The 143292-nt window shown below is 31.3% G+C and overlaps 14 protein-coding genes and 2 long non-coding RNA genes across 31 annotated transcripts; 8 read left to right on the top strand and 8 right to left on the bottom strand.

Moving 5' to 3' along the window:
• Nucleotides 1-6177: 6177 nt before the first annotated feature.
• LOC107963775 (tubulin beta-7 chain) lies at nt 6178-9207 on the top strand. The gene is made up of 3 exons (XM_016900243.2): nt 6178-7114; nt 7197-7466; nt 8287-9207. Exons 1-3 carry the CDS (start codon nt 6568-6570, stop codon nt 8955-8957), a joined length of 1488 nt encoding a protein of 495 aa, XP_016755732.2. The 5' UTR covers nt 6178-6567; the 3' UTR covers nt 8958-9207.
• A 4233-nt stretch (nt 9208-13440) lies between these two features.
• LOC107963774 (protein trichome birefringence-like 19) lies at nt 13441-15846 on the bottom strand. The gene is made up of 2 exons (XM_016900242.2): nt 15349-15846; nt 13441-14343 (listed from the first exon to the last, which is right to left on the bottom strand). The coding sequence occupies exons 1-2, from the start codon at nt 15781-15783 to the stop codon at nt 13543-13545; spliced, it is 1236 nt and encodes a 411-aa protein (XP_016755731.2). The 5' UTR covers nt 15784-15846; the 3' UTR covers nt 13441-13542.
• A 5213-nt stretch (nt 15847-21059) lies between these two features.
• Nucleotides 21060-22883, bottom strand: LOC107963773 (tubulin beta-9 chain-like). Its single transcript, NM_001327737.1, has 3 exons — nt 22435-22883; nt 22085-22354; nt 21060-21808 (listed from the first exon to the last, which is right to left on the bottom strand). Exons 1-3 carry the CDS (start codon nt 22826-22828, stop codon nt 21135-21137), a joined length of 1338 nt encoding a protein of 445 aa, NP_001314666.1. The 5' UTR covers nt 22829-22883; the 3' UTR covers nt 21060-21134.
• Nucleotides 22884-27032: 4149 nt separating this feature from the next.
• LOC121223710 (uncharacterized) lies at nt 27033-28366 on the top strand. The gene is made up of 2 exons (XR_005921044.1): nt 27033-27123; nt 27278-28366. It is a non-coding gene; the product is annotated as an uncharacterized lncRNA (long non-coding RNA).
• On the bottom strand, nt 28188-31159 carry LOC107963772 (tubulin beta-9 chain-like). The gene is made up of 3 exons (XM_016900239.2): nt 30439-31159; nt 30058-30327; nt 28188-29067 (listed from the first exon to the last, which is right to left on the bottom strand). Exons 1-3 carry the CDS (start codon nt 30830-30832, stop codon nt 28394-28396), a joined length of 1338 nt encoding a protein of 445 aa, XP_016755728.1. The 5' UTR covers nt 30833-31159; the 3' UTR covers nt 28188-28393.
• A 4340-nt stretch (nt 31160-35499) lies between these two features.
• On the top strand, nt 35500-36531 carry LOC107887971 (actin-depolymerizing factor). Of its 2 annotated transcripts, XM_016812179.2 has the most exons (3): nt 35500-35657; nt 35744-36009; nt 36106-36531. In XM_016812179.2, exons 1-3 carry the CDS (start codon nt 35655-35657, stop codon nt 36254-36256), a joined length of 420 nt encoding a protein of 139 aa, XP_016667668.1. In that variant the 5' UTR covers nt 35500-35654; the 3' UTR covers nt 36257-36531. The 2 variants fall into 2 exon arrangements, with proteins under 2 accessions (XP_016667668.1, XP_040961851.1); XM_041105917.1 differs by lacking the exon at nt 35500-35657 and having other exon boundaries at nt 35738-36009.
• A 1124-nt stretch (nt 36532-37655) lies between these two features.
• Nucleotides 37656-41368, bottom strand: LOC107963771 (probable LRR receptor-like serine/threonine-protein kinase At1g63430). The gene is made up of 13 exons (XM_041105913.1): nt 40898-41368; nt 40587-40725; nt 40429-40500; nt 40181-40324; nt 39947-40096; nt 39716-39832; nt 39566-39630; nt 39201-39449; nt 38888-39093; nt 38680-38812; nt 38444-38601; nt 38155-38370; nt 37656-38082 (listed from the first exon to the last, which is right to left on the bottom strand). The coding sequence occupies exons 1-13, from the start codon at nt 40980-40982 to the stop codon at nt 37837-37839; spliced, it is 1980 nt and encodes a 659-aa protein (XP_040961847.1). The 5' UTR covers nt 40983-41368; the 3' UTR covers nt 37656-37836.
• Nucleotides 41369-61290: 19922 nt separating this feature from the next.
• On the bottom strand, nt 61291-66282 carry LOC107963770 (putative leucine-rich repeat-containing protein DDB_G0290503). The gene is made up of 9 exons (XM_016900237.2): nt 65818-66282; nt 65341-65541; nt 65108-65233; nt 64924-64961; nt 64729-64816; nt 62420-64615; nt 62129-62284; nt 61926-61984; nt 61291-61751 (listed from the first exon to the last, which is right to left on the bottom strand). The coding sequence occupies exons 1-9, from the start codon at nt 65893-65895 to the stop codon at nt 61517-61519; spliced, it is 3177 nt and encodes a 1058-aa protein (XP_016755726.1). The 5' UTR covers nt 65896-66282; the 3' UTR covers nt 61291-61516.
• Nucleotides 66283-95413: 29131 nt separating this feature from the next.
• On the top strand, nt 95414-96123 carry LOC107929246 (LIM domain-containing protein PLIM2c). Its single transcript, XM_016860617.2, has 2 exons — nt 95414-95647; nt 95739-96123. The coding sequence occupies exons 1-2, from the start codon at nt 95537-95539 to the stop codon at nt 95982-95984; spliced, it is 357 nt and encodes a 118-aa protein (XP_016716106.2). The 5' UTR covers nt 95414-95536; the 3' UTR covers nt 95985-96123.
• Nucleotides 96124-103120: 6997 nt separating this feature from the next.
• On the top strand, nt 103121-104101 carry LOC107933071 (uncharacterized). Its single transcript, XR_001693547.2, has 2 exons — nt 103121-103880; nt 103994-104101. It is a non-coding gene; the product is annotated as an uncharacterized lncRNA (long non-coding RNA).
• Nucleotides 104102-105680: 1579 nt separating this feature from the next.
• Nucleotides 105681-106571, bottom strand: LOC121223703 (probable protein arginine N-methyltransferase 1). Its single transcript, XM_041105898.1, has 2 exons — nt 106393-106571; nt 105681-106275 (listed from the first exon to the last, which is right to left on the bottom strand). Exons 1-2 carry the CDS (start codon nt 106538-106540, stop codon nt 106070-106072), a joined length of 354 nt encoding a protein of 117 aa, XP_040961832.1. The 5' UTR covers nt 106541-106571; the 3' UTR covers nt 105681-106069.
• An 869-nt stretch (nt 106572-107440) lies between these two features.
• Nucleotides 107441-112257, bottom strand: LOC107933027 (beta-amylase 2, chloroplastic). 11 transcript variants are annotated; one of them, XM_041105864.1, is made up of 9 exons: nt 112129-112228; nt 111368-111505; nt 111091-111178; nt 110529-110723; nt 110087-110251; nt 109215-109475; nt 108323-108541; nt 107970-108189; nt 107441-107822 (listed from the first exon to the last, which is right to left on the bottom strand). In XM_041105864.1, the coding sequence occupies exons 2-9, from the start codon at nt 111442-111444 to the stop codon at nt 107794-107796; spliced, it is 1254 nt and encodes a 417-aa protein (XP_040961798.1). In that variant the 5' UTR covers nt 111445-111505; nt 112129-112228; the 3' UTR covers nt 107441-107793. The 11 variants fall into 11 exon arrangements, with proteins under 11 accessions (XP_040961798.1, XP_016720656.1, XP_016720658.1 ...); XM_016865167.2 differs by lacking the exon at nt 111091-111178 and having other exon boundaries at nt 112129-112257; XM_016865169.2 differs by lacking the exon at nt 111091-111178 and having other exon boundaries at nt 111368-111510.
• Nucleotides 112258-118520: 6263 nt separating this feature from the next.
• Nucleotides 118521-122060, top strand: LOC121223698 (probable ribonuclease P/MRP protein subunit POP5). 5 transcript variants are annotated; one of them, XM_041105857.1, is made up of 4 exons: nt 118761-119164; nt 120590-120747; nt 120850-120987; nt 121874-122060. In XM_041105857.1, the coding sequence occupies exons 2-4, from the start codon at nt 120594-120596 to the stop codon at nt 122020-122022; spliced, it is 441 nt and encodes a 146-aa protein (XP_040961791.1). In that variant the 5' UTR covers nt 118761-119164; nt 120590-120593; the 3' UTR covers nt 122023-122060. The 5 variants fall into 5 exon arrangements, with proteins under 5 accessions (XP_040961779.1, XP_040961791.1, XP_040961780.1 ...); XM_041105846.1 differs by having other exon boundaries at nt 120558-120747; XM_041105848.1 differs by having other exon boundaries at nt 118799-119164; nt 120553-120747.
• Nucleotides 122061-126843: 4783 nt separating this feature from the next.
• Nucleotides 126844-127925, bottom strand: LOC121223697 (thaumatin-like protein). Its single transcript, XM_041105838.1, has one exon. The coding sequence runs from the start codon at nt 127816-127818 to the stop codon at nt 127033-127035; it is 786 nt and encodes a 261-aa protein (XP_040961772.1). The 5' UTR covers nt 127819-127925; the 3' UTR covers nt 126844-127032.
• Nucleotides 127926-132722: 4797 nt separating this feature from the next.
• LOC107887970 (myb-related protein B) lies at nt 132723-135418 on the top strand. The gene is made up of 8 exons (XM_016812178.2): nt 132723-132807; nt 133027-133181; nt 133276-133330; nt 133397-133454; nt 133644-133738; nt 133831-133934; nt 134050-134178; nt 134363-135418. The coding sequence occupies exons 2-8, from the start codon at nt 133048-133050 to the stop codon at nt 135231-135233; spliced, it is 1446 nt and encodes a 481-aa protein (XP_016667667.1). The 5' UTR covers nt 132723-132807; nt 133027-133047; the 3' UTR covers nt 135234-135418.
• Nucleotides 135419-137323: 1905 nt separating this feature from the next.
• On the top strand, nt 137324-139478 carry LOC107963768 (heat stress transcription factor B-2b). Its single transcript, XM_016900236.2, has 3 exons — nt 137324-137646; nt 137924-138296; nt 138371-139478. Exons 2-3 carry the CDS (start codon nt 138036-138038, stop codon nt 139049-139051), a joined length of 942 nt encoding a protein of 313 aa, XP_016755725.1. The 5' UTR covers nt 137324-137646; nt 137924-138035; the 3' UTR covers nt 139052-139478.
• Nucleotides 139479-143292: the final 3814 nt, after the last annotated feature.

Raw genomic sequence — 143292 nt, 5'->3', positions numbered from 1 at the left:
TCGCCCCAAAATTTTGTTTTATGTTCGATTTAGTCCTTTTTGTGTTAGTTTACTGTTTTATTTTCAAATTACTTGTTATTATTTTCTGTTATTTATTATTATTAATTATAATCTCTGTATACTTATTATATTTATTTATTACATGTAGTAGTGTACATTTATTATGTACGTATATGTATATGTATATTTATTGATGGTGTTACTTTATTACTTTATTTTAATATCTTTATTCTATTTGCTTTTTTTTTATATTTCAATATTATTATTACTATTATTATTATGTATTAGTGTATGATCTTTTATATATATGTATATGTATTTAATACTTATGTATTATATTATATATATATTTTTTATATATGTTATATATGCTTTTAACATTATATTTTATATATTATTATGTATATATATATATTTTTTCAATATTATATTATTTAGATTATTTATGTACTATCTTATGTATATATTTTTGATATTATCTCATACATATATTTTTAATAACTATTATATACGTTTTTAATACTGTATATATTATGTGTATTTTCAATAACTATATTATATGCATATACTATATAAGTATCTTAATATTATGTACATGCTACTATTATATATCTATTTATGTAGCATTGTTAATGGTTGTTTTTCACTATTATTATTATCCCTAGTATATATACTATGTATACATTTTCTAATACTTTATCACATATATGTATATATATTTTTATTGTATTATGTACGTGTTATTATTATATCTATTTTACCCTATTATATTTATTATTAATATTGGTATATTTTATTATACGGGTATATATATACTTTTTATATATAGTATTATTTTATTATTTTCATATATCCTTATATTTATTATTATACTTATTATTTTATTCTAATATTATTATGTATTTAGTTTAAAATATATGTATACATTTATGTAGTATTATTGATGTATATAATTTTTATGTTATTAGTATTTATAATGTATCTTGTATATGTTTATTTTATACATTATGTAGGTATACATTACGTATATATTTTAGTATTACTATGCGTAAGCTTTTCACTCTTATCATTACATATACTTTAATATATATATATATATCTGGCACTATTAGTATTTTAATATTGAGTTTATATCACTCTACTTCCTATATGTTTATATATATATGTTCGTTCTTATTTTGCGTTTAATAATATTGTCATCATGTTTAATATCGCATACGTTGTTGTCGTTTTAATATTATTATCATAGTTATTATTTGTTTTGACGTACTTCTAACTCTTATTTTTCGTTTCCAGCCCATTTTATATCATCTCGCTGTTCACCGTTCTAAAAATGTTTATTCATGTTTTTATTTATTTCAATAATCAAGGCAACATACCGATTTAACATTAAGTCATCGATTTCATCGCTATGTTGGGTGAACATCAATTGACTCGTGTTAAAACGGTATGTCCTTCTCAAAAATAAAAATTATTAAAAGTTCTCGTGTTGCAACCAGATCACGACTAAATATTACATTGAACTCGTATTTTTTAAAACCAAGACAACATATGTTTTACAAGATACCATTTTGGGTGTTGCGAGGGTGCTAATATCTTCCTCGTGCGTAACCGACTCCCGAACCCTACTTTACTCTGATTTTCACGTAGACCCAAATTTGGCCTTCATTTTTGTTCGAGAATAAATTTTCTTTTCAAAAAAGATGATTTATTAGGTGTCCGATCACACCTAAAAAAAGGATCGGTGGCGACTCCCTTTTTAAGATCAAACCTCGGTCTTTAAACTTTCAACCAAACACCCCAATTAGCGACCAAGCAAAAATTTTTTACGTCGCTACACATACCTTAGATCCACGTCAATTGAAGGTTGGTGTCGGAGATAAGAAAAACAAGTTGTTTGACTTTTGGTTTGTAGATTCGTAACATATAAAGCTGTTTCATGAAGAAAAAGCTACACTGTAAAAGAGAAAAGGAAAAAGAGTTTTCGATTGGTGTAGGCAGTGTGAACAAAGGAAGCTATATAGCATCGATTTTAACAGTCATAGTTTAGTGATTAATGATGTAGTTTAGAGAAGGGGAAAACTTTTGAATAATTCAATGATCAAATTATAACTTTTTTAATTAAGTGACCAAAACAAAAATTTACCCATAGTTTAGTGATTAAAGATTGAATTTACCCTTTTGTTTATGAGTATTTTGCTTCGGTTGTTATAGGCATGTATTTGTTTTTAACGATATGCAAGCAATGAAAATCTTGGTAAAATTATTATTTTGGTCCCTAGCTTTGCCCAGCTTGTATTTGTTTAACTCATGGATTTTCTTAAAAACACTATGTTGTGACAATTAGGGGGTGTTTTGTTGGACAGATGAGAGAGTTTTCAATCAATGTTGTTTGAAACAAATCGGTCGTCGAATTGGGAATTAGTTGGGGTATCGATCCACAGAAAAGCTTTAGATCAGTTGAGTTGAGAATTGGTACGAATGATTCAACAAGCTAAAAAATTGGTTGAGTAAAGAACTTATACAAACCAGTTCAATTAGATTAAAAAACTGGTTGAATTGATCTTTAAAATCAGGTTTTACTATTTTTTTATTTTTTATTAATTTTTTAATAATTTATTCAATTGAATCTTCAAACTGATTGAATCGACAAATCAATAGCATGACTGATTTAACCACTAATTCGATTCTAAAAACCTTCTTTGAACAATGGTGTGATGAGAGCCATGAGAAGTGAGATAATGTGAGATGAGCACCAAGAGATGAGATGTCTAATGGTTCTTGTCATGATACAGATAAGACGATGTCGTTTCAAATGGTAACTTGTTATATCCATTTATGATGAACAACGACTACTAGTTATGGGTTCTTAATTAACGACGACATCTTTTCTGTATTTAGAAAACAACGTCTCACCTTACACTAATATTTCCCTATGAAAAAAATATAGGGTAAAATTACTGTACAGATCCCTGATGTAACTTATTTAAAGATTTATCTACTATAGTGGGGAACGCATTTTGATTCATCTACTTTTAAAATGAGCACAAATATTTTTTAAGTTAGAAAATTGATTAAAATAATAAAATTTTAAAAAGTTAAAAAGAAAAAATTGTTAATTAATTTCTTGAGGTGGAGTTAGTTAAATAATATAGCATTTACCGGTGGATAATGTATGGAATTGGGTAAAATTATCATTATATTTTAAAAAATATGAGTAGAAGTGATCATGGGTCAGACTGGACCTCAATAGAATTTTAAGTTTGTTTTTTAGGCTTGGGTTCGACTCAAAAAATGGGCCTAAAATTTTACCTAAACTGGCTAAGATAAAAATGTTAAAACCCGAGCTCTGCTCAACTCGCCTATATTAATTCTTGTTATAATATTATTTTATATAAAAATAAATTTAAAAAATATAATACATTAAATACACTAAAAATATTAAAGTCAATGTTTCTCAACAAATTGAAAATAAAAAAATTATACTTAAATAACACTAAAATAGATATAACTTAACAAGCAAATGACTCTAAAATAATAATAAAATTAACAATAAAACAATAATTATACAATATCCAAATAAAAATAATAAAATAGTAATAATATAATAGCAAAATGATAGCAAAATAATAACAAAACACAACAGTAAAAATAACAACAAAACAGTGGAAACGATAGCAAAATATAGCAGCAATTTACCACAAGCCTTATGACATTGAAATTTACCACAAACCTTTGAATTTTATTAAATTTTGCTACCAAATTTGATATTCTAATTGAAATTTATCGTTCAATATTAATTTGATGATTTGAAAATATAATTTAATAAAAAATTCAAATATTTTATTTTAACAGTTAACAATAATTTAATTTATAAATATTAAAACTTAATAAAATTTGAAATAAAAACATGAAAAATAAAAATACATATATCATAAAAGAAAAAAAATAAGTTTATTTATTTTTATAAAACAACCGGTTTTACTTAATTTAAATATTATATTATATTAATTTATTATTGTTAAATATTTTAGTAAAATATAAAAATTATTATTAAAATTTGTCTTCAAATTATTTTAAATTAAAATTCAACAAAATAAAAGTTGAATATAGAATGAAAAAATAGTGGTAAATTTATTTTTTATTTATAAAAACAATAGAAAATTCTGATCAAAATAAAGTTTAGTGGTAAATTTGCATATTAACCCTATTTTAAATTAATACCACATCATTTAATTAGCTCTGAATTATAAAATTAACAATTTTTTTTTCAATTATTACAAAAATACAACTATTTACAATGACGAAATCATATTATAAATAGAGCAGAGCGAAAGGACTAGCAAGGCACTGACCTCCTTAAAATAGAAAATTTCACCTTTAGTCTTTTTATAGTTCTAAAAAGTTTACATTAATATATAGTAAAATTACACTTTGACCCCCCAAGAATAAGAGAAAATTGATTTTTTTATTCAAAAAATATACAATTTTATTTTAACCCTCTTTAAAAAAGTTTTAGCTCCGCCCATTCACGAATTTATATCGAGGACTTATGCTTCAAATATACTCAAACATGAGAAATAAACTACATTAAATATATCCATATCTAACACATATTTATATTATCACTCTCAAATATCAAACATATACCACTAATTGAAATGAAATTAAAGCATTGGATTCCAACAAGTAACCATTGTTTGCTTGTGATGTGAAAAAAGGGATGGAAAGAGGGTCCAGATAGATTAGTTTTATTTTGAGAAGAGACAGATTAAATCTCTCATCCCTCCAATAATGGAAACCTTTAATTGCCACCTTCCTATCACCTTTAATTTTTGCTCAAATTCTATTATTAGATCCTTTACTTTGCTTAATTTATGGATTTAGTGTATATATACTTTAATTTGATCAATTTTAGTCTTTGTACTTTTCAAAATTTGAAAATTGAAACTTAATCAAATGGTAGCAATTAAATTTGATTGGTTAAATTCTGTTATTAGTCCTGTATTATGCATAAAGTTATATATTTAGTCTATGTTAGTTTTTTTTATTAATATGTGGAAATAACAAAATGACATGGCATTATACATGTGATAATATATTTGACGCATCGGATTTTGAAAATAACAAAATTTAACTTAATGAATTTAATAGTTACCATTTGGTCAAGACTAAACTTTTAAAATTCTAAAAGTACATGGATTGAAAATAACTAAATTAAAGTATAGGTACTGAATCCACAATTTACGTAAAATACAAGGTCTAATAAAAGAATATGACCTTAGTTTTTCATTTAATAAAGGAATAATTATTCTTAACACACACCTAATTCCATCCTAAAATCTCACATCCAATCTTTTAATGATTTTTAGGGTAAAGCCTCCTTATCAACTTGCCCATGCTTTTCCCCTCAAAATTGTTTTACAAGTTTCTCTATTTTTAATCATAGTGATAAGAGTTTGTGTATGCATAATTACTACTAAATCATTAAGTACAACTTTTGTTTAAAATGTTTGAATGGTTAAATTCATGAGAGTGTAGTAATTATTGGGTCAGTCATATAATAATGATAGCACCTTTTTGAAATTAAGGTAAAGTCAAATAGAGAATATCTAAATATATCCTTTTAATTAAAATCCTCTTAATTATTTAACAAATTTTGTGGTCTTGTAAGGTATCCAATCACCTATCAGATCGGTGGTCGAATTAGTTAAGTTATCAGTTTATCGGTTTGACCGTCAATTCAATTGATTTTAGCTGGTTCAACACTTTGTATCAATTTCTAGTCTAATTTAATACTTGATTGACTTTGGGTTTGATTGACTGATTCGATCTAGTACAAATAACATTGAAGTTGAGTGCAGTTATTTTTCTTTAGAATTGGACGAGTCGAATTGGTTTTGAGATGGATCAATCTAGATCATATTGATTCATGATTTAAAGTTGCTATCTCATTTTGATAAGAGTGGCTTAGAATCATTTTGAATTTCAGTCATTTTAGGTTTAAACAATTTTTTTGAACTAGATTAGTGATTAAATCAGACAAACATTTGATTCTCAATTTGACCGATTCATCTTATTTAAATTAAATAAATTATTAAAATTCATAAAAAATTTAAAAAACCCGATTCAACCTTACTTTTTTTTATAAGTTGGTTCAACTAGTTCGCATTATTTGGGTTCAAGTTCCATATCTAATTGTTCTAGTCAATTTCAACAACTTTAGGTTCAGGTTATTTCTTGTTTGAATGATTTTAATATTTATGTTGTTTTGGGTTCGACCCATAATTTCTTGTTCTGATGACTTTATGTTTTGGATTACTTGTTCAAATCGATTAAAGTTTTGAGATTAATCTTTATTTCAGAAATAGTAATGGCAGATGGAGAATCACATTAGAGTTTAGAGGATGAGAAGAATCAATCAAGTTGTCACCTTCAAGATCCGGCTCTTAAACACTCCATTGGAATTTGACAAGCCCTCTTCCAAACAAATACACATGAAACTATTTTTTCTTTATTTGTCAAAAATTACTATTTTTTACTATTCAACAAAGAAAGAAAATATCAATGTCACAATCTTCAATTATCTTCCGTATATCATCACTTCTTTGCCTACATAAAAACCCCACATACCCATCAAGTTCTTTGTTCATTGCTCCCTCTTTTCTTTGTTTTCAGTTCTTAATACTTTATTTGATTTCATCAAAAAAAAATCCCATCATGAGAGAAATCCTCCACGTTCAAGCCGGTCAGTGTGGAAACCAAATCGGAGGCAAATTCTGGGAAGTTGTTAGCGACGAACATGGCATTGATCCCAAAGGGAACTACGTCGGTACTTCTCGTGTTCAGCTTGAGAGGGTTAATGTTTACTACAACGAAGCTAGTGGTGGTCGTTACGTACCCAGAGCTGTTTTAATGGACCTTGAACCAGGAACCATGGATAGCTTGCGTACTGGTCCGCACGGACAACTTTTTAGACCTGATAACTTCATTTTTGGCCAAAATGGAGCTGGGAATAACTGGGCTAAGGGTCATTACACTGAAGGAGCTGAATTGATTGATTCGGTTCTTGATGTTGTTCGAAAAGAAGCTGAGAATTGTGCTTGCTTACAAGGTATTTGATAAAATTGCTAAGTGACTCAGTTAGACACAATTTATTTATTTATTTATTTTTGTGATGGAATGTTTGCAATTAGGCTTCCAGATTTGTCATTCTTTGGGAGGTGGAACTGGTTCAGGGATGGGGACACTGTTGATATCAAAGATCAAGGAAGAATACCCTGATCGGATGATGCTGACTTTCTCGGTTTTTCCGTCGCCTAAAGTGTCTGATACGGTGGTTGAGCCCTATAATGCGACTCTATCAGTGCACCAGCTTGTGGAAAATGGTGATGAATGCATGGTGCTTGATAATGAAGCTCTCTATGATATCTGTTTTAGAACTCTCAAGCTCACTAATCCCAGCTGTAAGTTGATATTTAAATTCTATTTTCATGTATACTAATTTGGTTTGGGTTTATTCTCAAACATGAAAATTCCATCCAACCAAGTCGAATTGGATCAAAATTAATACCAATAATAAAAAAGTTAACAATCTAGACCTATTCAACTTAAACTTGAAATGATTTGAACCCAAAAATAGATGAGAACTTGAAAAAATTTGAACAAGTAACCAAATCTTGAAATGATACAAATCCATATAATTTGACTTGAAAAACCCAATTCTCAAATCCAAAACTCTAAATAACTTGAAAACCCCAAACACAAAATTACATGAGAAAACTGAGCCTCAAACCCATACTTGAAACAACTTGGCTCAAAGTGATTAGGGCGTAGTCAGAAGATTATTTTAAGATTATTTTAAAGGAGTTAAAAGTGTAATTTTATCATTATACTAATTTGTGATTTCTTAAAAATTAAAGGGATGACATAGATAATTTTACATTTTAAGGGAACAAAGATCACTGTCTGCCCTTCTTCCCACGTTTAGAGGTGATCAAAATTTGAAATGATTTGAACTCAAGATAATCTAAACATAAAGTGACCTAAACTCAACTAATTCAAACTGAAATGACCCAAAATTTAAAAATTAAAACTGATCCAATCTAAATTGACTTGATCCAGAACCAACTTAACTTAGTGTAATTCAGAGATCTAATTAGGCATATACTTCAAAATAAAAGAAATAAAACCTTTCTTCCTGGCCAAGGTAGGTTTGAGGATTCAATGACTTTTTACATATGATGTTTTTCAAGTAACCTCTTTTTTGTGCATTTATATGAACAGTTGGTGATTTGAATCGTTTGATTTCAACAACTATGAGTGGAGCTACATGCTGCCTTCGTTTCCCAGGCCAACTCAACTCCGATCTCCGAAAACTAGCCGTAAACTTGATCCCATTCCCACGCCTGCATTTTTTCATGGTTGGTTTTGCACCCTTGACATCCAGTAGCTCGCAACAGTACCGAGCCTTAACGATCCCCGAGCTAACTCAACAAATGTGGGATGCTAGAAACATGATGTGCGCTGCTGATCCCCGCCACGGAAGGTACTTGACGGCGTCAGCTATGTTCAGAGGCAAGATGAGCACTAAAGAAGTTGATGAACAAATGATAAATGTGCAGAACAAGAACTCATCGTATTTCGTAGAGTGGATTCCCAACAATGTTAAATCAAGTGTTTGTGACATCCCACCCACCGGGTTAACAATGTCATCAACATTCATGGGGAATTCGACGTCGATTCAAGAGATGTTCCGGCGTGTTTCTGAACAATTCACCGTTATGTTCCGTAGGAAGGCATTTTTGCACTGGTATACAGGGGAAGGAATGGATGAAATGGAGTTTACGGAAGCGGAAAGTAACATGAATGATCTGGTTTCGGAGTATCAGCAATATCAAGATGCTGTTGCAGATGACAATGATGAAGATTATGAAGATGAGGCAATGGAAAATTAAGGTGATTATTATTTTTTTTAAAATTCAACTTAAAAGAAAAAAGAAAAAAAAAGCCAATGGTGTTTTTGGGGACTACTTGGTGATTTGTCATTTGATGCTTAACGAGCCATGTGTGATTTGTGTTGTGAATTTGATGCATTTTGTGAAGAATTTTGATTGAAAATATGTGATTGATTGTATGTAAATTTGGATTGTAAATTTTTCTTATTTGTGTGTTTATTTATATAACAAGTTCACTTTGGCTTGTTTATTTGACTATAATTATCTATGCATTTGTAATAATTTGTTGATTGAATCATAGTTTGGTCGGTATGGACATTGTCCTCAATACAAGAGGACATAAGTTTGAGTGTGTTGAAACGTATTGTGTTCCTATTTATGGGTTCTAGGCATTATGCTTCAATTTTTTTTTTTCAGTTTGGTACCTCCTCTGTTTTGTCATCTTCAATGGTTGGGTTACCTATTCAAAATTTGAGAGGATTTGAGCAAAAAAATGAGCTTAAGCAAAAAAAAAGTAGGCTTGTTTAAAGTATGAATCGATTTCGAGCTTGAATATACAAGGCAGGAGCTCGGTCTGGTTGGTTTTTTAGTTTTGTAATATATTATAAGCTTAATATAACTTTCGGTAACTAAACTTGACACTTTTTCCTAATTTGATTACTAAACTTTTTTTGAGCCCAATTTGGTACTTGAACTTGGCATTTTTTTCTATTTTAGAAACTAAGCTTTTTTTTAAGTTCAATTTGGTACCTAAATTTATTAAATATTATACAAATTACGCAAAACACTAATGGTGTTAACTTTTTTTTGTTATGCTACAAAAATATTGTCCGTATTTGTAACATCTTGATTTTGAGCTTAGTCGGAACAGTGGTTTCGGGACCACAAATTTGACGAGAAAATTTTTTTTATGGTCTACAATTTCACGGAATGATTTTGTGAAAATTTCGTTCAAAAATTTCGACGTTTGGGCACTCAATTTCGTCAAAAGAACTAAATTGTAAAAAGTGCAAAAGTTGAGTTTTACATGTTAGAAGTGTTTAATTGTTATGAGTTTTTAAATCAAAGGTCTTTAAATGGTAATTAGACCATTTTGGAAGTTTGTGGACAAAAAATGGACATGGATGGAATTTTTTTGAAAGTTTAGTAGTAAGGGCAATTTTGGTCATTTGTATATTAAATGAAATAAAATGGGAAAAATAACACAAAATGGTCATCTTCTCCATATGGAGGCCGAAATTAGCATGGGGGAAGATATGTCTAGGGTTTTCGAGCTTTCCAAGCTCAATAGTAATCCATTCTAGCCCCCTTTTTCAAGTTCTTTACGTTTTTGGAATCCTGGTAACTTGATTAAGCTTATGCTAGCAATAATTCAACCTAGGGTTCGTATTTAGAAAAATACCCATAGGTGAAATTTGTGTATTTTGGTGTTTTATGATAGAATATGAGGTTTTAAATTATGTTAGACAACTTGTGCTACTCGGTTTTAAGTGAAAACGAGTAAAAGGGCTTAATCGGTAAAAATACCTAATAGTCATAAATGCATGTTAGAGTGAGATTTTGATGTTGTCATAGAAGGGAAAAATGACCAGCATGTCATAAAACATAATAATAAGGGATGAAGTTTAATTTCCGAGCCTAGGGGCAAAAGTGTAATATGTAAAAGTTTAGGGGCAAAATGGTAATTTTGCCAAAGTTCGTATTAAAGGCTGTTTTGATGAATGTATGTATTAAATAAATTAATTTGATATTATAGATCAAGAGAAACGAGATTTAAGCCGTGATCAAGGGAAAAACAAAGTTTACAAGGAATAGGCTCGATTGCTAATATTTTGTATCGAGGTAAGTTCGTATGACAATAATAATGCAATGGTATGTTTGAATTATATTTCTTACTATTATTGCATATATAGTATGATTTAATATATTGGAAAAGTTGATGGAATGGTGTTTATGATGTGGAAATATGACATGAAAGAATGTTACATTGAAAGCAAGAAAATGATGATATATGACAAGTGATATATGGAATATGTGATTTATGTTATGTAAATTCTTAAAAGCTGATTTGCTATTTGAGTTGTGTCTTATTATACTATGAATGGACAATTGGTACTATTGATAGTGAGATCGACACTTCGAGTAAGTTCGTATATAAATAATCTATCGATTCTTTTTATGTTAATATATTTTGATATCATATGAAATGTGGCTGCCTATCAAATGGTTATTTGATGTAAATTATGAATTTAAATTGATTACGGACAATTTAATAAAATGTTGAAAAGTGAGGAATTTCCCGATTGAACCTTCGGAATAGAAACGATACAAATGAGCTATTGTGAGGTCACGTGTGTAGTACTAAGTGCAGGCTACTATGCGTACCTCATAACTTCGAGCACGTGTGTAGTACTAAGTGCAGGCTACTACGTGTATCAGATGGTTAGGTCACGTGTGTAGTACTAAGTGCAGGCTACTATGTGTACCGGATAATTGGTCGCATGTGTAGTACTAAGTGCAGGCTACTATGCGTACCAGATAGCTTCGGCTACAAGTGTGGAAATGAGAAAATGTGCGGCAATTGTATCTGTTATTATTCCGATGAGTTCAACGGGAAATAGATTAAGTGAAAATAAATGTGAAAATGATTATGTGATGAACAAGTGCAAGTATATGTTTATTTAAATTTATGAGCAATATGCTCGATATTTGAGTGAACCTCGGTAAAATGGAATGGATTAAGTGAAATTGTGCAAAAGTGAACTTTAGTAGTAAAACAGTGTTGGACAACAGCAGTGCATGAATTTGAAAATTTACCAAAAATTGTGGAAGTTGAATTAAATTTCAAATAAAATATGTAATTAAAGTTTATTGAGTCTATTTTCACATAAAAGAAACAGGGGAAGCAAAAGAATTCCATATTATGTGATATTTGAATTCTTGTGAGACAGTGTCTGAATGAATTTGAGATCCCCTGTTCTGATTTGGAAAAATTGTTAAAAATTATATAAAAATAATTTTGGGGTATGATTTATATTCCTATAATCTTGGATGAGTCTAATTTTAATAAAAACAAACGAGAACATCATCCGAGTTTTGTACTATGAGATAAATAAATTTTAGTGAAGAAAGGTCGAAACTATTAAACAGCAAAAAAGGGGAGACTTTGAATAATAAACTGTACTTATTGGCTGGACAAAAAATTCTGAAAATTTTATGGTGGAAATATATATGAGTCTAGTTTTTGGGAAAATTTACGGATCTTAATTTGGAGTTCCGTAGCTCTAAATATAAATGATTTAGTGACTGTTACTCAAGAAAACAGCTTAACCAGAACATGTGTAAATGTACAAATGGGTTAGTTTTATTGTGGGAACCATGTTAGTAAATTGCTTATTATTATTTCATGTGAGCTTACTAAGCATAAAGCTTACCCCCTCCTTTCCATTTCTTTTAGTGTTTTTAGGTTAGCTCAGGGTTGGAGACCGTCGGAGGCAGCATCACACTATCAAGCCAACACCTTGATAGTATAAACACATATGCTAGAATTATCAAGTGAGTGGCATGTATAGGGACCTAATTTTATAACATGTGTTATTATAATTTGGCCAAATATATTGGTCTTTAGTGAGCTAATGATTCTGACTTATAAATCTAGTTATTTATGTTATGTTTGATATTGGTGGTGTGCATATACTTGGTTGTCATGCATGGTTGGTAATAAGTTGTTTAAGTTGTTTAATTGATGAATTAAGTTTAGTAACACTTCGTGCTCGACTCCGGCGATGGTCTCGGGTACGGGGGCATTACAGTATTAGAGGAAATTCATGTTAAAATATGCTAAACAAATTAATATTAAATAAGAAAAAAATTAAAACCCCTAATTAAAAGAAATTGATTATTTTCAATTAATAAAACAAATAATTAAATAAATAAAACTAAAAGTAATTGAACATATAAAAAAATCATATAATTTGTCTCATGTCGGTCATACATTGATTTTTTTTTTTACTTCATAAAAAAATAACATTGTTAGTATATTGGAGTAATTTGTAAAACGTTTGACAAGTACCAAACCGAACAAAAAAAAAGATTAGGTATCAAATTAAGAAAAAGAGTCAAGTTCATGTACCAAATTTGACACCCAAAAAGTTTAAGTACCAACTTAACAAAAAGTATCAAGGTTAGGTACCAAATTAAGAAAAAGTGTCAAGTTCAAGTACCAAATATTATATTAAGCCTATATTATATTTTGTTATTTTTATATATTATATAATTTATAACAAAAAAAATGTTAGGTTACTTATATAAAAATATATATAATTATTAAATTACAAATAAAAAATATAAGAACAAAATTTTAAGTTTTTATTATGGACTAATTTGTAAACACCTCTAATTTAATGATTAAATTTTTTATAATATAAATTATTACAAAGAAATAAATTTATATAATTAAATTATAATTATATTATGCCAAAAAAATTGAACACATATTGCATCTACACAAAAGCCCCAACCAAAACCACATCGAAAATGGTAATTTAATCCCTCCAAATGTTGAATTCTCACAATCTAATCCTTTTCAAGCATTTTTCTTCAATTTTCCTCTTAACAACAATTCCCTCTTCATCAAATATACCAAAAACTCATTCCAAGTATCAATAGGTCCTGGCAAACACCAATGAACACAATCATTTACTGATACATTCCTGTTCATTGAATGTCCATACCTATTTGGATGCCCATCTGGTCTCAACCACATGATTTCAGTGATATTTATAAGTACAAATCTCAACCCATTTTGTATCCCTTCTACCTTAGCTTTCCTAAATTCCTCAACTTGAGTCAAATAAAACTCTTTATTGTACTCTTCTATTTTCATCTCTTTTGTAAAGGGTCTTGTTCTATCACAACTCCCACCATTTTTCCAATCCCCATTTTCAAAATGGGCTGCTGAAAATGTCCTTAAAAATGTAACCCCTTTATAGTTTTTAAGGCTAAGAAGGGTTTTAAAAGTTGTTTGAAATGCCATTTTGTACCCATAATACCTTGTGAGGCTAGTGATGTTGTTGTGATTGCATTTGTGGCAACCTATGAGTTGACCATCTTGGTAGTACAATAATGGGCGAAAGAACCATTGGCCTACTGATATGATTACATAATCAAAATTCTTAATCTCATTTGCCCATTCTTCATCAGCTTCATCTAAGTATAGGCTCATTAAGCTGTTGAATGAATGGCCTTCTGGGTCTGAATCTTTGTATTTAACTAAGAATGGTGACCAAAATGCTGATAATGTGAAATTGTATTCACTATAGAACAAATGTATTGAATAGATTGAGGCTGATGGAGATTTGTTTGATATGTCCTTTGCATATGTTACCTGAAAGGATAAAATGTAAATTCAGGGCATTAAAGTAATAGAAGTCAGATTATATTTTGTCTCCTTTATTCAAAAAATGAGTAAATTAGTCATTGTACGTTAAACCAAAGAGTAAACTGGTTCTTTTGTTAAATTCCATCATTTTTTAGTGTTAAAAACTAGTCTCTATACGCCGACATAAGGTGCTGTGTCACACCAAAGTGTAACTGTCTAGTTATTTCATTAACCACGTCAATATTTTAACAATAGAATTGAATGGAATTTTTAACAGAAACAATGGAAAAAGTATCATAGAGGCCCCTATATTAAGAGTCAGATTACATTTTATCTCTACTAAAAAAATGGACAAATTAGCCTGAGTATAATAGATCAAACAACAAACTAGCCATTTTTATTAAGAACTCCATCGATTTTTAGTGTTAAAACTTGTCTCTGTAAGTCGACATAAGGTACACATGATATGTCATATGTAACTGCCTGATTATTAAGCTAATTTTTTTTATAGTACAAATATAGGAAAATTTTAAGGTAAACTATTGCAGAGGCCATCCAACTATGATATTTTTTTTTGTCACCCAGTTATGAAAATTTACAAAATAGTCACTCAACTATTAGTAAATTTCTTTTTGGTCACCTAACTATACAATTTTGTCTTTTTTTGTCACCAGCCGACTAATGTAAAAATGCAAATACCAAAAAATCCAAGATAGTTGGATGCCCCCAAAAAATCATAGTTGAGTGAGTATACTAATATAGTTTATCCAATTTTTTAACAAAAAAGGATCACTCTTTGAACTAATGTATAAAGACTAATTTATCCATTTTTTGAAGTAGAGGGGACAAAATGGAATCCGACCCAACATCTCCATAGTACTTTTACCTAAAAACAACCTACTTATCCTTTGATCTAACATATGTAAAACAAAATCTAACCCAAATAGAAAAACCTTCATCGTATTTTATCTGTTTTGAAAGGATGATTGAAAAGATGCAACTTTCACTTACATGAGCCAACAAGCACAGCAATGATTGCATTTGGTTCCTTCCTACAGAATCACCAACAAACGCCATTGATTTCCCTCGAACAATCTCTAAAAACTGAGTTGCATCAAAGAGAGGTAACTCACAACCAAATGGCTTCCATCTCCATTTCATGAACTGTAAATCAGGTCTCCCAAACTTCATACAATTATGCTGATCAATAATGAGGGGACATGTTTCATTGGTGTAATACGGACCTTGAGGGTTAATCACCCATTTTCCACTAAACACATCACATTTATCATTATCATTATCATCACCCAACTCAGTGCTTCTTCTCAAGCTGCTTGACAATGGAGGATGGGAATTTTTCAAAAGAATTAAAGGGATTGAAGTGATAAAAATCAAAGAAAGGGTTGAAACAAGAAATTTATGGCAATTGGTTTGATGAAATTTCATGGTTGGGAAGAAAGGGTTGAAAGATAGAAAAAAAGGAAGTGAAATTGTTGAAGTTATATATGAATTTTTACAATGGCTGAGTGGCACCAACTGATTCATCATTATCATAATGAATGAATCCCCAATGTTTTTTGGGTGTTTCAAAAGAATACTTATTATATTTGTACATCTTTATAGTAAGAAAACATGGGAGTTCTCTTATGGTATATAGCAAAACTAAGTCCCTTTTATCTGTTCTTTTTGGTCCATTGTTTTTGAAGGAATAATATTATAGTATACTATTGGAAATTTAAATGGTATAATATCAAATTTAGTCTTTAATATTTTCTTCTTTTTTTTTTGGTTAATTTGGGTATTATTCTTTTTTTATTCAGTTAAATTTGGTTATTAATCAATCTTTCAAAAAAAAGTCGAATTTGTCTTTTTAATGGAAATGTTGACTCAAGCATTAACATAGCAAAATTTAAAATTTATAAAAATATTTAAAAAAATTCATAAAAATTAGCATAAAATGCACGTGGATTGTCATATTGTCTGTCGTATTTGAAAATTTAATGTTTTGATTAGTATTTCCATTAAAAATAGCAATTTGACTCTTTTGAAAAGTTGATAGTTAAATTCGACTCTTTTTAAAAGAGGAAGGACTAAATATAGAATAAAAAAGATAATGACTAAATTAATAAAATATATAAATGTTAAGGGTTAAATTTATAAATATGCTAATTTAAATAGAATGATTAGAGTTAAGAATTGAATAAAACAGAAGCAAAACCACAATTTTACCGTCTAAACCAATCAACTTCAGTCTCGTCTTTTTATTTTTCATTTTTAATTTTTTTGGGCGATTATAAAAGTCGGCTTAAATGACAAATCGATATGGGATAAGAAAAGGTTAAATTCTCTTATTAGTTCTTGTACTTTGTAAAAATTATGGATTTAATCCCTATAGTTTTTAAATTTTAAAATTCTAATAACCACTAAATGATAACATTTAAATTCAGTTATTTCCGATATCTAATGCGCTAAATATTTTATAACGATTATTACTTGTGTTCAGGGGCAAAATTAGAAATATTGATAAGGGGTCGAGATATTTATAAAAAGGGTAAACTACATCCAATGTTATTAAACTATTAGTAAGTTCATATTTTGATCACTCCACTACAAAAAGTTACAAAATAGTCACTAAATTATTTAAAAGTTTTCATTTAAGTCACTAAACTATTTGAAATTTTTTATTCAAGTCACTAGGCTGTTAAGTGTTTTTTTTTTAAGTTCGTCTAGCAAGCTTTAATCGACTATTCAATAACCGGTATGGTGGGTCAATACCCATCGGTGAGTAGAATAATATACCTTAGATCCAAGTTGATCAGACGGTTAGTGTTAGAAACCGGAAAAGAAAGTTATTCAAATTTTAGTTTGCTGATTCGTGACGTTTAAAGTTGTTTCTTGAAAAAAAAAACTAAACTGTAGAAGAGAAAGGAAAGGAGAGCTTTTGATTGGTGCAGACAGTGCAAACAGAGAAAGCCATACAATAGAGATTTTAACAACTCAATGACTTAAATGAAATCTTTCGAATCGTTTAATAACTATTTTTGTAACTTTTTAAAGTTGAGTGACCTAAACACAGGGGCGAAGCTAGGGGGCTGACATGGGCCCCAACCCCCCTTAAAATTACACATGACATTTTAGGCCCTTGAAATTTTTTAAAAATTTTAAATTAGTAAAGATAAAATTACACTTTGGCCCCCTTAAAATTATAAAAAATTGATTTAATCCTTTACAAATTATAAAAAAATAAACTATAAAAAATTAAAATTTCATCCAGCCCCCCTAAAAAAATTTTCTGGCTTCACCCCTGCCTAAACATAAACTTACTAAAGTTTAATAACACTGGGTGTAGTTTACCCTTATATAAAATAATATAGACAAGCATAAAACGTGTTTGGGTTAGACATTTACAAATATGGATGAGTTTGGATAAGATTTTAGGCTCATATTTCAAACGAAGTCGAGCTTGACTTGAACGAGCATAAAATGTACCAAATTTCAAAAGTACATGGACTAAAATTGAGCAATTTGAAAAAAATACAAAGACTAAATCTATAACTTTCATAAAATATAGGGACTAATAGCAAAATTTAACCTAAAAAACACTTTTTGTCATCTTTCATCCATTGGAAGCATTATATGAGACATGTTCATTTGGATCTGAATTATATGCATGAATCTTTGGTTTTTGAAGGGGGACCTCCTAAGAGTTTTTAACTTCAATCATCAGTCAATATCATTTCATTCTAAAACTAAATATTTGCAGCAATGATGAGTCTCACACCCCCTCCCCCCCCCCCCCCCAAAAAAAAAAAAAAAGAAACCCATGATCCCACACCATGTTAGCCCCTCACTTTAGAACTTGTCGTGACCCCAAAGTGAAAATTAGTCTTTGTTTATAATTAGTATTAGTACTATGTTATTAGACAGACTTGGCTTAGAAGCAAAGCAATTATTATTGCAAAATTTTACTGCTCCTAACTTCAATTATATAACGTTATATGTATATATAATGGAGTTGTAATTCCACTATTATCTTATTAATCGTCAATGGAGTAAATAAGCTTTACAAATGAGTAATTATTTGATACATTATTTGTGGAATGTTTTAGATTCCAAAAATAGATTAAGAGTGTAACAAATATCATATTTATTTGTGTTGAGTGTTTATTTTTCTATCCCTTTTCTTAGGGAGGCTCATCTTCATATATATATATATAAGGCACAGTCTATTGACGTGACATGTTAAAAGTAATTAGGTATCATGTGTGACTACACGTTACCTTCTAGGAGTTACACGTGTTCTTAAATATTTCTCAAGAAATATGGGTGAACTGGGGGCAAACAAGACTATAACTAGTTGGACTATACCTTGCGGATTGGGATGAGTGACAAGCACACGTGTCCTCGATAAGAAAGTTAGAGAACAGACGAGGGATCAGATATCGGGTCAAATATATATGACGTGCTCTCGAGTTAGACATATGACACGCTCTACCTTTTTTATATTAAAATTTTTATATTTTTATTACATGATACACTTGTCGCATTTTCATGATATTAATCTTACTCGTAAATTGTTTTTTACTCTATTAAGAGTTAACTCAGTTATTACAGTTTTAATGATTGATAATTAGGGCCTAAGAAAGTACATAGCTGACACCAGCTAACCTTTTCTTATATGCATATTGTGATCCGTTGTGTCAAAAGGAAAATGACAAATGATGGTAAATTTTGATATTAGTCCTTGTACTTTTATATTCTCTTTTAAAAAAATTATATATGTTTATTTCTAATTATTATATTCGTTAACTTTACTCTTACTATTCAATTTAATATCATATATAAAATAAAAATATTTTTAAAATTTTGTGCCAAATAATTATAACCATTTGCCGGTCTAGATATCAAATAAATTATATCATTTTCCCTAAATCAATCCATTACTTTATCCAATTAACTTACAAATTTGACGATATATATGTTCATGGGTCAGGTTGAGTCTTGATAAAAGTTTAGGCCCATTTGATAGGTTCGGATTTGGTTTGATAAAAAATCTATTTTAACTATTTTTTAAGGTTGTTTTGAAATAAGGTAAACTATATTTAAGGTTACTAAATTATTAATAAATTTATGTTTTGGTCTTTCAACTTTAAAAATAGGAACAAAGCCAAAAGTTTATCTTTTGAGGAGCAAAATTAAATTATAAAATTAATGAGGTCAAAGTATAATGTTGTCTTTATATACGTTGTTGCTTACTATTTTAAAATTTTAAAGGGATTAAACTGGAAACTTTTCATCTTTAGGGGTCAAAGTGTATTTTTAAAAAATTTTAAGGGACTAAAATAATAATTTGCCATTTGGTGGGGGAATGCCCCTGGTTACCCATCGGCATCATCTCAATTCAAAAAGATATAAGTAACCATCAGCTTCATCTCAATTCAAAAAGATATAAAATGATCAATGAACTGTTTATAAATTTATATTTTGATCGCTTCATAAAAAAAATACAAAACGATCACTAAATTATTTAAAAATTTTCATCTAAATCACTAGGCTATTAAATCTTTACAGACAGCTAATGTGACTATTAAACAAATGTTTATCAATATAATAACATATATTAACTACATAATTTCCATGTGGCATTAAAAATAACATTTTGAGTCAGCTTTTTTTATCCTTTAATGAATTAACCTAACCTAAATTACTATATTTTAGGTTTTTCTAGGAATGTCCTTAAATTTGGTTTACTATTCTCAAACAAAATAGACTATGTTTAATTCATTAAAGGATAGAAAAGCATTGAAAACGTCTTTTTAAGTCATGTGAAAATTACATGGTTAATATATATGATAAAAAATGATTTAACGATTACATCAATAGTTTGTTAAAGATTTAACAATTCAATAGCTTAATTAAAAACATTCGAGTAGTTCTGTGATTATTTTGTAAATTTTGAAGTTGAGTGAATAAAATGTAAACTTAATAATAATTAAGTAACCTTGAGTTTACCACTCGTCGGATTATTACCTGCATGCTGAAGATGGTGGATCTCATAGTTGAACAGGTGGCAAAAGTGTCTCTTTCTACTCTTGACGGCCATGCCATAGGTGGCGGGATTGCAACATTTATAGCATCCAACCTGATTCAGTAACCTTGAGTGTAGTTTATCCTTCTAAATACCATGCTTGTCGGGTTCTTGCCTGCATGCTAAGGATGGTGGATCTCATAGTCGAACAGAAGGCGTAAGTGTTTCTCTTTCTACTCTTGACGGTCATGTCATAGGTGGCGGGATCACAACATTGATAGCATCCAACCAAATTCAGTAACCTGTAGTTTATCCTTTGAAATACTATTCTTGTCGGGTTTTTACCTGCATGCCAAGGATGGTGGATCTCATGGTCGAACAGGAGGCATAAGTGTTTCTCTTTCTACCAATTCGCCTAATAGTGTTTTTGCTAACAGTAACAATAAAGTGATACAAACACAACAGGCAATACTAAGATTGCATCAACAGAGTTCACATACACACAACCAAATATCCCACATGATAAAAAGAACAAGAGGCATACTTTAATAAATGGATTCGCAGCCTAACATTTGCTCTCACAATTGTAAGCTACATTTGTGAGAGAAACGAATCTGACTGCTGAAAATTATTGATAAAAAACAAAGCAGCAATACTAGTCTGTAAATCACAAAGACAGCAGCAATAAGCGATCCAAATGCTGAAAACCAGCAAAGCCGAGATTGCACAACCGAATGTCCTACATGATAAAAAGAACAAGGAGCATCCTTTAAGCCTCTTCCTCGTATTCCTCATATTCCTCGTACTCCTCGTCTTCTGCAGTGGCATCCTGGTATTGTTGGTACTCCGAAACCAAATCATTCATGTTGCTCTCAGCTTCTGTGAACTCCATTTCATCCATCCCTTCTCCAGTGTACCAATGCAAGAAAGCTTTTCTTCGGAACATGGCAGTGAATTGCTCGCTCACCCTCCGGAACATCTCCTGGATTGAAGTAGAGTTCCCTATAAACGTGGATGCCATTTTCAATCCACTCGGAGGAATGTCACAAACTGTGGATTTCACATTGTTCGGAATCCATTCGACAAAGTATGATGAGTTCTTGTTTTGCACATTGATCATCTGTTCATCAACTTCTTTTGTACTCATCTTGCCACGAAACACAGCTGATGCTGTGAGGTATCGACCATGTCGAGGATCAGCAGCGCACATCATGTTCTTGGCATCCCACATTTGCTGTGTTAGTTCCGGGACAGTTAAGGCTTTGTACTGCTGGGAACCACGAGATGTGAGAGGTGCAAATCCGACCATGAAGAAATGCAGCCGGGGAAACGGAACGAGGTTTACAGCAAGCTTGCGGAGGTCCGAGTTCAGCTGACCAGGGAAGCGAAGGCAGCACGTAACCCCACTCATGGTGGCAGAAATCAAATGGTTGAGGTCTCCAACTGAACACCAAATATCGCAGAGGCAGTCAAAAGAATCTAAACTCATGTGGCTCATTCTACTTCATCACTAATACACAGAAAAACGGCCCCATGTCTGTAAAGTTGTTAGTTCCTAGTTTTAACATAAAAAAAACTATTGTAGATATGACAGAATCATAGATAGACGACGTTGGATTTATCAAAACAACACATAATTATCAGCCAAAACAAAATTTTCAGAAGCAAACATCCAGATATACTAAACAAACAGTGATAAACAAGAAAGAAAGTACTTACAACTGGGTGTAGTGAGCTTGAGGGTACGGAAACATATATCATAGAGAGCTTCATTATCAAGAACCATACATTCATCCGCATTTTCCACCAGCTGATGAACCGAGAGTGTTGCATTGTACGGCTCAACCACAGTATCAGAAACCTTAGGAGATGGGAATACCGAAAACGTAAGCATCGTTCGATCCGGGTACTCTTCCCTGATCTTGGATATCAGCAATGTTCCCATTCCAGATCCAGTTCCTCCTCCCAAAGAATGGCATACCTGAAACCCTGTAACCAAACAGAGGCTCAATTCAAAGATAAACCGGACTTAACTCTTCAAATGGAACCTTTAAATTAACCAAAATTACCTTGTAAGCAATCACAATTCTCAGCTTCTTTTCTGACTACGTCTAGAACGGAATCAATAAGCTCGGCTCCTTCGGTGTAATGACCCTTAGCCCAATTATTTCCAGCTCCGGATTGCCCGAAAACGAAGTTATCGGGTCGGAAAATTTGTCCAAACGGACCGGATCTTACGCCGTCCATAGTACCGGGTTCCAGATCCATTAAGATGGCGCGTGGAACAAAGCGGCCGGAACTTGTTTCGTTATAGTAAACGTTGATACGCTCCAGCTGAAGCTCCGAGTCGCCGTTGTATCGACCCGTTGAGTCGATTCCATGTTCGGTGCAGATAACTTCCCAAAACTTGGCTCCAATTTGGTTGCCGCATTGACCACCTTGAACGTGAACGATTTCTCTCATTTTCTCGGGAAAGTGACGGAAAGTAGATGGAAAAATGCACCTTAGAATACTGGACTCAAGAGTGAAGAGACAGATATTTTCTATGACCCAAAAAAATGGATTTTCATTTTTATAGAGGAGTAACGGTTTCCGTTCGGTCAGTAACGGACGTTACGTTTTAGTGGGAAATTTATTTCTTTGAAATCGGGAGTGTTTCAGTGCTTATGCGTAAAATATCGCAACTACTGAGTTTATTACGTGGCTTCTTTTCAATGGAGGAGCAGAGAAATTAGTGTGGGACTGACATATCGGATCCTACGGTATTAATTTATTAAAATCATCCCCATGTGATTGATCACTGAATGACCGACATAGAACTATTTTTGAAAGATTAAATAAGTTATTCATAAATTGGGTAAACTGAAAATAAAGTACCTAAACTATTAGTATGTTTACATTTTCATCACTCAACTTTAAAAAGTTACAAAATAATCACTAAACTATTTGAAAGTTTTTATTTAAGTCACTGAGCTAGTTAAATTTCTTTTTAAAGTAGCAACGATTCAATGACTAGTACAGTGAACCCATTGATGAATAGAAGAACGTACTTTAGATTCAAGTCAATCTGAAGGTCAGTGCGAAGATCGGAGAAGAAAGTTATTTGGATTTTAGTTCAAAGTTGTTTCATAAAAAAACTTAATTGTAGAAGAGAAGTGAAGAGAGAGTTTTCGATTGGTGTAGATGGTGCGGATATAGAAGGCCATACAACAACGATTTTAACAACCTAGTGACTTAAATGAAAACTTTTGAATAGTTTAATGACCATGTTGTAATTTTTAAAGTTAAGTAGCCAAAATGTCAATTTACTACTAGTTTAGTGACTCTTGGTGAAATTTACCCTTTATAATTAGCCTTTTAAAATGAAGTTGATGATGATTGGTCGAAGTAAAATAACTTTATTTATTTAAAAGAAATATATTCTCCAAAAAAGTTAAAAATATATAAATATTTATTATATGATTTATTATAATTTATTTTATGTTGAGCTGTTCCTTTTATCTGTAACATCGTACCATACTTTGAAAATAATGTGTCGTAATTGACACCTGTACTCCGCTTTTCTTTTGTTGTTTTCATAGCAGAGGACATTCAGACAAAATACAGACACGTGGATTGTTTTTTTTTAATTTTTAATATATGATAATTTCTTTTATATATTTAGACATTTTTTCCCCAAAAACATTGCATTTTTTATTTTTTTATTTTTAAATAATAAATTTATTAAATTGCTCAAATATTTATTCTCGAATTGATTCTATGGTATTATTGTTATACTTCCTCGAAATATTTAATTTTTTTAAAAATTAATATAAAAATAATAATTCGATTTTAACATGTAGCGGCGTAAAATTTTCGCTTTTAGTCGCTAATTGAGACGATTATTTGAAATTTTAAAAATGAAATTTCGGTTTTAAAGAGAAAAGGAGTTGCCACCGATCTTTTTTCTAAGTGTGATCGGACACCTAATAAATCATTTTTTTTAGAAAAGAAAAATTATTCTTGAGCGAAAATGAAGGCCAAATTTGGGTCTACGCGAAAATTTAGAGAAAAAATAGGGTTAGGGAGTCGGTTACGCACGAGGAAGGTATTAGCACCCTCGCGACTCCCAAAATTGGTATCTTTATTAAACATGTGTTGTCTTAATTTTATAAAATACGAGTTCAGTTTAAATTTTAATCGTGATCTGATTGAAAAAAGGAGGATTTTTTAGTTTTCGGTTTTTTTAGAAGGGTGTTCCGTCTTTAACACGAGCCGACGAATCTCACCCAACATAGCGATGAAATCGATAACTTAATGTTAAATCGGTACGTTACTTTATTTATTGAAATTAAAAAGCATGAACAAAATCTTTAAAGCGGTGAACAGCGAGATGATACAAAAAAGGGAGGTAACAAAACATAACAGAGTTGGAAATACGTCGAAACAAATAATAACTACGATAATAATACTAAAACAATAACAACGTGTGCGATATTAAACATGATGACAATATTATTAAACGCGAAATAAGAACGAACACATATATATAAACATATAAGAATAATAAGTAAAGTGACGCAAACTTAATATATAAAAAAATACTAATAATGCTAGATATATGTATATGTTAAAATATATGTAATAATAGAAATGAAAAATGTATACATAATAATAATATTAAAGCATATACATAATAGATGTATATATAATAATAGGTATTAATGGTGCATTAATAGTATTGAAAATATGTATATGATATATAAAAGGATAACATTAAAAATATATACATAATACAAAGTTAAACATAATATATAAAATATATATATACATAATATCTATTAAAGGAATATACACATAATATATATGCATGTATTAAAAATAATAATGATATTTAAAAATAATTATTAACAATGTTACATAAAAGTATATATATATATATGAATGTTAAAATATTAATTGAAACTAAAACTAATACAAATAGTAGTAAAACTAATAATATAATATAATAACAAAAAAAACAAAGGATTAGTAATAGGAATAGTTATAATGAAAATAAAAGTAATATTAAATATAACAATAGTGATAATAATAATAATAATAATAATAATCAGTAAATTAAGTTAATTATTAATAGAGTAATAGATAAATAAACATGAAGGTAATAAAAATACTATTATATGAATACGTATATATATGCATACATAAAAATACATACCAATATTAATAATAATAATGATACTAGAAATAATAATGAAACACACATAAGTAAATAAAATATGATAATAATACTAAAATAAAGTAATAATAAAAATACTATATATAGATATATACATAGTAACATAAAAATGTGATATTAAAAACATATATACATAATAATATGAAAAATATATATATAATATAACATTAGAATATTTACATAATATATACATATTAGAAATAATAATAATAATAAAACAATTGTTAATAATACTACATAAATATATACGTATATATATATTAAAGATATATACATATATAATAAAACATATACTAATAATAATAATAATAATATTGAAATATAAAAAGTTACTATAATAATAATAATATAAAAATAAAGTAATAAAAGATTACTACATATATATATACGTACATAAAGTATACACTAATACATAATAATAATAATAATAATAATAATAATAAGGAATAAAAATAATAGTATCAGACGAGTTGAGGCAAAAAAAAGAGGACCAAATTGAAGCTAAAATCGGAGTTTGGGGTAATTTGAAAAAGAAATAAAGAGAAAAGGACCAGATTGCAATGCGCGCTACCTGGGAGTACTGAAATTGCAATATTTCCACATCCTAAAACGCAGCGCATCAACAGGGATTAAATTGAAAAGTGCGAAAAATTATGGGGCCAAATTGAAAATAAAAAAGTGACTTAATTGCAAAAGCTTGAAAAAGCGGAAGGACCACGCGCATAAATAACTCATTAAACAAAAACACGCGGATCCTCTAGCGAGTCGGGTCGGACGGATCTGGTATAGGTCAAAACGACGTTGTTTCGGGGTTAAAGGGCAACCCCCAAAACGACGTCGTTTTAGTAGGCTATATAAAGGCCAAAATCTTCAAAAAAAACCATTTGCAACAGCAGAGGAAAAAAAAAGGGAGAGGAGAGGGGGAGAGGGGGATTCCGGCCACGGGGCCGGTCACCGTCCGGTTGTCGGTCCGGCGCCGGCCACCGTACACTGATAATACTCTAAAATGGCATGTTTTTATATATTAATCATGTGTTTATTTTGAGCTTGAGCCTACTAATTTGAGCTATTTATGTCTTTTTATCTTTTAGGGACTAAATTGGAGGCGAAAAGTAAATTCAAGGGAAAAAACGTCAATTTGGAGATTAAATGGGCCAATATGCAACGTGGGACAAATATGGTGCCAAAAGTGCGAACATGGAAGGCACAAGGACTTAAAAGCAAATAGAAGAGATTTTATTTTGGAAGACTATTTTATTTTACTCTATTAGGATAATTAATATTAAGATAATTATTAGGATTATTCAAATTTAGGATTTTATTTTAATTATCTTTGTTTATCTTTAATTAAATGTATTTATCTTTTTAGAATTTAAGTTCAATTAGACTATCTCCCTAGCACTATAAATAGGGGGTGAAGTGACTCTATTTGGGGGCATATTTTTCTGTAAACACTCTCCCCAAAATAGTCCAGAAAACAAAAACGAAAAGAAAGTTGAAATCACCTTATGCTTTTGTATTTTTGGTTCTTCAATATTTGGTATTGGGTTTGATTTTGTGCTATTCTTTTACTTGGATATTGATTGGATTGCTGTTTTGCTCAAAATAGAATGCTTTTTTATTTATTGTTGTTTTAACTCCGAAGAAGAATAAGAAAAAAATCTTGATTTGGCTTTTTGCTGTTGCTGTTGCAGCTAACCCAATTCTGCACTCTAAGTTTAAACATGCTGAACTTGATCTGTTTTTTGTTCGAGAGAAGGTGGCTAGTGGTGAGTTGGTTGTCGGTGAAGTTCCCGCCTGTGACCAAGTAGCAGATGTTCTCATTAAGCCATTGTCTGTTTCAGCATTTACTCGGTTTCGTCATTTTCTTAGGGTTGTTTCAGTTGAGGAAGCTGGATGAATGTTATAGTATGAGATTACACATGTTTAATGTGTAGTTAGTTAGGAGGTTAAGCAGTTAGTGAGCTGCCTTTTACAAAGCCCTAAATCTTATTCTTTGCGTGTTTTCTTCCTTCCTCTGTCTTTTCTTGTTTTGATGTTTCGCAGATGCGGTGGGTGGAGGACATGATCAGTGGGGCGGTGTTGCAGGGCTGTCAAAGGCAAGTGGGCAGGTGGTTCAGCGCCGAATGCTAGGGGGATAGGGTTAGTTTTCTAATTTTGGGTTTTTAGGTTTAGTGGGCTTCTGAATTGGGTCCAATATTTGGGTTTTGTAATGAGTTTTGAGTAGTTTTAGGTTTTAGTGTGTTATTGGGCTGACGGGTTGGGGTTTAAGTGTGAGTTTTGTAAAATCTAAATGGGCCATTCGGGTTTAATATACATTGGGCTAAATTTCGCCTATAATATAACATTTTTATTTAAATTGACTTCAATTAAAATTTGAAGTTCATTTTCAAGTCAGGCCAACTTAAACTTAAAAAATAGACTTAAATTCTTACTTAACCCGATCTAAACTCAACCAAACTTGAACCATAAACAATTCTAATTAATACACGGTGAATTCCTAATCTATATCTTCCAACCCATCAGTCGGATTCGAAATAAAAAACGCTGTGTATGGGCTCACACCTTAAAACGTTTTGTGAGCAGAATTAGTGAGAAACAAACTGGCTGCTAAGATTATTCATAAAAAACAATGCAGCGATACAAGTAGTCTGGTAGAACAACAGAAAATTAACACTAAAGTGATCCTCATCGAAGCACCCGGCAATGCCGACATTGCACCAACAGGCTTCACATGCACAAAAGCATAACAAAACCAACCAAATATATCCTACCATTATAAATAAAAAGAAAAGAACAAGGAACAAGCTTTAAGCTTCTTCCTCGTACTCCTCGTATTCTTCATACTCTTCGTCTTCAGCAGTAGCATCCTGGTATTGTTGATACTCCGAAACCAAATCATTCATGTTGCTTTCAGCTTCAGTGAACTCCATTTCATCCATTCCTTCTCCAGTGTACCAATGCAAGAAAGCTTTTCTTCGGAACATAGCGGTGAATTGCTCGCTCACCCTTCGAAACATTTCTTGGATCGAAGTCGAGTTTCCTATAAATGTCGATGCCATTTTCAATCCGCTAGGAGGAATGTCACAAACGGTGGATTTCACATTGTTTGGAATCCATTCGACAAAGTAGGATGAGTTCTTGTTTTGGACGTTGATCATTTGTTCATCGACTTCTTTAGTGCTCATCTTGCCACGGAATACGGCTGATGCCGTGAGGTATCGACCGTGTCGAGGATCGGCGGCGCACATCATGTTCTTGGCATCCCACATTTGTTGTGTTAGTTCTGGGACTGTTAGTGCTCTGTATTGCTGGGATCCACGAGACGTGAGAGGCGAGAATCCGACCATGAAGAAATGTAGTCGGGGGAACGGAATGAGGTTTACGGCAAGCTTGCGGAGGTCCGAGTTTAGCTGACCCGGGAAACGGAGGCAGCATGTAACACCACTCATGGTGGCAGAAATTAGATGGTTAAGATCTCCAACTGAACAATAAATACTGAAAGTTAGACCCCATGTGATTTTCTTTTTCTTTTGATGAAATAAAAACAAATTCACATGGGTTTCTCTTTCAATGAACCCAAGTGAGACCCCATGTGAATTGACCACTGTATTCATGAAAATACATAATTCTAGCATCAATGAAAACAATAGCCTAGCAACTCACCAAAATACTAGCATCAATGAGAACCTTATCATAAAATAATCATAATAGTTATTAATTAGTGACCCATGTGCCAACCCCATTATTGTATTCTCCTTATAAGTACCATACCTCTTAAACCATATCATCAAAAACTGGGAAATGCCAAAACCAAGTTTTTAATCTTATTTTTTATATCTACTTTTCATATTTATTTTATAATTTATTAATTTTCAGGGTTCATAGTAGTCCCTCCTAATAATTTCGTTTTTACCACCATTCAAACCTAAATTCTTTTCTTAGAGTACAATATAATTTACCACTAGTGGCCTAATAGCCCCTCACTAAATGGAAATTTTCATTTTAATCCCCTCCAAAAAATAAAACTATTAATTAAGGTATTTTTAATCTTTAATTAAATAGAAAAATTACACTTTAGAAAATTTTAAAAGTAGCAATTTACTATTTAAGTTTTTTTACCACAAAATATTTAATTTTAACCCCTCCAAAATTTTATAATTTTATCTCAACTCTCCCCAAACAATTCCAGGCTTCACCCTCACTTACTACTGCACCCCGCACTTAATTCTTATTTTAATCTCTATATTAAGCAAAATGCTCTAGAAAGTAAAACCCAATGTGAATCCAATTGCATGTCTGCAACTCTATATGCATAGGCAGTCAAAAAGAATATAATACTCATGTAGATCATTCTACATTACCATCAATATACCAAAAATTGAATTTATATAGTGGAACATAAACAAGAAGATTATGGATCTTATATTAAAACTTCATTTTCTAGAAAATAAAAAAGAAAAAGAATACTTACAACTGGGAGTAGTTAACTTGAGGGTACGGAAACAGATATCATAGAGAGCTTCATTATCAAGAACCATACATTCGTCTGCATTTTCCACCAGTTGATGAACAGAGAGTGTTGCGTTGTACGGCTCAACCACAGTATCAGAAACCTTAGGGGATGGGAACACCGAAAATGTAAGCATGGTTCGATCCGGATACTCTTCCCTGATCTTGGATATCAACAATGTTCCCATTCCAGAACCCGTTCCTCCTCCCAAGGAATGGCATACTTGAAACCCTGTAACCAAACAGTGGCCCTATTCAAATATAAACCAGAGCTAACTCTCTAAAAGGAACGGCATACCTTGTAAGCAATCACAGAGCTAACTCTGTAAAAGGAATGGCATACCTTGTAAGCAATCACAGTTCTCGGATTCTTTTCTGACCACGTCAAGAACGGAATCAATAAGCTCGGCTCCTTCAGTGTAATGCCCCTTAGCCCAATTGTTTCCGGCTCCGGATTGCCCGAAAACGAAGTTATCGGGTCGGAAAATCTGTCCGTACGGCCCGGATCTAACGCTATCCATAGTACCAGGTTCTAGATCCATTAAAACAGCGCGAGGAACAAAGCGACCGCAACTTGCTTCGTTATAGTAAACGTTGATCCGCTCTAGTTGAAGCTCCGAATCACCTTGGTACCGACCCGTTGAGTCGATGCCATGTTCGGCGCAAACAACCTCCCAAAACTTGGCTCCTATTTGGTTGCCGCATTGACCACCTTGAACGTGGACGATTTCTCTCATTTTCTCGGGAAAGTGACGGAAAATTGGAGAGGGGGGAAAATCAAAGAAGGACTACAGACTTTTTCAGAATACAGGACTGAGGAGAGTGAACTTATTTTCAGGTGAAATGGGAGTTTCGTATTTATAGAGGAATTAACGGTTTCCGTTAGGAACGGACGTTCCATTTTCGTGGGAAATTTAATTTTTTTTGAAATTGGGATTTGTTTCGGCGTTCTCGAGTAAAATCAATTGCATTTACTTGAGTTTAATTCGTGGTTTCTTTTGATTGGATGGACGGAAAGTTAGAGAGGGAAAAACATTAAAATTTTCTTTTCGCTTTTTGAAATCGGGATTTGTTTCACGCTCCTCTTAATTTTAACAAAATAATTTTAATAATATTAATAATTAGATTTAAATGTTAAAAATTTTAAAATTACAGGGACTTAATTTTAAAAATAAAAATATAAAAATTAAATTAAAATATGTTATACTAAATTATTAAAAACTAAATCAAATCAAAAATATATGTATAATTTAATAATTAATACCGTAATTTTTCAATCAGGGATTTAATTAGTTTTCTTTTCTAATTAATTGTATGTATTAATTAAAATATATTATATAAAATTATTAAAAATAAGACGTAAATAATATTATTGAAAGGTAAAAATAATATAAATATTTAATTTTTATAATTATGATAATTTAAATTACATAAAAAAAAGTTGCATAAAAACATACACTTGTTCAAAAACAAAAGCAAAAAAAAACTATATAATTGGTAATTGTATTAATAAATTAATTTATATGATTTCAATAATATCTTTAATATATTTATCATTTATTTATTAAATAAAATATATATTATATATGAAATTGAATTTTTAATAATTAAAAAAATGAGAGACATGAATGAATGTGTCAAATTTAAGTTTTACCGGTTTGAAGCACATATTTATATATTTTCTCTAATTTATGACTAAATTAATTACAGTAAAAATTATTAACATATGTGATTGTTGTTATATGGATGGGTATTGAATATTGGTATATTTTTATAAGGAAATTAGATTAAAATAATATTCATTTTAAACTTTAGTCAATAAAAATAAGTGGCAAATAATTAACATGTCAAATAGTAATTTTTTAACTATGCCACATTAAAATGCTTTCTTTAATTGTAACTTTAAAATGCTATAGTTTATATATCTTATATATATATATTAAAATGCACATATTTAAAATATTTTCCAATTGAGTCTTAGCTCGATTGGCATGGACATTGTTGCCAATGTAGGAGAATATGGATTTGAGTGTGCTGAAACACATTATACTTCTATTTATGAGTTGAAGAGAGGCTATGAGTAATGTTAGGCATTGTGTCAAAAAGAGTAAAAATGATCATAATATATATAATAATAATAAAATGTGAATTAGCCCTAATGTACCCAAGCATTAAACTGGCACATCATATATATATATATATATATATATATATATATATATACTGAACAATCTCTTTATGGGTACTGATCATATCATATCTTTTTGACACAATGCCTAGAATTACCATAGCCCTTCCTCAACTCATAAATAGAAGGATAATACGTTTCAACACACTCAAACTCACATCCTCCTGCATTGACAATAATATCTTCCCAATCAAGTTAAGACTCAATCAGCCTTGTTGATGTTGAACATATTATATGCTAAGGAAAGGAAATATATATATATCACCATGTTTTGATGTTGAACATTTATATGCTATTTTTCTAATTAATTAAGCCGACGGTTAAACATGTTTTATTTATTTAAAATTTTATGTTTTTTAAGTTAATTATTTATTTAATTAAAATTAGATCGATGATCGAATCGGTTGAACTAAAAATTAATAATCTAATTGATTCGATCCTCAATTCAATTTTAAAAACCGCTATAAAGAAAGGTATTGGGTAAGTAAAACAATGGCTGCAAACATTTGATGGCAAAGGCAAAAAAAAGCAAATCCTTCACTTCTTTTTATTTTGGAAACTTGCATTTTACTCTCTCTTCTCATCTCATCTCCCCTTTTGAATGACTGGAAAAAGGGTTGCTATTCATTATCAAAGGACGAAATTGATTAATGTTGAAGTTGTAAGATAGATTCTTAGGGTTTTTTTTTCTTTTTTAATCCTTAAGAAGCCTTGTATATAAAGCAAACTATATATCCCCAACTATTTTTGCTGTCATCGAATGACTTCATCTTCTTATATATCACTCCAACAACTTTCCATGATTTTGCCTTTATGCTCCCCCCCCCCGGCCCCCTTCTGTGGTTGCTTCAAACTCAATTTGTCAATAAATGCTTTGGCTTTGTTTGGATGCAATGGCTGTTTTATTGTGTCACGTTTGAAACATTTTTTGTGCAGTGGCTTGCTTGGATTGCAATGTTGTAGGCACAATTGAGGAGATTCAACTTTAAAAATGTTATTAAAAATTAGATTGGTGGTTGAATTAAAATTTTTTTATCAGAGCCTTTTGCTATAATTAAATTTTTAGGCTTATTAGTATCGGTTTGTTATGATACGAACTATTATCAATTTACTGACCCGTTAGTCTGTCGGGTCTTAACTTGCATTCTGTATGGATTCGCACATGCGTAGTATGAGCGAGCTTCAAATGAGGACGCATAATATATGTAATATGGGTTCGCCGAACCCACTTCAAGTATACACGTACTAACCTTAAGGTAAGATACGTGTTATCATGCATAAAGACTTACCTAGCCTATCACATCTATGAACAATGACCATGTCATATAAATACAAAGAAAAAGATTCAACACTCTTAATTAAGTCAACCCTTGCATCCATTCCCTATACTTTATGTCTTTTGTTCGAGCACCAAAAACGATACTTAACTCTCCTGATAGAATTGCTCGATCGTTTTAGTGGGGACATGATTATCATAAACGTGGACTGCACCTCTGTCAATGGGAGCAATTATGCAGGCCTATACATCTCGGTGGTGTCGGGATACGCCAGTCCAAGTACATGAATGATGCACTGGTAGCTATGCAAGCATGGCACATACTTTCCAATCCACAGGGGTTCATGCAGCGAACCCTTCTTGCGAAATACTGCACGAAGCAAAATTATATGACGGTAACGAGCAAAACCACTGATTCCTGGACATGGAAGAGTATACTGCGAGGAAGGATATATGCACTCAAAGAATAGATATTCAAATCTGGGATGGAAATAGAGTGTCAATATTCAATCATGGTTTGGTATTGCAACAGTGTGCGGAGCAAGTATTGCCAAGTTTGCCGATTACTTGCATAAGACAGCAGGGTCTGTTATCATGGCATAATACTACCATCCAAGAACAATTACATGATTCTTGGGCAACTGAAATGCCTTCCAAGTCATTCTCAGTCCTGAAATCCAGGGATCATTTTGTCTAGAAATATAGTTATAATGGGAAATTCAGTGTTAAGGAAGTGCACAACTTCCTTCACCAACCTCAGACAAGCCAGGTATCTCTGATTAATTGGCGTGTTTTCTGGAAAATCAAGCTTCCTATGAAACTACTCTTTTTTCTTTGGAAAATCATCAATCAAAGCCTCCCAGTTCAGTCGACTAGTGAACGCCATCTACCTAACGTTCATAGTATATGCCCAATGTGTGTCATGCTGATCCTGAGACCATAGATCATTTATTTCGCACATGCACTTTTGTTCGCGCTATGGTTCGAACCTTGGTCTCCATATTGATAATACTACTATTCCTCCTATCCGGGAGTGGGTTATGCCAACATAATGAACCAGCGGATATCATGAAGACAAAGGTAGTTACGGTTTGGCAAATTTAGAGACACAGAAATCAGGTCACCTCCTAGATCGCCTCGACGCCTCCTAGTCACCCAGCAAGATTGCCCAGCTCACCATTGCCCTCCACCATCCCTGCCATGCTTCGCATAAAGCCTCTGCTACACCCTTCCTTCATTCCATCTTCACTGCACCATTGCATTGCATCAGGCAGCTTGGCATGGGATACCAGTCCCGGGATAGCCACAACACGGTGACCAAATGATCAATGTTGAGATGATAAGGGCAGGTGGATGGGGGCTTTGTACGAAGAGCTAGGGATGGGACTTAAACCATTTTGTGAAGGGTGTGGAGACTGGGGACAAAATCAATGAGCTGATGGGGAACCAAATGATGAAAATGGAAGCTGAAATAATCAACGAAATGGCAAAGCAAAGGTTAGAGGTTGGTGGGGGTTGTGAGAAGATGATGAAGACACTTTTTCAAAGCTTGAAAAAGAACCGAATACATTTTTCTATAACTTTTTATAATTTAAATATTTTTAATACCTCCTTATAAGCTAAATAAGTTTAAATTATTTTTCTATATTTTTATAGTTATCTAAAAAATTATGGTGATTGTGACCCTAGACATATGGTTGTCTAGGTTAAAATAAAATTCATTTGAATTATATATAAACACATCTTACCATTTATCTTTTCATTATGATATAACTATGATTTGAACCCAAACTATTATTAAGAGGGATAGACATCCAACTAATATTCTATAACTTAGGAATGTATCTCATGATACACCTAAACATAGAAAAGCTACTAGGAAACCACTAAAAAGAATTTCAACTCTAAAATCTCTCATCTTCCATAAAAAACAAAAGATTTAAACCTCAAATAACCCCTAAAAACAAGGATCCCATTTCCTATTTAACTACACACCATCACTTCCTTGCTCCCTCCTCTCCCCTTTCACTACTTCACACCTCTCTCAAAGCCCCCTCCTCCCCCTCTCCTTTTCCTCTCTCTCATTGGTGGCAAAATGGTAATGTTCTTTTAATCCTCATTACAACATCATATGATTATGTTTTTTTTTTAATAACATTGTGTCATTGATGGATATGGATGCAGGCAAACTCAGCATCGGGCATGGCAGTGAACGATGAATGTAAAACCAAGTTCTTGGAGCTAAAAGCGAAGCGAAACTACAGGTTCATCGTTTTCAAAATAGAGGAAAACCTCCAACAGATTGTAGTGGAGAAAGTAGGTGCACCCAAAGACAGCTATGAGAAATTATGTTCCAGTTTGCCTTCCGATGAGTGTCGTTACGCTGTCTACGATTTTGATTTCACCACCGACGAGAATTGCCAAAAGAGCAAGATTTTCTTCATCGCATGGTATTCCCCCCCCCCCCGGGCGCCCCCAAACAATTGCATGAAATATTTTGTTATACGTAAATGGCTCTTCTTCATAAAATTCATGTTGCATTACAGGTCACCAGACACATCGAGGGTGAGGAGCAAAATGTTGTACGCAAGTTCCAAAGATAGGTTCAGAAGAGAACTGGATGGTGTTCAAGTTGAATTGCAAGCCACCGATCCCAGTGAAATGAGCTTTGATATCGTCAAAGAAAGAGCCTTCTAAAATCATGCTTATATTGCCAAAAAATGGGGGGCATTAAATATTTTTTTTAAATTTTCCTATAATCATAAATATTATTGGAAGTTTAGGAACTGATCATATTATGTGTTATGGTGTCAAAGATGGGACTGGGCATCATCGGCTTGGATTCATGGGGTTGTTGAAAGGTTAAGAAAAAAACTATGAGTGGGGGATCAATCATTTTTCTTTTTATTTTGATTTTGTTTAATTATCTTTATATATGTTTTTTTAAGTGAATAACTCATTATTTTCGCTCATTTTTTTTAATAATCTTATTATAGTTCGGATCATATTTTTTTAAGATAATATTTAAAATTACTCATAATCTCTCTTCAACCCGTAAATATAAAGACTTTGGTTCAAATCCTATTAGGTTAAAATATATAAAGGAATTTAGTCCATTTAATTTTCAAATTTCAAAATATAGGTTTAATTTTAATGCAGTTAACATTTGGATTTGGATTTTAAAATTTGAAAGTGAGGGACTAAATTCCTAAAATTAAAAGTATATGGATTAAATTTTAAATTTGTGAAGAATATAAGGACTTATGTGTATTTATATTTCTATTTTTTAATAAGAAAATAACAAAAACATCCTTAAATTAGTATAACTTACCTTGTAAAGTAATGATAGTTTTATGATTATTCAATTGAGTTAGTGCTCAATTGGCCAATGGCACCCTATTTTTCTAATAAAAGATATGAAATAACAAATACACCTTTATAATTTACTTTGTAAAATAAAGACATTTTCATTGTTACACAATTAAATTGATGTTCAGTTGACTCTTTACACCAAAGATCAAATTCAATAATGGGTTTATATTAGTAAATATATATATATCAAGGTAGTCAGTACCACACCAGTGGATACACCGTATCGATACTCGTTTGTTTTGGCGTAATATTTCAAATTTATTGAAAATTTTTAAAGAGTATATTTAATATATATTTCTTTTAATATTTAAAATATTAAATGAATGATACTAAATAAATTTTAAATATAAAATATTTATCAATTATATAAAATACCTATCTTGAAAGAGTTGAAAGAGTTGCTTGAAATCAAGCTAGGGGCTGAAATTTTAGAGATTTAGGAATTCAACAACAGAACTTAATATTTTCTTAATATGCACCATGTTCGTTCTAGCCGGTATGATAAAAAACGGCCGATGTTCCATTTTAGTACTGAAACAGTGCGCACCAAGCCGATGTTCCATGTTAGTACTGAAACAGTACGCACCAAACCGACCGCCATGATATAGTATATATATATATTTAACTGGTTAACAAATATTTATATGTATTTTTCTCAAGATTACAAGAAGCAATAAAACCAACAATTTCTTTGTGTATGATGCTAAGAACAACATCAACATAATTTCCAAACGTAATCAAATGTTTTATGATTTCAGAGATTTTTTTTTTCTCAACATCCAATGTTATATAAGTGAAGCCGAATGTTTATCTTTTTTTGGCATGGCAGAAGCATTTACAAAGATAAAAAAGGGGTTGTAAAACTGTATGTATTTGATGTACAGTGTGTTGAGGTTTTAAGTCAATCATGATGAGAGAGCAAGTTCAGCCCACGCCAAAGAAGACGATTTGAACTCGATGGAAGCCGATGTGTCAATCTTACTCTCCAAAACCGAGCTTATTTCGTCCATCGATGGTTGTTTTGAAGAGTCTGGTTGAATACAAAGGCATATAACTTCGCAGATAGCTTTCAGGTCTTCGTATCTGAAATGTTTTAACTCCGGGTCTAATAGGTAAGACATTACTTCCGGTAACTCGAGATAGTCCTTCGCCTGCAAAATGCATTAGAGCACATGAATGCATGTTTATGATAACACGATGATGACATTAAAAGTTTTGCTTACCCAATCTATCAAGGAACCTTTATCCTTGCAAAATGGAGGCCTCCCACTGATTATTTCAAGCATAAGTATACCGAATGCATGGATGTTTCCGTGGATGTCTACATGGCGTTTTTCAACGGAATTAGGAAGTAGACAAACGGCTCCGTTGTTGCCAACGGAGCCGGAGTTCTTTTCCGATCTGGAAAGAATGCTTTTCCAGCTTTCCAAATCAACCAACTGCATGACGAGATAATTTCTTGATCAGAAAGATATCCCTGGAATCCGAGATAATGAACAAATTATTAGATACCTTGGGAGAAAAATCCTCTGTAAGATACACGGCACTTGAGTTTAACTCTAATATAGTGAATGGTGGATCAAGTTCTGTATGAAGATATTTAAGTCCTCGAGCAATGCCGAGAATAATTCTCATTCGCCTTGTCCAATATAATTGAGATCCTTCACCATCTGCATGGAAATTGATCACAATGGTAAAAACATGTTAACCATTGCATGTGAACCGAGCAAGAGAGGAAGTATGCTTACAATGCAAATGCTCGTAAAGTGTTCCATTCGATGCGTATTCGAAAACAAGCATTCTCGTAAATGGAGTGCTCTCTCGACAGTAGCCTAATAATTTCCCTAAGTTCTCGTGATTCAATCTTGCCAATTCTGCCACCTGAATAACAATTTAACCGAAAATTTAGAACCCGATTACTCCAAGTTCGTCACATTGTTACATGATAACAAGTACCTCTCTCTGGTAATAGAGCTCGAGATAACCTGTCCAGCGCTCTTCTTTAATGCAGAGGGATATCACAGCAATTTCTGGCCCACCCTTCATGGTACCTTTATAGACCAAACTGTCAGGAGAAGAACCGATAATGTTGCTAAAGTCTTCACAAGCTACTTCAAGCTCTTGCCTGCTAAATTTAGTCACGTCTTTCAATAACTCAGAATCTGTGAAAAAATTGTGATGTTAATCGATATTGTTTCGAGGAATAAACTACAAAAGTTAATCCAAGGAAAAGTAGGCAACGGCTCAACAGCATATATAGCAAACTAACCTATATACACCACCACATGATCCTTCCCACTCCCGGATTTTTTCCAAGGGATTATGATTGATGACTTGCTATTGCATCTCTGGAAAGCGGTAAGGAGAGCAACGAGAAAGAGAGATCCCACCATAATTCCCGTCACAATTTCAAGAGCCAAGAGCCACGCGGGTTTCGATGCTTTCGTACGCTTTGCGACATCTTCGGCACGCTGATGCTTAGGGCTGGGTGCTTTGTGACTTTCAGAAGACTCGGCACCTAAAAGAACAAATATTTTCACCATCAACCATAACATCATCATTATCGAACTATTTCATTGTAATAAGACCATCGGCTAGCAATGGTAAAAGGTTACATATAGTGTATATATATACCGCATTGTGAGCTGGGACGCTGTTTAGTATTGTTGGCCTGAAGACAGTTCCCTTGAAAGCTTGCGCTGCATTAATAATACGGGAAAAACATGAGCCGATAGTATAAAAAGAAGCCAACACACATCAATGATATACGAAAATAAAGTTTACCTTGGAAGGTGTTCCAAGCACTTTGGAATTCTTCCGATCAAAAAATTATAGGAGAAATCTGCCACTTTTAACTGAGATGAGCTACAAAGTCCAGGTAAGTTTGAATGTGTCGCATACCTGTAGCGTAAAGAATTATTAGATATCAACTTTGAAATACTAACACAATCAACAGCGCATATAGATTATAACCATCCTATTACAATGGTCATGCATCCTCTGTTTCCTACTTACATTCCACGCGTATTAGCCGTAAATGTTGAATTGCTATAAGCAGGAACAGCTCCTTTAAGTCTATTTCTATCGAGTCGAAGTTCCTCAAGATACTTTAAATTGCCGAGCTCAGCAGGCAGGCTTCCTGTTAACCCATTTGACTGAAGATCTCTGTGATAGCAAAAGAAAAAGCCATTAATAAGAAAAAAAAACAAGCTCATTTCCTTAAATCACGGCTGATAAAGTTTACATTACATCTTCACCACACTCGATAAATTCCCTAGCTCCGGAGGAATCGGACCAGTCAACCGGTTCATCCCTAGATCCAAGACTTTGAGGAACTTCAACATGCCGAGTTCTTTCGGTATTATCCCTAACAGCTTGTTTTTTTGTAAAGTTCTACAAAAGCACAGGTAAGTATGTATCAACTACGACAATCCTAGACCGATATAAGTTGAATCAAGAACATGGTTTTGAACAAATTCGAATAAGAACCAACATACAGTTCTTGCAAGTAGGTAATTTGGCCTATTTCTGGTGCAAGAAATCCCTTCAAAGATGAAGATGATATGTTTCTGCAACAAATTAAGAAACATGATTACACTAAAAACATACATCAATTGTGTAGTAATGTTTATGAACATGTTGGATCAAAGCTTACATCTTTATAACATGTTGTCTCTCTTTATTACAAGTAATCCCAAACCATTCACAAGGATCAGAATCTAAAACATTCCAATTTGACAAAACCAGATGTGGGTCTTCATATATATCTTCCTTAAATGTTGTAAGAGCCATAACTGCAAAGAACCAAAGTTCCCCCAACTTAGCAACAAAATGTTGAACACCATTGAAGCTAGAATTTACAGTTAAGATCCTTATTTCTACTCACATTTTCCAAGAAACCAAACAAGATCTGCAAAAGAAAAAAAAAACCCGGAAAAGTAAAGACTAAAAGGAAAAGCACATTACCTTCATTACTAGGAAAAGAACGAGAAGTGACCAAAGAAACACCATAAGAAAGAAATAGAAGAAGCAAATAAATGTATGCCATCATTTTTTTTAACACCAACAAGTAGAATTCATCAACAAGAGATGTGGGTTCTACGAAAAAATTGAAACTAAAAGTAAAGTTCAAAGCTTTGGTGCATTAATCTACTGGAAATGAGGATTCTTTGTTTAAAAAAGTACAAAGAAAAATGAAAGAAAGCAAGAACAAAATAATGAAGAGATATAAAGATGCTAGCTTTTAATGCAAAACTACTGGGTTTAAAGCTTTAAGATTTATCAACTGCCCACGAAAGCAAAATCACTTGAAGAAAATAAAAAAAAGGGAATATTTTGAAAATAAGAGAGTGTGAAGAAAATAAAAGAGAGAGTGAAAAAAAAATGTGAAGTCTTTTCAGGGAAAATAATAGGAAGAAAAGTGACGTGTGAAGGAAAACTTGGATGTAATAAGTTTTTGGTGAACAAGATTTATTTTATCACTAAAAATTTTATCAGCTTTTAATTAATATATTGAAATTATAAGATTTAAGTAAGTATTATCACTACTCTCAAATATGATAAAGCTATTGAGAAATTATCAAAAATCTTATTCTTTTTATGAATTAATAGAAATTTTTATATAAATTCAAAAATATTTAAAACACTAATATAATTTATTTTCTATAAGAAAGAATAGTAAGAAACAAAGACGCCACATCATCACTAATCCTTTATCAATTATTTAATATTATTTCAACATTTTTTTATGTTATTGGACACATCATTTTGGTAATTCAACCAAAATCTTGGATCTCAAATTTTAAACCCTAAATATTGGACCCCAAACCCTAAATATTAGATCTTGAACCCTCGACCTTAGACCCTATATCTTAAACCTAGAGTTCAAGGTTAAGGGTCTAAGGTTGAGATTCAAGGTTTAATATTTAAAGTTCAGGATTCATATAATTTTTTTCTATGTCAATTATTTAATTATTTAATGTCATTTCAACATCTTTTTTCATGTCATTGATATATTATTTTGATAATTTTTAGTCTAAACCTTAAATTTTAGACTTTGAACTCTCGACCTTGATGTTTAAACCCTAGATCTTAGACCCAAATTATAAACCTTAAACTCTAAACTCTAAACCTTTAACATAGCGTTTAAGATCGAGAGTCTAAGGTGTAGGGTTTGGGGTCCAAAGTTTGAGGTCTAAGGTCGATGGTTTAAAGTTTAAGGTCTATGGTCTAGGGTTTAGAATCCAGATTAAAAAATTAACAAAATGTTGTGTAAATACCATGAAAAAATATGCTAAAATGCCATTGGTAAGGGATAAATGATAATGTGAAGTTTCTCTTTCATATAATCCTTTCCGTAAATAGGAATATATACTATATAGTAAGTGGATAAGAATAAACAATAATATATCTATTAAAAATTAGATAATTATCAAATGAATGAATATTTTTATAAATCGTCCTCATTTTATCCTTGAAAAATTGAAAATATTTAACAAATTAATGGGTTTTAATAATTGAAAATAATAATAATAATAATTACCTTAACTGTGAGTCAAATCAAGACCCTAAATTGAGGTCTTTGTATCTAATTTAGTTTTGACGTTGAATATAATTCAATTGGATTGGAAAACTAAATTAATCAAAAAAATCAATGTGGAATATGGACACACAACACAACACAACAACTCCATCTTTATTATTATTATTTTTTAAAGTCAAAAATTAAAACTAAAAAAAGACCAAACAAGGATTTGCAATTTTGCATGAATAAATTGAGAATATATTTTATGAAGAACTTAATTCTAAATTATTATAAAAATAAATAAACAATTCAATAATTTATATTACCAATTATTAATTTTATATTTTCCAAAAATGGTAGTATATATTTTTGAACAATGTATATTTATATATGGAATGGTCTCATTGATTGGACATGCATTAAGAAAAAAAAGATAAATAAATGCACATGATTAAAGTAGTTAGTTGTGATAATGTGGACCCTTTTAAAATTATTAAGTTAAAAGCTCTATTGTTTTTATAATTAGAATACTATTGCACTTGATCAGGGTTTTGCCAGTATGTTTATTTTGTAAATGGTATAAGTTATATTGAATAGTTGTTTAAAGATGTCGAATTCTACTTTAGTTAGAAGAATCCAATATTTATTGATTAACGTTACGCAATGGTCAATTCTAGAGAAGACAATAAAGAGACAAATAGTCTTGCTAAAACGTCTGTTGATAAAAAATATAACTTACAGTTATTTGAAACGCATCTGAGGGAATTTGGGTATAATTTAAGTAGATTAATGTATTGTTTTTTATTCACAAGAAAAAAAATTGATGCTTCAAATATTTTATGTATGTTACTTTATGATAAGCCACTCAATTAAATTCCTAGATGAATTAAGACACTGTTGAAGGGAGTTTTACTATTTGAAGTGAAGTTTGCGATGTATAGTTCGTTCGATATTAGATTTTGGATATCTATGTTCAGTTTTATCTTTAAGTTTTATTTTTCAATTTTGTCGAAAATTGTGTGGGGTTTGAAAACATCTCACCACCACCGATTTAGTATTTTATAATTATTTTTTACAATTTTTAATTTATACATAAGAATGAAGATTTGTGTGTGTGTATATATATATATTGGTTTAAAGAATTGAAGATTTATTTAAGGTGGGAGGGTCATCACTCGAAATTCTTCCAAGCAAAAGACTCCAAAAGGTTAAGTAATATTAAAGTGAAAATAGGGGCCTCTTGATTTTCAATCTTAGATCTAAATTTATTTGTCACCATCTGCCCTTCCCAATTCCCACATACCCATTAAAGATTGGGCAAGTCATTAAGCTTTTTTTGTGTCACAAAGTCAATAAAATCATCCTTCTTTTAGTTGTTTATGTGAAGCTTAAATATGTTAAATTATGTTAATAATACCGAAGTTGGATTGGTATTAATATTATTGTTAGTGCAGGAGGATGTGGGTTTGAGTGTGATAAAGCGTATTATCCTCTTATTTAAGGGTTGAGGAGAAACTATGAGTAGTTCTAAGCATTGTATATATATATAAGCATATATGATAACAATCTATAATGGGATTAATGTTCAAAAAAAATTATGTTAATAGTTTTGGAGAGGATTTTTAGTGAAAACATAAGAGAATGAGGGTGAGGTATTTATAAGAAGAGACCTCGACACTTGTGAGTGTTAAGATCCCTTGAATTTTGTTAGTTGGTCAGGCCGCACTAAATACCTAATTAATATTAATTGATGAGACCTCAACACTCATGAGTATTGAGGTTCATGAATATTTTTCACAAAACCAGTTGAGACTTGAAATTGTAATTACCTCGACACCCGTGGTTATTGTGGAAAGTAAATTTCTTATGTGAATATTTTAAAATATTAGCTTCTAATGTCATGTGCCTTGCATGTAATTTTATACATTTAATATTTAATCAAAATTTTAAATTTTATAATTTAATTGCAGTGATTAATGTAAAATAATATTTTTTATTTGAATAATTGAATATAATTAAAATATATTAAATTATCAATTCAAATATTATAATAGAAAATTCCCAAATTACGCCAATAACCTTTTAATCTAGTGGCAAGAGAATTATGTTGTGAGCATGAGAATTTGGGTTTGATCCCAAACAAACCCCGTTGTCCTCCAATTATAAAAAAAATTCAAATTATAATTAAAATATTTTTAACATATTCGACCTACAATAGAGTAAAAAATGTTTATAATTATCACAACTTATCAGTTCAAAAGTTTTTCCAACTTCATGCTTTTATATATATATATTATATGTAATTAATTAGTTAGTTTAAATAGTTAATATTGTTAATTTTTAAATTAAAACGTTACGTGTTTATATATAATACGAAAGTAGATTTATAAATCCAAAAAGTAGATAGATTAAATTCTTAAAAATAAAAGTAAGGAGAACTCAATTCTAAATGTACGGATTGTAGAAACTTAGAGTCATGGTTATCTGAATTAGACTGAACCGGTTGGGGATCGGTCCAGAGAGAGACATCAAACAAATTGATCCATAAACCAATACAAATTGATTGAACCAAGTTAAAAAGTCAATTGAATTAGTTTTTTTTAAATATTTTTAATAATTTATTCAATCAAACTATACGAACCAGTAACCTAATCAGTTCAACCATCGGTCTGATTTTGAAAATCTTACTTAGATTTTATTTTAATTTTTAAAATTTTATTCTATAATTTGATATAAACTAATTAATAATGAAGCAAAGCCAAGGTATATAACATATTAATTTATTATGAAATCTAAATTCCGGCCTGTTCATCAAACTCTTTAAAGCTAGCATGTGTTTAGACAGCAATATGGCTTTCCATTTATTATATAAAACACTTTATTAGTTGATAATGCACAAGAAAGAAAGCTAAAATGCAAATAGTCATTTATTTATTTATTTTAGACCTCTTCTTTGTCACATTTCTGTCTTCAATAATTCGATTGCTTATTTCAATTTTTTGGTACAAATTAACTATTTTTTTTGGAATTGGAGAGAATGATTCAAGTTAATGAAAGCAAAATCATTGACTAATTTTATTGGGGGAGAGGGTAATATGGACTATTAATTTATTTTCATGAAATAATATTTTTTAGATAGTTTGCATGTTCGTTTTAAGGTCTAGTTGAGGGTTCGTGACTACTACTCTTAACAATGCTGTTTATAAGGTTCGGATCTACATTCTCCCCTTTAAAGTACACTCACAATGCAATGTATGCTATTATTAGAAAGGAAAATATGTTATACCTACATATTATTTACACAAAATAAACTTAAATTGCCTAATTTTACTTTTTTTGGTAAATTATATTCAATATCACTAAACTATTAATAAGTTTATGTTGTGGTCATCAAACCATTTAAAAGTTTTCATTAAAGTTACTGAACTATTTAAAAGTTTTTATTTAATTCACTGGGTTGTTAAGTTTATTTTTTTTTAAAGTTGGCTAACGAGCTCCAAGCAACAATTGATAATTGTACGATGAATCATTACTCATCGACGAGTCGAATAACTTACCTTACATCTAAGTCGATCTGATGGTTAGTGTCAGAGATTGAAGAAGAAAGCTGTTTGGATTTTGATTCGCAGATTCGTGATATTCAAAACTATTTCATGAAAAAATTGAATTATAGAAAAAAAGAGAATGAGAGCTTTTGCTGAGCGCAAGCAATGTAAACAAATAATACCATACAATAACAATTTTAATAACTTAACGACTTAAATGAAAACTTTTGAATAATTCAATAACCATTTTATAACTTTTCAAAGTTAAATGATTAAAATATAAACTTAATAATAGTTTAATAACCTTGGAAGTAATTTACTATTTTTGGGTTGATACTATTAGCATCATATAAGTTGTGTACTTCACAATCTATGTGGGTTCAAGTTGATGAACAAGAAATCTCAAAATTTTGGGTAACTAATTAAAAAGCTTTAAAAGCAAGACCCCTCATGATTTGGTGGGGTTACTCTTTTCTTAGTAAACTTTGGTAGGTCTCCCTTACTCATTAGTTTTCCATCAATTTAAATCTTAAATTATCCTTTCAAAGTATTATTACATTTATTCATGTACCAAGCTTACCTAAATATTGTATTTATTTTTATTAATAATTAAAATTTTGAATTTGGGGTTTAGGGTTACATTATCTCTATCTCAAGTTAGTGTTATAATTGGTTCTTGAATCGATATTACGCTACGAAATACAAAATCTAGGTATGGAAGACAAGGACTGTGATTAGTGGCAATTTCTCCAACCGACATGATGAGTGTTAGCAAAGGAATTGAGATCTAAGTCTAGCACTACAACTAATCCCCCCCCCCCAAAAAAAATAAATAATAATACTTAAGGCTGACCTAATGTTGCTTACCTTTTCAATGATCATGGACTGGTAACCATATTTATATAAAGTGGAGGGTCGCCTAACAAGGTGGTCGGAGAGGGTAAGAGGGAAGAAGAAGAAAAGGAGAGAGAGAGAAAAGGAATTTGTTATACGGAGATCATGTCCTTCTCCCTGGTTATTTTGGGTTTTAAGTTTTGTCTTGTGGTCCATCGGATGAGATGTTGTGACAAAAGTTTAGTGTGGTGATTATTGAGTGAGGTTCATTAGGTTTTTCTAAATGGTTAGTTATGAAATGTTTTATATTTTCATGGATAATAATCGAATCCCCGACCTCATGATTAAAAAATGTATAAGTAACTATCATATCACACCTCATGATTATAGCATTATTGAAAGACATAACTTATGTGTCGTGTTTTACACCTTTGCGAGTTTGTATTTTGTATCTTCAATAGAAAGGTGAGTGATTTTACTGAGTTTACCTAGTGATACAATAGAAAAGTTGCAACATTTTTGTAAGAAGGTTGGGCCTAAATTTTATTATAATTGTGAGTATTAATGGATTCATTTTAGGATAAGATCTTAAAGACGTATATTAAATCCAAATTTTGTTACTAATTTTTATATTCAATCTTTTATTCTTTATATATTTATTTATCGATGTACCATTTGATATACTCGTATCTCTTAATGCATCTCACTACCCATACATTATAAAATGAAAATAAAAAACCTAAACATAGGAAGCAAGATTTTGCTTTGAAGCCATGTCTAGTTAGCTACTATGGTTTGCTAAATTAGATTAAATTGAGTTACCGAATTAGTCGATAAAATTTGGTTAATTGGTTTTTTTTTTGCTTTAATTTTAATTGATTTAAAGAGTTTATTTGAATATGTAAGTTAGTTGTTGATTGAGCCTTAATTCGGTTGGTATTGGTATTGGCATTGTTGTCAATACAAGAGAATGTAGGTTTGAGTGTGTTAAAGCGTATTATCCTCCTATTGTATAAAAAAATAGATATAATAAAAACTTGAAATGAAATTAATGTAAAAAAAAATTCATGTTTATATGAATTAGAAGAAAAGTAATATTTTTTTCGTTTGTATGTTATATATATGCGGAGCGAGTCACTTATATCGATGTAAAATTTAAATAGTTTTATATTTTTTATAATTTTTAAATATTTAATATTTTAATAATTCAATTGTTATATTTCATGCTCTAATCATGTACACTGTGTATACCAAGTTTAATATAAATGAAATTTTTTTAACTAATTGTTTTACGTTAAAAACTTTCAACTATTATATATATATTAGTGCAAACAATATTTTAGATCGACATGATAGAAATATCGGATAGATTAAAAAATTTACATGTATGATAAATATAAATATTTTAATAAATTCAACGATTAGATTGTTAAAATATTAAACATATAAAAAATTATAAAAAGATATAAAATCACTTAAATTTTAGATCGTGTAACTGCATCCCTCCACTATATTTTCCTTACTTTCTCTTAAATGATTTAGCTTTTATTTATCGCAATTTAGTGGAAAAGCATTAAATTACTTAATTTTTATTTATAGTAATTTAGAAGGAACTATGAAAAGACAGTGAGGTTATTTCTTAATACGTGAAATCTTTTTACATAAGTTATTTTATAAAATAAAAATATCATAAACTTAAGCCTGAATTTTAAGATTTTTAAGGAAATATTATGGATTAATTTGGGCAAATAATTGTTAAATTTAGAGATTGACTATGACAAAAAAAAAAGTTCACTTTTAAGTTTAGAGATTAACTTAAACAAAAAAAAAGTTCAAGCTTTAATGTAAGAATAATTGTCAAATTCAGAGGCTAACTTAAAACAAAAATAAAAAGAATTTAAACCCGAATGTGAGAATAATAGTCAAGTTTAAGTCCTGAAAAATGTTTAACCTAATTAAATAAGAAAAGATAAAAAAAAATAGTAGGATAAGTACACATATTGAATCTTCTCATTTAGATCCTTTTTCATTTCCCAAATAATTTGAAGCAAATTTCTATGAGAACCCCCCGAAAAGAAATTGAGAGAAAGCATCAGCTTTTGTCGATTGTTCGACCATTAAAGTGGGAGACTAAGGTTTTATCAAGTCTCAATCAGTAGAAGGTTAAATTATTGTCAATTCTTTCTACAATATGCAAAGATCCAAACATAGTGAACAACAATGGACCACTCACACAAATCTCTTTTTCTTTTTCCCCGTTTTACTTTCATAAGAGAAAAGATCCCAAGTTCCAGCTTGGTTTGATTTTGAATTTTTATGAAGAAGTCAATTGTTTCATGTTCATTACAAAGACAAGGACATTCATCTTATCTGTTGTTTACCTTGTAGGAACAAAACAGTGGACCAGCAGGCCTGCAAGGGAAGAAGATCATTGCATTCACTTGGATTGTGATGGGTTTTTTTTTTTCTTCATATTTTGTCTATTTCGACAGGTAAGGGTCCAATTCAATGTCTTTGCAATAATATTACATCACACTTTTTTGGAACAATAAAAGTGATGATGGCGATGATGATCTATGCATATCCTATTCTTGGTGTTGTGGTCCCTTTATTCTGCTTTAATGCCTTTGAATTTGTGTGATGTTTGAGATTGTTCGGTGCCAAAATTACGAGAAATTACGATAGTTTTTGTATTTTAATTTAGTTATTGTAAGTTATTGTATTTTTAAAATTTAAAATTATAGTCATCACTAAATGATAACGGCTAAATTTATTAAGTTCAACTATTTTTAGAATATGACGCGAGAAACATATTATTATATGTACAATATCATATCAGTTTATTATTTCTACATATTATTGGCTGTAATTTGTGTCAATCTTGAAATTTTAAATTTTGAAAAGTATTAAAATTGACCAATTCAGAAAAATATAAAGACCAAAATTGATCAAATTAAAATGTAGGAATTAAATTCATAATTTTACAAAGTACATGGACTAATAGCAGAATTTACCCCTTCAATTGCAAAACCAATGTTCTATTAGTATTATTTCAAAGCTTCAAAGCAGTACCATTGTCTTGTACCATTTAGGCAACTGTTTGAGTGAACCGCGGGCATTGTTGGCTTGTTTCTATAATTGGATTAATTATCAGTTTGGTGGGTTTTTTTTTTTTCAAACTTATTTAATTGATTTTAAAATGAGAAAACCCATGTTTGAGTGCAGCATGTCGAATGGTACGACGGCCTTAACTATGAGGATATCAGTTGATTGGAAAGTGTTTGAAGAACCTTGTGCTATTGTATCTGACTTAGTGCTAATAGAGAACTAACATATATTTGCTTGTGTTATGCATTAGTCGTCATTGGTTTATTTCTACTTTACTCTCTATTCAATTTAAAAAAAGAAAAGAAAAGAAAACACCAGATAATTTTATTTGAGAACATAGATCAAAATAAATCAAATTTGATTCGATCGATTTTTCGATCATTCGACATTAGGTTATTGGGTTAGATTTATATGGTAATATATATTATATTATAAAATAAAGTGTGACACATTTTCTCCTGGATTTCATGCTGAAAACAATAGAAGCTCCCTTGTTGTGGATTTGTGGTCCATAGTTACTTACTTACTATATTATTTTGAATTTTCTGATGGGCCTTTTGCCCAAATGCAAGAGCTTGAGGTTAAGGGGAAGGAAGGGTTGCATGGAATTTAATAGAAGGGCCTTTCACCAATTATTCCATCATGAATTTCTTCTTCTTCCTCCCTTCAAGTCCTTGTGCATCATAGGGCATTGTCTTTGAGCACAACCCCATTGCTTCTTTTGGTACATTTGCCTCAATTTTCAACTACTTTGCATATACTCATTTAACAAGTGGTACATAAAAATCATAAATGTAGTCCATTTTGGGCCCCTCAAATTTCAAATCCATGAATTCTTAGTTTATCAAGTTCAAGAAAGGCATTGCCAAAATGGTACCAATGATTGAATGCAAATAATCTATACAAATAAAGATTATTGATTAATCTGAGGTCAAATTGCATTTTTGGTCCTTATCTTTGCATTTTAATTTAGGTTAAAATGTGCACCATACACTTCACACATTTGGAATTTAGTCCCTCTAGTTTTTAAATTTCAAAATTCAAGTCCAATTGTTAACTCTAGCTAAATTCTTTTATAAAATTCATTGGTGTGACATTTTAAAATTAAAAAAAAAGTCACTCGATAGTCATGTAACAAGAAAATGACGTTATAATGAACCTAAATTTAATAAAAGAATTTTGACGATGTTAATAATTGCACTTACATTTTTAAATCTGAAAAGTAACGTGAGTAAATTCCTTGAAATTAAAGGGGACTAAATTCCAAATGTACAAAAAGTACAAGGATTTGGACCATTTTTTCCTTTAATTCTAATTGATATAATAGCAGTTTTAATCCCTTTGAGTTATAAAATATTTAATTTAAGCCTATTTTAAACAATTTTTTTAACATTGGCTCCAAAATTATAAAATTTTATATGCCCCCCTCCCATACCAAGTTCCTGACTTCATCAGTTCATCCCTAACCCCCATACTCACATCCTGGGATCAAATCGCGAGAATTGGCTGCTAGTGGTGTGTAGGGCTAAAGTAGCGATTTGCTCTTTCTTATGGTCTGTGAGTTGTACCAAAGAAAAAAAAAATTTACAACATAGTTGTACTGGCTCTATAATTATACCTATATGTGCATTGATGTGGTATGTTGGAAGCTTTAAAACCTTGTTGGCCTTTGAAGGATGCAATCCTGCAAAGTATGCATCATGTGGATTTGAGAATTGGGGTTTATGAGAGCTTTTAAGGATCCAATCCAGTATTGTTGGTGGGAGACATTGCAGTTAAGGTGTAAACTCGTATCAGCTACTGTGGGGTTTCCTTTCCCGTAGGCATATGGTTCCCCTGTTTACCCATTTGGTCCTATATATTTCCTTATTTAATGTCTTTCAATATGATGTCTCATGGTTTTATATTTTATCTCAGCCCTAAAAACAAGAAAAAGAAGACAATGACTGTTTTGTTATTTAAGACAAATTTTGTCTTCAAAACCGACACCAAACCGTAAAATTTAAAGTTTTATCAGTTTCTAGAGATTAAACTTTGATGGGAAGATGAGTTTTATGTTGCGCGGAAGCGTGTGAAAGAGTAAAATTATTGTACTAAAAAATCACACTAAGTTCAATTCCCAAGAAAGAGAGGTGGATCACGAGGATCACTTAAGTACCAAGTCTTTCCTAGCCAGAATATCCCTCTATCGTAATTTAATAGCACAATAAATCACTACAATCAAATTCACAAAATATGAACAATAAATAGTAAAGAACACCAGAATTTTAACGAGGTTCGGCAAATCTTGCCTACGTCCTCGGGCACTACCAAATATATTTCAATCCAAAAAATACAAGTGAAACTTTACAAATAGGGAGAGAGAACAATGCCTTAAGTAGAGAATGGCAAATGTGGGATGATGAGAATGAGCAATGGTTGGCCTATTTATAGTTGAGATTCAAGGGCCACCTTGCAAAGTCCCTATTCACTTAGGGACCAAAAATTGCTATTATCCCATGCCCAACACTAAATAAATATTTGGTGCCCATAACTTTGACCTTTCCAAGGTATGGGTAGGTATGGGAAAGGTATGGGCAAGGTATGGGATATATTCTAATAATCTCCACCTTGAAGATTTGATTAGGATAATCTTATCTTCACACAATTCTTTTTGCCTTTGACAACAATACTTGATAGTGCCTTCTTCGACTGTTAAACTTGCAGGATATTGATCAAGTTCAAACAATGTTCGAACTTGGTTGCTGTTACCACCTTGGTCATCATATCTGCGGGATTATCTGCAGTCTTGATCTTCTGAAGACAAATTTTCCCCTCTTCAATAATTTCCCGCACAAAATGGAATCGTACGTTGATATGTTTTGTACGTGCATGATAGACTTGATTCTTTGCTAAATGAATAGCACTTTGACTATCACAATACACGTTAATATGCTCCTGAACCAACCCCAAGGTTTTAGCCATACCTTGTAACCAAATAGCCTCCTTTACAGCCTCTGTTACAGCCATGTACTTGGCTTCTGTGGTTGACAACGCAACTGTAGACTGTAGTGTAGACTTCCAACTTATTGGTCCTCCAGCAAGTGTAAACACATAACCGGTGGTTGATCTTCGCTTGTCCAAATCACCGGCATAGTCAGAATCAACGTACCCTATAACACCTTTACCAAGTGTATTATCCTGCTTGAACAGTAATCCAACATCTACGGTCTTCTGAATATACCGTAGAATCCATTTCACAGCTTGCCAATGTCCTTTTCCAGGATTATGCATATACCTGCTCACTATACTAACTGCCTGTGAAATGTCGGGTCTTGTACACACCATTGCATACATCAAGCTACCCACTGCATTAGAATATGGAACTTGCAACATGTATTCTCGTTCCGTATTCGTCGAAGGAGATAGTTGTGCAGAAAGCTTGAAATGAGAAGCCAACGGGGTACTTACAGGTTTGGTCTGCTCGTTCATGCCAAACTGCTGTAGTACTTTCTTCAAATACTGCTTCTGAGACAAGCTAACTCTGCCATGAGCTCTATCTCTACATATTTCCATGCCAAGAATCTTCTTAGCTTCACCTAGATCTTTCATCTCAAACTCGAGATTGAGTTGAGTCTTCAATCTCTCAATCTCAACTTTGCTCTTAGATGCTATCAGCATATCATCAACATATAAGAGCAAGTATATGAAAGTTCCTTCTTGTAGCTTCTGAAAATATACGCAATGATCAAATTTACTTCTTGTGTACCTTTGCCCTTTCATGAACTGATCAAATCGCTTGTACCACTGCCTCGGAGATTGCTTCAATCCATAAAGCGACTTTGTCAGTTTGCAAATCCAATTTTCTTTTCCAGCAACCTTGAATCCATCTGGCTGAGTCATATAGATTTCCTCTTCCAAATCACCGTGTAAAAATGCGGTCTTCACATCAAGCTGAACTAGTTCAAGATCATATTGCGCAACCAAGGCTAGCAAAATTCGAATAGACGAATGCTTCACAACTGGAGAAAACACTTCATTGTAGTCTATTCCTTCTTTCTGAGCGTAACCCTTTGCTACCAATCTAGCCTTGTATCGAATTTCATTTTTTACCAGGAAATCCTTCCTTCTTTGCATATACCCATTTGCATCCAATTGCCTTCTTTCCCTTGGGCAGTCTCACCAACTCCCAAGTCCTATTTTTATGAAGAGACCGCATTTCTTCATTCATAGCTTGCTTCCACTTTACACCATCAGAGTTACTTATTGCTTCTGTGTAAGTGGAAGGAACATCATCATCTGCAATTGGAAGTGCATAGGCCACCATATCGTCAAAGCGAGCAGGCTTACGAATCTCTCTTCTTGGCCTTCTATATGCAATTGAATCTTGTTGCTGTAGAAGTTCTTGGGTCGAAACTTCTTCATCATTTGTTCTTTCAATATTAGCTGGATCATCATTAACCTTTTCAAACTCCACCTGCTGCAAAGTACTACTAGTTTTGTCATCCTTTTGTGAATCCTCGTTCTTCATCATGGTTGATTCATCAAAAGTTACATCTCTACTGAAAACAATCTTCCTTGTATCAGGACACCAGAGACGGTATCCTTTTACACCACCAGTTATACCCATGAATAATGCTTTCTTTGCTCTTGGGTCTAACTTAGATTCTTTTACATGATAATATGCAGTGGAACCAAAAACATGTAAAGAATCATAATCAGTAGCAGGTTTACCAGTCCACATCTCCATAGGAGTTTTTCCATTTATTGCAGTTGATGGCAATCGGTTAATTAGATGGCACGCATATGTAACTGCCTCAGCCCAAAATTCCTTGCCCAATCCAGCATTGGACAACATACATCGAACTTTCTCCAGTATAGTCCGATTCATGCGTTCTGCCACCCCATTCTGCTGTGGTGTATCCCGAACAGTGAAGTGTCGCACAATGCCCTCATCTTGGCATACTTGTAGAAATGGATCGTTTTTGTACTCAGTACCATTATCTGATCGAAGTCGTTTGACCTTTCGACCAGTCTGAGTCTCCACCATCTTCTTCCATTTCAGAAATGCATCCAAAACTTCACTTTTTCTTTTCATTAGATACACCCATACTTTTCTTGAATAATCATCAACAAAAGTAACAAAATAGTGCATACCTCCCAAAGAAGCTACTTTGGTAGGTCCCCACACATCACTGTGAACGTAGTCCAGAATTCCTTTCGTATTGTGAATTGCTGGACCAAATTTTACCCTCTTCTGCTTGCCCAGAACACAATGTTCACAGAATTCCATTTTGCAAGAATTTGCACCTTTCAATAAGCCTTGCTTCACCAATGTCTGCAAAGCTTTTTCACCAGCATGTCCCAATCGCATATGCCATAATCTGGTAGCCTCTGAATCTACATCTTTTGTAGAAACTGTTGATGTTGATCCAATAACTGTACTTCCATTTAAAAAATACAAGTTATTTCTTCTTGTGCCTTTCATCACCGTCAGTTGCCCAGCTACTACTTTTAGTAATCCATCTTTCAAAGTGATTGTGAGCCCTTTAGATTCTAGGGCACCTAATGAGATGAGATTTTTCTTCAGGCTAGGTACGTAGCGAACATCTGTCAAGACTTGGATTGAGCCGTCGTGATTCTTCAATTGGACTGTACCCACTCCCATTGTCTTACAAGCACTATCATTGCCCATAAGAACAATTCCACCTTCTAGCTCTTTAAGACTAGAAAACCAGTCCTTATTAGGACACATATGGTAAGTACATCCTGAATCCAAAATCCACTCATCCGTTTGACATGCCATTGCCATGCCAACCAAGCTAAAGTCTGACTCCTCATCATGCTCCGCTACACATGCATTAGAAATAGCCTTGCCCTTTTGTAGCTTAGGACAATTCTTTTTCCAATGCCCTTTTTCACGGCAAAAGGCACATTCATCTTTGGTGGGTCTCCCTTTGGACTTTCCCCTTCTACCAGATTTGCTGCTGTGTGAACGACCTCTTACTGTTAAGACTTCTGCGGTTGTATCTCTGTGATCTCTTTTATCTTTCTTTCGAGTCTCAGATCTATACAACGCACTACAGACTGCATCAAATGTGATTGAATCTTTCCCATGAAGCAATGTGGTGGTAAGATGATCATATTCATCAGGAAGGGAATTCAACAATAATAATGCCTTGTCTTCATCTTCAAATTTCTCATCCAAATTTAGCAAGTCTGCTAAAATTTTATTGAATGAGTTCACATGGTCATTCATCGACATACCGGGTGCATACGTGAATCGATAAAGTTTCTTTTTCATATAAAGCCTATTTTCAAGACTTTTCGTTAGAAACTTTTCTTCCAGTGTATCCCATAACTTCTTCGCTGATGTCTCCCTCATGACAGAGTACTTCTGCTCTTTGGCCAAACATAGGCGGATTGTACCACACGCCTGTCTATTGATCTTGGCCCACTCCTTGTCATCCATCTTGTCAGGTTTTTCTTCAAGGGCTATATCCAGCTCTTGCTGACATAAGACATCCAGGATCTCACACTGCCACATACCAAAATTATTGGTACCGTCAAATTTCTCTACTTCAAATTTTGCATTTGTCACAGTAGTCCTTGCTGATGACGATGCTGCTGCCATTTTTCTCCTCAATCCCAACTACTGTATACGTGAACAGTACCGTATACGTGAATAGTGCCGTATACGTAAATAGTAATGTATACGTGAATAGTGCCGTATACGTGAATAGTACCGTAAACGGTCGTATTCCCCAAGTACGAATCTGGCTCTGATACCAATTGTTGCGCGGAAGCGTGTGAAAGAGTAAAATTATTGTACTAAAAAATCACACTAAGTTCAATTCCCAGGAAAGAGAGGTGGATCACGAGGATCACTTAAGTACCAAGTCTTTCCTAGCCAGAATATCCCTCTATCGTAATTTAATAGCACAATAAATCACTACAATCAAATTCACAAAATATGAACAATAAATAGTAAAGAACACCAGAATTTTAACGAGGTTCGGCAAATCTTGCCTACGTCCTCGGGCACTACCAAATATATTTCACTCCAAAAAATACAAGTGAAACTTTACAAATAGGGAGAGAGAACAATGCCTTAAGTAGAGAATGGCAAATGTGGGATGATGAGAATGAGCAATGGTTGGCCTATTTATAGTTGAGATTCAAGGGCCACCTTGCAAAGTCCCTATTCACTTAGGGACCAAAAATTGCTATTATCCCATGCCCAACACTAAATAAATATTTGGTGCCCATAACTTTGACCTTTCCAAGGTATGGGTAGGTATGGGAAAGGTATGGGCAAGGTATGGGATATATTCTAATATTTTATGAATGTTTGAGACTTTGGATTGGCTTTCAACTTTATAAAACAATAATAAACTAAAGATGCTAAGTTAGGTAAGTATTGAAATTGAAAAACAAAAAATTCTACAACTCAAGCTAGATATGTAGATCTAAAATCCAACTCAATTAACTTTAATTCAAGTTCAATTCAAATTCAGAAACAAGTTGATTAGAAACGGAACTAACCCAAACTCGAAGTTAACTTGAACCCAAAAGGAATAGAACCAGAAACAACCCAAAAACGACATGACATGAATAAGTAACTTAAATTTGTCTAACTCAAAACTTAAATTAATCAAAGCCAAATCGACTTAAATTAAAATAATTCGAACTTGAAACAACCTAGATGCAAAAAGATCAGAACAAATAATTCGAACCCAAAATGATTAAAACCTGAAACGATCTAAACTTGTAATCACCTAACCCTCAAAACCAAATAGCTTTAATCCAAAATTAATCAAAACCTTGAATGACTCAATCTTGAAACTGGCTCAACCCCAAAAGTTCTTATATCCTAGACAACAGTGGCAGCCTTGTCGCATTCGGTCACTAGCCTATCATCGGTTTTGAACATGAGTTCCAAGTCAGGCAGCCTTCCGAGTTACTTCCTGAGGAGTTGTGCAAGTAGGGCACTGTCTCCCCCATAATGAAAAATTGTCCCTTTAGCTAGTTGTGTATTTGCAAGGTTTTAAATTAATTTAATGATAAAATTATATTTTAGTCTCTTTTAAAATTTAAATTTTGACTATACTCTCTCTAAAAACAAAAAAAATTTATAGTTTAATCTATTGAAAATTGTAAAATTTTACATTAACATAATGATAAAATTACATTTTTAATTTTCTGAAAAGTTTATAATTCAAACTCGGCCCTTCCAGAAAAAAAAAGATTGGCTTCGCCTTTGGCCTCGGATAGTGAAAACATCTCTTATCTGAATAGCTTTTCGATACTTTTCAACAAACGCTTTGTCGCTGACGATCACCAGCCGGAATGTTACTGTTCTGTTGGCTCTTTCTACCATGTCTCTAGTGATCCCTGAGGTGTTCCAAGGACGTAAATCTTCATGGATCCACCTGAAATAATCAGGGCAAGCAAGGTTCGATGAAAGGTCAATGCATACCCTTTAATGTGCTTTTACAATGTTTTTCTTTTTTAACAATAATTTATTGTTTCGAGCGAAATTCTCGAGCAGTGAAGAATGGTATTTTGGTATTGTGTAGGATAGGACTTGAATCATCACTGTCATACAAGTGCTAAAGAAATAGTAAGGATGCATACATCTCATATCGGAAAAGCAAAAAAGATTCTAGCTTATACAGTAGGTGCGTTGCACATCCTATTAGATATGTCTTTTGAGACAAGAGGAACAATATCTTGACTAGTGGTATTAAAGCGATAATTGATGGTACAATTTCACATCGAGTGCCCCAATAGATGGGGTAAGTCAGGTGAACCAATCGTGATGTGGGAGCCCGTAATAAGCGCATCACAAGATTAGACGGAAGAGAATGTCACATAGATACTTTTAAAAAGTAGTCAATGTGTCACATCGGAATAAAAAATAAGGATTTTAGGCTATATAAGTGAGTGCATTGCACATTCTATCTTTATTAAACATGCATTTGGAGAAGAACATAATAGCCCCATGACACACCCTGTTAAGAAAGTAAAAAGGTACAATACTCTTAACTAGCTTTTTAGTTTAATTTATCATGTCATGATTTTAAATTCAAAAATTGATCCAACAACAATGCTAAACGAATCTTAGACTCGAGGAGCAAAGCACCTGTAGAGGCCCATTTGTCTCAGCTTCTTTTAGCCACGAAAACTAGCTCTTTAACGGTACCCTTACCAATGAAGTGCCAACAAAAAACATTCAAACCCATTGACTTGTTGATACTAGCTAGGCCTCTTTTGATTTTTGAACACAATTTACCACTTTTAATCTTTGCAAATTAGTATTTAAATTTAACAATTAAATTCATTTTGATGTTTGAATTTAACAAATATAAGAAATCAATGAGATTGGATGCTTTTTTTTTATTATTACATAAAATTGCTACAAAATAACATTTGCACTTAAATTAACCCAACGCCAGTTCCTTATGATGCAAAATTGTAGAGCTTGAGGAGCAACAAATAATATATCATTCAAATAAGTACAAAGAAAAAGAGAGAGATGTTTACTTGTAAAGTCAGATATTGAATGGAGGTTAGTGGGTGAAAAAAAATGAGAAGCTTTTTAAGTCATTCATCATTGCAAGAATAGGATCCATAAAAAGAGCAATCAAAAAGTTCCACTCTAATTATTTATACAACACCTTGCATAGGGATATTCAATCAATTAATCGATAGGTTAGCTGACTCAAATTATCATTAACCGGCCTTTTTAAATTCTTAGTCGTTAACCGAATAAAAATTTAAAAAAAAATAATTGAACCGAACTTTTTAAGTTAATTCAGTCGGTTAACGGAAATTTATATGTTTTATTTTTATTTTTATTTTTTTTTGTTAAAACAAGTATAAAACATATAAAAAAATAACCGAATTAACCGATCAGTTAATTTATACTTCCAAAAAATTAACCGAACAGACCGACCCCGACCGAATTCTTAAATATTACAATATTATTTATTAAGTTTGGTTAATTCGGATAACCAACCGATTTCGAACCGAATTAACTGTTAACCGAACTTCCAAAAAATTATTAATCGACCTCAACCAAATTAATTCGATTAACCGACCGATTAATCGAATTCGATCGATTAACTGAATTAATTTAATTTTATCCGAAATTTGCACGCCCCTAATCCTGAATCCTTCCCCTTGTTAGGGCCTATTCTATTGAATTATAATCATGATCCCCCATATAATTTTATTAATAAAATTATTATTTATGCATTTTAATAATTTTATTAAAAAATTTAAAATTTTTTATTATGTACCATTTTTAGTCTAATGTATTTCTTTTTCCTAATTTTTCATCACCGCTTCAACTACATTCGAGTCTAAACACGTCATTATTGTTTCTATCTCACATCTACAATACTTGAATTTCATTATTATCGTTCTTTTTTATTCATCAAAATTGATCTCAACATCCATCTAAAGGTATGTTTAATTTTGGTGGCCAAATTTCAAATAAGAGGCGGTGCTAGGAGTGACAAGGCCTCAACCCCTCCCCTCTAAAATGGGTAATTCGAACTTTTAGCTTTTATAATTTATAAATTTGTTATTATTTTCAGCAACCAAATTAGTAAAGAGGTAATTTTCAGCAACTTTTCTACTCCATGTAAAACCCCATTTTCGCCCATTTCTTATACATGGAAAATGACAGCCATAGATGGGTAAAGTTGGAAAACTGAAAATTTGGGAAACGTGGAGCCTGATGGCTAGGCCTGGCTCTGAAGAACCCGCTTGTACAAATTTCGCGACCCAAGCATTTAGTGGCCTATCAAAATTAAACAAACCAAGCTCGGGACCCAATTTTAAAAACTAGTGATTTGAAAAACATAAGTGCCCAAAGCCTACCATTTTCGACCACCAGAATCTTAACCCCCAAAAAAACCTAAAAATAAAAATTAGTCGTTGAAATTAAACTGGACCGATTGGTCGAATTAGGTCTAAAGCAAGACAACCCAATTCATCCATGAATTGGTACGATCAACCATCAAATTGAGAATCAGATGAACTAATTGGACTGGGCACCGATCACCTGAATAGTTTAACCATCAATTAAATTCTAAAAACATTGAAATTCCCGCAATTCCGAAAAAAGACCCATATAGACTTCTTCACACTTTTTATGTACAAAATCCAATAATGTGAACCTGTTCTTGAATCAGGCCGAAAAAAGAAAACCTGTTCTTGAATAGAAACAAGAAATCTTTCTAAACTTGGCCTACCAACAGGTTTTTCTTTAGGGTCTATAATTTTATCAAAAAATGAAATAATTATATTAATGGAGATTGTTACCATGACGACAAAAAAGAAAAAAGAAAATATGGGGGTAGAACAAAACTCAAACCTGAATAATCAAAGGAAAACTTACCTACATTTGGAAACTAAAAAGGAACTGTCCATTTTTTTTTTGTACAATCTAATTTATTCACTCTAAATAGGAACTGTCACCACCTAAATTTTTCCGGGTGGGCACGCCAAGCTACTAGTTCAATTTTACGTTCTTTTCTTCTTCTTTTTTTTTGTATAGGAAGATTTTTGCTACCTTTTTAAGTTTCAGTTCCTCTTGGTATTTTTTAGAGTACGTACAGTCATCACAAGCTGTTGTCGTGCACCTTCTACCTCCGCGAATTTGAGGCTTATCTCGGAATATCGTTCTTGCATATCCTTCAATTCATTTTCCATTGATTTGTTTCTTTCTCTTAATGATTCTAGTTCAGCTATCAATTCATCTTGGTTACCGTCTTTATCGACAATAGACGGTTCTTTCTCTGACAAACTGTCATACTTGCTGCGGATAAGATATCAATAGAAGTAATTGTTAGTCACTTTCTCTTTTCTTTGGTTTTTTTAATACTCTTCTTGGTATTTATTCCCTCCACTAACTAGTACAAGGAAGAATAGTGGAAAAAGGTACAAAAAGAACAGAGTCAGAAAATAAAGTTTTATATCTTCCAAGTCTTACCTTTTCACAAAAGGCATTGATATAATGTCATTTGATGTATCCTCGGAATATTTACACACCTGCATTTTTATATATTTAGAACAAAATATAAGTCAAAGCTGGATATAATGACCTTCAATTTATTGTTCATTAATATTAGAGAATTTCCCTTAAAAATGAGTTCTTTTGTATCTTCTTACAAATCATGGTATAATGTTTCTGACCTTTTGGAGTTGGCATTTGCAGAAACTGGTGCTGCGCTCACTGAGTTCTTCTACTCTGCTTTCTAACTCATCAATTTTCTTCTGAAGATCCTTCTCCATTTCCAAGAAGACATTTGTTGACGTTTCTAAAGCAGTTTCCTTTGACTTTATTTGTCCCTGCCGTGAGGAAAATATGAATCATATGAACACAAATTCTCCCTTTTCATACTCTGCTCCAGAATAAAAGATGAACCATGTGCAACAAACTGTTCCAAAGAGGATTTTAAATAAATCTCGAATGTGAAAATTTACCTCAAGCAGCATTACTTTCTCCCTTAGGCTTGCAACCTCTATAGGACTGAGAGGAACCATGGCAGATTTATCGTCTTCTAATGGTGTTTTTGTTCCATCAGAAACTGCCTCTCTTTCATTGCTCTCTTTCAGCTTCTTTTCCATGGTAGTAACAGCATCTTCCTTCTTCTTAAGGTCATCCTTTAATTCAACTACTTGCTTTCTGAGTTTTTCTTTCTCTACTTCAACCTCATACAGAGACCACTTCAATTCAGTGCATTGAGTTTTGAGGGTGTCCAGCTCTGATTGCAAGGATTCAGCTTCAGCTTCTTTCTCAACCCTCATCAAAGCAATTGTACTCACCAGCTCATTTCTTTCTAAATTTCCTCTTTGATTCTGCACTCCAATTTCTTCAGCAAATGCTTTGATGTGATCCAACTCCAGTGTCAACTTTTCTGTCTGTTGAGCTTGTTCACGAAGGCATTTATTTTCTGTAGTCAGCTTGTCAATCTCAGCTTTTAGGTTCTGGATCTCTAGGGAAAAAGTCCCACTAACTTCTTCTTCATGCTTCTTTTGATGTTCAAGCTGCTTTGATTTATCATCAATTTCCTTCAACATCTGCACTATCTGATTTGATTTTAAATTTACTTGATTGAAAAAGTAACAGAGTTTTGCCTGATAATCCTCCTTAACTGATTGCAGCTCTTCGTTAGCTTTCTTGTGTAGTTCTTCCAGCTTATTTTTCTGCAAGCGTAGTTCACTAGCTTCAGTCAGAGCTTTTGTAGCCACCTTTTGATTTGCATCAGATGTAAAGGCCATCTGCATAGAGAGCCTCCTAAATTCCTCCTGAAGACATTCAGCTGTATGAGAATTCTTCCATCTTGTCATTCGCAAGGCTTCCTCTGCTCGGATAGCTCTTTGCTCCTGCTCAACTTTGGTTTGCATGATAGATTCTAGATCCATTTCATATACTTGTGCCTGTTTCTCTAACTCTTCCTCCAAGCTGTTGATGTGGGTTTCTAGTTCGTTTATGGTAGTTAAATAGTCAGAGGATTCTTTTGACTTCTTGTTGAGTTCACTTTCCAAGCACTCTATTCGGGCCTCGAGTTCATTTATGTTAGCAAAGGAAGATGGGCAATCGTACTGCATATTTAGTTGATTTTGCAGTTGGCTTTGCTCTAGTTTGTAGGAGATGTCGTGATTTTCCTGCTTCAGTATCTCATAGTCAAGTGCTAGCTGCTCCATTTGTGCCTCAAGATCATCTTTATCTCTCTTGTAGACCTCTATCTCTCTGTGAAGGTCCATGATCTTTTGTTCAAGTACAGAGGTTTCCTTGGTGTCTCTATATTCTTTAACGAGTTGTTCCAATTCCCTCTGCTCGTCATCATCATCGTCATCTGTGTGATTTCCTGAGATGATTACTCTCAATTCTTCAGCACTGACATGGGATCCTGATTTGTTGTTGGGTGGATTGGATGCCTCCATATTCTTTGCTTCCAGCAGTTCTTCTAGGTTGTGTACAGCAAGAATTAACTCAGCATTTGACTCCTGCGTCTTCTGCATTTGTAACTGAAGATTGGAATTCAAGGCCTTCTCATGATTCAACTCTTGTCTGATTTCTTCAACAAGAACCCATGGGTCCCCACTCTCAATCTGCAGCCTGCTTTTCACATTTGCATCATCCATTCGCTTCTCACAGGCTTTCAGCTTCTTGCACTGTAATTTGAGTGCATCTCTCTCTCCTTTCAAAGTAACAACTTCCCTCGAGAGATCCTGCCCCCTTTTGCTCTCCTTTACAATTCCTTTCCTAAGAGCCTGTAATTCCAAATCCGACACATCCACTTGTCTGGACAAAGCAATGATCTCATTCTTGAGCTTTTCAATCTCATTATCTGAACCATGTTGGGAGTTTTCTCGCGGAAAGGTGTCCTGAGAACAGTTTGAGTCATCAGTACTCATTCCAAGATCAGACCCTGCTGACCATTCCTCGTAGATTGCTGTGGAAGTAATTGATGTTGCTTTAGGAATAACTGAGGTGCTATTCATAGATGACAGATAAGGGTCCTGGTTGGTGTTGTTGTTTCTCATTCCAAGTTCTTGTGGAGCATTAAGTCCAGAGATGCTATCAGAACTTGAAATGGTAATATCAGATCCATTGGATCCTCTACAGTTCCCAAGCAATTCAACATTGTGGGCGATTTTGCTGAAAGTCACATCCTGTCAGACAGATGATAAACAAAGAAACAAGTAAAACATGCAAATCCACTTTCAATTAACTTTTATATTAACAGCAGCAACAAGAAAACCGAAAATGATGATAAGTGCCTTACTTCAGTGGTTTCGTTCTTAATGTTTTCATCGACCTTCAAGCTCCTATCTTGCGACCCAATGCTCGCATTTTCAATTTCTTCCACCTCTCTGCAACAATTATCAAACAAAAAGTCAACATTAAAAACAAACGATCCAGGTTCTGAAATAACATCCAATAACTACAAGAATTCAATAAGAATTGAGAAGTCTTTTACCTTTGATCAGCATTTTCCTGCAGCCTCTGAATTGAAACCTGGTCCAACAGTTTGAATTCAATTTCAAAACATCAATCAACATAAATAATGGGGAAAGATTACAGAAAAAATCCCAACCAGAAGTAATCCGTGATGCATATAAATATGAGAGAGAAACAGAGGGAGTGAGAGTGAGAATACTAACATGCAGAATTGCTTTAGAATTCGAATTCTTTAATGGAAGAGAAACGGTGGAAATTTTAATTGCTTCAGCATAAGCAGCAAAATCAATTGAAGCTTCCCCAACTAAACCTCCTCCTTTTCCCAATCCCTACAACAAACATATAAAATATTCACTACACCATTATTTTAAGGAAAAAAAAAAGATGCAACACATCCAAGACATGAATTCATCAAAAGTATACACGTATGTCTTACTGATGATATAATAAAATGGTAGATTCTTTCATTGATCTTCCCAGTCTTTGGATCCCGAGCAAATTTAACGGTCTCGTAAACTGGATTTTCCCACCGACAATTACCGTCTAGAACCGTCGCCTTTTCTATCTTTGTTCTCGGTTTTCCTCCATCGCCAGGGACCACTGATATCATCAATGCTTGCACATTCAACTGCGTAACCTAAATCACACAGAAAAAAACTATTAATATTTCAATATTCTTCAAACTTATTCAATCACATTACTGGGAAAAAAATATTTAAAATATTTATCATTTTAACTGAGAAAAATAGCTCAAACAGCTTCAAGAAAAACAAATCGATGTCTTTTTTTTTTCAGTTTTAGCTGCAATTTCTGACTAATAAGCTACTAAAAAAAGTAAATAGATGAATTTAAAAGAAAATGTTCGATGAATACGAAATTCTGAAAAATAAAGAATTTGAAATAATGAGAGTACTTGAGTTGCATGGAACTGAAGCTTGAAGACGGCTTTGCTCCTGTTCTTGTCGCTCCTCCATCTCGCCGACTTAAACATCTTCTCCGCAAAACTCGCCGGGATTCCCGGACTCTCACCTGAGGTCCGGAAAATCCAGCTGGCAAGCCGTCATTCAATCGATCTCTCGATCCAATGCTGGAAATCCAATCCAAAATGCAAGCACGCACCGAGGAAAACAGAGCCAGTTACAGCAGTCCACACATAGAGTTCAACTAAACAGAACCGAGTTCGTTCAATTCGAGTGGAACTGAATCAAAGACCGAGCCTAGAACTCAGAATCAAAAAACGCCTTGAAAGAGAACAGATCTAAAGAAGAGCTCTTTCCCTCTCTCTGTCCCTCACAGAGCTATTTGCAAGTTGTAACAGTCTCTCTGGTGGAAAGAGATTGCACGTATTTTATTTTTAATATAAGAAAAGGGAAAATTTTGAAAGAGAAAAAAATTGAAGGAGAAGCTTCTCTGTGATTAAATTAATTTTTAATGAAGGATTAATTAAAATTAATTACGTATTAGGTGAAAACATGTGTTTGTTTGTTTTGAGCAAAGGGAACAGTAAGTAAAGGTTATTAATTTGACATTAATGCCCCCATGTGTCAGTTTAGTTGTAGCAAATATTCTATGTTTCGGACGAGGGTCAAACGGGTAGTTTGTAAGAAAAATAAAAAATATTAATTGATTTTGACTGTATTAGCCTAATAAGTTGGGATACGGTTAAGATAAAACTATAAAATATAATATACGGACCTGATGGACGATAATGAAATTACATAGTCGAAATCCAAGGAATTTTATTATGGGTTAATTTAAAGAAGTCCTAAAACTATGAGTTAAATTATAAATCAGCCACTAAAAGTTTAAATATTCCAATTGAGTCCTCCAATTAAAAATTTCCCTTAATCTAGTCATCAACTTTGGCACTAAATATAAGTTTGATTTTGTCATGTTTAAAAAATATTTATTAATTTATACGTGATTAAATAAGGAAAATAGGAGCGAAGCTAAAATATTATTTAAAGGGCCAAAATTGAATAATAAATATTTTGAGGGTCGAGGTATAATTCTATCATTATATTTATTTGTAATTTCATAAATTGTAAAGGATTTAAAGAAATAAATTTACCGTGTTAGAGGGGACCAAAGTCACTACCTGTCCCTTGCCTTTGCCCCTACACGTCAGATCCAAATTGATTTTTAATGCCAAAGATACGACTAAAAAGTGACAAAAAATCTTAATTAAAATGATACTTTAGTTTGAATATTCAATTAGACTCTTCTTGAGTTTAGATACCAATTTAAAACATGATTTATAATTTAGGGATGCTTGGTGGAATTAAACATTTATTTTTTATACTTACTATGTTAGTGTTAAACTTCTGGTTAAGATTAAGTTTGTATTATAAGTTAATCGGGCATCAATTTAGTTAAAAAAATTATTAAAATATCATTACTTTTACAAAGAAATAAAATAAATATTAATGTAAGGGTATTTTTGTCTTTTCTCTCTTTTTAGTAAAATAAATACAACAATAGGATGTAAACTTAGGAAACATGCATTTTAAACTTTTAACTTAAATCATATATGTTTTTTTTTATACAATGTTAGCCCTTCCTCAATCCTTAAAAAGGAGGATAATGGACTTCATCTCACTCGAACTCACGTTGTCCTATACTGATACCAGTCGAACCCAAGACTCAATCGACTTAACTCATCTTTTGTTAAATTGGTTTGAAATGGAAATATTTGATTATCTACATTTTGAATTATTGGACATTAAAATGTGTCATTTTCAATTCAATCCTTAGTTTTTTTTTTTCTAAGGTCCCATTGTACAAATTTTTGAGGAGTACATTATGTTCTTATTTTTGTTTATTCATTAAATAATTCACTTTTCCTTCAACCACTCTATTTTAATTATTTTCCAAGGATAAAAAATATATATGGTTAGCCCACAAAATATAAATACCTAGGACCCTTAAGTCTCTTAACATTACATGAAAAGAAAATAAAAATGTAATTAAAATGTACTTCACTTTTCAACATCCTTTTCCTTCAAGGCTTTTTGAAGAAATGCTTACATCAATGTGATACATGTGCATTCAATCCTTTTCTTCTTCCTCTTTGAATTTTACATTACTCGTATTAATGTCATCTCCGTTAAATTATGCTTCTTCTTTTTTTTGTTACGAGTGAGTTATGGATTTAATCTTTATACTTTAATTTAGTTATTTTTAATTTTTATATTTACATGTAAAGGATAAACCCGATTAAACAATGAACAAAATGAATAAAATAAGAATCGAAAAGACCGAACAAACAAATTTTACGTGGAAAAACTCCTCAAGAGATGATAAAAAACCATAGACAAAAGGAGATTTCATTATAATAAAATAGAGTACAAAAGATGTAGAGAATTAAAAGAAAAATTCGAAGCCCCACAAGAAAAACCCTTCGAAACAAAGAACAAACTTCTCTCCATCTAAATAATTTTGGTTGTGTAAAAACTAGAGTAACTAAGGCCTGATTATAGGCTGAAATTCAGAGCATATATGACTACAACAAGTCTAGGTTAATCAGGTTTAAGTGGGAAACTAAAACAGAATTTAGCTAGGAGAAGAAAAGTCAAAATAAACTTTGGTCAAAATAAGAGGTATTCTCCCATATTACAAATTTTAAAATTTTAACTTGACCAAAATGGTAGATGTTAAATTTGTTAAGTTATAATATTTCTAAAATCTTATGTGGCAAATATATTACATCATTTGTAATGTCGTGCTAGCTTGTTATTTCTGTATATTACTCATGGATTTAACGATTTTTATTTGTGGTAAGACTGAAATTCTAAAATTCGAAAAATTTAATAACTAAGAATGATCCAATTGGAGAATATGTATTAAACCTACAACTTTACCATACATGACTAATAACATAATTAAACCAAACAAAATTAACTACTACTCTTTAGATTAGGATTGAAATTTTTAAATTTAAAGAATATGACTAAAATTGACTAAATTAAAGTATAAAAGCTAAATCCACAACTTTTATATGATAAAAGATTAATGACAAAATTGGACCTAATTATTATTTATTAGTATAACTTTTACATTTTAAGGAAAAAAAAAGAGTTTTACTAGGACAGAGCTACATGAGAATGGGAGGCGCCTCATCTCGCCATTTTTTTTAAATACCTCTTAGGTCACTACCAATTTCATAGTTAAGTAAACTGAATTTTGCCTCTCCAAATTTTTATCGCTTAAACACTCATTAGATTCCTAACAATTTTAATATTAAGTAAATTGGGCCTTGCCCTCTTCATATTTTTTTGCCTAAACACTTTTTAGGTCCCTAACAATTTCAAAATTAGGCAAATTCAACCTTTCTTCCCTCCAATTTTTTAATTTAAATAGAGTTTTGGACAATTAATGTCTCAAAATTTTCTATATAATTTCTTTCTAATATTTAATTATTGATTATAATTCCTTTTATTTATATATTTATATATATATAAATTATTTTAATAAAAAAGAAGCATTATCATAATTTTATGAAAATTGAGACTAAAAAATATTAAATAAGTTAACCTTATTAAAGAAACAAATTTTATAATGAGGGTAATTTAGTAAAATGTGATTTTAGGTAAACTTATATTCCATCAACCAAACATCAAAACTTTACATTCTAGCCAAATGAATCAAACAGAGTAATATATGATACCCGATATTCTAGATCATAATCTTACATTTCCATAATCTAGGACAGGGCTAAAGGGCATGTAAGGGTCCCCTAATGGTAAAAGATCATTTTAGCTACTTTAAAATTTTAAATTATAAGTTAATTTAATGGTAAAAATACACTTTATCCCTAAAGATAATAAAAATTTTAGTTTAATTACTCCTTTAAAAATTTATAATTTAAGTTTACCCCTAAAATGATTACCCATATTCCTATTACCAAAAGTAATTTTATATTATTTCAATGAAAGGCCCCTTTATGAATAACTTTAATAAAAGAGCAATATTTTCAATTTTGGTAGGTTGAATGTGTATGTATCTCAAAATTATTTTAGTAATAAATGTTATTGTATTTTATTGGATTCCATTTTTTGAATATTATATAAATGGTAATAAATATTTAGAAAATAATGATAATATCTGATCCCATTAATGTCATTGATTTATTTTTTTTGTTAAATTTAGCCAATTAATATTGGCTGTAGCAATAAACTACAAAGTTTGGGTGCTGACGGACTACTCAAATAAGAATCCAAAGATTTAGTAAATGCCAATTGCCACAAAACTAATGAATTAATTAACTAAACTTCTATTCAAATCACTAGAAAATGACATTTTAACCCCAAAAATTAAGTTTTAGCATCATATAAATTTCCCATTTTTTTAAACAAAAATGTTTTTTCTTTATTTTTGTTAATTTGATACATATTTTTTAGTTTGCTTTTGGTTATAAATTTTGTTTATTATTTAAAAATATTTTTAAAAAAACGAAATAGTACAAATTGAATTACTTGATGTCCAACATTTATTGTTTTTTTTTATATTAATAATCGTACAATGATATAAAAATGTCAAATGCATTAATTTTTTATCCGTGCATTATTTGTAGCTATCATGCATAATTATGGAATTTATTTAATGATAATTATGACGTTATTCTTTCGTATGTTTGTTAGGTTTGGAATCAAAGTCAATTAGTTAAACCTCTCTTCTAATAAATTTGACAAAGAATTAGGTCTTTAATATTGTATGATGAAATGGGAGAATATTGGACCAACCAAAAATTAAATCCTATTATTCTTTTAGCACCTTATATTATATGATAATATAATACAATATAATTCACGTGCCTTTTGGTTTACATCCTAATATGTTAGGTGGGAGATTTGAATAAGATGAAGATGGCACTCTTTTATGACTTTTGGGGCATTATTTTATTTGATAGCAAATAGTTCATGAACCTTTTTATTAGGTTAATATGTCTTGTTGTTCTTGGGTTATTAGATGTTTTTTTTCTTCTTTTTATTAGGTTAATGATTATAATGATTATATTGATGTAGAGTTTGAAGTTAGATAGTTTAGGTAGTTCATATAATAATGTCGAGAGTAATAGCAAGTAAATTAAAGAATCAAGTAGATTTCGAAGGTGGAAGTAAGATGTGGTAGGGTAATTAGGTTAAATCCTGTCGCATCTTTGACAATAATTTGTTTGGTAGCAAAATCTTTTATGATGTGATTTTTATGCATCATACATAACAAAAGGGTTTCAATAGGTTCTTGTTATAATTCTTTCGATGGATGAGTTCTTATTTGGATAACCTTTTTTCGAGGTTGAGATATTATAGTGCAGTTGGATTCATTTGATGATTATGTATTGTTATACCTCACCTAGTTTGAACACATGGCACGTGAGAGGTTACTTGAGAAGCACCTAGAAATAGTGCTCCACCTCACATTGTCCAACTAATTATTAGAGGACCAACCATCCGAGCATCAGGCCGCCTGCTTTTAGCGAGTACACTCTTATAACAACCTCATATTACCTCAGTAAGGAGAATGTTAAATCAGTACCACACTTGAAGACAACCCATGTATGACAACCTTGCTATCTAGTCGACCACATGATCACCATGTCCCAGAATTGTAGATAATGTGGCACTACTGGGCAAGAGACTTTTTCCCCATCAATAACCCTAAGCAATATCCTCAGCACTCTACCTTTCTTATCTTCACAATCTCCTCTTACCTCATTTCCTTACTGTTTCATCTCTTCGCTTATTTAGGTGAGTTAATCTTTTTACCCCCACTGCCTTCTCCTCTTCATATTCTTCTTTATTTATTAACATTTTCGATTATTAAATTGAAAGAGATACAACCAACAAGACAACTGAACATGCAAGTAAACTAATGTTCACTGCAGTAAACTTGTATTAATGCTGGCTCTATAGTCGATAAGAAAAGTCAATCGATAAAAGATTAAAAAAAGAAGGATTAAGTAGAGAATTAACTTCTTATATGTGAACCTCAGTGATACTGGTATCTATTCCAAAATTTCACATACTACGTTTCAATCAAAGTCTACTTCTGAATCTCAGTTTTTATAATTGTTTGGTTCAATAAAAATATTTTTAAAAAATTTAAAAAATTAAGAAAATTAGTTGAAATGGTTATTTTAGTTCGATCAAGTTAGTCTGATGATTCAATCAATTCGCGAGTCAATTGATCTAACTTCTTACTTAAGATTGATACCCTACCAACTCTCGATCTTCCATTCGTTTCAGTTCTGAAAACAGTGATTTGAATCACAGAAATAATCTTGTTCGTGGGGTGTGAGTTGACTGATTTATTTCTGCTAATGGTGTATAAATCAATCGCAAATGTACTAAAAAATGTTATAAAATTGTAAATTGGGTGGTGGGTTGAGATATGTCAGTTTTGAATCAATTTGGGTTGAGTTTATTTTAGTTTTAGCATTCAATTTGAAACTCGAGATTTTCATGTAACATATTTAAATCATTTTAAGTTTAAATTATTTTAGATTATCTTGTTAAATAGTTTTAAGTTCGAACCAAATTAAACTTATATCAGATATGTTAAAGCTAGATTGTATTGAGTTGCTTTGCATATCTTCTTTTTCTTAAAATAGAAATTGACAAATCTAGGTTGTATTGAGTTGCTTTGCATATCTTCTTTTTCTTTTAATTTAGCTTTAAAGCTGGCCATATCATGTGTTGGTGGTGAATAATACATATCTACATAGAAGTGTACCCACAGAGACGGAAACCAAAGGCAAAGCATCCTTCAACAAAGACGCCACTTCGGTTCAAAAAAGCATGCCTTTTCACCATTGTTTGTTAGTTCCAGCAGACTCCACCCCAACAACCATATTCCACTGTCTGCAAATACATAGAAATATTTTGGGAAAACCACACCCAAGGTCATTGAATTATTAGTAAGTTATCATTTGGTCATTCAACTTCAAAAAGTTATAAAATAGTTACTGAACTATTCAAATGTCTTCATTTAAGTTATTATTAAACCTTTTTTTTTAAAGTCCAACTAACGAGCTTCGAGTTACGATATGATGATTGGTATAACAAAATAGTACCCACTAATGAGCAGAAGAATATATCTCAAATCCAAGCTAATTTGATGGTTGGTGTCAGAAATTGGAGAAGAAAGATGTTCGGATTTTGATTCGCAGATTGGTGAAATTCAAATCTGTTTCATGAAAAAAAAATTAAATTTTAAAAAAGGAGAGAGTTTACCCTTTCAATTGGTGGCGGAGGTTAAAATAGAGAAGGTTATACAACGGTGATTTCAACAATCCAATGATTTCAATGCAGACTTCTGAATAATTCAACCATTTTGTAACATTTTAAAGTTATATGATTTAAACGTAAACTTACTAATAATTAGTGATCCTAGATATAATTTACCCAAATATTTTTAATGATACAATTGGCATAATGATCTTTGTATTATGATAAATTACAGAGAAAACTAATGTTTGGATGAAATCGATGTTAGAAAGAGTTTTCTTTAATTTAACGTAAGGAACAGTAACTGCAACCTTGGAACTTGTCATGTTTCTTTTTGGCCATGTTGTGCAACCCCACTAAGCATATAAACACATGCATTAGGACCAACGGCGAGTACTATTGTTAGTGAAACCAAAAATCAAGTGTTTCTTTTTAATGATTCGATTAGTGGCGAAGTGGATAAGTTGCAATGGATGGCTCTTAAGCTAAGCCACCAGCAGTGATTTATTGGGTCCATCCCCTTTAATGCACCGCACTACTACTTTCATCAATGTCCAATTCCCTTGTATAGAATTTTTTAAGAGAGGTGGGAATTGAATTGTAATTTTTTTTAGGTTGAAGTGTAATTTTTATGAGGATTAAAAAGAAATTTTTTTCATTTTTTGGACCAATCATAAAAAACTTTCTGATTTTATCACGTATAAGTGGTTAAAAGGTTATCTTTAAAACTTGGGGGTTAACCACCTACTTGCCCTCTCTAGATTGTTTTTAGCATCTTGATTAAATGGTTTAATTGTTATGTTTTTAGAACCAGACTGAATCGATCGATCTGACCAATTGGATTAAGAACTAGTCAGTACACTGGTTCGAAATAAGGAAAAAAATCAATTGCCTCTCGAATCAGTATGGATTGAATTGCAATAGTAGATCTTGGAATTAAGTTCTGGGGGCTAGTAAAATTTCTAAAAATTTTAAGAGTTTAATAAAAATTTCTTTAGAAAAAACTAAGGGTCTAATTAAAATTTTTAATTTTTTTGTGAGATTAATGAGAATTCTCAAAAAAGTTTGAGGGACCTAGTTAAATTTTTCTAAAAAATTCAAGAAAAAAATTAAAATTTCTCAAAATTTTTAGGGGGCTCATAGGCCATTATAACAATTCGCCTCTATTGAATTGGGCTAAAAAAACCAATTGAACGGGGTTTTATAATTTTGTATTTTTTTATTTTCAAAATATTTTTAATAATTATTTAATAATTTATTTGATTTGAACTGGATGGACTAATTAGACCAAGAAGTAATTATCTGATTGGTTCAACCAACACCAAAAATGTTTAATTGCCCTTTCAGCTCCTCTTAAACCTAAATAATTCAATTTAACCCCATTTAGCTCCTTCCTTAAATGAAATAAAAAAAAAAGAAATTGAGCCCTCCTAAAAATTAGTAATTCAATACAAAATTTGTAGCTTTAACATCTTGATCTTTTAAGGAAAAAAACTATCTTGTCCCTCTATCAAAAATTTTATCTTTGCCTTTAACAATTTGATCCCTCAATAACTCATGCTTATACACAGTTAGAACTTATATTAAATTTAAATAAAATAAAATAGAATAAAAATGAATAATTCCAAAAATTAAACAGATAAGTGCATGACTTTCCAAACCCAGATTTTGAGAGGGACCCTTAATCTAAATTTGATTTCATTATTCACTTTAACTTTACCATGAATTGCGTATAATAAAGTAGCAATGTCATGCTTTTTAGGGGCTAATAATTAAGCTATCAACAAATGTTCATCTCACAAGAAAGTTAGGGGACATTACAACCTTTTTGGTTTCAATAAGGGGAAGTTGAGAAAACTTGTCAATCAAATCAAGGACTAAATTGAATAAAAACCAAACGTTCCCAAAGCCCTACATTGATTTTTGGATAAAAAAGTGAATAATTATATGAAACTTCTAAATTAAGCTAAAAAAAAGGCACATGATTTACCTAAGATATCAAACTATCATACCCATTTTTGTCATTTTATGAGTCTTTTTCTTTATAATTTCTCAATTTTTGTGCATGATTAAATCTTTATTTTTTTAGTTTAATATATTATTTGATTTTTGAGTTTAGTTTTAATGTTTAATTTAGTATTTAATTTTTTTTATTATCACAATTTGGTACTTGAGGGGTTTTTTTTGTCTCAAATAAATGCTTAAGTTTGACTTCAATGTTCAATTTGGTATCTAAGCTTTTCTTGTCTTAATCAAGTACCTATATATATATTTTTACTATAGTGCACGTGTCAAACATTCATTGGGCTACAAGAAGTCATTCCATCTAGGTACCAAATTAAACATTGAAGCCAACCTCATGTATCGAATGTATGGTAATTGTTTTCTTTATATCTATCTATACTATATATTAAACCCTTAATTGAGCTGGTGGCATGAGTCAATTGGGCACCGATTCAATTGATTAACGACTAAAACACCCAAAACAAATAATATCATTTTAAGGATGTTTTTGTAAGATCAATCCAGTGAGATCTTAAAGCTTCACAACCATCCAATCCTTCATACACATTGAGTTTTTGTGGTATTCGTAACTCACTGTATTTAGGAGTGAGTAATCGATTTAATCGGTTGATTTGGACATTTTTTTCGAATCGATTTAATTGACTTTAACATGAGAAAATTGATTAAATTGAACCGATTTTGATTCGGTTGATTTTTTTGTTAATCAACGTTGGTTTATTGGGTTGACTTTAGAGGTATTAGATTGGGTTTATATGGTTATTATATATTATAGAATATAAATATATTTTAAATAAATATAAAATAAATCGTTTTTTTCGATCAACCAACTGAATTAACTGATTAAATTAAGGTCAAAACAAATCGACCTGCCCCACTAGACATGGCTAAATAAAAAATTGCTTTCCCCTAACCATTAATATAAAAGAACTACCCATAACTTCTCCCAACCTTTAAATAAGAGAAAAATGCACTTCGATGTACTTGAACCCACGATCTCCTACACTGACAAAAATATTGATGCCAATCAAGCTAAAACACAATCAACAACAAAATTTACAAATTAAAATATCCTTAACAACAACAGTAAAATTAGATGGAAATATGATAAATTTCAACATCAATGTATTAAATATAAACCCAGATGTATACTTCACTTTACCATATAACAGCTTTGCACGAAAATAAAGCTGAAAATGACATAAAATTCTAGAGAAAAATAGAGTAAAAAAAGCTGGAAAATGGGACCTTGAAACCATAATGAAGCATAATAAGTGCAAACATGAGAGACAACCCAAAGTGCTCACGTGAAGGTTATGCTATTTTGTAGGTCACATACAACCAAAGGGGCAGAGGGCAGTTGGGTCCCTAAACATCATTTTATTTCTTCTTTTTTCTCACAACACATTTCAATTTATTTGTTTTTGGTCTTGTTTGCATCATCACCTTACTATTCCACTCATTTTTTTACATTTTTTTTTTGTTTAGAGGTGTTGGATAGAATCTATACCTTATGAACTAAAAATGATAAACTAACGTTTATAAAATTTTTATTATTTACCGATTAAATGTTAACTCGATTGATATAGACATGGTTGTCAATGCAGGAGGACGTGAGTTCGAGTGCACTGAAGCGCATTATCCTCCTATTTATGGGTTGGGAAGGGGCTATGAGTAGTTCTAAGTATTTTATCAAAAAGAGCACTATAATGAGAATATTAATATATATATATGACTAATTTAATATTTGTAAAGAAGGAAATCTAAAACCGCGCTCTATTCTTTTTTCATTTTATTAATTATTATTTGTTTTTATGAATAAGTTTTGAGTGTAATAGTAAAACACATTGCACTTCTAGAGAAAAAACTTAGGTTTGAACCTTGAAGGCAACCTTATTAGGAGGATGAGCCACGAACTTTTAAAGGTTTAGTTTGCGTGCACCATAAATAGATATGAATGATACTTTGATTACAAAAAAATAAGGGGAGGGATCATAGTATAAAAATTATTTATATGATTAATATTTTTATGATCTAGCTGTTGAATTTATCAATATAATTGTATTTTTCATGCATGTAAATTTTCAAACTGATCTGACATCTCTATCATATTGATATTAAATACTTTATATATTAATATATATTCAATAGCTAGATTTTTTTATATAAAACAAATAGTTAGAAGTTTTAAATTTACATCAAATTTAACATGCACGATCTACATAAATAGACCATGAAATATAGCGGTTGGATCGTCAATATTAATCTTATAAATAGTTATGGAAATATGTAAAACTACTTTAATATTTACACTGTGTAAGTGAATCCCTCCAAAAAAATAATTATCTATATTATTTATTTATCAATAATCATTTTTAAGAAAAAAATCATTAGTTAAATAGTTTTTATTTTATTTTTATTTTTCACTCGCATAATAAATGTAGATAAACTATTATTTATATAAATCAAACTTAAATTTAATTTTTTATTTAAAATAAAGACTTAATTTGCTAAAAAAATTGATAAAGGAAAAAAGTTATTTAAAGTATGTTTGATAATCATTTTAATTTTTTATTTAATATAAAATTTTCAATAAAAAAATGTTAATAAGGTAAGTAGGTAAATAGCTAATTGTCACTAAGTAGAAAATATTTGGGCTATTTACTAAGTTATAAAATTTTCAACCCTATAGTATATGAAGTTAGGCCAGCTCTTTAAAATGTTTGGGCTATTGGACGTTTTAGCCTACCCACTTTCTTTTATATCAATTAGGTCCTTTCAATTTGGGCCTCCTACGATGAGAAGAAAATCAGAAATATATAATTTTTTTTCATTACAATATGTATATGTTATTTTTTTTCTTTTTATATATTATTTAATTTAATCATATTAAAATTAGATATACTATTTATCATATAAATATTAAAAAAAAATTAAATTGCTTTTTGTTTAAAAATTTAATAAAAGAAAAAAATATTTAATGGTAGTGAAATCTATTTAATTATATTTTAAAAAATAAAAGTTAAAAAAGCCGACATGTCTAAATGGCTTGTGTTAGCTTTAGCTATAGCTAATTATAAATATACACAGGTTTGGATAAATTTTGATACTCATATTTTGGACCGGGATGGGCTTAGACAATTAAGTACGATGTTGATACCATGCATGAGCTCTATCAAATCCGACTCTTGAACACCTCTACATGCCACCAACCAAAGGTGTTTATGGGTCGTTAGGCTTGGTTCAAGCCAGTACGATATTAACATAATTTATAATTATCTAAGCAAAACAATATATAAAATTAATTTATGCTATTTTTCATTTAATATTTAATAATTGTGTAAACTACTTACATAACCACTCAAGTTTTAGGGCATTCTTGTTTTGGTTATTGAAAAAGTGTTTTTTTTGTTAATTTCGTATTTCGGTTTGATCAATTTTAAATTCAAGTGAGTCCAATATTAAAATATATTTTATCATCAAACGGAACGCTAACATGATCTTTTTTATTAGAATAATAAGAAATTTAGCTTTCAGCATTCATACATTTTGTTAATTTGGTCACGATTTTAAAAAAATATATAAATTATTAAATTTATGAAACAAGTAAAAAAAATTATAAATTAGATAAAAGTATCGTGGAGGCCCTTGTGCTAGCAACTGAATTACAATTTACTCCTTCTACTAAAAAATAAATAAATTAGTTCTTGTACATTAGACCAAAGAGTAAAGCGATCTTACTATTAAAAAATTAATCCATTTTTATAGTTAAAGTTTGGTCCCTGCATCAGCATAAGGTATATATGGTATGCCATATGTTACGATTTGATTATTTTGTCGATCATGTCAATATTTAACTGTAAAAATAAATATAATTTTTAACATAAAAAATTACTTTACTTTTTAATATAATGTATAGAGAATAATTTATTTTTTTAATAAAAAATAAAATGTAATCTGACACTAATATCCAGTTCTATGGAATTTCATTTCGTATGATGCCTTTGTCGACCATCACTAGGTTTCTGACTCTGGTGTTGGTGGTGCTGGTGCCTAAGTACCCACGTATCTTTCAATGTTTCTGGTTCTACCACCAATTGCCATCAACTGCAAACTCTGCTGAAAGAAAGCTGACAAATCCTCCACTGCTAAACTTTTGCCAATTTGCACCAATACGTTACGTTGAAGAAAGAAACAGACCTATATATAGTAACGAAGACCGAAGCACATTGTTTGTGATTTCCAGCTTCCAAAGGCTATTTTATTTTTGTTAAAGAAACACGATGTCAGAAATTAATGGAAATCATTGAAGGAAAGAAATTGGAGAAAATCGGTGATGGAGTTCCTTCAATTTTACATTGCATTTTGTCTTCTTTTTTAAAAAAAAAAAGTAAATTAGTCAATACATTGGATCGAAGAGCAAACCGGTATTTCTATTAAAAATTCTATCCATTTTCACTATTAAAAGTCGGTACGTCAACATGATGTATACGTGGCACACCATGTGTCACTATCTGGTTATTCCATCAACTATCCCAATTTTTAATAATACAACCGGATGAAATTTTTTAATAAGAATGACCAATTTATTAATTTGCCCATTTATTAGTACAAGAAATAAAATGCAATCCAACTTCTAGTATAGAAACATTTATAATGCTTTTACAAGAGAAAAACTAGTAAATAGAGTATGTTTGTTTGAACCAATAAAAACTCCAAGAGTTGCCCGTAGATATAGCAACAAGCTTTATATTACCTTTTTTAATTGATTGATCTATAGACCTGTTCATGAGTCAAGTTATCTGCCTAAATTCAAAGACTCGCTTAAAATTTGGGAGACTTTAGACAAAAATATTAGGCTCAAAAAATGAACTTAGAAAAAATATTAGCCCGTTTAAAATATGGGTCAAGCTCGAGTTTGAACATTCAAAACTTGAGCCTAGCCTGGCCGATTTTTAAGTTTGTAATATTTTATATTATGCAATTTATAACACATAAAAATGAACTCCATGGTAATATATAATACTACTATAACGTAAACATTAAAAAATGTTAAAATGACTATATATAATTTTTTAATAAATAAAGATATATAAAAATTTAAATATTAAATTTAAAACAATATAAACATATATTTTACATTTTCTTTTAAAAGGCAGATCTTAAATGGGTATAAGTTAGCCATTTGTAAATATGAAAAAAATTAGTCAAATTTTAAGCTCATATTTCGAGTCAAACTGGATTAGACAAATATAAAATGTATTAATATCTTTTTATCTTTAAAATTTGATGATGTGGCACTATTTTATTGGTGCCCAAAAACCTTTATTTTTAAGACCATCTTAATGCAAATTATCCCCTTATAGTTAACATATACCATTGACCATGGCACGGAAATAAAAACTAGTCAACACTATAAAACTAACATATATTATACATTAATGCTATGTAACATACATTGATTCCAATTAGATTATTACAAAATAGCTTTGTTTTGGCCATTGAATTAGGCTGATAAGCAGCTAAAAACTATATTTTCATTAATCCCACCAGAAGCTACAAACCCATTGCTACCTTGTAATACCCCTACCCGTATTCATTGCCGGAATAGGGTACGAGGCATTACCGGAGTTTACGAATTAATTTTTTTTAATTTTTAATTTTTTTTTCAATTCAACATATTTTCATGATAGATTCATGCATTTATATAAGATAACGTCATCACATATCTATAACCAGGTTTGTTAACCATACTAATGGCTAACTTTACATTCATTTCACGTTAACATTTACTTTGTTAGCTTATACATGCCATTGATTTCCAAAATAAAGTTTCTTTATATACCGAAATCCTGAGGTTGACAGTGTGATGTGTCTCCGACCAAATCCGACCTCCGAGCTCTTAACACTTGATACTTGTTTGTAAACAGTAAAAATCTATTAATCCCGAACTTTTTCCTTTCCTCGATCTAGCTTCGTATTTGAATCTTCTGGATTTGGTGCAAAAATTATGAAATACCAGCTTAGAGAACCCTCCTATGGCGTTTTTAGCTGCTGGAATTGAAGAGAAATGAAGAGAAATCTAGATATTTCCTATTTAGTCCTAGTTTTATTTAGTTGATTTTGCAATATTCCAATTTTACCCTTAATTTATCAATTTTTCTGCTGATTTCATACCCTTGCCGTCCAGCCCAAATAACTTTTGGGTCTAATTGCCTTTTATATCCTTTCTCATTAGACTAATAAGCTATTTAATCACTCTAGCAACTTTTACACCTATTACAATTCAGTCCTTTTCATTTAATTGACTACCCAAACATTAAAATTTCCTAACGAAATTTTAATACCACATTAATAACATTTCATAAATATTTATAAAATTATTTTTGACTCGGTTTTACTAGATAGAGGTCCCGATACCTTATTTTACCCAATTTCTTCAATAATTTCTTTTTCTAACTAATCACTAAATTGATAAAATTTTCCTATCAATATTTTCATACGATTTTCCTATCATATAAATTTTTAAGCAAAAATATTGAAATAAATTTCTCTTTAAATCGGATTTGTGGTTACGAAACCACTGTTCCGATAACATTGAATTTACGCCAGTACAACTCTCCCCCCTTTTAAGGATTTTCGTCCTCGAAAATCTTACCAGTAAAGAGGTTTGGGTATTGTTTCCTCATTGCCTCCTCCGGTTCCTATGTTACTTCCTCAATCCCGTGCTTTTGCCACAATACTTTCACCAAATTTATCTTTTTATTTCTAAGCTCTTTTGTCTCCCGTGCCAATATCTTGACCGGTTCTTCACTGTAAGTCATATCCGGTTGAATCTCTACTTCTGTCGGAGAAATAACATGTGAAGGATCTGATCGATATCGTCGTAACATAGATACATGAAAAACATTATGGATTCTATCAAGTTCCGGTGGTAATGCCAATCGATAAGCGACTGGTCCAATTCTTTCTATGATTTCATAGGGCCCAATAAATCTTGGACTCAATTTACCCTTTCGACCGAATCGAAGAACTTTCTTCCAAGGAGACACTTTCAGAAATACCTTGTCACCGACTTGAAATTTAATCTCTTTTTGCTTACGGTCGGCATATGATTTTTGACGATCGGAAGCTACTTTTAGACTATCTCGAATAACCTTTACTTTTTCTTCTATTTCCCGGATCAAATCAACCCCATGTATCTTCCTTTCACTGAGCTATGTCCAATATAACGGTGTTCTACATTTTCTACCATACAAAGCTTTATACAGAGCCATTTTAATACTAGACTGATAACTGTTATTGTAAGTAAATTCAATCAAAGGTAGATACCTCTCCGAATTACCTTCAAACTCTAGTATACAACATCGGAGCATATCTTCCAATACTTGAATTACACGCTCAGATTGACCATCTGTCTGAGGATGAAATGCAGTGCTGAAATACAACTGAGTACCCAAGGCTTCTTGCAATTTGTCCCAGAAACAAGACGTAAATCGGGGATCTCTATCTGATATAATGGAGACAGGCACTCCATGTAACCTGACAATCTCAGATATGTACAGTTCAGCTAGTTTATCTAAAGAATAATCCATACGTACCGGAATAAAGTGAGCTGACTTTGTCAATCGGTCTACAATCACCCAAATAGCATCTTTTTTTCTCGGAGACAAAGGTAGCCCCGATACAAAATCCATAGTGATTCTTTCCCATTTCCATTCCGGTATAGTAATTGGCTGAAGTAACCCCGAAGGTACCTGATGTTCAACTTTAACTTGTTGACATATTAAACACCTTGATACAAACTCAGAGATATCACGTTTCATTCCCGACCACCAGTACATCTTTTTCAGATCATTATACATTTTATTACTCCCCGGATGTACAGACATAGTACTACTGTGGGCCTCGCGTAGAATCTTCTATATGAGCTCTGAATTCTGAGGTACACTTACCCTACCTCTGAATAATAAACAATCATCAGAACCAATCTGAAATTCAGAATCATTACCTGACTCACACTGTGCCCGTTTAACCTGTAACTTCTCATCATTCTTCTGAGCTTCACATATTTGCTGTAAAAATGTCGGTTTAGCTCTCAATTCAGCTAGGATTGAACCATCATCAGTCAATGATAACCGGGTATTCATAGCTCGTAAAGCAAACAGAGATTTCCGGCTCAAAGCATCAGTTACAACATTAGCCTTACCCGGATGGTAATCAATAATCAAATCATAGTCCTTTATAAGTTCAAGCCACCTGCGCTGTCTCAAATTCAAATCTTTCTGTGTCATCAAATATTTCAAGCTTTTATGATCAGTATAAATATGACATTTCTCACCATACAAGTAATGCTGCCATATCTTCAGCGCAAATACAATAGCAGCTAATTCAAGATCATGTACTGGGTAATTCCTTTCATGTGGTTTAAGTTGTCTTGAAGCATAGGCTATTACTTTACCTTCTTGCATCAAAACACAACCTAAACCATTTAATGAGGCATCACTGTAAATAACAAATTCCTTACCCGGTTCAGGCTGCACTAATACAGGTGCTTTCGTTAATAGGTCTTTCAATCGGTTGAAACTTTGTTGACATTCATCAGTCCACTCGAACTTTACATCTTTCTGCAATAATCGAGTCATTGGAGAAGCTATCATAGAGAATCCCTGTACAAATCTCCGATAATAACCAGCTAAACTCAAGAAACTTCTAACTTCAGATACATTCTTCGGTGGACTCCAATTGACAATAGCTGAGATTTTACTTGGATCTACCCTGATGCCTTCGGAAGATACAATTTGTCCAAGAAAACTCACTTCTCGAAGCCAAAATTCGCATTTACTGAATTTAGCATACCACTGCTTCTCTCGTAGAATTTGCAACACAATTCTCAAATGTTCTGCATGTTCTTCTTCATCCCGAGAATAAAAGAAAATATCATCAATGAATACTACTACAAATTTGTCTAAGTACGGTCTAAATATCCTGTTCATCAAATCCATGAATACTGCAGGTGCATTAGTTAGCCCAAACGATATAACTAGAAACTCATAATGCCCGTACCTGGTTCTAAAGGCTGTTTTTGGCACATCTGACTCCTTTACCCGTAACTGATAATAACCTGATCGAAGATCAATCTTTGAAAACATAGTGGCACCTTTCAGCTGATCAAATAAATCATCAATCCGGGTTAACGGGTACTTATTCTTTATGGTTACTTTATTAAGCTGCCGGTAGTCGATACACAATCTCAAAGACCCATCTTTCTTTTTCACAAACAGAACTGGAGCACCCCAAGGTGAATGACTCGGTCGAACAAAACCCCTGTCAACAAGCTCTTGCAATTGTGTCTTTAACTCTTTTAATTCTATAGGAGCCATCCGGTACGGAGCTATGGAGATCGGAGTAGTTCCCGGAATCAAATCTATAGAAAATTCCACTTCTCTTTCTGGTGGCAATCCTGGTAATTCTTCTGGAAACACATCAGAAAATTCACATACCACTGGAACTGCCTGTATCTTTGACTCAGATACCTTGGTGTCGAGTACATAAGCCAAGTAAGCCTTATACCCCTTTTTGACATACCTCTGTGCTGCCATTACTGAAATCATATCAGATAACCCCTCTGTCTGATCAGATTTAACCCGGAGCAACTCACCATTCTGACATTTTAACACAATATATTTTTATTTACAATTTACTACCGCATCATGCTGGGTTAACCAATCCATACCCAATATCACGTCAAATTCATCAAATGGCAGTAACATCAAATCAACCGGGAAGCAATAACCTCTTACCATCAGTGGACAATTTTTACAAATTTTATCCACTAACACAGACTGGCCCAGGGGGTTCGAGACTTTAACCACAAATTCAGTAGGTTCAACAGATAAATTTTTAACAATTGCAAGTTTAACACATATATATAAATGCGTAGAACCAGGATCAATCAATGCAGTAATATCAGTATCAAGTAAAGAAAATGTACCAGTAATAACATCGGGTACTGAAACATCTTCTCTGGCACGAATGGCATATGTCCTAGCAGGTGCTCGTACCTCAAGCCTACCTATAGTATCTTTTGTAGCTCCTCGACTACCACTGACATTACCGGATGATCGAGGTGGTCTGCCCCTCGAAACTAGATTACTCGGCTTCGATATATGTTCAACTTCTTTTTCAACCCTTTCTAGACAATCTCTGAGGAAATGGTCAAAAGAACCACATCGGTAACAAGCCCCACTCTTAAATCGACATTCACCAAAATGAGCTTTATTACAGTACTGGCATCTCGGTTTAGGAGTGCCAACACTGCCAACACTGGTCACTGATGGAGTAGAAGGCCTTGGATTAGTGCGTTGAGAACCTCGTTTCGTTGCCCGAATACCCAATGGCTGAAGTAGAACGATCCTGATATTTCTTCAATTTCTTTGAAGCAGAAAACTAGGATTTTCCCATCGGTCTTTTACTAAAAATTCGAGCTTCCCTCTCAGCCTATTTCTTTTCTTTGCTCAATTCTTCTGCTTTATAAGCTCTCTCTGCCAATGTAGCAAACTCTCGAATTTCAAGAATTCCGATCAGTAATTTAATGTCTTCATTCAACCCTTCTTCGAATCATTTACACATTTCAACTTCTGACTGTACCCATTCTCGAGCATATTTACTCAATCGAACAAATTCTCTTTCATATTCAGATACTGATCTATTGCCCTGTTTTAGCTCAAGAAATTCTTTTCTTTTCTGGTCAAGGAACCTCTGGCTGATATATTTTTTTCTAAACTCGGTCTGAAAGAATTCCCATGTAATTTCTTCTTTCGGAACAACCGAAGCTTTAGTATTCCACCAATGGTAAGCTGTATCTTTTAGCAGTGAGACGGCACATTTCAGACATTCTTCTGGTGTACAAGATAATTCTTCCAGAACCCGAGTAGTATTTTCTAACCAGAATTCAGCCCGTTCAGAATCATCATCAACTGTTGCTCGAAATTCTTCGGCCCTATATTTTTGAATTTTATCTACTGGAGCTTTCCCTTTTCTGATAGATTCAGTACATGTACCTTGTGGGATCTCGGGAACCGGTTAAGGAGCAGGAGGGGGAGCTTGAACTTGCTGCACTACAGGGTTAGTTCTTAAGTATTGATTAAACCATTCATTCATCATTTGAAAGAAGGCTGTTTTTGCCTCCTCCCCTCGACCCTCTGTCTCGGGCCTTCTACTGCTAGTTTCTTCTCTTTGTACTGAAGCCGGAGCATGACTCCCAGCTTCCTCAGATTGAGCTCGGTCGGATGACATTACTATAAGAAAAACACATTTTAAATGGTCAGGAGATATCACACTATCAATAATAATTTAAATGGCATGTATAGCTAATCCTGTATTTGCTACATCGGTCCTAGAAACGACTAAACCGTAGCTCTGGTACCAATAAATGTAATACCCCCACCCGTATTTATTACCGGAATAGGGTACGAGGCATTACCGGAGTTTACGAATTAATTTTTTTTTAATTTTTAATTTTTTTTTTCAATTCAACATATTTTCATGATAGATTCATGCATTTATATAAGATAACGTCATCACATATCTATAACCAGGTTTGTTAACCATACTAATGGCTAACTTTACATTCATTTCACGTTAACATTTACTTTGTTAGCTTATACATGCCATTGATTTCCAAAATAAAGTTTCTTTATATACCGAAATCCTGAGGTTGACAGTGTGATGTGTCTCCGACCAAATCCGACCTCCGAGCTCTTAACACTTGATACTTGTTTGTAAACAGTAAAAATCTATTAATCCCGAACTTTTTCCTTTCCTCGATCTAGCTTCGTATTTGAATCTTCTGGATTTGGTGCAAAAATTATGAAATACCAGCTTAGAGAACCCTCCTATGGCATTTTTAGCTGTTGGAATTGAAGAGAAATGAAGAGAAATCTAGATATTTCCTATTTAGTCCTAGTTTTATTTAGTTAATTTTGTAATATTTCAATTTTACCCTTAATTTATCAATTTTTCTACTGATTTCATACCCTTGCCGTCCAGCCCAAATAACTTTTGGGTCTAATTGCCTTTTATATCCTTTCTCATTAGACTAATAAGCTATTTAATCACTCTAGCAACTTTTACACCTATTACAATTCAGTCCTTTTCATTTAATTGACTACCCAAACATTAAAATTTCCTAACGAAATTTTAATACCACATTAATAAAATTTCATAAATATTTATAAATTTATTTTTGACTCGGTTTTACTAGATAGAGGTCCCGATACCTTATTTTACCCAATTTCTTCAATAATTTCTTTTTCTAACTAATCACTAAATTGATAAAATTTTCCTATCAATATTTTCATACGATTTTCCTATCATATAAATTTTCAAGCAAAAATATTGAAATAAATTTCTCTTTAAATCGGATTTGTGGTTACGAAACCACTGTTCCGATAACATTGAATTTACGCCATTACATACCTGCTCTTCCATATAGCAGCAATGGAAGTGACTTTGTCTCCACTTCTTTTCTCTGGCTTGCCTTCACCATCATATTTGATCTCTCCTCAGCAATGGCAGCTTCTTTTTTCTCAAATCTTCTTCTTATAACGTACTCTTCGGGAATAAACACATCCATTTTGAATTGATATTCCCTAAATAATGTGAATAAAAGTGGTGAAAGTGACTATGAATGGTTGAATGAAAGTGAAGTAAGATCATATTCCTATATATATTTATAGGAGAAAGAGATAGGGGGATACCATGGGCGTTGGTCCCATGTTTTTGCTTGTTTTTTTAACACTTTATGGGGCTTCCAATGCTATGGTTCCGGACCAAGTTTTTCGAGAAAAAAGATGGCATTGCGAGCATGTGTGGAGCCAATCCGACAAGTTCGATTAGAATAGAGATGTTGAAATTTAATTTAATTTAAGCTAGGGTCTACTTGTGGGAACCCATCAGTCAAAGTTTCAAGCTTGGATACCATACATGCATGTTCTTTTCTTCCACGTATGATGTAAGAATTGAATATTTAAAAACATTTCTAGTACCAATTAGAAAAGGTTAAAATTCTTAATGTCGGTAGTTTTTCCAATATATAATGATAGAGCATGTTATAATATATTGTAACAACACTAATAATATTGTTATATCACTCTGCCGTATAGATATGTGTTAGTAAAGTAGAAGGTGTTGATCTCTTTCTTGACTCTACTTGAGATAATTGTCACGAGACTAGAACTTTAATCTCGCAAATGTGATGTTTTAGTTTAAAATTTGTTCAAGTCAATTTAACTTTCGAAAGTGAGAATTCACAAAATAAATTTGTTGAAACCATTTTTTGAAAAAAAGGGAATCGACTTGAATTTTGAAAACGAAAACGAATAGAGGAGTCGCCACCGATCTTTTTTGATGAAGTGTGATTGGGTCACCTCGTAAAAGTGGTTGTTTTTAATAAATGGTTTGATTTATTTAAACAACAATTTTGGTCTGCGCAAATCAAGAAAATAGGTTCGGGAGTCGGTTGCGCACGAGGAAGGATTAGCACCCTCGATACGCCCAAAATTCGTACCTAGTTGATTAATTAGTGTCTTAGTGTCGAAGATTTGAAAACTTGAAAGAATTTAAACTACGACCCCTCTTTGTATTAATGCTAATTTAAAAAATAATCGAATAAATTAAAACAGATGTTAAAGACTCTCTCATCTCGAAGTAATAAAATGTCACGCCCAGTAAGTTAGGACACGACATCTTGAACTTTGAGAATGAGCTTGCCTTTATTTAAAATTAGTGTATTTTAAATCTTTTTTTAAAAGGATGTTCGGTTATTTAGGGTAAGCGAGAAAAGTTGAAACCCAGTAAGTTAGGGCACGTTTTCTCGAATTTCTTAATACCAAATATTGCCTTTATTTGCAAAAGTTTTTATCTCGAGGTAACAAGATGTCATGTTCAGTAAGTTAGGACACAATACCTTGCATCTTCGAGAGTAAGGATTTATTTCAAAACTCGTATTGTGATTTAAAAGAATATTCCGTTATTTAGGTTAAATGAGAAAAATCGAAACCCAGTAAGTTAGGGCACGATTGTCTCGAATTACCAAATACGGAATATTACTTTTATGAAAGAATTATTTTAAGGTATCGAGTAAAAAATATAACGTGATTTATAGTAAAACATAAAAGCAAATTGTGGTATTAACACGTATAATAACATAATAATAGGTGCGACAGTGTCAACAATAATATGAGCAATTATAAAAAGATGAAATAACAACAAGGCTGGTAAAATATAAAACAAACGCGTAAGGAAAATGAAATAAGCAAATACATAAATAAATAAATAAACATAAAACATGACAAAATAAAAATGACAATGATAATGAAAACAATAATATTAATAATATTGATAATAATAGTAATAAAAGGATAATATAAAAAATAATAATGCTAATAATAATAATAAAATAATACCTATGATACTAATAATAGTAATAATAAGAAAATTAATATTTGTATTAATAATATAGAAAACAATAATAACAATAATAATATAGTAATAATAATAATAAAAGTAAAAATAATAGTAAATTAATAATAATATATGTTAATAACAATAATAATATATAAAAGATAGGAAATAATAATATGGTAAAAAATAACAATAATATGTTAATAAAAATCATAGTAGTGGTAATAATAATAATAGTAAGAATAAATATAACAATAATAGTAATATAACTAACAAATAATAATAATAATAATAATAATAATAATAAAGACACAAAATGATAATAAGTAAGATGCAAATGAAAATAATATAAAAAAAATTTCAATAGTAAAATAGTAATATAGTAATATTCATACGTAAATATAAATATAGGTATAATACATAAAATATAATAATAACAGAGATATAAATAGATAAATAAAATTAGATAAAATAAATATAGATTAAAATATAATAGTAATAATAGTAATAATAATAAATATAATATAATAATAGTAATAATGATAACAATTCAAAAAATAATAATACAAATAAATAAGTATAGAAGGGAAATGTAATTTGAATGGTAATAATAAGGAAAATAATAACAATATTACAATAATAATAAAGTAGTAATGAAAATAAAAAATAACTATAATAGTAAAAATATAATAAATAATAGTAAAATAAAATAAAAAAATTAACTAATTTAATAATAAAGGGGCTAAATAACTAAACTAGGGACTAAATTGAATTTAAAACAAGAGTTCGGGGCAAATCCGAAAATAAATAAAAGAGAAAGGGACTGATTTGAAAGCGCGAATAACATACGGGGTCCAAAAGGGGAATAATCCCAAACCTCCAAAATGCGCGTTTCATAGGGCACTCAATTGAAAATCAAAACGAATTACAAGGTAAAATTAAAATTTGAAAGAAACTCGATTCCAAAACAATAAAATGCGGAAGGACTATTCGAGCAATTAGCCATTCCGTTGAAAAACACGCGGACCTTCGGGCGGATGGGTCAGGTTGTGGGTCGCCCCCCCCAAAATGTCATCGTTTTGGGCGTCTGGGGGGCCTAATGAAACGGCGCTGTTTTGATTTGGTTATTTAAACCTTTTTTTTTTAAATTTCATTTCTCCTTCACTTAAAAAAAAACAAAAGGCCTTCAAATCCTCTCCCCCTCTCAGTCTTTGGCCCCGATCTCTGATCACTGGACCGGTCGACGTCCACCGCGTCTCCGCCACCGGCGACCGCCGTGCACGGCGGTCAAAGGTAAAAATCTCCATTTTTTTGTGTTTTAAGATGTATTTATTTTTCTTTTGTTTATATTATATATTTATACATATATGGGTATAGAAGGAGTAGATTCGGTCATGAAATAGAAACGAAAAAGAAAAACCAGTCACCTTAGGCCTACGGTTTCGATTTCTGAGTGTTTTGGGTTTGATTTGATGCCGTTTTTCTTACTTTGATCGCTAAAGTTGCTGTTTTCTTTGCTTAAAAAAGATCGAATGCTCTTGTATTCATCAAAAGTTGTCGAAAAAATAAAAAATCCCACAAAAATGTTCTTGACTTGGCTTTTTAAAGCCATTTTACATGCCTCTTCTCTTTACTTTCTGTCTTTTCTTTATTTAATACTTGCAGGTAGTGGAGCAAATGGAGGAGTAGGTGGTTGACGTGACAGTGGCGGTGGCAGCAGAGGCGGTGGCCAGGTTCTGACATGGGGCAGCTAGGGTCAGGCTAGGCTAGGGTTTTTTCTTTTTTTGTTTGTTAGGTATTGGGCTAGGGTTTGTTTTACTGTTTGGGTTAGGATAGGTTGGGTTTGGGTCTTATTTGTAATTGGGTTTAAGTGGGTTTGGGGTTTTGTTGTTTGGGTGGTTTTAAGTTTAGTGGGCCGGGTGAAATTGGGTTTGTGCAAAATTCTCTAAGGCATTGAAATAAAGCGAAAGCAAATTCAAAGCAAAAAAGCAACGAAAGAACTGAAAAAGCCACAATAAATCAATGCACAAAGGTTTTTGAATAAGTGTTCTCAAATATATTCAGTAACTTTAGGGAAGACCTCTATTTATAACTGAGATCCTCTAGATCCAACAGTACAGTTTAAATTACACCCATGGTTGAGATCAAAGCCTATCTATAAGATAAGAGTCCTAGGAGATTTAAACACTATTCAATCTTATCCCTTAGGGTTACAAAATATTTACCATCACAACTCTACTTTTACTGGAGTGTTTCACTTGGCCACCAAGGCTTCAAGTAGATAAGTTTCTTCATACGTTTCATGAATTGAGCCAGTTTAAGTGGGTCAAATGAACTACATTTAATCAGTTGACCTCCATGGGACGTTTTGTGTGCATTTGTCACGGGCTTTGATCCGCGCTCATGACACAATGCCCTGGTCGATCACCTGTCTCAACTAGAGGAGTAGCATCCTTCATTTTTCAAAGCCACCCGCTAGATTTGTACTCCAGACGACCCACCCGCTTCAATGCAATAAGGGGCCTATTTAGGCTAAACAACCTTATACTAATTGAAGGCATAACGAAATAGATCACACAGTGTACATCCTTCACACCTTGCATAATGACAACCTTCCTCATAAGAACCTACCACATTAAGCTAGTGGAAAGGATCGATCTCTCAACCCTAAAAATACTCTAAACAAATCTCTTATCTCCTTGTCATTTTGTTCCTTGCTAGTTCTCCGCCTCTTTAGATGAACCAACCTCTACAAAACCACCACTATCTCTCCTTACCTTCTCCCTCTTCTCCTCTCTTGTTCTACTTTATATCAACAAATATTGTAACATATTGTAACAACACAAATGATGTTATAACAACATATTGTAACAACATGAATAACAGAATAGATAATATTAATGGTACCATTAATAAGTTGACATTTTTTACTTATATTATTATTATTATTATTTTCGATTTTTATTTATCTAATATAAGGTTTGATTTGTAATAAAAACTAGACTATAAAAAGTATTTAACTAATCAAAATTGATTCAGGATGAAAGTAAGAAATTATTTAATTAATGTAGTTGTATTCATTAAATTACATAAACATTTATTTCAACATGAGTTGGTTTTAAAGAAGAGTTGTTGTCGAATAAAGGTTATTCTGACATGTTCCATATATGAGTTATTTTTAACATAGTTGTTTTCGAAATGTAATTATTTTAAACAAGAATCGTTTTGAACATTAGTTGTTTTTAAAATGACAGTTGTATATAATTAGGGTAAACTATATAGTAATCTAACAATAATTTTTTTTTAAAATGTTAGCGTTTTTGAAATTTAATAATTGTGTTTTTTTATTAGCATAATGACATATTTGGACCTTTAATGTTTACACATTTTATCAATTTAGTCCTAATTCTAAATAACTCAACAAATTTAATCTTCAATGTTTATATGTTAAGTCAATTTAGTAGTAATTCTAACAAATTTAACAATCAACATTTATATGTTTTGTCAATTTAGTCCAGATGCTTAAAAAACTATTATTATATCAATAGGAAAAGAGTTCTATCATCTTTCTGTTAATGATTTTACTCTAAAAAAAATGAATTTCTAAAAACTTAATAATTAAATAAAAAATTCATTTAGATAATAAAATAAAAATACACTATGAATATGTAATTTCCTCAAAAAAATTAATGATTTAAATAGTAAATAAAAGTTTTAATAATTAAATTATTTAACATGATTTAGAAGAAAAAGATGATGTGGAGTGAAATAATAATTTCATTTGGGATTTAAACTAATGGAATTTTATATTAATATTGAGCATTACGAAGTATGATTCTGATACATTTGTATATAAATTTTCGTGGTCGGTTTTTTTATTAATTACTATATGGTTTCTTTTGGATAATATTATTTATTTATTACAACAGTTAAGTTTAATGAAGAAAATAGCAGTTGTCCCCCCCAAACAAAAGATGAAATAAAAAAGTTCAGCAAACAGATCAAAATAAAATAATAATTTATTTCTCCTCTATCTTTCTATTTAATTTTTCGTATTTTAATATATCTGTTAATTTTATTAACGTGGCATCCACGTGGTAGTCTACGCAGTGACAAAACTAAGAAATCTGGTAAGGACCCTAGCCCCGCTTGATTAGGAAATTTTATTTTAACCCCTCTTAAAATATAAACCATTCAAATTAAGTTTTTCACTTTTTGAATAAATGGAAAATTTTTATTTTTCAGAACCTTTAAAAATATAAACATGTAATTTAAGCATTTTAGTAAAAAAAAATTAACATTGGCCCCTCCAAAAATCTATAATTTTCCCTCGCCCCCAAATAAAATTTCTAACTTTGTCCCTGAGTTCATGTGTATGTCATGTTAACAATTAATTAATTTTTAAAAAATAAAATATTTTTATACTTTTTAAATAAATTTACTAATTTTAATTCTTTAAAAAATAATTTTTTATATTCTTTTGAATTTTTTAAAATTTAAAAAAAAATAATTAATTATTAACATGACATAACATCCCGCGTCAACAAAGTTATTAAATATTAACTTTTTTCGTCTATTTTAAAGTGATTTGATAAATAAGATAAATTTAAAGACTATTTTAATCATAAAAACCTCTCAAAGCTAAAATATTACACATACATTCAAACTTTAGAATAATATATATATATCCTAACTACAAAATAAAAAATAATTTATCTAAATTTTGATATAATCCTAGTTAATATAGTATAAGTGAATATATTATTTTTCTATTAATATTTATATATAACGATATATCGATATGTTATTATTTTGAATTTATTCATATTTTAAAAAATATTTTAATATATATGAAAATATTCATAAATTAAATAAAATTTAATATATAAATTTTAAAAATATAATACATTATTCAATAAATCCAAAAATATAATACTTGCCATAAATCCTTCCGGTAGTTCATTGTAGTAACTAAAAAATAATAAGATATTAGTTTTTTTATATTAAATGTTGTATATTATAATTAAATTTGATTAAGATAATATATTTTTATTAAAATAGTTACTTTAATTAAAATAATTTATTTTTTAGCATTATTCAAGTTGATTAGTTATGTATCAGTTGGTATACATTATTCCGATAATAAGAATAAAATGAGGCAAAACGTAGTGGTACGACCAATACAAGCCGAAGTTTTCATTGTAATGCAAAGTATAGTTTAGGGTCTGATTTATTATTAGAACGAGATGTACCAATTGATAAAATATGAGTATATATATATTTTAAATGTATGAAAAAATTAGGGATAAATATGAAAACTATACATGAACTTTAGTTCAATATATAATGTTATACATGAACTTTGATTTTTATGTAATTTTATATATTAAATTTTAATAAGATTCGATTGAATTAGCACCTTTTTACGCTAATATATTGCATACATAAATAGTTATATTAATCAAATATGAAAATAAATGTATATATTCGTTTCTTTAAATGTGTACAATTGAATCAAAATCAAAGTTTAATATATATATACATAAACGACAATTCAAATTTATGTGTATAATTACATGAAATGGGTTTAATGTACTAGTATAATTTAAATCCTCCATGAAAGAGTTGGTGATGGATCCTTGATGACCCTATTCTTAAGGCACAAAATATTATACATACCAAGAAATTAGTGATGGAGCTTTGATTGTGTATCCTTAATAAATATCCTCCACTAGTTTTGCTATTTTTACTCTTAAAATCTGCCCTATTTAAGATTCATTAAACACCAAACTGAAACAGGCAATAAACAAATCATATCTGAGTTTTGTTTTCTATCTCAAGAACCTTTTGAGTTAGAGAACAAAACTCAGTGTTGTCTTTAATTGAAACCATTTATTATTTGTAATAATTGTAAGAAAAATGGCATCCAATGGGACAACAGAGAAAAAGGCTGGCAAATATGCATCCTTCTTCTCCGGCACACAAGACAAATGTGGAGTTTGCAAGAAAACTGCATACCCATTAGAGAAGGTCAGCTACTATTTCCAATTTTGCATATAAGACACTCTTGTTTTGTATTTTATTCAACTTGATACGATTTTGAATAATGTTTAATTGACAGGTGACAATGGAAGGAGAAATCTACCATAAAAACTGCTTTAGGTGTTCACATGGTGGTTTTGTGCTTACAACATCTTCATTTGCTGCATTAGATGGTATCCTCTATTGTAAGATTCACTTTGCTCAATTGTTCAAAGAGAAAGGTAGCTATGCACATGTTACCAAGGCAACTGCCATGAAGAAAACCTCATCAGAAGCCAAGACAGAAGATGATCCAACACCAGAGGCTGAAGCTGAAGCTGAATAAGATGATTCTTACAATAGGGATTTGAATTAGGTGTTTTCTTTTTACTGGTTAAGCTACATTCCATTACTTTTTTTTTTATTATCACCATTCATAAGTATGACTTATTGAAAGTAATGAAAGGGATCTTAACTTCTGTTTATTTTCACTCTAGTTCTTCCAATTCTTCAACTTTGCAAGCATTTTTGAGACCAAGCTAATGTCTACTTTAATGTAGTGATTGGGAGATGGAGGGTTTTAATAAATGGAAATTTATTTTGATTTTTTTACTTCATATAATAATATTATATTAGAGTCTTAATTTGTATGGAGTGGTAATTAAAAGATTAAAACTTTTGTTACTTCCATCCCTTACGATCAATACGAGTTCAAATCATATTATTCCAATATTGTATCAAAAAATAATATATTATATTAACCTTAAAAAATAATTATATTTTAAAATTAAGAGCTCTTTTTATTAAAAAGAAGAAGAAGAAAGATAAAATAAAATAAAATATGAAGTCGATTAAGTCTTAATTCAATTGGAATGAGCATTATGTAGAAGAAAGTGGGTTCGAGTGTGTTGAAGCACATTATCCTCCTATTTACGAATTAAGGAGGGACTATGAGTAATTATAGACATTATGTCAAAAAAAGCATATGATCAGAACTTATAAAAATGGTGATAGTTAGGTTGTTGAAGTAGAAGATGGCGACAAATTAGGAGAAAAGGTATATATATCTTGTTCCATATTTAATGTGCCATGTGTCAAATCATCATTGATGGATCAAGAACAAGTGGCTAATTAGTTTGGGCTATAAGCCTAGCTAAAATGGTACAATAATGTGTCTTGGGTTATTTTCAGACTTCATTTTGAGCATTATTATAATTAACCTCTTATTTTGTTCGATTTCTTTGAATTATTCACTGCTTTTTTAATTAATTAATATAAAATTATTTTTATTTAAATTTTATGACATAATATAAAATTTAATAATAAATATATAATTTTTATTTTTAAAAATTTAAATTTTTAATGTATTTTTATAAAATTTAATAATAAATATATAATTTTTATTTTTAAAAATTTAAATTTTTAATGTATTTTTTACTAGGGTAAAAATAATAAAATATTATTATTGGCATTTTATTTTTCGTTGGATTGATTTTAAATTTACCCAAAAGCAAAAGTATGAACAAATTGTAATTATTTATCATTATACTTTATTTTGATATTTATCATTATATTTTAAAAAATTAAATAAATTTTCCATTCAACTCTTATATGGTTACATTTTATTATTAATCTTTGAATTTTATTAAAATTTACTAAGAATTTTGATTTTTAATTAAAATTTAACACTCAATATTAATTTTGGTGATTTGAAAAAATAAATTATTAAGAAAAGAATTATTTCAAATACCATATTTTAATAGTTAACGATAATTTAATTTATAAATATTAAAAATAATAAATTAAGTTAGAATTTTTGTTTAATGCAATAAAAACTTAAAAATAATTGATTAACTTAATATTATTGTTGAGACAAGTTTTTGAAGTGGCCTACTAAGTATCAATCAAAAGTGGCCGCTTCTGTCATCCTTGCAACAACTTATTACTAGCTATATTTAGAGTTGACAATTCATTGAAACAAAACCTTTGACTTTGAATTGTGTCAATATTCTAGATATATGTAGGCTTGACTTTGAAGACCAATCCATTTAAAGCAACTTTCCTTAAAGATTAAATCGGTTCGGATCAAGCAATTAGATCCCTTGAATTGTAGAGAACAGATCGAGATCACATTGAAAAATGAATGTCAACAGTCCATTTTATATTGGTCTTTATTATTATATTGTTCGCTACTATTTTATAGTTGCTATATTAAAGGATTAGATTGTAATTGATCTCTAGTGTGTTAGCAAGTCCCGAATACTTCTATATATTGAGAGACTTGTATAGGTTTTATATAGAGCATAAAGAGCACTTTATTGTTAATAGAGTATCGTATTTTTGTGATCGCATTCTAAGTTTTTAGGAAGAGAATTTAAAGGTTAGCAATATAGTCTTTAAGAACAAAAGTGAGTTTATACATTATGGAGTGTTAGGATATGATTTACTTGCTGCATTGATGAAAAAGATAGTAGATTTACTCATTGAGCTAAGCTCTGCAAATGTAGGAAAACTAAATTGTGTAAACAACTTGTGTGCCTTTTATTTACTTGTTTTAAGTTGTTCATTGAATGGCCACTATAGCCAAACATTTCCATTAACACTTTGTGTTTCGAAGTAATTAACAAATGTTTAATTTAATAATTTTTTTAAATATAAAAGTAAAATGTATAATTTTTTATTAAAATTTATATTTGAATATTTTAAATTATAATTAAATAACAAATTTCAATCAAATAAAAGTAAATTAACAAAATTCAATATAAAGTTAAAAGTATAGTGATAAATTCATCTTTAGTTTATAAGGAAACTGATAAATATAAATAGTGACAAACTCCAATTTTTACAACAAAATAATTTAAAAACAAATTTATATTCTAACTCTTTTCCGAATGAATCATTTAAAAATATTATCTATGCCTTATATTTAAAAAATCTATAATAAAATAAAATAATTTTTTTGAAAATTTTCAAACATGGTACATATATTAAAAATCAAATTGAAAAATTTTATAAATATATAATTTTAACACTTGAAATAAATTAAGGGATTGTTTATATAAAAAATTAAAAATTAAAAATTAAAAATCTAAATAAAATCCTATAGGTGTCGAGAAAAGAGTCTTACCAAGTGTCCAGCAACAACCTATAAGGAGATTGTATAAATATTATGGGCTGTTTCACAAATTTTTATTGACCTCTAAATTCCATTAGTTCTTTTTTTATTCATTTAGATTACTATTAAATAGCAATGAACTATTCTCGATTTCCAGATTCCCCTTTATAGTTTTTTTTCTTCAAAAATATTGATGGTATTGTCAAATAATTAAAAAATATGAAACTTCCAACTAATATCAACTTCACATGTAACAAATTTTAATCAAATTTATAGTCTAACAAATTAACCTTTTTAATAATTTATATTAAAGAAACAACATTTTCAACCAAAAACCATGATAATTTTTTAATTAAATCTAAATTATTCATTCTCTTCTTTTCCTGACCCCATAATCACTTGATTCAGGATAATTTTTAAATTAAATTTAACTTATTCTTCCCCTCTATCCCTTTCCCCATTAATATTGTTTTTTCTTTTTTCCTCTAAATCTATATTGCTTTTTTTAGCAACTCAATATTTATTAACATGCCTCATGCCCCTAATGTTTAGAAAATAATCTCTTTCAATATTTTTTAACTCCATATTACGAGGTAGATTTGTGGTTTAAGAAAATTAAAATCGAAAATGATATTTTTATATTTTTCTTCTTTCTTTAAAAAATCTATGAGAATGATTAAAGAAATTTTATAAAATGAATACACCGAGAGAAATGATAAATGATGATATTTGGAGGGAAAAAATAGATATCTTCATCTTTGGTTATCATATATAAAACACATTTATCTCGTTTAGAGAGATGATGTATTACAATAGGGCTTTTAAAATGTTTCTTTTCTTTTTGCATTTTAGATGAACATATGAATGATTATCTAAGGAATTGTTATATTAAGCTGCCGACTGTAAAGAAATTTAATTAAGTGGTTGTCGATTAATGATAGAATTTATTATTAAATGGACATGAATATGAATTTACAAATTTGTTTATGTATTTAACTGCTAGTTGTATGGATGAAAAAGAAAATGCAAATTCAGCTAGTTGTATGGGCGAGAGGGCATCAAGTGTTTATTGATTTGGAGTGTCATGTGTTTTTTTTTTATTTTCTTTTAACAAAAAAAAATTCAATTTATATAATGGAATAAAAAACCAATTTATGTGGTAAAAACAAATTACTTTTGAATAAAAAAACATTTTAAAGGATAATATAAGAATGGAAGTATAGATCAAGGGTCATTTACTATTTATAAAAAAAATGTTTGATAGTTGCAAATAACTTTTAAATTAATGCCTGCTTAAAATATTTTTAAATAAAAAAAGAGTTATTTAAATATTTTAAATAAAAATATTATCCCAAAGCTCTTTATCTTTTATGGCTAGTAATTGTTTTAGGCTTAGTTTGGATGGGCGATTGGGTGCGATGTGGTGTGTTTAGCTTATTTTTTGTCTTACACTACAATATCGCTACAGTATCTAATTTCACCGCCACCGTTGTTTTTACACTAACCGTAGGTAAACGCACCGTCCATCCAAACTCACCCTTAGTATTGTGAAATATTTATAGGATCTTCCACATCCTAATGCTAGAAGAAAAATTTTTACTAATTATTTATGTTGAAAACTTGTGCAGATTATTGTTGAAACACTTAGAAGTCGTTAGATTGTATTGAGAACGAGTCTATCCCCTTCAAAATATAGTCGTTGTTGTTTTCTGTAACAATTTTGAAAGAGATTATGTAACATTGTTGATTGTTATTGTATTTGATGCAGACAAGGCAAGCTTTCTTTTATGAATCAAATCAGATAAAAATTGTGCTTGATCTTTCATTGAATATCTCATCTTCTTTTGAAAAGAGAACATGCCTAATACATATCTTCTATCAATTAAATACATTTAGGCAGTAAAAGGATCATACAAACTTTTGTATTAGAAGTTAAATTGCATTTTATCCTTTTTACTAAAAAAATAGGTAAACTAGTTCTTTCTGTTAAAAATTTTATCAATTTCTATTGTTAAAAAACCGACATAGCTGATGAAATAACTAGACAGTTATACGTGACATACCACATATACCTTATGCTGACATACATGTACCAATTTTTAGCAGTAAAAGTGGAAAGAATCGTTAACAGAATGATTAATTTATTCTTTGATTTAATATATAAAGATCAATTTACCTATTTTTTTAATAAAATGAATAAAATATAATCCAACTCTAATATAAAATCCCCATAATACTTTTACCCAAAATATCACTTTTTCTTTTTTTTTCTCTTTCAATAGTTATACACATAAAGGTGTCTAATAATAACATATATTGCACTTCACCTCACCTCAACCTTTCAGATTTGGTCACTAATACATCAACTCTTGATTGAAAATTTTTAATTCAATCTAAATAGCTAATTAATCCAATTTAGAAACATAAAATGTCAAGACCTTGGATTCACATGGACAAAGAAATAATTCATAATTGACAAGTTAATGATGTCATTTCAAGAAAAATATCAAGTTGGGGTAGCTGACTAGCCCTTCCACAAAGCTTAAAAAGGACTTTCAAGTTTTTGGACTTTGACAACAGTGTGAACCCTACTCCCTTTTTCATCTTTTATCAGATACTAAAAAGTTAGGCAAAGCTTTTACTTTAGTCCATTTTTTCAGACCCATGCTGATGTCTCAGGCACACAACATGTTAAAAGATCATAATCTACTCCCTCAGCTTCTTCTTCTTCTTTTTTTCAAATGATTTTTTGTTTTTGGCTATAAATAAGTCCCCATAGTCCAGCCAAAATAAACTACCTAACTTGGTGAGCAGGGAGGATGTGCACAAAAGAATTTACAGGTATGGATCCCATCATAATAAAATATTCCTTGGTCCACTTTATTTAATGCCTTAATTATTTTTTTAAGGTCCCATTAGTACCTTAATGGGAAACATCAAATTTATTATTCATTTAATTGTTTGTTACGAGACTAACACTATAAAGGGTAGTAGGTATATGGAAATTTTATCCCTTTTAGAGATGAAATTAACACCATGGGTGAGTACAAAAAAGTTGAACTTGATTTTTGGTGAGGTTTTTCATAATATCATATAGTTTTTTTTAGATAAAAAGTAAATTAACTACAAACTATCTACGACACAAGTAATCGCATGCTAAGCATCTTTATGTAACTACTCAGCTAATAGATCTGGAGTCTCCTAGAACACTTTAGGACCATGAGGAAGATTCCTCATCGAACCAAACAATTTATCCGCGACAACATTAGCCTCACTTGGAATTTGCTGTATGACCACCTGTCAATCTCGTCTATACAGATTTTGAATTTGTAGGACCAAATCTCTATATGAAACTACACATGATATATCCAAAATTGCCCAACAACTAGAGCATAATCCGTTTAAAATATAATCTTCTTCCTCTTTGCATTCCAAGCCAATATAAGACCATCATATATTTCCCAAAATTCAGCTTCCTTAACGCTACATTTTCCAATGTTCCTCCCAACTCCACCAAACCAAGTTTAAAATAGTTTTTTTAGTTTTTAAGAAATCATAAATTAGTAAGATAATAAAGTTACATTTAGATCTCTCAAAAGTTCTTATTTATTTTTTGACTCCTTAAAATAATTTATTGTCTTTGCCCCTGCACATGATTTTATTTGTTCAAAGACTCTAAAGAGCTCTTACTATAAAAATGTACTTAAACTCTCGACAAAGTAAAGAAACAAAATTATAATCAAAGACGGTGTCATAAATTTCAATACTAAACTTTTATCCCAATCTCATACCAACTAAATAAAAACCCTTTTGGTTTCAATCTCAAGTTTCATCACTTAAAATCTTTGCTGCTGCAACTACCCTATCATTTGGGACAAACTTGAGGTACTTAAAAATGGAGCCCCCAAAAGGAATGTGCCTTCATAAAACTCTTAGTGTATGCTTTGAAGCAATTACATGTGATGAAGAAAAACTATTGGGGACACTACTATTTGTCCATGAATTCAAGACCCTTAAGAAAAAGAGAACCCATCAATTATTGATCTTTGGAGTTTGCAATAAAAATAATCCAAACCCCAAATTGGCAATTAAGATTTGATCCCAAATTAATGAAAAGTCAACGGTTAAAACAGGCCTTTTAGAAAGAAAAAAACACTAAGTTTTCAAGTTTGCACTACACCAAGTGCAGGATGACCAATTTAGCCTCTCTCACCTCTACTGTATATAACTTTATCCTTTTACACAATTTTAAACATTTAAATTTTAATCTATTGATTTAACTGATTTGATTGATTTCTGTTGAGAAAATGACCAAATCAAATTGATTTTGATTTTGTTAATTCAGTCGATTTTTCAATTAACCAATCTTGAGTTATTGAATTTTTTCAATTGATTCATTTATAAAATTTAAAAATTAATAACAAATGAAATTAACTTATTAAACCAAGGTTAAAACCGACCAGCTCGCTTCACCGGACTAATAAAAAATAAAGCAATTAAGAAAAACTTGCATCATAGATTAGAAACCAAAAGCAAAGTGAACGAAAAATCACAACTACTACCACTAATTTCCTACTGTAGTCTTGTCTCCAAGTTATTAAAGACAAGGATGGGGCAGATATTAGCCATGAATGAAGGGCATTTCTGTCATTCCAGCCAAACTAATTCCTAATTTTCTCCTTTTTTTTGGCTATATTGTCACCACCAGTTTCCTTTATGTCTTGGATCTTCATATTGATAAAAACACCACACCTGCCTCTTTAAAGTTGAACAAAATTCAACTCCCCCAAAAAACAAGCCTCCTCTCATCATCCATTCAAAAAAAGACCATGAAAATTTGTAACCCCAAATCCTCATTCATGTTCTTGATTATCATATTGGCTTCCATCACCCACCTCTCAAGTTGCCACTTCATCCATAGAAGAAGCTTAAGCAGTGAAGCTGAAGAAAGAAGCAACACAGAGTTCCACACCTGGCATTTACCTGCAAAATCTCCAGAGCCATCATCAAGAGCTGAAAAGGATCAACCAGTTTATCAAGTTTCTTATAGAACAGTTCCTGGAGGACCTAACCCTCTTCATAATTGATTCAATCCATTGCAGATCTTTTTAATTGTATGTATTTGAGGTATACAAATTTTTGTCACCCTATACTTCTTCTTTGTGTTTTTTGAAAAAAAACTATGTGAAATTAATAGATAGTTTGAGAAATAGAATGCAATTTTCCTTTTGGTTTTGCAGAAATTCTTGGTTCATTCTCAGAGGTGGAGTTTTGTAATTTTGTAAATAGTTGAATTTTTTTTTTGTAAATAATGCGATTATTTTGATAAATTTAGCGTTTAAACTTTACATATTATATAATTTAATTTTTATTTTTTTTAAAATAAATATTTTAAAAATATATGATAATAAATTTAAATTTTTTAATATTAAATAAAATAAAAATACCCCAACTCATCTCTCTTCCTCTTCCCCACCCCCAACCCAAACGCGATGAATATTGAAAACCCTCTGTTTTTATTTGCTTCAATGGCGGCACCCACGCTTCATCTCTCTCTCTCTCTCACACACACACACTTTCACCGCCTTCCAAGCAACATCTTCATATGCTTTCCATAGCTAAATAACTATAAAACCCACACACCCTCATTCTCTTCAATAACCAAAAATCAAAGAAGCAAAAAAGAAAAAAAAATCTTTTTTGTTGTAATTTCTTGATTTTTCCGATATGGGTTTTGAAGATTCAGATGGAAAGCTACAATGATAAGGGAAGTATGGTCAGATAATTTGGAATCGGAGTTCGAGTTAATCAATCAAGTGATGGATGAATACCCTTTTATTTCAATGGATATTGAGTTCCCGGGTATTATTTTCACAGGAACGGTGGTGGAGGAGGTCTGGTGGGGCTGTGGGAGAGAGAAGGTGGGGGATTTTTATTTTATTCAATATAATATTAATTTATTATTATAGTATTTTGAAAATATTTATGTTTGCATATTCTTTTAATTTTTTTTTAGGATTAGTATAAAATAAGAATATTTGTAAATTTTAAAGGTGCGTTTGGTTCGCTGTATTGGATTAGAGGTGTATTGGATTAGAGGTGTATTGGGATTAGAGGTGTAATAGCTAATCCACTGTTTGGTTGAATGTAATGGAATAGAGGCGTAACAGTAATCTTGTGTTTGGTTGAATGGAATAGAAGTGTAATAGCATAATGGAAAAAACTAAAATGACTAGAATACCCTTAGCATAAAATTGTTTTGGTAAATGATTATTGTTATTGTTATTTAAATTTTAATAAGATTATTATTATCAGTAATAAATAATTTAATCATATTTTAACATAATTATTATTAAATATATTTTAATTAAAATATATAATTTATAATAAAATTCTTAATAATCAATATTCTTATATGAATTTACTCAAATCATAATATATGATACTATAAAATATAATTTGAAATAATTAATATTAAATATATTTTAATTAAAATATATGATTTAATAAAATTCTTAATATTAAATATTCTTATATGAATTTTCTAAAATCATAATATATAATACTATAAAATATAATTTAACATAATTATTATTAAATATAAGTTAATAAAAATATATAATTTATCATCATACTATAGATAAATATTAAAATTTGTCATTGTACTTTATTTTTATTTATATTACCGTTATTTTTTTAAAAAATGAGTAAATTTGTAACTTAATTTTTATGTTATTGAATTTTACCACTAAAATTTAAATTTTATTAATTTTTGCCACTAACTCTTATTTTTTAGTTAAACTCTTATCTTAAATTGATATTGAATTTTTATTTTTTTAAATTACAAATATCTTCATTTAACTTAACGAGTAAATATAATTCTTGACTTTCCTTTCTCATCATCTAAACAAAAGCACAATAAACAAATTGTCAAAAAGAAACCCAAATCCAATAGTTGGGAGATTCAAAAGCTTTCTCCAATAATGTGTTTCTTCTATAAGAAACAATGCTTATAAGCAGCTTGTCAAAGCTCAAAATCTATTTAGTCCTATGTCATACATCCAATGTCATTTGTATATATGCTCCCTCACATCAGCACAAAACACAAGACTCAATATGAAGCATACATGAGAAGAAAACAGTTGGATTGAGTTAATGAAATACATGCATCTTATGTGTTTTTCTTTCTCAGGGAAAACCTTTCGAGAAAAAAGAAAGTAGAAAAGGAATTAAAAAAATGTTGGTGAAACATTTGAGGAACATGCAAACAAGGTATCCTACAGCTAGTAGTGGTGATGAAATACTCTGCAACAAAATCAGCGCATCTTATAGAATTGAACTCTCGAAACCACACAACGTCGTCCGCTCAATGAATATTTAACCATTATATCAACGTCTCGGGGATTCTTCTTGTTTGGTGCAACAGTCATGCTCCCAATTATTGTCTCCCCTTCACAGATGGTTAACACATCCTCTAGATATAGGACTGTTTGCTTCCAATGGGTAGCTCGCGATCTTGGTCCTGCATTTTGTATTTGCCATTAGCCAAGGCAAAGTTCTTCTAGGCTGGCTTGCTGATTTCTATTCGTAGATAAAATGGAAAGGACAAAGGATGGAGAATTTTGATGTAGATACAAACCTGTAGAGAAACCCATCAATTTGTGGCATTTGGTAAACGAAACATCAAAATATGCAACGAAAGCATGGATGTAATCATCACGCTCTGCAATAAGCTTGAAAGGTGCAGTGAAAGAAGCATCCCCAAGAACCATCTTAGAAATATCCATTGTCTTGAAAGGTGCAGTGAAAGGTACAGTGTGTTTTTTCCTTGTCGTTTATGGGTTACGTAACCCGCATAATATAGGTTAAATATACTCTAAATCTCTGTATTTTATTAAATTTAGAATTTAGATTTTTTATTTATATTTTTATAATATATTTTTTTATTCTTTTGATTTTAAAATTTAAATCTAATTATTAATTAGTTAATTTTTTATTAAATTTATTGATTTGACATTTTAAAATAAAAAAATAAATAAGCATATAAAAAGAATATAATAAACATGAATTTAAAAATAAATTGACGAGGTTAATAATTAAACTTATATTTTTAAATTAAAAAATAAAGAAATTACATTTCTTAAAATAAAAATAAGGGATTAAATTTTAAATGTAGGGAAAGTACAAAACCTTAAAGCATATTTTAACCCATAATATGATAAGGAAATGTTTCATTATAAAAAAGATTAATTAAAATTTATTTCTGGTAACGCAGATACATAATTTCTCCAACACAAAACATTAAACAAAGTAGACACAAAAAAAGCAAAACAAAGTGGTCCGAAATTGTAGGGTTGATCGCCTTCCTCGTTTTCTTTTGTAATTAACCTTTATTTATTTATTTTATTATAATTATTTTGGTTAATATATCCGAAATTATTGGTAATTAAAGCTTTGATGTCGAAATCTTGGGAGATACCCATCTTGTGAGGTAAAACGGAAAAGCATATATATAGACACAGGGTTATATGGTTTATCAAAAAGATAATTAGAATGGGAAAAATCTGAAATCTATTGGATTTGGTGGTCCTATTACAAGAGAACTCACATTTACTTGTAAGTCGTAAGCTCCATTTACAAAAGATGGTAGAAAATGGGTTAAAGGCAGAAGACTTGAAAGGATGTGGTTGAAACAGGAAAGCCGTTTTGCTATTACTCAAAATTATATGGATCCCCACTCATAAATTACCTACAAAAAGTGACATGAAATTCAAATCCCAAAATAAAAAGGTCTCATTCGGTGATGCTGGAGAAACATGGAGCATCAAGAGCCTCTTGCTGGAGATAACTGAGTTAAAAAGAGTAAAAGAGCAGCAGTGGTCCAAAATAATTCACCATTGCGATCCCTAATTTCATTCACACGTGTTTGTCAAATAAATTAAAATCAGAATACTATTTGCTCTAATATTATGCAACATTTGTTGAGGGAGGGGCAAGCGGAATGACACAAAATACTTCTAACACCTTTCCTACTCTTTTATTATACCTGCAGATATAGAACTGCTTCCCCTGCAGCAAAGATGGGAGTCAATCAATTTACTCGATGCCATCACCATTGTGTTGTTCAATCTGATCTCATAATGAAATATCACACCTGCCTCTCCGACTACAAAACTGACATTCATTTATAATTGAAAAATGGATATTGTAACTTACCATGCATTCGCTTCACAAACCGTTCAAATTCCATGAAATTCTGTCTCTCCATGAGAAGTGGGGTGAGCCTTAGGTAAGTAAAAGATGAGAAATGTCTCCCATCTGGATCATTTACTGGTTTCACATTCTCCAAGATCTTGTTATAGCCTACCCTATCATGGCAAACAAAAGCATTCTCGCTTACAACTGTAATGCAAGCCTCCCATGCTGCATTCAGCACCTGAAACAGACGAATTACTAAGCTTCTGAATTTGAATAAAGAATTTGCACTATTGAATTGTTATCCCCCCCCCCCCAAAGAAAAGGTACAGCAAGTAAATATTAAGGTTTATCAGGAGCTCTCAAAACTTCACCTGCCAGACTAAACCCTGAGGATTTGCCAGTGCTTCCTGCAGGTCTTCAAGCTGCTCCAAAAATTGCAGTTCAGCACATGCAAAGTTTAAAGCAGCTCCATGCTTATGCAGCATTGCTGCTATTGCAATATAGCCATCTCGATTGCAAGGATTGTAGAATCCAGCAGTTAATTCAGCAGCATGACTGGATGTTTTGTACCACCAGTGGATACCTGGCAGCTGCTCAGCAATTAAAACATGGAAAGAAAATAACACTACATAGTTTGAAGAAACAACTTTTAAAATTAGCTTTCAGATCATAAATTTTACGTTTAAGTGAACTTAACAGCAGGAGGGGACTTCTATAAAATTTTAGAGGGAAGGAACAAAAAAAAGCATAGGAAGAAAAAGAAAGGGGGGGGGAGGAAGAAGTACTCTTCATTTGCAGATTCAAATGATCTTGTCGAAACGGATACATAGCATTTCGAAAGGAAGTAAAAATAGAAATTGTAAAAGCATGTTATACAACAACTTTTCCTTGTGGAATTTGAACCAAATGCTCGATATAAGAATTGAACTTGAATAAGATATCATATCAGTTACACTCATTCAATTGCTTATAGTTACTCAAAGCATTCGTGTTAAATAATATATTCTTAAAACAATAAAATGTTCAAAGTGTGTAACATTAAGACATGAAACAAGACTTGGACCTTAGAATACTTCAAGCTCAGCAGGCTTGATGGGGTTTACAGTTTGAAAAGTGCAACACTTCAAAAGAAGCATCAGGGATAGAGGGGGTTCAAGAGAAAGAAGATTGCTATCGAGCCAAATAATGAATCTTAAAATCAAATTTAGAGAGTAATAACAAAATATTCACTTGGGTATAAGATACCAGTGCAGGCAGACTCACCTTTGCTGCAATGCAACTGCCTTCAAAAGCTAACTTTGCCAATGAGAGTACCAGGTCTCCATGATTGATTAATAACTGAGAGTACCAATTAAGGAAAAACCGACCATAGTAACCATCATAGTCTCCTTCGTCACAAAAGAAACCAGTTTCATGTGGGTGGGAACTATAAGATCCGGCATTATCTGGCCCTCTAGCCCAAAAGCTGTGTCCCCTCATTTCTGCTGCCTTCCTCAGGCTTTTTAACATGTACTGATCATAACACTGGAAAAGCAAAGTGTTAAATGATGCCCAATGGAGAACCAAAAAACTAATGTTGGCAAGACCACAAACAAGCAACATACTGTACAGAAACACATGAGCAAAAACAAAGAGAACCAAAAGTTGCCATGCTTGCAATGGATCAATACTAAGTCATGAGATTACTTGCACTAAAGTTTAAAAGAATCACCTGCAAGGAAACCACCTCTTAACAGAAGTGGGTTAGATAAGAACACTGGGACATAAATGGGGTAAGAGAACCAGAGAGGGAGCAAAGATGTAGGCTATGTTTCCAGGTGCATGAAAGTTGAAAATGTATGCGATTGAAGCATCTAGGAGTGGCACAACATACATATAGCAGCAAAGTAATATATTAATCTGTATAACAGTGATTTAAAATCAGTTAACACATTTTGAGCAAAAATATAACAGTTATCAGAGTTAGGGTCAAAAAATCAAATTGGTGAATCTGATGCTACAAGCAAGTTTTCTGTCGAATTTCCCACTATAAACAGCTAGTATAATAAGCTAAATAAGCAGCCAATCAAATGAGGTGAGAATATGCTAGATTTAAATAATGCAAAAGTTAATATTCAAATTGTAATAACAATTACCTGGAACTCCCCAATCCCAGGATATCTCCATCCATACTTTACTGGGCAAGATGGGTACCGTAGCTCCCCACAGGGACCTAGTCCAACTTCAACCATGGATATGATGCCATCCTCAAAAAATTCATTAAATTCCACTCGGAAACTTCTCATAAAGTCAAAGTACACCTATGTTTTCCAACAAAAACTTAAAACATAACTGTTTACAATATCCCTCAAAAGTAAATTTCAGAAAATAGCAAATTGAAGTCACTTGATTTATGTAGCCATGTTGATTTGAACATAACAAGGTAAAGTGGTAAACTCAGATCCATTACCAATTATATAATCGGAACATATGATTGGAACTAGCTTCAATTGGTCTCAAATGAATTCAATGATTCAAAACAAAGGCAGTCTGCATGATGTACACAATGATATTGACAGTTATACTGAGGACTAATACCTCAACAGCAGTTCGGCCCCTTAAAACTCGTTCCTTATCAATTCCCCAGGAGAGGCATTCAGTGTTTCTTCTTCCTTCCCTATCAGTAAAAAATATGTCAGGATTGCTTCTACCAATTTCTGCAACCCAATGGGGAAGTGGAATACAAACATCATCACCAACATTGCCACCACATTCATGAAATGACATCACAACCTGATCCATCAATAAGATAACTTTTACACTTGGGACAGATAAAAGAGGAAAAAATGATGCATCATACCTATCTCATATCTAAACCCAAGCTTCATTTTGAAGAGAAAGAAACTCTACAATCACAAATGGCAAAATTACTTATCTCAGACACCTTATCAATAAGAATGCCAGTCCTAAATTTTTAGGGTTACTAACCTGAATTAAGTTATAAGTGTTTGGATTGTTTTATTCTGTTAATAGTAAACTGGTCAAAATTTCAAATTTCCTTCTAACATTCAAAAGGTTGGGCTAAGTTTTAGGATGAAGTAAACCTAAATGCAACCTACCCTCCTAAGGCATACCACTGCGTAACATGGCCAGCAATTACATTGGTGTTTTCTTTCACAAATTGCATCGCAACAGCCTTCTCCAAAAGCATATTACTCCGCCATACAGCCATAGGCAAAGTCTGACATCTGGAGACACACATGGGGATTCAAAAGGCATATCAAACCTCATGCAATGAACAAATAACTCAAATAAATACAAGGAATAAAATATAATAAAGGTCTTTACCATAACAGATGTTGAATATGGATACTGAATACCACCTCATGCAATGAGAAAGCATTCAACCAGATACATGTTCCTGATTGAAAACTCACCTGCAACTTAAGCTTAAGCTCATGAACCATCTGAAAGAGTTTTCGGTAACCATTCCAGTTATATTCTTGAGGAGCATGAGCTTCCACTATTCCCCACCAGCAGTCAATCATGAGCTTCCACTACAGCTGCTAGCTTAACTACTCTTGAACAATAAACACCAAACAGGTCCAAACCCCAGCATTAACAAGCACAAAAAAAATATTATAGAGGGAACAAATGCCCATGGAAAGGGTAAAGAAACCTCATAAAGCCATCAAGCAAACAACTCGCAACAAGAACCATTAATAAATGGTACAAATTAACTACCAAAATTGAACAACATTTTCCCAGATATTTACTCAAGCCCACATTTATTTAGACCAAACAATATAACTTTATATAGGACGCAATAGAGATGGAGAGAACCTGAAGGTTATGGGATTTGATATAGCTCCAGATATGCTTAACAGCATCGGAACGGGAAGCCTCTGGGGCTCCAAGGAATCGAGCCAAAGTAGGAGAAACAGGGGTAAGTTTAAAAATCCCAGAGGGTCGAGTGGTAGTTCGAGGAGTAGCTGGTTTTTCAGTCTTGGGTTTTGAAGCAATTTACATTGCTAATTAAAACAGAGAAAACGAGACAATTTACATTGCAATCGAGTTCCAATTTCCACCAGCAACAAAAACCTTTAAGAAATAGAAATCTACTCGGAACTTAAGCTAATTAAAATACAGGAATCCATATAAATTTGAGAGCAAAAGAGAGTTAGAAATATGAATTTACCTTTCCAGTTGCAGTAAACCCCGAAAATAAAAGGTTGAGAAGGCCAAGCGTCGATTCTATTGTAATCTTCAGCAAAAGAAAGACAGAAGGAATCTAATAGAAATCGGTGGATTTTGGGGATTAGGGGTGTAATGTAATAGATGGGTATTAGCCAATACCCTGAACCAAACAGAGGATTGAAGTGGGATTAAATGGGGCCCACCGATTAGTGGTGTATTGGCAACCAAACATGGTGTAAATTTTTTTTTAAAAATTATGATTAAATTGATATAATATGTAAAAATTGATGACTAAATTTATTATTATATCAATTTTTTATCTGTCACATCATCTTATCATTTATAATTTTAACGAGAATGATTAAAATATTTGAATTATATATAATGAATGTTTAAATTATAATTTTTTTTTATTTTTGATGCTTAAAATGAAAATTTTTAATAATTCAATGATTATAACTTATGATTTTTAGATTTATTATTTTATTACAATTTAAAAATTAAAAAAAAAAACAGAATGAAAACAATGTTTTAGTTGCTAAAAATATATGCATCTTATTTGTTTATTGCTTAAAAAGGGTCAAAACTCAAAACCCCACATTTTTATTTGATGTTACTTCCATAATTATTTAAGTGTAATAATACAATTTTCCTATTATATACAAGAATTAGGTTAGCAAGCAAAGCAGTAACACCAAAAACTCTACATTACCTAAAGGTATTGTGGAGTACTTTATACTAGAAACAAAATTATATTTGTTTTTGCGTATTAAATTTAAAAATAAATTAGTTTATTTTTTAAAAATATTATCCATTTTTATTATTAAAAGCTAGCCTATATATGTCAGCATGAGATATACATGACATGTCACATGTTATTATTTGATTATTTTGTCAACTACGTTAATTTTTAATAGTACGCATAAATAAATTTTTAATAGAAAAGACTAATTTGCTTTTTGATGTAATGTACATGGACTAACTTGTTCATTTTTGTGAGTAAATAGAGTAAAATACAATTTGACTCTTAGCACTAGACTTACGAGTCATCTGAAAAATGGAGAGTTTAGATAAAATAGGATGCCCGAAAAATGAGTTTGGGTAAAATTTAAGGCTCATTTTCTACATGGGTCGGGCATTAGGCAATATTCTTTTGACCTGAGTCTAGCCCAAATATATTATAGTATAAAAATATTATATAAATTTTATATATTAAATAATAATTATATATGTTTATATTTATATTTATAATTAAATCAGAAACACAACAATAATTAAATCATTATTGAAAACCTAAAAGAAAACTTACCCAATTAAATAACCCAACTCAAAATATAAAAATATAAAATTATATTTAATACAATAAAATATTTATTACATTTATTTGTGTTCTTTTAATATAATAAAATACTTATTGTATTTATGGTAGTGTTTTTTAATATAAATATTTTTTTAATATATTAAAAAACTTTTATTTTAGCCCTTTTTAGTACAATTAGTGTATTGTATATTAAAAAAATATTTTTAAATAAAAACTAATCTAAAAAATTAAATATAGGCAAGCCAGATCGAGATCGGGTTTATCTTTCTTAAAATGGATTGGGTTTAGAAAAAAAAAGTAAACACATTTTTTTGGGTCGAATTAGGCCCGAACTTAAAAAACTAATCTAAATACTTTACATGCACTTGAACACTTCTACTTAATATAAAAATCTTCATAGTACTTTTACCTACAAATTAGTATACGAAAATGATGAGTCAATGGACTACAAAATCTATGAATTTCAAATAAGGGAAATATACCTAATAATAAAATCAAACATAATACATACACATATACATATATAACATGTTTGTATGTATGTTAGTGTAGAAATAGGACTTGACAGATTGAAGTGTCCAAAACAAGTAGTTTTCATACAAAAATTTCATAGAAGAGACATATCACAGTACTTGGTACTTGACATCATGCCAAAGCTGCATGAGTTTCACTTTGAAACATTACAAGCATGCATGCATGTATGGTAAATGTCTAGTTGATTCGTGTAATCAATTTAAAGAAATATTTGTATATGTGATTTTTCTTTAATTTTGTGAATAATAAAAAAAGAAAAAAAAGAGCCTAATGAGTAAAAGATTCTTTGAAAAGGTGTTGGTATAAATATTGGTTACATTCCAAAGATATCAATATAAATTTATTTTCTTTTATATATTAATTAATTTTAAAAAAAATCAAATATTAGGTTGCATGATGGATATGATATTAAGTAGGAACTGGTGAACAACTTCACAATTGTGTTTAGGTTTTGAAAAGAAAAAAATATTTATTTTCAGGGAAAATTTATTAGACCTAACTAGAAATGCTATTGAGGCATCCCCTGCTACCTCTCCTTCTGAGAAAGTAACGACCCCTCCTGAAAAAGTAACGACAATTTGGCTTGTATATTTTCCTTCTTTTTTTTTTCTTTTTTTTCCTTTCTTTTTGCCAAACATCTATACCTAAAAATGTAGACATAAATGAGCACATAATGTTTTTCTTGCTAAAACCTTTGTTTTTATTGTATAAATCTCCTGTTTCCGAATTTCTCAATGATCTCTCTCCTATAATGCCATCCGGAGCAAGAGCATCACTGTGTAAGAAAAGGCTTTCTGAGTCCAGTTTTACATCGATTTCTTCATTGTTTAAGTCACCACATTTAAATATAGACCAATGACCAATAAGCTTAAGCTTCCTTCAAAGGTGTGTTTTTTCACTCAGGGTATTTTTGGAAGTCTAACCAATCACTTTACTCATAACTAAAGATTGTTTTGTCTATTGTTAATAGAGATGAAATTGGTGGGTCAAGTTCAAATGGTTGCAACCAAGACCATTCTCTGATCAAACATGGTTAATACCGGGCTCAACATGATGAACTACATGGTGCTTGTTTCAATGCCTCAGAAGTAACCACTGGAAAAACTAATGATAACGCAAATGATGGCGTGGTTGAGATTTCCGATGATGAAAGGTTGGATAAGATGTTGGAATTTTCATCTAAGAACATCTGGGAACATGTTGAATCTGATGAATTTATGGAACATGTGCGTCAAGGTTTGGATTCTCAGCCCACTTCCCTTGGTGGAAATCAGGCCATGTCGATTCAGCTTCCATCTCATATTTTGCCATTAAACCATGATCCATTGATCTCACCAGTTGGGAGAGTAAGGTGATCATGTTGATAATGATCACCATGGACTTTGTGTACCAGAAAATATGGAGGATTCTCAGAAAGTGTCATGTTTGCACCAGCTCATAGTCCCTTATCAACAATTTGCTGACAGGGTTGACCAACTATCCAAATCCCAAGATAGCTCAAAAGGGAAGAGGCAAGTTTACATAATCTTTTAGTCTTGAATGATTTTCACATTGCTTTCTTAGCTGTGGGATTTATTCTAATTCAGGAATAGAGAAACATTCCCAGATGAGACTGAAGCCTGTGAACACTGCAACCGTAGAAGATCCAGATGTTTGAAACTGTAAGTTCACATGCCAGACAGAACATTTTACTAGAGTACTATGTTACTCGGACTCGGTTTAAGCATATTCCCGAGATCAGTATTTACTTCGAGGATTGTTGTGATTGGCAGTTACTGTGAGTGCTTTGCAGCAGGGATTTACTGCGAGGATTGTTGTGCATGTGAGAACTGTTTGAACAAGCCAGATTATGAAGAGGTTGTTCTTGATTTTTGACATCAAATTGAATTGCGGAACCCTCTCGCATTTTCTCCACCTATTGTTAACCCACCTAATGATTCCCCTAACGTTACTGTAATTATAACTTCTATAATCTATCACTTTTTTTCCTTTAAATTTGTGTAATTTCATAAGTGTTTGACATGAGAAAATATGTCAGGGTGATGGAAACCTGATGAACACTCCATCAGCCAGGCATAAAAGGAGATGCAAATGCAAGAGGTCAAAATGCCTAAAAAAGTATTGCGAGTGCTATCGGGTATGTTTTAACTTTGTAGCTCCATGTTACTTATGTTGCTCCCAATTTCCTTTTTTTTTTTTTAAGAGCTTGTATTCAACATCCATGTGGAATATACGCCTGGACATAGATATGTTATATGACTCACCAAGTATATAAAAAAACTCTTTAAATTATTGAACAAATCCGTGTTAGACATAAGCTGACAACACTCAAATTTATGTTTAATAAATGGTTGTCATCGTATTTCCTTTTCCGATAAAAAGTCAACTTTGTTAAGATGATATAGGATAGGAGCTTAATTGCCTCTAATCAGTCTGACTGCACAAGCATTCTTCATTTATTTTTAGGACTGCACAAGCATTCTTCATTTATTTTTAGGCTAAAGTTGGATGCTCTGATGGATGCCACTGTGAGGATTGTGACAATTCTTTTGGCAAGAAGTCAGATAATTTCTAAACTTGAAAATGATTGAACATATCTATAATGGAAACATTTCTGGATCCTAGGGGTGAAACCAGAAATATTTTCTGGGATCGAGACTAAGTTACACATTTTTGTAAGAGCCAAAATGCAGTTTCATAATTATATTAGTTTAGATCTTCATAATTTTTAGAATGATTAAATCAAAATTTCATTATTTTGAGGGTCAAACTATAATTTTACCATGCATTAACTTATAATTTTTAGATTTTGGGATCTAAGAATAATTATCCCATTTTTGGGGGTGTGTGGAGCAGTGTTCCTGCCTCCCCTCCCTTCCCCCATGCTGAATCTGATGCTCACACCCGATCATTAGTAACATGGACCATTAAGTACTTATTTTTCCTGATTCGAATGATGAATGCTGACCCTTGCTGTGATGATTACATACAAGTATTATATACCCAATTATTAGTGACTAACTAACTTCACCATGCTGGAGCTACAGAATCAACGTTCCAGAGAGTGGAAAAACAGCAGGATCAGTCTCATGAGATGCTAAATGCAGCCCAAGTTATGTCTGACAGCACCTTGGTCGGGACTGCAAATTTGTTTTTGTCAATGTGGGAAAAACTTGCCGATAAGAACCATCTCACCGTATCGGCACATCCTCATTCAAGAATACATAATATGAGGGACTGTCAAAATGTCTCACAGGCTGAATCAGAAAAAGGAGCTAGCCTTCATTGCTACTCCTCTGCCTTGAGTCCTAAGCAACCATGTCGGAGTAAGGAGATTGATGATATCTGTGAGATCATGGTAGATGATTTTCCTGATTACCACATGGAAACCTCCAACCCTATCGACACAGTGAAATCTGGCTTGGGTTTGGGGCTCTTTAATGGTGAATGACTTTGATTTTTTTTTTTACAATTTGTTATGGTAATAAACATTTGTGTTATGCCTAATAAAATTGATGAATGCCATCCAATTATGCCTGAACTTTTATGAATTTATGGTTTTATTTACACTACCAGAGGCTCCGATGTATATGACCTTTGTGTTTGTGTGTATTTTGATGTTGCAAGTGCCATCCATTTTCTTTTAATTATTTTGCTTTTATGCATCTCACTTTTGCACTTTAATTTTGACTTAGGCTCATTTTTCTATAGGGGCATTTTATTTCAGTTTAGTTCCATTTGTTATAAGAGAGGGATTTAAGCTCATTATATAGGAATGCTGCTACAGCAATTTTCTCAGCTGTGTTCATGCTTACCTTTCTCTACATTGTGGGCTAAATATACAGTGAGTGCTCTTCTAGGATAAAGCATATCGTATTTTTATATTTTGGGGCTCTTTGCTTATTTAGCAATTAAAATCCAATTTGTTTAAGCCCTGATCTGATTTTTAAACTGGACTATTTTTGAGGGTTCAGAAAACTTAATTGAGTCTTTGCTTTTGCATTTTAGCATTGCAAGAACTTAAATCTTATCATAATTTGAAAAGTTCATGTTGTCCTAATTTCTGTGTCTACATATATTCTGATTATAGTATAACTTAAATCTTATCATAGTTAGTGACTTCTGTTTTTAATGATGCTTGAAGATGATTTTTGCTTGTGGTATTCTGCTTTGTTTGCTTCTGTTTTCCGTGTGCCATAGGTGGTACGCTTGGTCATTGCTTTAGAGTGTGAATACTACTGTCAAATGTAGATACTTCGGAGCCTAATCTCATTGAAAGGAATATTGAGTTCGCAATCTAATTTGCAAAGAGAAAAAGGTTGTTAAGCAAATATTTGTATGCTTTGCTTCTCCATTCATTTTCTGAAGTTTTTTTCAGCTTAAAAACGATAACAGAATATTTAAATTAATTATGTTATTATGCATAGACAATATGGTAATTATTACCCAATGATAAACTTTTGCTTGTGCAAGCATCAAGAAAGAGGGGAATGTTGTTGTAACTGGAGATGGCACTAATGATGCTCCTACTATATCTTTAAAACACTATTTAGCTACTCCTTTTTTTCTCCTCTTGTTTATTGATCTTACCATAGAACTTCAGCTTAATGATGTGAAGTAATTGCTTCTTTTTTCAACTTACTGTCCCAGGGTGATGGTCTGATAGGATTTTGGATGAGGAATACACGGAGTGGATGCCAGCTGGGACTGGACTGGTTTTGGAACATTAGGTTTTGGGCCTTGATTTAGTTAGTCAGATGGCCCTTTTATTATGACTTCGTTCGCTTAAATAAAATTCAAACCGTTTCAAAATAAATAATATAAAATTTCTTTCTTCATGCATCTCTCTCACGGTTCTCCCTTTATTCTCTAGTATTTTTCTTCTTTCTCTTGTTTCCTTTTCTCTTCCTCCTTTATTGTCCTTTATAACAAACCGCTGCCGCTGCCGCTGCCTCTGCCTCTGCCTCCACACCTTCCAGCGTCTTGCCTTCGATTGAAGGTCAGCTTCCTTCCCATCAACCTTTTCCTGTCATTCTTTTTTAGCTTTGGGTATCCACAGGCCAAACAAACACACGCTACAGGAGGAAGAGAGTTTTCGTGAGAGAGAAACCCTAAATTTTCTCTGGCGTTTCTGGTTTTTGTGATTTTTGAAATCCGCTGCTTCATCGGAGACTCATTTCAGGTATCAATCTCTTTTTTAGTTTCAGATCCGTGCTTTTTTACTTGTATTTCAGTGGGTTTTTCTTAGGGTTTTTAGTTTTCAGCTTTGGAAATCACTGTTTCGTTCCGTCTTTCAAATCTATAGATCTCGGTCTTGTTCTTCATTGTTGGATTGTTTGTTTTACTCTGTTTAATATTATAGCTTTTGTGTTATTTTCTTTTTCTTTTAAATCTTTTCTTAGCAGAATACTAATTGCCTAAACAAAAATCATCCGCATGTAAATTGTTTACTGCATCTGTGTTGGCTTGATTTTAGTTCTAGGAGCCCGGTGGGAGTTGTGACGCATGTTGAGTTTATTTGGTAGTTCTTCTGGATGGTAATAACATGTCTTTTGAATTCGTTGTGAGTTGTGACATTCTGTTTCTTAGTTTTCTGAAAAAATCTGTACTTCAGTTTTTTTTAAAAAAAAATCTAATTGGGATGCTTGTTAATATTGATAGTAATTGAAGAATTGGAGAATTTCAACCGATTTGCTAATTGCAAAGGTTTTTGTCGATTTGGGTTTCATGATCATATTTGGTAGAGATTGTCATGATCCGTGTATGCATATATGTTTTCTTTAAAATAGTTTTGAATGGAGTTCATCTATGAACTTAGTCGGGATTGTTTGTGTTCTGTTGGGTATGATTTGCAAATGGATTTTGATCGGAAGTTTTAGGTAGACCTATGGTATTTCTGTATATCAGCTAAATGGGAAGTTTTGTGTGATTATTGATATATTCATGTGGTGAAAATACTCGAATTTTGGTTAAAGATAGAAATATATTCATGTGTTGCCGGGAAATTGAGTTGTAATCTTTTAAGTGAATAGGTTCTAGTTGCAATCTTTAGATTAGCATAATTTTAATTTGCTTATTGGTTGATGGTTTTTATGAGACTGAAAACAAGTTGAAAAAGAATAAATAAGGACCAATTTGGAAAAAAATGTAAATATTAAAAAGTTAAATTTATTATTACTAATATATTTTCATAGTTAATTTTATAATTTAACCATTCTTTATATTAAATGATAAATCAGGTCTAACATTTAATCATTTGAGCAAAGAGGCTTTTTAATGAAAATGTGTCTTATAGGGCGTGTTTTCAACTGACGTGGCTCAAAGCGTGCCCTGTAAAACGCGTTTTTAATGAAAACGTATCTTGCTGGACAGTTTTTATTTTCTCTCCAAAAACAACATATAGTAAATAAAAAGAACAGCACAAATCCTTAAATCAATTCTCAAAACCCTAATTTTTGAGTTATATTTGATTTTTTGTTTTGTTTTTTTTTTTTTTAATTCTACTGCTTCTTACTATCTTATCTCATAAACTCTCACTTTGTTTACTTTTGAAACCTTAATAATAATTTGGTTAGGTATTTAATACAATGGTAGGATTTAAGAACAGATATATGGTTATGGAAGTACTGTTGGATCCAAATAAAGAAATGTCAGGGGATGATTCCATTGTAATTACTCAATTTAACATCTCAAAAGCAATAAAAGATAGCATTCTTGTCAACTTCGGTGAATGTGGTCTAGCTTCTTCGCTCAGATCTTTCCAAGGTATAATATAAATAATGGTGCTTGTTTTTGTTTTTTTTTTTCCATTGATTGTTGTGATTTTTTTTTCTAATGATCTCTCGACTTTTTTAATTTCATATGCAGTTAAATATGTCAATTCAATTACAAAGCTGTGTATTATCAGAGCTTCAAGAGATGAATACAAAAAAATTTGGTATTCAATTAGCATGGTTAGAAGTATTGGGAACTGTCTTGTGCTATTTAATTTGTTGGATCTTAGTGGTAAGTTCTTTAAATATAAAGTCAAATTTGCATGTTCATAAAATTTTAGTTGGCTTATTAGTTTGTATAATGACATGTATTTATATAAGTATTATTTGAATATGAAACCAAAGCATGTTTGTGATATTTTAGTTAGTTCATTTGTCAATAGAATTCAAGCTTGAAGAATCATTTTTATTGAATTATATGGATAGTGTTTAAGAAAGTTAAAGAATATTTTAGCATGACAAGTTTTTTACTTGGCACTGGCTGTGGAATATGAAGATTGATTAAGAATCAAAGTTTACCTTTTAGCCTGTGATGTAACTTAGGATTGGCAAAATAATCAAAACTCATCGTGTTTGGATTCAACTCGATCCTATAGGGGCCTTTTCTTATGCTAATTGGTATTCAATAAAATGGTAGGAAAGTTTCATGGTTGGGTCAGGATGGTTTTATTTAAAGTCCATCTTATCCCAATCTTGGAACTTTTCTGAAGTACCTCTCTTCAAATTTTATAATTACTTTTAATATATTTTATCTTTTTACGATATTCTATTTGATGTATTTGGATAGTCAGTAGATTTTTAGAAATGGAGCTAAAGTGTAAGTGTTTGGTTCGTGTTAAGTGATCTAGTTTGTCTGTTAGAACTCAAGTTCAGATTTAGGGCATGTATAAGGTGAAAATGTTTTGGAGATAGGGTTGGAGGCGAGATGGCATGAACTTTGTCTTGTCTTGTCCTCATTAACGGTTTGTAACTTTACTTTTTACATAATTTGGATGTTGAAATACTTTGTGTAGTTCTAAGCAAATCATAAGACTTTAACAATTGTATGGTTTGGTATGAAATTGAAATGTATAAAAAAGCTCAGATTTGTTAAGCTCGAGCTTCTTTCTTTCTTCTAGGTAGTATAAAAGCATGTAAAACTGCTGCCTTGAAGTGCGATGAGTTAAAATTCGAGCAATACAAGCTTATGGTTGGAGCACGGCTCTCGGTTGATGTTATTCGGCACATGCAAAATTGTATTGAGAAGATCAAAATTTTAGAACACTAAGACTCCGTTTGTTTGTCAGTAAAATATTTTTCGGAAAATGATTTACTTTTCTAGATATATTAATAAATTTATATGCTATATACATAAGTAGTCTGGGTTACATGTGTTGGTTTTTTTAGCAGAAAACTATAATTGTACAATTATAAAAAAAACAAAAAAAAAACAAAAATTGAATAATAATAAATTAACTTTCAAACCACAATTAATATTACAAATTTTGATACCAGATCATAATTTTTGGACTAAAATTCATACCAGACAACTTGGATTAAATTTCAATTGTTTTTTGATTAATAGCTTTATATCTCCATTTCTCTTTCTCTACAAAATCAGCATCCAAGAACCTTGAAACAAATACATACCCAAAGACTATAAATGTCTTCAAAACTAGTGAGAAACCCAATTGTAGCTGTAACATTTATCCTAGTCTGAAACTTATCTTTTTCCTTCATTTCTTTATGTTTAACACTGAACCGAATGTGTTGTAAACACTCAATACACAATGAAATACTTGTTCCTATTAGTCAGATTTTGCACTAATGTAGGATCAATCTTTTCCCCTTTCCAATCGAATACATTGAAAGCCATTGTTAGACTTGAATCAAACATTACTTTTAGACCATAGATTTTGGTTCACCATCTGAAATTTCGTGGCTTTCAACATTTTTGTTGGCTTCCTCCTCCTCTAAGGAATTCTACAACTCACAAAAACAACAAGATATCCATGTTTACTAAAGATTCCAAAAATGATTAAAAAAATAGTTCTACACTCACATTACTCATGTTACAGGCCATCAATTCACCATTACTGTGATCATTATTAGAAACCTCTTTTTTAACTGATCCATTGCCATCAACATTCACAAAGTCTGCACCACCCGAAATAACATTTAAATCATCCCCCTTATCCTGCAGGATTGAAAGTAAGCAAACCCTTTAGCTTGACAAAATCAAAATTAATTAATGCACAAACAATGTCAGGATAAGGAGCATTTGAAAAAAGTCACAACATGGATAAAATCAAGCAAAAGCATGCTCTGACCGAATATTCTAGGAGAAACTCTAGGCTTTTTGACAAATATTGACATATCCTCAAATCATCTATTGTCCTTTCTCTAAATACATCATGAGATTGAATACTTGTAGAACATTAGGAAGAAGAATTATAGTGCTCTTAGGAATGAAATAAAGACAATGGTACTAAGCATACCGGTAAGGGAATATTGGTAAGTGGTACCTTTTGTATTTAAGTAATTGGTTAACTGATTTTCGAAATATCAAAAGTTTGCATATTTGAAATACATAATAATCCTGCACAACATTCCATGAAATGCCAACCCCACACCACAATGCTATAACAACTATTATTACTTCACATCATGCAATGATCACTACCATCACAACATTGCAAATGGTCCATAAAAACACTAACAAAAAAAGTAAAGAGATGAACTCTCTGGTGAGAATCAGAGGCATTTTTCTGGACTTTGCCACCTGAATTTCCAGTTTCAAGATTTTCTACATTTTTATTGGAACCTTCTCCTTGCAAAGTGTTCTGCACTTAACACCATTAGGATACAGTTCCTTATTTCACTATAAATCCAATTCCTAAACTCATTACACAAAATTCCTCACTAATTCAGCAAATAGTAAGGGAAAAAACTCACTCACCTCACCTTTCTCATGATTCTCCTCATAGTAGCCTCTCAACTCACTGTTATTCACAAAAATTCCCATAAAAAACGTGTCTACTTTATTCTTTTCTTCTTCTTCTAATAAAATAAAGGATCAAAATGTTTGAATTATATATAATGAATGTTTAAATCATAACTTTTGTTTTTATTTTTGATGCTTAAAATGAAAAATTTTAATAATTCGATGATTATAAGTTATGATTTTTAGATTTATTATTTTATTACAAATTAAAGAAAAAACAGAATGAAAACAATGTTTGTTTTTTTTGGTGAAAACAAAAAAGAAGTATCTAATTATTTACATCTAACACTTGAAAAAAAACCTTTAGACTAGTCTAAATCTAAAATATACTGCACCATAAGGGAGGGAATATCAAAAAATTGTAGATCAAAACTAGAAGGCAACGCTTCTTTTGCCAAACAATCAACAACTTCATTTGCCAAACAATCAACAACTTCATTTTAATCTCTGGGAGTATAGCGCAAAATTCACGAATCCCCTTAAAATAGCAGATTCTAATAATATATGCATCTTATTTGTTTATTGCTTAAAAGGGCCAAAACTCAAAACCCCACATTTTCTTTGATGTTACTTCCATAATTATTTAAGTGTAATAATACAACATTCCTATTATATACAAGAATTAGGTTAGCAAGCAAAGTAGTAACACCAAAATATTTAACATTGCCTAAAGGTATGGTGGAGTTGTTTATATTATAATTAGGATTATATTTGTTTTTGTACGTTAGATTAAAAAGTAAATCAGTTCATCAGCTAAAATTTTTATCTATTTCTATTATTAAAAGTTGGTCCATGTATATGTATGTTAGCATGAGATATACGTGACATGTTGCATGTCACTATTTAATTATTTTGTCCGCCACGTTAGTTTTTAACAATACGTATAAATGTAATTTTTAACAGAAAAGATTAATTTGTTTTTTGATCTAACGTATATGGACTAACTTGTTCACTTCTTTGAGTAAATGGAGTAAAATGCAATTTGACTCTTAGCACTAGACCTACTCATGGGTGAGGCCATCTGAAAAATGAGAGAGTATGGACAAAATACGATGCCCAAAAAATGAGCCTGGGTAAAATTTAAGGCTCGTTTTCTATATGGGCCGGGCATTAGGCAAGATTTGTTTGACTTGAGCCTAGCCCAAATATATTATGGTATAAAAAATATTATATTAATTCTTATAATATATTAATTTTATATGTTAAAAAATAATTATATATGTTTATATTTATATTTATAATTAAATCAACAACCCAACAACAATTAAATCTATTATTGAAAACCTAAAAAAAAAATTACCCAACTAAATAACCCAACCCGAAATATAAAATTTTAAAATTATATTTAATACAATAAAATACTTATTACATTTATTTGTTTTTTTAATATAATAAAATATTTATTATATTTATGGTAGTATTTTTAATATAAATACTTTTTAGTGTATTAGAAAACTTTTATTTTAGCCCTTTTTAGTACAATTATAGTGTATTGTATTTAAAAAAATATTTTTAAATAAAAATTAATCTAAAAAAAATTAAATATAGACAGGTCAAATCGAGACCGAGTTTATTTTTCTTAAATTAGGTTGGACTTGGACAAAAAAGTAAATTCATTTTTTGGGGTGGATCAAGCCCGAAATTAAAAAATTGATCTAAATACTTTACATTCGCCTGAATACTTCTACTTAATATAAAAACTTTCATAGTACTTTTACCAATATGAAAATGATAGGTCAATGGACTACAAAATCTGTGAATTTCAAATAAGGGAAATATACCCAATAATAAAATCAAACATAATACATACACATACACATATAATATGTTTATATGTATGTGAGTGTAGAAATCGGACTTGACAGATTGAAGTGTCCAAAACAAGTAGTTTTCATACAAAAATTTCAGAGAAGAGGCATATCACAGTACTTGGTACTTGACATCATGCCAAAGCTGCATTAGTTTCACTTTGAAACATTACTAGCGTGCATGCATGTATGGTAGATGTCTAGTTGATTCGTGTAATCATTTTTAAGAAATGTTTGTATATACGACTTTTCTTTAATTTCGTGAATAATAAAAAAAGAAAAAAAGAGCCTAATGAGTAGAAGATTCTTTGAAAACGTGTTGGTATAAGTATTGGTTACATTCTAAAGCTATCAATATAAATTTATTTTCTTTTATATATTAATTAATTAAAAAAATCAAATATTTGGTTGCATAATGGATATGATATTAAGTAGGAACTGGTGAACAACTTCACAATTGTGTTTAGGTTTTGAAAAGAAAAAAATATTTATTTTCAGGGAAAAATTATTAGACCTAAATAGAAATGAGCTAAATTTAAGGGCTTAATTGCAAAACTGTCCAATTATATATTGGATAATGTATATTTTTATTATCATAAAAAGAAAGCCCAAATATACCTAGGACTTAATTGTTACAAAAAGATTGTTTGGCTGAATAGTCAATTTTTTTAATAAACGTGACATCTTATATTTATAATTTTTTAATATTTATACTTTTTAATAACTTTTTAATTTTTAAAATAATTTTTAAAATTTTTTAAATTTAAAAATAATTAATTAATTGCTGATGTGGCAACCATGTGTATGCCACATCAACAATGTTAACAGACGTTAATTTTTCTATCATTTTTGGGGTGATTTGACAAAAAAATACAAGTTTAATGGTTAAAAAATGTGAACTTTTAAATTGAGGGTTAAAATGAATTTTTTATAAAGTTGAAGGGACAAATAAGTTATTATGCAATATTTTTATCCTCCATGCTCATTTTACCGTCCATGTTTTAGGTTTGTAATTCTCTCTTTCGACAATATTATCTTTTAAGATTTCAACTTGCATTCTCTCCTTAAAAATGTAATGTGATTTACTACTGTGCCCAACACTTGTATGGATAAGACATTTAGTTTTAATTAAATTGTTAAAAATAAAAAAATAGAGAAAAATGGTTTAGCCATTGACTCAATTAATTTTTTAATTTAGTTCAATTGGTTCCGAATAGTTCACTCAAAAACTGGTTTAATTTTTTGTCCAATTCCATATATTAATCAATTCCTAATCTGATCGACCAATCCTGTTCAATTCGAACAACAAAGTTGTATGGTTTTATAATTGTATGATTACAGAATGGTGATAATGAACACAAAACAAAACCCATAGAACATATGCACATCAAGAAATGTGCTCAAATTGCATTCGAGTTTATTCCATTTATTGATATAAACCTAATAATTTGTGTATAGAAAGGACTTAAACCATCCCAAATACTCTTCATGGGCAGAAAATAACCTTGTAATTAGTCCCTGTGGGGCATGTAAACAAGCTTGTTGGGTCATCCTTTGGGTAACTATAAGCATCGGGGCACCTTTCCTTGAAAAACCTCGAGAAGTTGGTAGGTCCACAGTTCCCTGAATTACAGCAATGTTCTTCAGTGTTGAACACTGGGCAAGGCCCGTTACAACCTCCGGGAACCTTCAACTCGTTCGGGCATTGTCCAACAATGTCGGCCGTACACTTGATAACCCTAGTGCACCCTGGGGAGTTGGAGCTAAACTCCATAGGAACATTAAAGCCATCGATGTTGGAGATGTCAATGAAGTCTTGGTGCTCATATTGGTCGATTGCATATTCAGCTAGTGTGTTGGGAGCTTTACCGTATCCCTTGCATTCGAGGACTCCACCGCAGTCGCCTGTCTCGCATGAGACTTTCCCGGAGGCATCGAAATTGCATTTGGTTCGAGCCCAAATTCGGGCTTGTGTGGTTCCAGAGGCTGCACTGATTTGCCATGTTTGACCTTGGTCAAGTCTCTTGCCACCACCCGGAGATGCGGCAGCCCAAACGGTGTAAGGGCAGTTGTTCCTTATATCAAATGTGGCTGCATGGGCTAAGCCTAAAAGGGTTAAGAAGAGGAAAGAAAGGGTTGGCAAGGTTTTGAAGGGATTCATCGTGGATGAAATACACAAGAGTTGGCTAAATTGTATATGTCGTAGTAATATGGGTTTAATGGTGCTTTGGAGTTGCAATTGGCGAGGGTTTATATAGAGGGATGGAGCCATGGGGGACGGCCATGGCAGTGCTTTGTATGATTTACGGATGCAATTGCGTGCTAGAATTTTGTTGGAAACTATAGGATTTTATCAAGATGATGATGTTTAGAGATTTGGCTTCACCTCAAGTCAAGTCAAGAGTAGCATTTATGCATTGTTAGGCCATTCAGAGAAATTCTATAGCTTAGCATTGGTATAGTGTTACTTTATTAACATTGAATTTTTTTTCAAGAAAAAAAACCTAATATAGTTGTGTTGAAAATATATACATACATGTGTTGACACTTTCATGTTACTCACAAAATCTAGAAACTGACAAATAATTTTTCTACACGTAAGTTTTCAAAGTTTTATTACAAAAATTTTATTATTTTCCACTTAAATCTTTAAATTATAGGTGAGTGACCACCTTGGCCTGATGGCCAGAATATTTATTACCTCATGTGTGGCTTGGATTTGAGTTGCATTAGTCGTATTACTGTTAGGGCTTTACCCGCCACTAATCAAAGAATAAATTCTTTAAAACTCCACCAATAATAGTTATTGAATAAGTTTTAAATGTTTCTTTTACAGATATTGTAAATAGACCTAATCTAGTCTTTTTCTTTTCCGAGATACAACAAGATTTTTTTTAAATAAAATAATCAAAGACTCTTCCACGTTAAAAAAAAGAAAGGTGTAATGATTTTTTTGTCTCCCAAATTTTCGTCTCTTTTAACTCTTGAACTTATATTCTTTTTCAAATAATCTTAAAATGGATGAAAGAGTTAATGTTTGTTAAATTTGCAACGTGGCATACACATAGGTTACCACGTGGATGACATGTCAACATTTAATTAATTTTTTAAAATTTTAGAAATGCATAAAAAAAGTTAATGTTTTTTTAATAATTTTAATGATTTTTTATTTTTTTAAAATTTTTTAAAATTTAAAAATTAATTAAAAGCTAACGTGTCATACATGAGGCAAGTCACGTGTATGCTACGTCAATAAAATTAAAAAAAACATTAATTTTTTCATTCATTTTGGGTTATTTAAAAATTACATAAAAATATTCATATAATAAGTACTTAAAAATTAATATATTTGTATTCAAAATTTTAATTTATATAAAACAATTCATTATTTTATATTCAAATTGTGTGATATTTTTTTAAAGGAAAAGGATTGGGAGTGTTATCTATCATAGACTATTCTTTGTCGGTTATCATGTGATGTGAAAATTAGAAGATGGCCATATGGGTCTTTTTGATGTTAGAATTAACGAATTTGATGGAAATTAGTATTAAAAATTAGATTGTATTTTATTTTGTCGATTCAATAAGTAGGTAAATTAGTCTTTATAAGTTAAATCAAAGAGTAAACAAGTTATGCTGTTGAAAATTTTATCCATTTCTACTGTTAGCATGATGTAAAATCTGATTATTCTTTCAGTCATGCCAAATTTTGACAATATAAATAGATTGAATTTTTAACAAAAAAAGATTAATAGTGCCTTTGAATTAATTTACTTATTTTCTGAGTAAAATAAATAAAATATAATTTGATCCATAATATAGAGTCTTCATAATATTTTTATAAAAAAAAAGTCTTTATTATCCTCTTAAAAAATTTTATTTTATATAAACAAAAAAGGAATTAATGTGTAGAAGTGGAAGACGTCATTCTTGTTAGGCATTTTGGGGTGAAATTGTAAAGTTTGTGGAATTTGAAATGTGTGGCAGTCATTGAGTTCCCGTTAATTGCGGTCTCAAGTATTTTAGTCAGCACTGCAATGTATTTTAATCATGAAATTTCGAAAATTTTGACAATGATGTGCTGAATTTTATGTGTTCTATTCACATTTTGTTTTAGTGATAAATAAAAATAAAATATATTATGTGATTCGTTTAAAATACTATTTGGTTTTTAAATTTATTTTTTTAATTTAAATTTTTTTAGTCCAATTCGGTATCTAAATTTGACATTTTCATTCTTAATTTCGTACCTAAATTTTTTTTTAGTTTTAATTTAGTACCTAAACTTATTAAATATTATATAAATTACTCAAAGCACTTACGGTGTTAAAATTTTCATGTTATACTACAAAAAATGTCATCAGTATTAGAGGAAATTTGTGTTAAAAATGTATGCATTGAACTATGATTAACGAATTAATATTGAATAAGAAAATAAGAGTTTTAAAAACTCAAAACATAAGAAATTCATTATTTTAAATTAATAATATGAAAAAAAAAAGTTAAACTAAAAGTTATTTAACATTTAAATTGCAGAAAAGAGACGCCATGTCATCTGCCACATATTGATCAGCCTTTGATTATTTTTGCTACCTTATAAAAAAATAATATTGTGAGTATATTGGAGTAATTTGAATAACATTTGACAAATTTAGATACCAAGATACCAAATTCAAAAAAAAAAAAGAAGAGAGAGAGAGAGTAAAGTTCAGGTATCAAATTGAACCTAAAAAAAATATTAAGTACCAAGTTAAGAAAAAGTATCAAATTCAAATACCAAATTAAGAAAAAGAAAGTTGTTGGTGCTTATCGATGGATTTCAATTTCTTCCACAAAAGTATTTGAAGTGTCATTCATTTGGTGCCGGAAAATCCCTCAACACGTTTTGTATACCCCCACTTGGGATTTTGTTTTCCAACGTTGTAGAGAGCCCAAATGTCTAAAATTACCTAAAAAGACGACAAGTTCAACAGAGTATAAGAAAATGGTGCTCGACAAATGAGTTATGCTCTACATGTGGACTGTGGAATGAACACCTATAACCAATGTAGTCTGTTCCACACCAATTACGACTATTCTACTTAATGGGCACCATTCTAATAATAAACTAATAAAACCAAGTCCCAATAATAATAATAATAATAAAATGATACATCCACTAGTGTAGTATTAAAACACCAATAAGCATGGTGAGTTCTTGGTTCTTTAGGGTGTCGACGGCATTGTTAAAACCCCATCACTTTGGAAGCATATTAAAGATTAAGACTACATTTGTTTGATTTTTGAAAAATAATTTTAAAAAAATAGATTGATTTTTTAAAAAGAAAATCATATTTTTAGTGTTTAGATGATTTTGTGTATAAAATCTTTTCTACTATTTAATATTATTTAAATTATTTTTTAAAAAGTTATTCATAATAAAACAAATACAAAATATATATTTGTTACAAAATATTATAGTAATATTTTATTTTGACAATGGAAATTTATTTTCTAATAAAATAATATTTTATAATAATTAATATCATATAAAACTTAATAATAAACAATACTTAATTAAAACTTAATTTAAATTACATATATTACATAGAGAGTGAATATTGTTTATTTTTTAAAAATTTTGTTAAAATTTTTTAATATTAAAATATTAATTATTTATTATATTATTAAATATGTAATTAAGTATATATCTTTAATAATATTGGAAATTATAATATTTGATATTAATATTTTAATACTTATAAATATTTTAAAACATTAAAATAAAAAAAATTATTATTATGATAATAGACATAAAAATAAAATTACTTATAAATGAGTTTTTTTTCGAAATTCGGTGATTTTTATCCTAAATTTTCAATTTTTAATTTTAAAATTATATATTATTTTATTTTTGTATTTTCTGCAAATTAAACAAAATACCAAATAACATTACAGTGTATGTACACTGCCGCAAGGGCCCAAAACAACTTCAAAAGCAGCGAAGATTGAAAGCCTTAAAAGGAAAAAAAAAAGGGCTTGAAGAAAGACTTGGGCCAAATCATATATTAATTTAAGGTAAAAAAAAGTCCACAATTCTTTAAAAAATGAATACCATTAAATGGGCTTTTACCGATGAATGTTAGATGCAGTGATAAAATATATTGGACTTTCAAGATGAGAGGTATGTTCAAACCTTAAAGACGACATTGTTTGGAAGGGCAGCCACGAACTCCGAACATGAATCGTAAAACAAACATGATAATACAAAAAAAAAACAAATAGGCTTTTGATATTTAAGGAGTTTATTGAGTTGATGTTATTGTTTAACCGAATTCTAACTTAATTAAGTAATTATCAAAAGCCCTTCTTTTTATAAAATAATAAACATTTCGATAAGCATGTTTTTATCATTTCAAATAGTGTTTAATTTTTTTTATAAATAAATTTGTGACATACATTTTTTTTCCACTTGTATGTCATAATCTAATAAAAGTTAGCATAAATTACACTCATGTTACTAAACTATTAATAAATTTACGTTTTGGTCGTTAAATTTCAAATGTTATTAAATGGCCATTGAACTATTTAAAAATTTTCATTTAAGTCACCGAGTTGTTAAAATCGCTACTATATGGACTTCACTATTCGCATCGTCTATACCAATTAAAAGCTCTCTTTTCTGTTCTCTTCTACACTTCAATTTTTTTTCCATTAACCAGCTTTGAATGTCACAAATCTACAAACCAAAATCTAAACAACTTTCTTCTTTGATTGCCAACACTGACTGTTAGATCGACTTAGACCTAAAGTATGTTAATTTGCTCGCCAATAGGTACAAATCCACGAATCACTACTTAAACCTCGCTAGCTAAACTTAAAAAAAAAAACTTAACAATCCAGTAACTTAAATAAAAACTTTTGAATAGTTTAATGATCATTTTATAACTTTTAGAAGTTGAATGACTAAAACGTAAAATTACTAATAGAATAATAATATTTGACATAATTTACTATTAAAGTAATTGGGCTTCTCCTCAAGGTTGGCAAACGGTTTCCGTTTAAAAACGTTGAAAGAAACAGAAAACGTCGTTAAATTAGCCGTTAGAAAACCTTCCAACGTAAGCTTCTCCCCCGACCTTTTGCTTCTCCGACAAGACAGCACACAATAAAACATTACTCTATTCTAGTTTTCCCGCTACTTCACTTTCATTTCATCAATCTCCACGAAAAAGAAAAACACGAAATCAAAACCCCAAAATTTCAGAGCCTCTGCTTAAAGGTAATTTTGGGTTCCTTTAGTTTGATTTTGTTATGTATAATTTATGTTCTTATTGCTCTGTTTGGCTTGCCAGAAACCGTAGGAAATATTTTTGATCTTAGTGTTACATTTCTTTTACTTTGTTTTCTTTGGAAACAAACAGAAAAAAAGTTCACAGTGTTGAGAGAAATGATGGTGAAACCTTTTGATTAAATGGAGCTTTAAATTTTTTTTTTACAGGTTTAGCTCGTATTTGTAACTATGGTGGAAGTAAAAAAGGAGAAAGAAGAGTATTATTATGAAGATTTAATTGAAGAAGATAGATCATCTGCTTCACCTTATTCATTTTCAAGCAGCAGTTTTAATACTATTACAGCATCACCTTCTCTTCAAGGGTATGTTTTTATCATTACAATGTCCCATGAACTTGTCTGTGTTGAACATTGTTAATTAATTTGATAAAACTAAGCTTTTATTGCTATATACCAGAAGGGTAACCGGTCCGACTCGCTGGTCCATAAAAGGAGGGTGGACTAAAGAAGAGGTTAGTCCCTTGTTGTGACTGATATGTATGTATGTATGTATGCTTATGTTATTGTGGGTTGAACAGGATAATCTTTTGATTGAAGCTGTGAAAAAATGCAATGCAAGGAATTGGAAGGGAATAGGTGGGACTGAAATTTTTCACCTCTTTTCGCTTTTAGTTTCCAATGAATGAAGGCTTTTACTTTTAGTTTAATTGTATCTACTAGTTTCGGAAATTTCTTTCCACTATGCGGTTGCGCTTAGTCTTCATCGTCCTTACGGATTATTCGGATTTGCAGTTGTGAAATGTGCTTAATGTTTGCTATTTGCAGCTGAATTTCTCCCTGGAAGAACAGATATCCAGTGCTTGCATCGATGGCAAAAGGTCTTGAATCCCGGAATCTCGAAAGGACCTTGGACAAAAGAGGTTTGAATATAAAAGAGTACGTTTTCGTGGTATTTGAGATTCTAGTACCATTGATACGTGACTTCGGGCTGTTGTTGTTTTTGAAATTCCAGGAGGATGATTGTATTACTCGGTTGGTTAAAAAGTTCGGTTGTCGGAGATGGGCTGTCATTGCGAAGTTTGTGGGAGGTCGCATAGGCAAGCAATGCCGAGAAAGGTCAGTGCATTCTAGATTCTGATATGGCAATGGCCTATTTTTGGCTAACCAGGAGCCTAGTTAGTGTATCGTGATGTGATTCGGGTTTGTGCGATAAAACTAGTGTATATTTCAGGTGGTACAATCATTTGGATCCAACCATAAGAAAAGATTCATGGGGAGAAGAAGAGGAGGCCATTCTTACATATTATCACCAAATTTATGGGAATAAGTGGACTAAATTAGCTGAGCTTCTACCTGGAAGGTATGCGTTCAATAAATTAGTCCGAAAACGATTGCTACATATGTTGACAGTTAATGCCATATGCTATGTTAACTGGACTCGGGACACAGGTGTCGGACACGTTAATTGTTGAAATTTTGGACATGGGTAATACAGGAGGTTTGAATATTTTTTCTTCTGCTCATATCATTTTGGCAATTTGTAGGACCAATAATGCAATAAAGAATCACTGGAACTGTACCGTAAAGAAGAAGCTTGATTTGCACTCTCCTAGTCGATATGCCAAGGGCATCGATAAAGGGTCTTCTGATTTTCATGATCGGGAAACTATGCCGAAAGGCATGAAGGTCAAAGACGTGAGACAGCGTTTTGATGAAACAAAATTTGTCAATCAGAATGTTACTGTGGATTATAGTGCTGAAACATGTAATTTGGATTTGGTTCTTGGAATTGCTGGTCCACCAGAAATCAAACTAGGAGCAGACCCCGGTAATGTAGGAAAGTACAGCTCTCCAGGAGTGCCGTATGATCAGATGCCCGTGCATTTTAATGAGAAGGGTACAATCGATGATTCAATCGTTGGATCTGTAACGAGGTATGATAAGCACACCTGGGTACATGAACCCCAACCAGCCTTATTCAGGATGGTTTCTCAGGATGGTTGTGCTCTTCTTGCTTCGACATCAGTCGGTTCTCCATCAAGTTCCTTAGCTTTCAACCCGGAAAGCAAAATCCGGAGAACAAATACAGCATACTCAAGTGACTGCTCGTTGCATAACGAGCCAGCTCAGCGAGAGGGTTCGATAAGTACTGTATTTCCCATTGTGGAAAACGGAGATATCCATTTTAAAAGTTCATTTTGCCATGCTTCACCTCCTAACAAACTCATTGGAAGTCTCTCTCCTAACAGTAGGAGTCTAGAATCTATATTGAGGATATCTGCAATGACCTTCAAGAACACTCCTTCTATCATTAGGAAGAGAAGTTACAAAAAGGGTTGGAACGATAACATCTCGGAATCCGCCGCCTCCTATCCTGTAAGGACTTTTTCGTGTTTTCATATGGAAGAAATGTGAGTTCTGGATAGGGTTATGTGCTTGATATCACCATATCTATGCATTGAAAACCAGTACCTTGGTGTGTCAAAGTATATTACCACATATGTCTAGGGATTTTTGGAATGATATCCTGTTCAGAAACTCAACTCTCTCATTATATATACATAAGTTATATATGAACACCCGCATTATATATACATAAACTATATATAAACACCCACACTCACACAAACTGTCAGATTCAAGCAATGAAGTTTGATGTTTATTTTTACTTTCTGCAATCATAGATGCAAGTGGGTTTCTCTTTTCCAAAACAACAAAAAGATTGCAAGATTGAGATTTAGAGACCAGGATCAGAATTTAAAGAAAAAACATATCAAAAGAGAATAGTAAGAATAAAAAATAACATCTGATCTTAAGAAATAACATCTGTAAGAATATGAATATCACGAATACAAAATCACGACAGTGGGCGTAAGATGATATTTGATAATTGAAGGTGAAAATATTATGGCGGAATCTAAAATAATCTCAAGACAATGAAATGGATTTTTTTATGCAATTAACCCAAATGTATTAATTATTTATGAAAATGACTCAAGTAAAAAATTATGTAGGTGTCGCCTTACATGTTAGTCAATCGTACACTTTTTAAAGAACTATAACTTTTTTGGGTGCCGTCACTGTGTTAGGTGGCACTAGTATATACTTTTCAAAATATCCGTTAAAAATACGGGTATTCATGGTGGAGAAAAAATACTTTTTAACAGGTGTTGTCATTCTGTCAGGTGGCACCTGTTAAAATATGTTTAAAAAATATATGTTTTTAGGTTTCATCATTGTGTCTGGTGCCATCGATAATAATTAAAAAAAATCGTTGTAGAAAGAGTAATTTGAAGCTTTGGTAATTGTTTTAGAAGATTTGGATTCAGCTATTGGGAGGTCTGAACCATAAAAGTCAACGAGAAGGAAATATCTTCTTTAGTGTCGTAATCAGCACAAAAGGCCTCCATAAACAGTGACATTGGTGGCTATTAAGTACGACAGTTAGGATTTCCAATTAAGAAAAAAAAAGAAAAAAAAAATAAAATAAAGAACAAAAAGGACAATTGAGTAGGAAAGCTAAGGTCTTCATCCAGTGATGTGACATTGATAAACAAATAAGGCAAGAACCACCTATGAAGTAAACATCTATCACGGGTTTCCCCTTTATTTTCTTTTTCCTTTTTTTTTTTCTATTTCAACTGTTTCTTTTCAAAAAAATTTCTAGTTCACCTGTGTTTTTTTTTTAAATTCCCATGATGTCGTCTGACACATTGACGACATCAAAAAATATATTTTTTTAATTTATTGATCGATGTCACTTGACACACTAGTGACACCAATTTTTTTTTAAAATTTTCAACAAACTGGAAGCATCCACTAAAAAATATATATTTTTCCCTCCCTGAATACTCGTTTTTTTCATGGGTATTTTGAAAAATACATATTGATGTTGCTTGACACAATGACAACACCTAAAAACGTTATTTTTTAAAAAAAGCCTATGATTGTCTAATGATGAGGGTACGTTGTTTAGGCGATATCAACGATCACGGGGAAAAACATGTTATTTACATACATAAATTTTGACTTAGGCTATTTTTGTAAATAATTAATTATTTTGGATCAATTGCATAAAAAAAACCCAATATAATGAATTAAACAAAACTCTCTTTTACTACAAATCCCATTGCTATCTTGATGTAATAACAAATATGGTTGGAGAGTTATGGCCTGAAATTTTTATTTATTTTTACTGTAAAATTTTAATCCTTATACATTAATATGAGATATACGTACATTATGTATAATTGTTTAATTATTTCACTAACCATACAAACTTTTAATATTAAAAACTGATGAAATATTTATTAAAAAAATTGTTGTTTGACTATTAAAAGTGGAAGAATTAAATTTTAAATATGCCAAACATACAGGGACCGATAACAAAATTAGACCATTTAAAATTCTTTTACCGAAGAATCATCAAAAGGAAAGGACGGAGTTTCTAGAAGACACACCCGTAACACATTAATACACCCCCCTCGTCTCCTTTCTGGCGCCTTCCTTTTATTTCCTCAGTGTCCACATGGGTCCCACGTACTTGACCTTTTCTTTAATTTTCTATATTTTCCCTTTTTAATTTAATATTTTATTAATTATTATCCTTTCTTTCTCGATTTCCTTTTCCACTTTCTTCCCCTTATATCATTTACTCCAAATCCCAGAATCTTCTAGAAATAATAAAAACCTAACACGTTCTGCAACGGTGCTGTCGCCGTCTTTCACTCTCTTACGGTGTCGAAAACCTTTTGGATTCAACGATCTTATCGCATGACGAACCTGGTTTCTTCTTTGGTTACTGAGAAAATTTTCGTTGCCTTTTAAGGTACGGAATTTATTTGAACAATTTTGAGTTTTTTTAATGTAATTTAATCTCTATGCTCATGTATGGATGTTTATAATATTTGTTCATAAAGAAAGCAAGAAATCTTTTAATATTATTCTGAAACTGTCTCCGTTTCTGTGCTTTTGAATAATCTATATAAGATTTGATGTTGAATTTGGTGAACTTAAAAAGATATTTTCAGCTCTATGCATGGAAGATATTTTTTTGTTTCATTTGTTTATTTTCTTTTTCTAACACTCTCTCGGCTGCCAATCAGAGCGTTATTATTCTTTCGCTTACGTTTGATGTAAAGGAACGCCAAAGTGACCTGTCTCCCTCTCTCTAGAGAGTTCGGTTTTGTGTAAGGTTCGGATCTAGAACCGAACCGTATGGCACCATTGCCGGCCGATCAACCCTGCGAATCTCATGCCAGCGGTGCTGTGGCTGACTCGCAACGGTCTTTACCTACACCGTTCCTTTCTAAAACCTATCAGCTCGTCGATAATCCATCCGTCGATGATTTGATTTCATGGAACGACGATGGATCAACTTTCATAGTTTGGCGCCCAGCTGAGTTTGCTCGTGATTTGCTCCCTAAGTACTTCAAACATAACAATTTCTCTAGCTTCGTTCGTCAACTCAATACATATGTAAGTGTTTAAAAATTTGAACGTGATAGTACTAATAATTAGTTTTAATTCAACTTAATTTTATTTTTTCTTAGGGATTTAGGAAGGTAGTGCCTGATAGATGGGAGTTCGCTAACGATTGTTTCAAAAGAGGTGAAAAAGGACTTCTCCGAGACATACAGCGCCGGAAAATAACTCATAATGCTTCTGGTTCGGCGACGGTGACCATCGCGCCGGTTACTTGTAAGCCATCGCCGTCGAATTCGAGCGATGAGCAGGTTATTTCATCGAACTCGCCTCCTGTTGCTACCGTTTTGAATCGGACCACAAGCTGCACGACAACGGCGGAGCTTTTGGAGGAAAACGAGAGGCTTAGAAAAGAAAACATGCAGCTTAACCATGAGTTAACTCAGTTGAAGAGGCTGTGTAACAATATTTTAAATTTGATGACTAATTATGCTTCCGGTCAAGTGGAGAACCATTCAAACTTGGCTGAAGGGAAGGCATTGGATCTTTTGCCAGCGAGGACGAGGAACGGTGGTGGTTCGAAGCCTGTCCTGGCGGAGACGGAGGAGGAAGCAGCGGAGGATTTGAGGCCGAAGTTGTTTGGAGTTTCAATAGGGATGAAGCGCGTGAGGAGAGAAGGTGAGGAAGAGGAAGGGGTGATGGATGAGGAGCAGCAGCAGGAGATTAAGCCTGGATCTGACATTAAATCAGAGCCGTTGGATGGCAATAATGATAATCAGGACTCCACGTGGCTGGAGCTTGGCAAATGATCGAATGGGATTTATTATTATTATTTATTTGATTTTCTTTTAATCAGTGGATGGCGATGTTGATGATGAGAATCGGAAAGGAACGCGCCAACGTGGTCCCTATGGAGCATGTTTCGAAGAATCACGTGTTGGGAAAACAGACACGTGGCGCCATGTGAAATATTTGTTCTGGATGCTTCTAGAATGTAAAGCCCACAGACGACAGAACATGTAAAATAGACTAAACGTGGGGCAAAATTGCCCAAACGAAATGGGGCATTCAAAGACGGGCCTCCATTTCAAATCGCTGTAGTTGGCTATTTATTTATCTTGTATTTCACAGGGTTAAAGCTGATTGAAGAAAATTAACAGTTGTTGTTTAGGAGCCTTACCAATTAAGGGATTGTTGGATTATATTACTTATAATAAGATTGTTTTATTAAGATTACCTAGATTTTTTCTAGGCACCCAAGTGGCAAAGGATTGACCCTTCCAAAGTCGGCATCCACGTACAGATCCTCTTTCTAAAGTTATTTTTCGGATCGATCCCCATTGTGCTATAAGGTTGTTTGAACTCGTGCTTTTAATTCTTTAAATGACTTTTTTTCATTTGCGATAAATAGATATTGGAAACACATCAATACAACATCAATACATAATTAAGAGATATCTAAACAGTTAGATTGTAGTTAAAATCAAGTTCGAATTTCGGGAGAGTATTATTTTAACATCAACTCTTACTTAAATTATACTCAGATAGTAAAACGGATAAAGATATCTATGATTTATATTAAATAGATATCCAAATATTCAAGCAAGCAAATTAAAAAGAAAATCTCTTATTTCTCTCATCTCTTCTTGTACATAGTGTATTAGATTTGTTGAAAATCATTTTACAATAGTTTATTGTACCTTTTAGAGTTTAGATTTGCAAATGCTCACTTATTAGTGTTTCATTATTTGTTTGCTCAAATTTCTTACTATATTAAATAGTGATCTCATGATTTTTAAATAAAAAGCTTTAAAGGAATTAAATGTTCTATTTTAGCCTTGAAAATTAGGGGAAGTGGTTTTTATATTAGCGGTAAAAGATAGATATTGTGATGGTTATCCTGTTCTTCAAAAGTAGCAATTTAAAGTAATGGGTGAGAAAAATCTTAGGTAAGTTGCACTAAATTAACGAAGGTAGATAATTAAAGTCAGATCACATCGATTGTGTAATTTAAAAAAAAAAAAAGTTTTAAACCATTAACTTGCCCCTCTTATTAAAGTTTAATCTACCGAAGTTTTATAATTTAAAAGTTAGGGATTGAAGTAAGGTTGAGACTTTAAAGTTACGTATGGGTTCTAATAACTCTATCTAAGATCGAATAAAGTTGTTTGAATAATGTTATAATTGAGAGAAGAACTTGAAAATGAAAATGAGAGAACAATTGGAGAATAAAATTAAATCAAAGATTGAATAATTGGAATAAAGATAAGAACAGAGATTGAAACAAGGCTAGATTCAACTTGGATAAGAATTTGGAAGAAAGAGATTTGCTTGCTCTAAAGAGCCTGATCAAATTCAACTGAAATCCAAAGTTAGAAATTAGAAATTAAAAGATGAAATCCAAGATTAGTAAAGTGAAATAAGAAAAGCAAAAATAAAGAACAAAACAGAATTAAAAAGTAATTTTTTAGGAGGTCGGAATTAAATTATATATTTTTATAATAGTAAAAGTGTAATTTTATCATTTTAATAGTCTATATATTTATAGTTTTTAAAGAATTACATTAATTTTTTATTATTTTTTGAGTGGTCTAAGTTCAATCTTACTATTATTAATTTAAAATTTTATAAATTATAAAGGGTTTGAAAATAACCTATTTAGAGTCTCATACACATCTTGAGAGTACTCAAGAGAGTAAACTTTGATGGATAAGATCAACACATATCTAAAGAAGCTTAAACTCTCTCAAAATTCCCAACCCCTAAAACTTGGAAAACAAATGAAAGACTATGAACTAAAGGCATAAAAAATTTCCATGGCCTAAAGAAACACCCTAAAACCCTAAACAATAACTAAATGAATCCAAATGAGTTGAATACTCTAAATGGGCTTGAATTTTAAAAGGAGTAGACGTTTGTGCTTTACTCCTTAACACTTAAAACTCTTCTAAGCTTATTAACACTTTCCATTTATGTTTACCTACTAGATCCATAAAAAAACCCGTCGTAAGCAGTATCTTTGATGAATTTAAGTTAATAAATTTTACTTTATCCATGCATCTATCATCTTTGATTAAAGGCATCAATTTTCTTGATAGAGTTGTTTGATGCTCGACCTATTGATGGGTCTTTTCAAACTTCAAGAACAGTTTGTTTTTATGTTTTTTTTTTTTAATGTTTTACGTTTCACCAAGTTTTTTTAGTTTTCTTGTGCTTGATGGTTGTTGTTATGTCTTTAAACCTGTTTTGCTCTTGTGGAAACTTCAAATCCCCCTAGTGGGTGAAACTTGTTTAACTCCTGTTGTTGCCCTTTTCCTAGGTTTAAAGCTTTGTTTAATGGTGTGCATACCACCAACCCTTTCTTTAGCCATTGAGACTAATAATGTTTCTTGGAATTTGGTTAGGTTGCACCTATTAAATGAGCATTAATAATGAGAAAGATTAAAAATATGTAATTTGATACATAAAATTTAATTTATTGTAATTATATATAAAGAAATAAATACATCAATTTATTTTTATATTGAATAAATATAATTTCATGTGTATGTAATATATAAACATAAAATGACGCTATATTAATAATTATGTTAATAATTTATAAAAATTGAGTCAAATAAAAAATATCATGTATAAATTTACACAAAATTAAAGTTTATGTACAAAATTACATATCAGACCAAAGTTCATGTATAATTTTGAGATTTATCTAACTAAAATTTTGAAATAATATAAAAAAAGCCATGAATTAATTAATACTAGTGAAAATAAACCAAAACATGTTTTCCACATTACATTAGGGTCTTGGTCTTTTATGAATCAAATACCATATCTCTTTGCTTACAAAAGAAAATTCCATCCCCATAGAAAAGGGAAATTGTCGTAGATCAAAAGACCACAATATATCCTTAATGGAAATGAAAGGGAAAAAGAAGTATTGCAAAATGCTTTCCTATTTTACCTTTTTCCAAAATTATCAAAAAGTCGTATCACATATTACCGTTGATTGGATTAGTATTAACATTGTTATTAAAGTAGAACATAGATTTTAAGTGTGCTAAATAGCATTATTTTCTTATTTATGAGTTTATAGAAGAACTATGAATAGTTTTAAAATTTAATTGATCTAACATATCAATATTCACTCTTTTACGATAAGATATTGAACTGTCGACCAGAAAAATTGATAATAACAAGGCAAGAAATCCCCCAGCACTTTCCTCAGCAACCAAAAGGAAAATCTAATTGTTTGGTCCCTGCTACTTCAGTAGTGTACAATTTTATGTACCGACGATATATATAATTTTCAGCCGACTTTATTGACTAAAACCAGCACTGTAAGCAAGATTTCATGGTTTATAGGTGCCATTTTGAGTTGGTTTCCATGAAATTCTGGTTTTTGCTATTCCACCTATCATTGCTTTAAATGTAAACTTTTTTTTTAATTGACTTTTAAAAGCCAAGTGTAACTTTTAAGTTCAAGTTTGATGTTGTATATATATATTTAAAGAAATACCATTATTAACAGGCAATAATAATATAATCTAATTAAGTTTTAGTTTAATTAGTATGAGTGTTGTTGTTAAAGGATGTGGGTTCGAGTGTGTTAAAGGATTATCTTTCTATTTATGAGCTGAGGAAGGATTATGAATAATTCTAAACATTGTGTTAAAAATATGATTAGAAACTATAATAAAACTTATCGCATCAATGATGTATAAAAAATCTAGTCTCAGATAATCTATACTCCTCCTCATCTTGGATGCTAATTTTATAATCATCATTATTGTATTTTATTATTGTTGCAGGCCCATTTGCCCGGGCCCAAGAAAGAAATAAAAGGCCCAGCACCCTGGCCCAACAGCCAAGCCCACATCAGACTAGGGTTTCAGAAACTGAAACCCTAGTATCCCACTTGCCGCTGCTCTCTGTCAGCCGCACGCCCCATCGCCATCTACCGCCACCAACTCCACCATCAGCCCCTGCAACAAAGAAGCAAACACGCAAGCAGCAATAACAGAGAAAAGTAGAAGCAAAATCGGTTATAAAG

The sequence above is a fragment of the Gossypium hirsutum genome, chromosome A03 (genome assembly GCF_007990345.1).
Source record: "Gossypium hirsutum isolate 1008001.06 chromosome A03, Gossypium_hirsutum_v2.1, whole genome shotgun sequence".
Taxonomy (NCBI): Eukaryota; Viridiplantae; Streptophyta; class Magnoliopsida; order Malvales; family Malvaceae; genus Gossypium; species Gossypium hirsutum.
Note: the sequence above shows the minus strand (reverse complement) of the source record. Positions and strands in the feature narration are given on the sequence as shown.

What these genes read in the sequence shown, in the direction of transcription:
- LOC107887971 (XM_041105917.1), top strand. Translation starts at nt 35,738, where the DNA reads ATGCAGGCAAACTCAGCATCGGGCATGGCAGTGAACGATGAATGTAAA. An exon ending in AAGATTTTCTTCATCGCATG is followed by an intron (nt 36,010 to 36,105) that starts GTATTCCCCCCC and finishes GTTGCATTACAG; the next exon opens with GTCACCAGACACATCGAGGG.
- LOC121223703 (XM_041105898.1), bottom strand. Translation starts at nt 106,540, where the DNA reads ATGGATATTTCTAAGATGGTTCTTGGGGATGCTTCTTTCACTGCACCT. An exon ending in ATTGATGGGTTTCTCTACAG is followed by an intron (nt 106,276 to 106,392) that starts GTTTGTATCTAC and finishes TACAAAATGCAG; the next exon opens with GACCAAGATCGCGAGCTACC.
- LOC107933027 (XM_041105864.1), bottom strand. Translation starts at nt 111,444, where the DNA reads ATGCTCCTCAAGAATATAACTGGAATGGTTACCGAAAACTCTTTCAGA. An exon ending in TTGTGAAAGAAAACACCAAT is followed by an intron (nt 110,724 to 111,090) that starts GTAATTGCTGGC and finishes TTGATGGATCAG; the next exon opens with GTTGTGATGTCATTTCATGA. An exon ending in GTTTGTGAAGCGAATGCATG is followed by an intron (nt 107,823 to 107,969) that starts GTAAGTTACAAT and finishes TCTTTGCTGCAG; the next exon opens with GGGAAGCAGTTCTATATCTG.
- LOC107963775 (XM_016900243.2), top strand. Translation starts at nt 6,568, where the DNA reads ATGTCACAATCTTCAATTATCTTCCGTATATCATCACTTCTTTGCCTA. An exon ending in GAATTGTGCTTGCTTACAAG is followed by an intron (nt 7,115 to 7,196) that starts GTATTTGATAAA and finishes GTTTGCAATTAG; the next exon opens with GCTTCCAGATTTGTCATTCT. An exon ending in CAAGCTCACTAATCCCAGCT is followed by an intron (nt 7,467 to 8,286) that starts GTAAGTTGATAT and finishes TTATATGAACAG; the next exon opens with TTGGTGATTTGAATCGTTTG.
- LOC107963770 (XM_016900237.2), bottom strand. Translation starts at nt 65,895, where the DNA reads ATGTTTAAGTCGGCGAGATGGAGGAGCGACAAGAACAGGAGCAAAGCC. An exon ending in GCAAATGCCAACTCCAAAAG is followed by an intron (nt 61,985 to 62,128) that starts GTCAGAAACATT and finishes ATAAAAATGCAG; the next exon opens with GTGTGTAAATATTCCGAGGA. An exon ending in TCAATGCCTTTTGTGAAAAG is followed by an intron (nt 61,752 to 61,925) that starts GTAAGACTTGGA and finishes TCTTATCCGCAG; the next exon opens with CAAGTATGACAGTTTGTCAG.
- LOC107963771 (XM_041105913.1), bottom strand. Translation starts at nt 40,982, where the DNA reads ATGATGGCATACATTTATTTGCTTCTTCTATTTCTTTCTTATGGTGTT. An exon ending in TTCTTTTCCTAGTAATGAAG is followed by an intron (nt 40,726 to 40,897) that starts GTAATGTGCTTT and finishes GGTTCTTTGCAG; the next exon opens with TTATGGCTCTTACAACATTT. An exon ending in AGACAACATGTTATAAAGAT is followed by an intron (nt 40,501 to 40,586) that starts GTAAGCTTTGAT and finishes AATTTGTTGCAG; the next exon opens with AAACATATCATCTTCATCTT.
- LOC107929246 (XM_016860617.2), top strand. Translation starts at nt 95,537, where the DNA reads ATGGCATCCAATGGGACAACAGAGAAAAAGGCTGGCAAATATGCATCC. An exon ending in CTGCATACCCATTAGAGAAG is followed by an intron (nt 95,648 to 95,738) that starts GTCAGCTACTAT and finishes TTTAATTGACAG; the next exon opens with GTGACAATGGAAGGAGAAAT.
- LOC107963773 (NM_001327737.1), bottom strand. Translation starts at nt 22,828, where the DNA reads ATGAGAGAAATCGTTCACGTTCAAGGTGGTCAATGCGGCAACCAAATT. An exon ending in GAATTGTGATTGCTTACAAG is followed by an intron (nt 22,355 to 22,434) that starts GTAATTTTGGTT and finishes GTTTGGTTACAG; the next exon opens with GGTTTCAGGTATGCCATTCT. An exon ending in CAAGCTCACTACACCCAGTT is followed by an intron (nt 21,809 to 22,084) that starts GTAAGTACTTTC and finishes TTTGGTGTTCAG; the next exon opens with TTGGAGACCTCAACCATTTG.
- LOC107887970 (XM_016812178.2), top strand. Translation starts at nt 133,048, where the DNA reads ATGGTGGAAGTAAAAAAGGAGAAAGAAGAGTATTATTATGAAGATTTA. An exon ending in GCATCACCTTCTCTTCAAGG is followed by an intron (nt 133,182 to 133,275) that starts GTATGTTTTTAT and finishes GCTATATACCAG; the next exon opens with AAGGGTAACCGGTCCGACTC. An exon ending in AAGGAATTGGAAGGGAATAG is followed by an intron (nt 133,455 to 133,643) that starts GTGGGACTGAAA and finishes TGCTATTTGCAG; the next exon opens with CTGAATTTCTCCCTGGAAGA.
- LOC107963772 (XM_016900239.2), bottom strand. Translation starts at nt 30,832, where the DNA reads ATGAGAGAAATCGTCCACGTTCAAGGTGGTCAATGCGGCAACCAAATA. An exon ending in GAACTGTGATTGCTTACAAG is followed by an intron (nt 30,328 to 30,438) that starts GTATGCCATTCC and finishes GTTTGGTTACAG; the next exon opens with GGTTTCAAGTATGCCATTCC. An exon ending in CAAGTTAACTACTCCCAGTT is followed by an intron (nt 29,068 to 30,057) that starts GTAAGTATTCTT and finishes TTTATTGTTCAG; the next exon opens with TTGGAGATCTTAACCATCTA.
- LOC121223697 (XM_041105838.1), bottom strand. Translation starts at nt 127,818, where the DNA reads ATGGCTCCATCCCTCTATATAAACCCTCGCCAATTGCAACTCCAAAGC.
- LOC107963768 (XM_016900236.2), top strand. Translation starts at nt 138,036, where the DNA reads ATGGCACCATTGCCGGCCGATCAACCCTGCGAATCTCATGCCAGCGGT. An exon ending in TTCGTCAACTCAATACATAT is followed by an intron (nt 138,297 to 138,370) that starts GTAAGTGTTTAA and finishes ATTTTTTCTTAG; the next exon opens with GGATTTAGGAAGGTAGTGCC.
- LOC107963774 (XM_016900242.2), bottom strand. Translation starts at nt 15,783, where the DNA reads ATGAAATTTCATCAAACCAATTGCCATAAATTTCTTGTTTCAACCCTT. An exon ending in TGCTGTGCTTGTTGGCTCAT is followed by an intron (nt 14,344 to 15,348) that starts GTAAGTGAAAGT and finishes TTATCCTTTCAG; the next exon opens with GTAACATATGCAAAGGACAT.
- LOC121223698 (XM_041105845.1), top strand. Translation starts at nt 120,570, where the DNA reads ATGGTAGGATTTAAGAACAGATATATGGTTATGGAAGTACTGTTGGAT. An exon ending in TTCGCTCAGATCTTTCCAAG is followed by an intron (nt 120,748 to 120,849) that starts GTATAATATAAA and finishes TTTCATATGCAG; the next exon opens with TTAAATATGTCAATTCAATT. An exon ending in TAATTTGTTGGATCTTAGTG is followed by an intron (nt 120,988 to 121,873) that starts GTAAGTTCTTTA and finishes TCTTTCTTCTAG; the next exon opens with GTAGTATAAAAGCATGTAAA.